The sequence below is a fragment of the Mustela nigripes genome, chromosome 10 (assembly GCF_022355385.1).
Source record: "Mustela nigripes isolate SB6536 chromosome 10, MUSNIG.SB6536, whole genome shotgun sequence".
In the NCBI taxonomy this organism is placed as follows: domain Eukaryota; kingdom Metazoa; phylum Chordata; class Mammalia; order Carnivora; family Mustelidae; genus Mustela; species Mustela nigripes.
This window is the reverse complement of record NC_081566.1, coordinates 34620556-34762383: the sequence shown is the minus strand read 5'-3', so window position 1 is coordinate 34762383 and position 141828 is coordinate 34620556. Positions and strand designations below refer to the sequence as shown.

General features: G+C 42.4%; 7 protein-coding genes across 16 annotated transcripts; 4 read left to right on the top strand and 3 right to left on the bottom strand.

The window, feature by feature from the left end:
- Positions 1 to 7617: 7617 nt before the first annotated feature.
- Positions 7618 to 20072, bottom strand: C10H1orf116 (chromosome 10 C1orf116 homolog). The gene is made up of 4 exons (XM_059413025.1): positions 19902 to 20072; positions 14540 to 14725; positions 11913 to 12090; positions 7618 to 10435 (listed from the first exon to the last, which is right to left on the bottom strand). Exons 2-4 carry the CDS (start codon positions 14642 to 14644, stop codon positions 8892 to 8894), a joined length of 1827 nt encoding a protein of 608 aa, XP_059269008.1. The 5' UTR covers positions 14645 to 14725; positions 19902 to 20072; the 3' UTR covers positions 7618 to 8891.
- An 11891-nt stretch (positions 20073 to 31963) lies between these two features.
- On the bottom strand, positions 31964 to 39405 carry YOD1 (YOD1 deubiquitinase). The gene is made up of 2 exons (XM_059413024.1): positions 39063 to 39405; positions 31964 to 37942 (listed from the first exon to the last, which is right to left on the bottom strand). The coding sequence occupies exons 1-2, from the start codon at positions 39403 to 39405 to the stop codon at positions 37239 to 37241; spliced, it is 1047 nt and encodes a 348-aa protein (XP_059269007.1). The 3' UTR covers positions 31964 to 37238.
- A 91-nt stretch (positions 39406 to 39496) lies between these two features.
- Positions 39497 to 66448, top strand: PFKFB2 (6-phosphofructo-2-kinase/fructose-2,6-biphosphatase 2). Of its 8 annotated transcripts, XM_059413020.1 has the most exons (17): positions 39500 to 41200; positions 42383 to 42493; positions 47942 to 48067; positions 48575 to 48671; positions 49091 to 49157; positions 49287 to 49361; positions 49725 to 49781; positions 50681 to 50805; positions 52973 to 53180; positions 53653 to 53799; positions 54558 to 54662; positions 55424 to 55553; positions 56312 to 56374; positions 56834 to 56898; positions 57520 to 57699; positions 64115 to 64183; positions 64395 to 66448. In XM_059413020.1, exons 2-16 carry the CDS (start codon positions 42403 to 42405, stop codon positions 64151 to 64153), a joined length of 1575 nt encoding a protein of 524 aa, XP_059269003.1. In that variant the 5' UTR covers positions 39500 to 41200; positions 42383 to 42402; the 3' UTR covers positions 64154 to 64183; positions 64395 to 66448. The 8 variants fall into 8 exon arrangements, with proteins under 8 accessions (XP_059269001.1, XP_059269003.1, XP_059269002.1 ...); XM_059413018.1 differs by lacking the exon at positions 64115 to 64183 and having other exon boundaries at positions 39497 to 41200; positions 55433 to 55553; positions 57520 to 57711; XM_059413019.1 differs by lacking the exon at positions 64115 to 64183.
- A 4625-nt stretch (positions 66449 to 71073) lies between these two features.
- C4BPB (complement component 4 binding protein beta) lies at positions 71074 to 80548 on the top strand. The gene is made up of 6 exons (XM_059414055.1): positions 71074 to 71345; positions 72289 to 72459; positions 73845 to 74021; positions 78399 to 78492; positions 79659 to 79785; positions 80327 to 80548. The coding sequence occupies exons 1-6, from the start codon at positions 71288 to 71290 to the stop codon at positions 80468 to 80470; spliced, it is 771 nt and encodes a 256-aa protein (XP_059270038.1). The 5' UTR covers positions 71074 to 71287; the 3' UTR covers positions 80471 to 80548.
- A 4559-nt stretch (positions 80549 to 85107) lies between these two features.
- Positions 85108 to 115013, top strand: LOC132025566 (C4b-binding protein alpha chain-like). Of its 3 annotated transcripts, none has more exons than XM_059413014.1 (13): positions 85108 to 85300; positions 87225 to 87399; positions 93415 to 93581; positions 94535 to 94717; positions 95551 to 95650; positions 101210 to 101295; positions 101442 to 101636; positions 103160 to 103342; positions 104235 to 104435; positions 109366 to 109551; positions 112790 to 112969; positions 113882 to 114057; positions 114604 to 115013. In XM_059413014.1, exons 3-13 carry the CDS (start codon positions 93422 to 93424, stop codon positions 114775 to 114777), a joined length of 1824 nt encoding a protein of 607 aa, XP_059268997.1. In that variant the 5' UTR covers positions 85108 to 85300; positions 87225 to 87399; positions 93415 to 93421; the 3' UTR covers positions 114778 to 115013. The 3 variants fall into 3 exon arrangements, with proteins under 3 accessions (XP_059268997.1, XP_059268996.1, XP_059268995.1); XM_059413013.1 differs by having other exon boundaries at positions 87225 to 87421; XM_059413012.1 differs by lacking the exon at positions 87225 to 87399.
- A 9913-nt stretch (positions 115014 to 124926) lies between these two features.
- On the bottom strand, positions 124927 to 126185 carry LOC132026133 (peptidyl-prolyl cis-trans isomerase-like 1). Its single transcript, XM_059414054.1, has one exon. It carries the CDS (start codon positions 126138 to 126140, stop codon positions 125640 to 125642), a length of 501 nt encoding a protein of 166 aa, XP_059270037.1. The 5' UTR covers positions 126141 to 126185; the 3' UTR covers positions 124927 to 125639.
- A 1485-nt stretch (positions 126186 to 127670) lies between these two features.
- LOC132025989 (C4b-binding protein alpha chain-like) lies at positions 127671 to 141624 on the top strand. The gene is made up of 5 exons (XM_059413946.1): positions 127671 to 127679; positions 136083 to 136154; positions 139404 to 139581; positions 140493 to 140668; positions 141215 to 141624. Exons 1-5 carry the CDS (start codon positions 127671 to 127673, stop codon positions 141386 to 141388), a joined length of 609 nt encoding a protein of 202 aa, XP_059269929.1. The 3' UTR covers positions 141389 to 141624.
- The last annotated feature ends 204 nt before the right edge of the window (positions 141625 to 141828 follow it).

The window sequence follows — 141828 nt, the reverse complement described above, 5'->3', positions numbered from 1 at the left end:
TAGCCTTAATACCTAAGAAGAGACAACATTTCCCTCCTGGTGGTCTCCCCTGCTGGTACTCCCCTGCCTCTAGAGCAATAAAAGCAAATCTTAGGGAGCCGAGGTTACGGAGACCTACGTGCCTTGGGTCTTGCAGCCACCCAAGACATGCTTCTGTCCCTCCTAAACCATTTCTCATCACGCCGGACATGTCAGCTGGGCTTTAGACCTCCATTGGCCTTTGGGGATGGTTTTGCATGTATTTCCCTTCCATGGAACAATCACATAGTCAAAGTTCATTTTTTTTTTTCAAAGTTAGATCGGTTCATTTCTTCCTCATTTCCTTGAATGTGGTGGGACATTCATCTTTAATAATTAGGCTTATTTGATGTTCATATTTCATTTGGGATCCTTCCACCCTCCTCTTCCAAACACACACACACACACACACACACACACACACACACACATTCTGCTTATTTATTTATCATTTATATATTTACTTCTCGGATATGTGAAACTTTACCACAGTTCTAAAATCCGGCTATGAAAATAAGTATAACTCAGAGAAGGACTGGTGGTCTCCCCTCTCCCTCCTACCCTGTTCCCATTCCCCGGTTCCACAACTTTCCTACCCCCTCTCCGTAGGCAGCCAATCCCATTAGTTTTGGGTTTGCCCGTGCTGCATTTCTTTTTGCAAGAATGTGCAGATATAGACGTATTTTCTTAGAACTTTATACTTTACACAAGAAGTAGTGCACGACTGATGAAAAGATAAGCCTGGCTCCTGGGTCGAGAGAGGGGGCTGGAGGGGGCTTGAGTGGAGGTAAAGGGAACAACCAGAAAGCCACCACCCAAGTCCAGGAGAGAGATGCTGGGGCCCCAGCGCGGCTGTGACGGTACTGGGAGAAAAGAAAGGAGGCCAGGTTTGAGTGTTTGGAGGCGACATTGCCCTGATCTGGTGACTGATTATGAGGGTCAGGGAGAGGGCCCTGTCAGACGAGGTTTTGGTTTCTGGCTTTACGGATTGGATGGTTGCTAGTGTCCCTTGCTGAGATATAAGATGTTGTAAAAGGATCCTATTTGGGGGTAGGGTCCCCCACCGGGGTCGGTTTGGACCTGCTGAATCTGAAGTGGAAACAGAATAGACACTTGAGGCATACAGCACAGAGGGAAGGTCTGAAGAGAAAAGTCTCAAGCTGCGCCAACTCTGCCCTGGTTTTCCGGACACTTAGGTCAGGAAATAAGAGTACAGAAGCCCAGCGAGTACAATCTGCACCCTGTTCCGGTAGGGGGGTGCTCCCCCACCACCAAGCAAATCTGTGACATCAGCTGGGTGTCCTGTAATTCAGCTCGGCTCTGACACTACTACCCAGAGACACCATCAGACTCCACAGGGGGTGGGGGACGGGAGGGGGTGGGGTCCAGTCCTACCGGTCGGCCCCCCACTACAGACACCAGTGTCAAGTCCAGCTCGTCGGTCCTCTGTGTTCCTGACCAGCTGGCTATACAGTAGAGGCTTCCAGCACCCCTCATTGGATCTGACTGAAGTGTTAGAGTGGCTCACGGAACTCAGGAAGCCCTTTTCCTCCCGAGATAACGGGTTTATTACAAAAGATATGAAAGGATACACATCAACAACCAGAAGAAGAGATACACAGGGCAAGGTCCCAAACAAAGCGGCTTTATCCTCATGGTGGGTGTGCTCTGGTCCTCCAACCTGGATGCTTTCCAAATCCTGTCCTTTGGGGGTTTAAGGTAGTTTCATTACATAGGTATGGCTGATTAAATCACTGGCCAATGGCAATTCAACTTTGTCCTCCTCCAGCCCCTCTTTCCCTGCCCGGAGGTGGGAGGTAGGGTAGCGCTGGGACTGAAAGTTCCAACCTGTAATTTCTGGATTGGTTCCTCTGGGAACCAGCCCCCACTTTAGGTGATCTAGGGGTTTTCCTTTTTTTTTTTTTTTTTTTTTTTAAGATTTTATTTATTTATTTGAGACAGGACAAGAATGAATGAGAGAGAGCACAGGCAGGGAGAGGGAGAAGGAGTCTCCCCAAGGAGCAGGGAACCTGATGAGGGCTCCATCCCAGGACCCTGGGATCATGACCTGAGCTGAAAGCTGATGCTTAACCCACTGAGCCACCCAGGTGCTCCTCTAGGGGCTTTCCCAAAGTCACCTCATTAATATAAAAAAAAGATACCTTTATCTCTTTCATCACAGGAAATCCTAAGGGGTTTTTGTTGTTGTTGTTGTTGTTGTTGTTAAAGATTTTATTTATTTATTTGACAGAGAGATCACAAGTAGGCAGAGAGGCAGGCGGGGTAGGGGGGTGGAGCAGACTCCTCACTGAACAAAGAGCCCAATGCGGGGCTCAATCCCAGGACCCTGGGATCATGACCTGAGAGGAAGGCAGAGGGTTTAACCCACTGAGCCACCCAGGTGCCCCATCCCAAGGGTTTTTAAGAGCTCAATGCCAGAAACAGGGACAGAAATAAAAACCAAATGTGTATTTCTTATTTACAAATCAAAATATTGCAGGAAGATATTCCAGTCCCATGCAGAAGAACAAAACCTTAGTGGTTGCTCCAACCTCTCCTTACGGGAGGCTTGCTACTCAGGGCAGTGTGCCCTGGTGAAGAGCTGGTGAAGATTGTGCCTTCCCAGTGGGTGAGGTCAGAGGCAGAGGGCTATCCTCGCCCCTCTAGGTGGAGGTGGGATGACAGAAGATTGGGGCTGCAATCATGCTTGATTTCAAGTCACCCTAGAAAGCTAACGATGCTGTGTTTGAACTAATTTCAACTAAACCACATCCCCACGGCTCACAAGACCTACACAGGACCTTGGCTATTATAGGGTTCCTGCCAAGGGATTGGGGTTGGAGGAGTCACTGGGAGAGGGGACCAAACCTCTCTCCATAAGCAAACAGAAGGACATAGCGGGTTGCAATCAAAATTAGGCCCTTTGATTTCCTTAGGGAGAGTGTAGTGGGGGTCAATATCCATTGGAGGTGTAGATGCCAAAAGTCAACTTATGTTGTTTCCTCCTCCCTGTTTTCAGGCCTGAAGGTAAGGAGGTAAAGAACATTCCAGAGTTCATTTCAAGGAGATAGCCCTATTAGTGGGGTTACCTATTAGTGTCTATTAATGTTACCTATTAATGTCTTACCTATTAATGGGTAAGACATTTTTTGAAAAGTCTCTTGGGGCAGATGCTCAGATTATGAGGGGGCTCTGACGGTGGGTGTGTGGCGGGGGGACCTTCCTGGTTGACCAAGAGCACAGCAGGAGGGGAAAAGAAGATGGAAAGGGTGGCATGGAAGGTGGTAACAGGTGTGTGCCTTGTGTTAGTTCCCTTGCTATCTCCAATATTTAGTTAAAAACTCAGAAAACAATAAACACCCTTAAAGTAACTTGATTTTCCATAAGAATCTATGAAAGGCCTAGGCTTTGAGGCTGGCCCAGTGCAGCTTCAAATGCACTGGGAGGAACTTGCTGGGAATGGGGACAGTGAGACTGAAATGGGGCAGCAGTGCATGGAGTGGAAGGGAAAACATTGTGGCAAGGCGCTAGCACAGCACACCAGACCCAGAAAACACAGTATCATGAATAGGTTGGCTGCAGGTTCTGGAAATTGGAGGAAGGCTTTTTGACTGTTTCAGGCTGAGCAATTCAGGGGTAAGATAATATTAATCCAATCTTCAAGGGCACCCATTGGTGTCTGAATTACATATGTATATGATACTAATATTAATAGATTCCATTTATTTTATTTTTAAAAAATATTTTACTTATTTATTTGAGAGAGAGCAATCACAAGCATGGAAGGGGTAGAGGGAGAAGCAGACTCCCCACTGAGCAGAGAGCTCAATGTAGAACTTGATCCCAGGATCCCGGGATCGTGGCCTGAGCAAAAGGTAGACACTGAACTGACTGAGCTACCCAGGCTCCCAATAGATTCTATTTATCGAGTAATGTGCTCTGTTTTTCATATGTATTATCTCATTTGGATTCTATTTTCATAACAACTGTAACAGGTAAGTAGTATTACTACTTCTACAGGGTTCATTCCTATTATAAGTTCTTATAACTTCTTTATTTTTTTTAACTCCATGTTCAGACTAAATAACTGTGGAATAGCATATAATTCCCTAAACTTCCCAAGGAAGTTAAAGAAATCAAAATAAACTGAAAAGGAAACTGAGGTGCAGAGTACCTGACAGCTTAACTCCTAAGCTTGCACTCTCAATCCTCTCTCCCATCTACCCATCCATCAAACCATCCACCCACCCATCTATCCATCCATCGATCCATTCAGCCATCCATCCACCCACCCACCCATCCACCCACCCACCCAACCATCCATCCATCCACCCATCCACCCACCCACCCACCCATCCATCCATCCATCCACCCAACCATCCATCCATCCATCCACCCACCTAACCATCCACTCACCCATCCATCCTTCCATCCATCCACCCACCCACCCAACCACCCATCCATCCATCCACCCAGCCATCCTTCCATCCATCCATTTGGACATACACCTTTCTGACTATATCCTTATCCACTTACAGATGTAATTCTTTTTTGAGTGTGGGGGGTTAGATTAGATAATCTAAAACTTTTCTTCCAGGTCTTAGGTTCTATGAAGTATATTTTACCTTAGACTAAATTGTGTTTATTTTGGGCAAGGCATTTGACTTTCTAATTAAGTTGCTCGGATTCATTTTAACATATGTTTCAGAGCTGGCATGGGTCTAGGAGATAGCCCAGTCCAAGTTCGCCATTTTGTAAGACAAAGTGACTCACTAAAGCTCATCCGGTCCAGAGCTTTGCCAGGATGCCCTTCTGTTTCAGATTATTTTTGAACCATGGCTGCATGGCGATTGCTGAATAAGGACAATGATCCAGATAGGCCAGGAGCAAGAGGGAATGGCAGCCTGGAATCAGAACATCATCTGGTTTTTATCTCACTTATATGCCAAGGGCCAATGATGACAATGATGATGATGGTGGTGGCAATGGTGATGAGGCAATGTCTCCTGTGATTCACTGAGCCCTTATATCAAAAAGGATATGGATTCTTGCTTCCTGCCAACTAATGCCTGATTCATTCCTGAAAGATGTCTACCTCATTTAAAATGTCCCAGGAAGTTTGAAACCTAGTCTCTATCTCTTCCTGATTTGAGCCATCGTTCCCTCCTGTTCTGTGTGTTTATTCTTTTTCTCCTTTTTAAAAATGAATGCCGATAGAATAGCATATAGTTCCCTGAACACACAGCAAAAGGAGTTGAGTGAAGCAAAAAAAAAAAAAAAAAAGTGAAGTACATGTTCATGGGCAACAAGACATTGACGATAAATCAAAAGCTGGGTTTGGAAACAGAGACGCTGACTTCACTGAGACACAAACACCATATTCACACAGATCCCTTTCTTTCCCAATTCCAGGAATTCTGGCGTGGGTGAAATTGAGTCACCTGGAGGGGTGCCAGAGCCTAGTTGGTACTTTGGACTTTTACTTGCAGCAAAATCTCTCCCATTTCCTCTCAGAGCTGAATTGGTTGAGCTCTCAGCTTCCAACCCTGTCTCCCTTTTGAGAAGGAAGAAATAAGATGCAGAGGATAATACTATCATTTATCGAGTATCTACAGTATGTCAAGCACTGAGTTTTACATATTTTATGTCACTTATTCACTTCAATGATATTGAAAGGGTGGTATTATTATCCTCATTTTACAGATAAGAACTCCAATGTCCGGAAAGTTAGAGCGCCAGCCCCAGGGTTCCCAAATTGGCAAGTGATAGAGGTCAAATTGAGCTCAGATCTATATGCTTTATAGTCACTCACATGAGGTAAAGAGCATGGCTCCTCAGATTCCGAGTGGGACATGATTTCTCCTGCTCGTCCCACTGGTCTCCACCTTCTCTAGTCTGGGAGTTTCACCTTTGACAGTATGACTCTCCTCCTCCTACACATAATCACAGATCAGGGATGGAGTGGTCTGTCTTCCATGCTCATACAGATTGTAGATCTTAAATCTTCAGCTCAAGCTTTAACTCATAACATCAAGTAGGGTGTGCTCTCCCCTTCTTCACCTGCCCTTTCTTCCATAGAATTAAAACCTCCTTTTGCACACGTGTGCAAAGCCAAGTTTCAAGGCGGCCTCTGGCAGACCATTCTTCCCACGATGGAGAGAGGCAACTGCGAGGAAACCAGGCCCCTCCCCTGACTTCTGTGTAGGCTAGCGCTTGGCCCCGCCACACCAAAACAGGGTACGGCACTCCCAGGGTAATACAAGAGGGGTGATTCAGCTGTCAACACACTTAAGGACACAGATCCCACCAGGCCAGGCTGAGAAGCCAGCTCCTCTCTTGGTAGATAGTGTGTTCCCAGTAGTCTCAAGACTGCAGCAGGCTAGAGCAGAGTTACAAGGCCAAGTGGAAGTAGAGCTGTCACATAGGTTTTTGATATCAAAGGAATGGCCTTTACAAACTTCCATCCAAAATCTTTCAAGAAGGGACCACACGCAACAGTGAGCCCACTCTTGCCTCCACCCCACTGGTCCAAGCTGAAAGAAGAGCGATCCTCCATGGAGAAACGAGGCGGGATAAAACTCCTCCCGTGGGTCTAGCCTCACCTTCAGGATGAAAGATGTCCCTCTTCAAAATGAGGGCAGCTGGGTTTGGGTTGATATCCTATTCTTGAATCGCAAAGACCATCCTAAGAGTCAGACACGCCCTCTAGAGGGTAAGGACCTGGGGAAGCAGGAAGGGGATTGCTCAGGGAGCGGGCCTGTCACCAGCTGAGGTATGTTTGTTGGAGACATTACCTTTACCTGGGAGTAAGGATTTAAGAGGAGAAACTCACCCACCTGTGTTGATGCGAGGGCCCCCCCACTTTCCTACCATGTCTTACTTTATAGGTAGCACCCAGTTTCCCTATTAATCAAGCAATAAAAAAAAAAAATAATAAAGTGATCGTTCCTCGGTCCTCCTGAAAAACGCACATGAAGCAGTTGAACCCAACACAGCACGTGTCAAACAGTCCTCCAGAGGGGGGCCTTCTCTCTCTGGGTGAGTCTGTCATAGAGAATGGCTTGGCCAGTTCTGCGAGTCCCTATCTGCTCTGACAGACCCGGTCCTGACCCAGGGCCAGGGAAGCCGCAGGATTTTGGGTGTGTGTGTGGGTGAGAGTGTATACAGAAACCGTCACACCCACACTCCACATACCATGACCGGGTGGAGCCATGTTGTCTGTATCTTAATCTTTTCATCATTTTCAGAAATACTATGCTTTGACAGTGCTGAGTCCCTAGGGATGCAGCCCAGAAATGCTCAGCTGACCTAATAGACACCTTTCCAATAACAGTTCCCCTTATCTGCCCCTCAGATCTGGGAATCCTGCCTTCTAACCACAGCCACGAATGATATTTATTTCCTTAGGGGAAGCAGGGGTCATGTCTAGCTCTGCCTGATTTCCAAGCGTGTATCCACAAGCCCATACCACCCACTCCTAGTACCTACCCTCTCTTGGCATTTTGCCACGTTGCACAACGTGGCCAGGGAATTAGGGTTCTAGTAAGTTATTAAAGTGCTACTTTCCAAAGACATCATAGAAAAAAAAAAAACACTCAGTATGGTCTTGAACAATGTTTAATCTCTGACGTTTGAGAAGACACTTCAGGATCTTGAAGGGCCTGAGGGTTGAGCCTTTGACAGTGACCGCAGATCCTGAGGGTGCCACGTTTGAGAGGCGGCACGCAGCGTGGAATGAGAAACTGGGGACCCCGCTCTGTTACTGCATGGCAGAGTGACCACAGATAAGTCCCTTGCCTTCCTCAACTGCGTGGGACAGGAGAGGCTCATCTCTAAGATTCCTCCTAGCTGTGATAGTCTGTGAATAACTCGCAGAGAATGTACTGGGTTGCCTTCCCATAGAAACGGAAAAAAAACTACGTGCGGTAGTCAGTAGCAGGGACAAAGGCCTCAGATAGCTCTTCGGTATTTCTAAAGAGTCAGGGCTTAGACTCCCATCTCTGCACTGGCCCAGCCCTGGAGTCAGTCCTGCGTGGGCTGAGGTAGGGAGCAGGAGATCAGGAACTGCAGAGTCAGGGACCACTACTGGGTTTATGCTTCCAAATTCGTCAAGCCCACAGACCAGGATCGTCCCTGGTAAGAAGCGTGCTGGGTGGTCACTTGTCCTGCCTTCTCAGGCCAACCAGAGCCCTCCCACTCCCAGTCCTCAGAGAGGTTTAGTAACAGGGATGTGCCCTGTCCTTGGGACTGGGGACAGTAAGAAGGGGGCAGTGAGGGGGACAGTGTCACTGGGGACAGTCAGTGACAAACCTGCTCCTCCAGGCCACTGTCCAGAAGTTCAGAAGCGAGAGAGGGATCCTGCAAGGTGAACCAGTCCCCTTCCATACTGGGATTCCGGCAGACCCACATTTCATAAGACCCTGCATTTGCCTAATGTCGCCGGAACAGCCATTGTCTCACCTGCCTTTTTTTCTCAGGCTTAGCCACCCGGTCCCCTCGGTTCTGGCTTGGCTGAACTCTCCCTGGGGTAAGATGATCTCCAACACAAGCAGTACTCTGAGCAATGACTCCTTGTGTCATATAAATAGCTTCAGTGATATATATATAGTTTACAGCACACACACACTCTGTCTTGTGGAAATCATCTTCGGGATGATTTGGGCAAGGATTGGCACAAGCATTGGCACAATCACTCTGAATATAAATGTACATGTGTGTCTAGAATCCCATCTCCCCCTGCCCTTTGCCTCAGAGAGAGGAGCGCACTGAAGGGAAGCCTGCTCGTGCCCAAGCTCCGAGCTGTTGTGGGGGAAAGGCTCCGAGCCTCCTCCTGTTTGGCAGGGGTGAGGCGGGGGCTGTGGGGTGGCCGGCGGCTACTCCTTCAACAGACCCAGCTTCTTCAGAGCTTCCCTTCTGTGCTCATTGGGGACGCCTTTTGGGGAGATTTTGACACTGACGTAGGGGGGTCGAGGCAGCTTGTCAGGGCTCTGTCCTCGGTAGGGCAGGTGCCTGCTGCTCTGCTCCTGCTCCTGCTCGGCCAGCTTGCCCACCTGGATGCCTGCAAAGTCCTTCCCCGTGCCCAGGGAGGCAGGGCGGGGCCGTGAGTTACGCAAGACATTAGGAGACATCTTGTCCAAGAAGGAGCCTTTGCCCAGAGAGGTGCTGGTTTGGGGTCTGGGGTCTTTCTCAGCCGAGAGGTAGCTGCTCAGCCCCACGCCCGAGCGCTCCAGAGTGTTGGACTTGAAGTTCATCTGTCTCAGGCCCGGGATGTCGCTCTCCTGGAGGGTCAGCCCTGAGTCTGACTTTGGCTGAGTCAGGGGCTTACTTAACCCCGGGGCCTTAGGGATAGGAATTGGCACGGATTTGGCCGCTGGAACCTTCCCTGGAGTGGGTTCCTGGGCTCGAATCCAACCTCTGCCTGGAGGAGACCCCTGAGCTGGAGTGGGACTCGGAGCCTTCCCTGGGGTGGTTCCCTGCGGCGGAGCTGGGGCTGGAGCCTTTCCTCCAGCAGGTGCGGCGGCTCTGCCCTGAGCTGGAACCGCAGGCCGAACTGGTGCTGGAGTTGGAAGGGGGGCCTGGAGCCAGGTGGAGCTGGTGCGTTTACCTAAGTGGGGGCTGGGCTCGTCCTGGTCTTGGGGTAGCCCCAGCTTCTCAAGTGCTTCTCGGCGTGCCTTCTTCTGCTCCTGCAGTGAGGACGGGGCCAGGCCAGGGTCTCCAGGTCCGGCCTCGGCGTGGCGGGCCAGCCAGTTCTGGGGCTCGCTGTGGAAACTGCTGCGACTGCTTTTCAGAACGATATTGGGGGGCAGTTTCCGGGGCTTAGAGGCTGTGAGGGGGGCCAGGTGGGCACCGGGGTCTCCCCCTGATGGGACAGGAGCATCTTCAGCTCTCATATTCTGAGACGAGGTGGAGGTGGCTGAAGGCGGCCTAGACTGTCCTGGGCCGCCTGTTGAGCCTTCCTCCTTGGCTTTTTGGGACATGGCCTCTGAGAAAGTCTCCTTGCTCTCCTGGGGGCTGACTGACGTGTGGGTCTGCTGCCGGGGCTCTGTGGGCAGGCGGCCTCGCTCCTGCGGCTCGGGCGGGGTGTCCCGGAAAGCCTCTGGTGGAGGGATGGGCACTGTGTCCAGGGCTGGGGCAGGTGGCTGGGGGCTGGCCAGAGCCTGGCTGGGCTCACTGCTTTGGCTGACCTGCTCTGTCTCAGGCTCCGGGACAAGGCCTTCCACTTCCCCCGGGCTGTGGCTATGAGTCTGAGTGGTGCTTTTCCTGAGGTTCTGGTTGATGCTGATGTGGATATTTCTGGGAAGGCTATAGGACCCAGACTTGAGGCCCAGGTCTTGGAGCTCAGGAAGATGGGTTGAGCTGGGCTGAGTCCCTCTCCTTGGCTCTGGTTCTTGCTGAACGATCTTCTCCCCTGGATACCCTGCAAGGGGGCAGGAGAAGAGGCAAAGAAGCACGGACAGAGGTGAGAACCCTGTTGCCCCCTGAAACACAAATGCTTCCTGAACTCTGATCTCCACTTAGCAATGGGTTTTGTTTTTTGTTGGTTCTCTGCTCTTAAAGGGGCCGCACTGTTGCCTGGATATCATTTAGACCAACAGATGGACACCAGTGGATTCCCTACAACCACGAATTCGTTTCTCATGGTGGTTGAAGAAAGAGCAGCCTCACGTAACTCCATGCCCTTGCCTCGAGCTCTTCCTAACTGTCTACAGAGAGAACAGGGTTAGAAAGGGCGTCAGGACAGCCCCTCCAACTATCCTGGGGCTCCCGGCTCACTGAGTCCAGGGGAAGCACTGAACACCAATGGCAGTAACAGCCGATGTGGTTTGTCCAGACCCCTGCCTTCCTCCACCTTCAGTTTCTTTCTTTTTTTTTCTTCTTTTTTTTTTTTCAGATTTTATTTATTTATTTGATTAGGGGAGGGGCTGGGGAGAGGACATGTGCCGGGGAAGCGGCAGAGGGAGAGGGAGAAGTGGACTCCCCACTGAGCAGGGAGCCCTACGTAGGGTTCCATCCCAGGACCCTGGGATCATGACCTGAGCCGAAGGCAGATGCTTAACTCACTGAGCCACCCACGTGCCCCCACCTTCAATTTCTATAAGCACCTGAATGATTCTGTGACACCACAGCCGCCCCATACCAGAGAGTGACATGGGCTCTTTCCTTCCAGCAAGCTAGGCAAGTGTATCATGCGCCCTGGGCCAGGGAATCAGTCTCAGGAGGCAGAGAAGTCCTTGCCCCCACTTCCTGTTCTATCTCCCCAGAGGGTCTAACACGTCGTCAATCGGTATTTGCTAAATGCATGAACATGCGGTTGTGGTCCCAATACCAGTGGGGCTGTCCTCAGGAGTAAAGTGCCCCCCTCATTCTGAGACAATCATGGCCACACTTGCGTGCCATCCTGTCCCCCCTTCTACGGAGCCTCAATACCACTGGCTTTCCACATTCTTGCACAAGAGCCTTGAGGTACCACCCATTGAAGTTAAGGGAGCGCTTCCCTCTTATCTCTTGCAACCTGATCCTCCTGGGTCATCCTGATTAGGTCTCCTGGCTAGCTCAGTGTCCCCAGAGCCACCACCCGCCCCTCCCGGAATCCCTCCCCCACCTCTGTGGTCCTGTCTCTTTAGAATTTCTCTGTGAGAGAATGGGAGCTGGCCAAACCCTTTTCCCTCCCAGGCCTCTGACATTTCACAGAAAGACAGGCAGCTGGCTTGTCCTCAGTCCCTCCTCCTCTCCAGGGCAAGACCTTAATTCCAGCCAGGAGAGTGGAAAGGAGCTGCTGTTATCCTTCTGCCCGTGACCCTTAGAGCAGAGGGCAAATAAGGTGCAAAGCAGCCGTAAAGATGTACTGGTTTTCTGGATTTGTGAAAGGTGTCACCCCAGAAGGTCTCTCTTACCCTGGGGAGCAGGCTGGGTTATGGGCAGAGCTCGGGGGCCTTGGGGAGCTGTGTCTTGCTCAGACTCGTCAGTAGACAGTCCGCTGTCAGCCTCAGTGTCCAGTGAGCCGATGGTCTCCTCCAGGAAGAGCAGACACTCTTTCTCTTCAGCGGACAGGAAGTCGTAGCTGCTGTCACTCTGGAATGAGGCGTGGAGAACAGAGAGGGAGAGGGAACTGTGAGAGGCAGCTCCACAGAAACTGGTGGGGCTGAGAACACCCTGCGTCCTGAAGGAATGCTGAAGAGCTGGAAACCTTTCTGAGAGGCTTCTCCGCAAACCTGTGGGCATTGCTTCCTGAAACTGCAGGCACGGACCAGGCAGAGGCTGCCGAGCTGTTGGCCCGCGAGTTCCCAGTGCTAGGCAGCCAGATGGCAACTGACCTTTTTTGCCCAGTCCTGCGTGGAAGGCTTAGAGGCACCGATCCCAGGTTCTAATTCCAATTCCTCTGTGTGAACTATGTCAAGCATTTCACTTTCTATGTTTCCGATTTAGCTCTAAATTATATGGACAACATAATGATTTGACCTTAAACTTGATGGTATCGTTTTTAACTTTCCAAAGGACTTTTGCATTACTCCATCTGGTATGTCAAGGACAGCAGGAGGACAAACAAGAAACTGCAGCCAACCACTGGCTGTCAGGCCAATGGGAACAGTGGTAGGACTAGCCACAGATACATTTACTAAATAATTTACTCTTGACTTTGAAATGCATTCCATACAGGATTTTTTTTTTCCTTTGTGTATTTACTTTCTTGATGGCATTTGGCTCTGGCTAACAGTCGAGTAAGTGTGCATTTCTTAAGCAAATATTAACTTGAAGCGGGGAGGGTAGAGAAACTGGATGGGTATGGGAGGAGGAGAAAGCAACTTAGTGTGAAATATCAAGAAGCTATTAAAGTAAATAATTGTCGTGATGAAAAAGCACATAGGGGTATTTGGAAATAAGTGTTATGGCCATTTTAAATGGTTATTGCTTATGTTCTACAAGGCTGGCAAGATCCAAAGAAGAGTCGCTCTATGAAGTTGAAGGTTGAAGGGAAAACCAGAAGGGAAATGGAAATGTGAGAAATTTGGCCTGAGTCTCTGAGTTCCTGGCATGTATCTCAAATCTCTTCCTAATATTTGAGATACTTCAGAGTTATATATTTCCAGACCCAGTCAGATGGCCAGGGAAGATTTCGAGACAGCCCTAAATACATCCTGGGAGATGGTCGTTGGAACACTACCAGTTCCCAGGGCTCCTTAAAGAACCATTGTCAGTTGGCAAAAGCGAGGCTTACATATCAAAGGAAGCCCCAGGTATAGCCTTTGGAAGCCCTGAAGTCAATTCCAAGGGTTCCCTGAACAAAATCTTCTTCATTGCCCTTTTCTTCCTAAAATAGCCTTGCCAAAGATTAGCCAACTCTGAATTTCTCCTTTGTGGATGAAGCACTTTGAAAACCTATAATCCTTGCCACATTCTATGTCCGGTCGTATGGAACTGCCCATACTGGCCTCAGCCTTACAGAAACAGAAAGAGGTCTCTGGGGACTTCTCAGGTCAAAAAGAAATGATATACAGACTGTCTGCACTTTGGATTGCGCGCGCGCGCGCGCGCGTGTGTGTGTGTGTGCTGCTTTCTCTATTCGATTTTTACATACCCAAACTCACAGACTATATTAAACATCCTTGACATTTGGGAGAGATCCTTATAATCCTTAAATTTCCAAGTACCTCTACAGGATATAAAGCAATAGGGCATAAATTCTCAAGGTTACTATGTATGTGATGAACACCAAGAACCAAAGAATGCCTACGTTCGGACATACGGCGGACTTGGCTCTTTCACACCAGCCTTAGAGCAACTGAGATTTAAATTCATTCTCAGAAGAATTACAGAGTACTACATGCCACTCTCTGTTAAACATGATGACTTTGGAAGATTCGGAATCTCTGCTCATGGAGATAGGCTATTTCTTCTCCACACAGAGGCACGTGCTAAGTGCTGTCTGTGCCTGTCCTGTACTCTTCCAGAGGACCCTATGAATTCGCGGTTTACATTATCCCCACCCTATAACTGAGGAGACTCAAGTTTACAGAAATTAAGTAATTTGCCCAAGGCCATTTGGCTTATAGGTGGAGAATTCAGACCTGCTCGGCTCCAGAACCCAGGCTCCTAATTACTCTGTTCTCTTTGATCTTCACAAAAAGAATACGGCTTGCTTGCTGCAGGAGACTTGGGGAACACCAGTGCTCTGGGACCTACCATCCATCCTTTCCACCTGGACCTCTGATCATGGGCCCTTGCTCACACCTCAACTTAGCCCCCAATGAATAAAACCTGGGAGCAAGTCTCATCTGCCCTCCTGCTCTCTGGGGGCGGTCCCACTCTATTCTCTAGAAAACCGGACTGACTCAGACACACAAATGCTCACGGGGGTGATTCACGCCCTGATGATGAGGAAGATGAAAGCTGAGGAGCAGTGAGGCTGGCGGGCGGTGGGCAGGGCAGGGCAGGGCAGGGCAAGGGTGGGGCGGGCGGGGCAGGCGTGCAGAGAGCCGGCGGGCGGCAGGACTGAGGGTACTGGCAGGACTGAGGTACGTACAGATCCAGAGCGGGTGGACGTGGTGCTCATGATGCTGTCACGGCTGCCGACGCGGGTCACGGGTTCTGAGCCAGGCCCCGCCAGCCACAGCTCGCTCTGGGGCATCGCCTGAAGCAAGGTGCGGGGGGCGGTGAAAGGGGCTCCCAGAGGGGAAGCGAAGGGAAGTGAAGAATGTCCCAAGCTGGCCTGAAAAGACAAGAATCAAAGCCACGTGTGAGCCGAGCTGAGGCTCTCCGGCAAGGCTCTGCCCAGGCCCTGGAGCAGCGTGGCGGCGGGGACGCCCAGCAAGCAGAGCGCTGGAAGAGGCCGTGCACAGGGGTCCCCCAAACCTCCCAGCCTGCGTGGAAGGACACAGAACCCGGCTCGCACGCATGCAGAAGGGCGGCGTTAGCGGAGGTGGGGTGGGGAGGGCGGGGTGGCAGGCAGGAGTAGTCTGGTCGGAGAGAAAATTCCATCCCTTCTCCTAGTGGCCTTCTTTCTCTCAATCTGGAGGCTTAACCTACATCTCCATGACTACAAACAATACAGAGTAAGGGGCCCATAGCATGGGTTCTGGAGGTAGTCAGGTCTGGATTCAAATCCCACTTCCACCATGGCCAGTTATGGGACTCGAGGCCAAGTACTCTTCTACCCCGTTTTTCCCATTAAATTGGGCGAATGTAGGGTTAATGAGAACAGCACAGCTTAGTTGGTAGTAAATGCTCATTTAATGAATAAGATAAGATCTGCTACTGTTCTTATAATAAGAGAAAGACAAGATCCACCTAGGATCAAAATGAATTGAAGTCAGGCAAGAGTTTAGAGAAGAGGGGTTTGGGTTAAGTGGGAGAGAAGGAACAGGGTCCTCAATTGTACCAACCACACAGGGTTGTCAGAAACATGTACAATAGGCCCCACATAAAACACATTGTGCAGTAGGAGTTAGCTGTCATCCAAGCCAACACCATCAACATCAGCCCCCACTCCCACCCCAACCACGGCCACCATCAATCACCTCCCTAGTCTGGGGGGCACACACATGACCCCAGAGGCTGATACAAAGCCAGTTTCCCTCTTGCGTGCCACCCCTCTGATGTTGTGCTAATTTCCAGTGAGGTTCCCTAACCTTTGTCAAATGAACAAGAGAAATGGCCTACACAGCTTCCTCCTGACTCCAGCTCGCAGGGGCAAATAAGTTTCCAGTTCACTGTACCAACAGTAATAGCAAAGGAAGGCAGTGGCATCTTCCTTCTGAAAATCTCAAGGTCTGGAAAGGTCCCAGGTGACTCTCTTATGTTAAAATGAAATCCTGGAAGAACTAAGTTTAAAAGACGGTTGCAAGGTCAAGTCGAGAATATGCGAAGAGCTGGAATTGAAATCCAGTTTGTCTGGTTCTGACTCCATATTTTTCCATGACACCATGCTGTATTTTCAACTACCTTTCCTAACCTCCCAATAGTAGGTAAAATGTCCTAGCAGTAACGTGTTCTGTTTGAGATCTTGGGACCTGGGGTTTGGGTCCCGGGGAGGCTGTCCCTTCAGCTTCTTCCAACAGTTGCTTCCAGTGCCAAGTCAGGTTTGGGCTGTGCTGGGTGAGTCCGCCTGCCAGCCATGTAGAGCCCATAAGCACGTGGCCTCATGGTGCTCCTCTCCTGCTCTGGAGGAGGCCGGCAAGTGGGGCAGGTAGGGAGGAGCAGGACAATGGGGAAAGAAGAGGAAAATATCCCAGTGAGCCAGATGCATGGAGTTCATAAATGTCCAGACCCTCTCAGGAGTTAGAGACAGGACCAGAGAGGACAGAGACAGCAAAGAAGCACAGTGACAAATCAACATTGGGTAAGGCAGTCCTTCAGTTTACTCATGAGGTTACTTTCCCAACCTCAGAACTCCAAAGAAACAGAAACGTGAGGAATCATGTGGATGGAGGGCAGTCACCTCAGCTATCCACTCCATTCCTGACTGTCTAGATCCAGAAGGTACCCATTCTTAACATTCTGTAGGGCTGAGGTCCTTACAGCCAAAGAGGTCCATTGCTCATAAGCCTAGGCACACAGAAGGCACTCAAAAAATGCTGGACATGGGGCTCCTGGGTGGCTCAGTGGGTTAAAGCCTCTGCCTTCGGCTCAGGTCATGATCCCAGGGTCCTGGGATAGAGCCCCGCATCGGGCTCTCTGCTCAGTGGGGAGCCTGCTTCCTCCTCTCTGCCTACTTGTGATCTCTGCCTGTCAAATAAATAAATAAAATCTTTAAAAAAAAATGCTGGACAAATGACTATTGAGTTAAGCTGTTGGAAGGCCTCCTTTTTCTTTTTTTCTTTCTTTATTTCTTTTTTTTTTTTTTTTTACTTTTACCTTATTACTATAAAGTCTTTCCTATGTATTATATTTCCCTGAGGATATATGGCTCAATGGAACTGAGCCAATGCTTCAGTTAAACTAACATTTATGAGCACCTAAGAGGCATGGAACAAGCCAAAATAATAAGGCAAGGGCATTGTTTCCAAGATGTCAGTGTAAATCCAAGGGTATAGTTTTTCGCTCTAGTTCTCTTAAAAAGTTTCTGTACAATTGTAACTGCTGATTATTAATACTGTACTTAATACAGTAATTATTGATGCTGTACTAATCACTGTAGTTAATATCATATTCTCTGTGAATGGGTGACCAGATGGTGCCTCTTCCTTTCAGAAACAGTTCCTACCCTTGTTCTTCTAAGTACTCTTCGGACTGTACGGTAGCTTGCTAGCTTCTCCTTCCTCCTGGGGCAACCTGTCACACTCACAATTTCGGGACTAAGTAGTGGGAAGTAACTCAAGCAGCTGGAAGAGAGAGAAACAGCATGAACAGCACTGCTTCAGAAACAACACAGCCCGGTACAGCTTACAAAGTGCTTTCAGACATGCTGCTGAGACCTTCAGAAGAGCCTGATAATCGAGGCAAGATGTGATACTTTCTTCTTTGACAGATGAGAAATCCGGAGTTCTTTCCACTTCCCCTTCCACAGGGAAGCAGGGGATGACCTCTCATGGCCTAGGGAGGACGCCTCTGGGTCCAGCCCTTCCTGGGACTCGAGAGAGCCATGTACCTAAAGAGGGGGGTCATCAGCCACCCCTGACTAAACACTAAAAGCCCGAAGATCACCCTTCTCTTTCTACTTCACACCTTAAACCCTTGAAATCATCTGATTCTGCTTTATGCTTCCAGGCCAGCTGTATGTCCCCACAGTAGATGTTTCCAGAGTAAACAAATGACAACAAATGTCACTGAAGATTGTGTCATTGGGCACTGGGGCCCCTGCAGAGCTGAATCTGAACCTCAACCCAGGCCAAATGCGCCCTAAGGTGCTTGCGTCTTATCTCCAGGCCTCATTTTCTGATCCAAAGAGCCAGAACCCTAAGAGTCTCCTCTCTTCACCCCACCCACCCTTGCACTCTCCCTCGCCACTGTGGCCAGACCTGGATGCTGCATTTCCTTCCAGCAACTTTACAACCTTGAAACCTGGGGACTGTCTCAGGGCAGCCATCGAAACTTGAGGTATTCCTACCTGATAAGAAGTCTGAGAAACAAGAAAAACACTCAAGGTGAGAGTTTGATATCTTTTAACCCTTGACCTCTTTGGGGGATTGGAGGGGAGGAGAAAAACGGGTTATGAAATAGGCACAGCCTATAGCCAGGGCCATCCGTGCCAAAGCACATTAAACATTAACTACACTGCTGAAACCAGCCAAGTCTTGGAGGAGAGTAAATAGAGAGCATGTGGGGTTCTGGCATGGGTGGGGGGTGGCGGTGGGGGGCTCCGCCCCATTCCTCTTTGGCTTTACTGTACCTTCTAAACAGGCCCAAGGCCCTCTTGTCACCCTCCTTCTGTGAGCCCACCCCTCCCCCCCATATCTCTCAAGAGCTCAACTTCTCCCCACTAGTCAAAGAGTTGTCCTATTCCTCTCAGACCATGTGCTTGCTGACTATCCAGATATATACCTCCGGCTGGGGAACATCCGAAGAAAACTGCCAGGAGGACTACAAGCTGCACTGCATGTATATGCTTCTCCATGAGCACATGGCCAACTTTCTGAGTGTGTTTAGTCAAAGTTATAATCTTCTATTGCACAGGTGGGTTTGAGGCAAAGGCTCAGTGGACCTATCTTCTGCACAGAAGAGCTTTGCTAACACTCCAGATTATCTTATCGCTGACAAGTTCACCGTCAATGGCAGCCTTCACTCAGTGAGTTTGGTGGGCTGGTTCTGTGGTTTGGGCTCAACTCAAACCAAAAGCTCCAGCTGCTAGGACTAGGAAACCCGGCACACTGGCTCAGGGCTGGCCGGTGCCAGGCCCCAGGGGTCTTCCCACTTCGCTCTTTCCTGCAGCAGGAGGAAAAGAGGCGCAGTTAGGGACCGGAATGTTAAACTCCTCCCTGCCCAAGGTGGATTGTAGAGAGCGGACTTGCTACTCTGAATTGACTTCGACATCCGGTTTCCTTGTGCCAATAACCTGCCACGCATGCTGTCGGTGGGGACCCCCGGAAGAAAACAAAGCCAAGCCACCACGGCAGTGTGGTTCTCCTCTCCGTGGACTCTGCCACCCTACTTTGGCCCGAGCCCCACTGAGAACGCCTACCAGTTTCAAGGACTACCGTGAAATATTAATGTTGGTGGGCTCCTGGCCCAGCCCAGCCAGTGGCTTCTGGTTTGCCAGTCTCTATGTCTAACAGCAGGCAGAGTCAGAACATTAACTGAGTTGAATCTAAATAAACTCAGCTTTGCACCTAGATTATCCGTGGGTTTTCCAGAGATGAACTGGTAGTCTGAGGTGGGGTTTTCTGAGCCTCACATAGCCTTACAAACAGCCTTACACGCTTGTCCGAAGAGAGCTCCATTGTCACGGTACCATTACTGAACACACACATCCACTGCACCCTTTATTTAAATAAAAATAGACATTGAGTCGATAAAGCCAGGGGAAAATGTCCTGTTAGAAATGGAATGGAGAAACTAAGTCACTTTTCTCCCCTGGGAGAGCCCCCAGTTTGACTCCCTGCACTCTATTCTTTTCCAAGAATCACGACTCAATTTCAATTGCTCAGAGATGGAAATTTCCAAAACAAGCCTATTGTATTTTCGTGTTGACTGCGAAATGTGCTTATCCAACTGAAATAGGCAGATGAAAAAAAATATGCATCCCAGCCCTGGTCTCCACAAAATCATTCCAGTCTTAAGAAGCTATCAGCCTGCTCTGATCCCAGACTCGACGTACAGAGTTGAGGAACAGAGAGGAAAGCCCCCTGGCTGGGGTGCACAGGGCTCCCCACAACCCTGTGGCTCTCATTTCCCACGAAGCACCCCTTCCTGCTGAAGCATGAGCAATAGTTGGTTAGTGATTAACTCACCTTCACTGGATGAGGGGCTGAAGAGAGGAAAGAAATACCCTTTTATTTCAAAGGGCAGAGACGGGAGACACAGACTGCTTCCCCTGCCTTCCTCTGTTTTCTTCTTTTGACCTCCTCCAGACTTACCTGGACAGGTAAATGCTTCATCTGGGCTGCCCCACCCCACCCTGCCACTGACTCACAGCCAATCCCGGCCTTCCCTCCCTACTTCTCATTCCAGCTGTTTCTGCGGGGAGGGCGGGGGAGGGGAATGGGCAGGGCGGGGCTGCCCTCGCGGAGCCAATCATCTCTTGCCCTCCCCTTCCTCCGTTAGAGCCAATTAAAAAAAGAAAAAGAAAAAGAAAAAGGAAAGCTGGAAGGTGAAGACACACTTTTGGGTTTAGACTGGAAGACGAGAGTTGGCAGGGAAGGAGTAGGAAAAAGATATTATTTTTTAAATTTTCAATATAAAGAAACACAGACAGGCAGTGTGCTTTTTCTTTGTGTCTGTTTGAAACTCGATTCTCTACCTAGAGCGGCTTTCCTTTACTTGGAGGTTCAGGGGTCTCCTGAATTCTCCGAGTTAAAATCTGCTGTGGCCGGTTTAGCTTTTCTGGCTGTTCAGAAGCACTTTCACCGTCAAGCCTTTTCCTATCAGCTCTTACGACTGGCACCTCCACTCAGGACTGCTAGAAAAGGTGTCTGAGCTCGCTGGAGCTGAGACACCCTTGCGCCACTGCTTGGCAATGGGGGGCATGAAACCATTTTCTCCCCCCAAGAGGCCCCTGTGCTGATGAGAAAGTGACTGGACAGTCTCGGGGGAGGGAACATGGATGCTGTCATTTGGGTCTCTGGTCTCTTTTAGCTGTTCCTAGAAGGTAGCAATGAATATGAAGACATAAAAACAAAATAAAGTACCAACTGTGTAGCAACCTTTCTCTTTCCATAGGCAGACTCTTTGCATCTGTTGTTAAAACTACCAGAAGAGAATAGGGAGAAGGGAGTAGGTGGAAGAAATCACTGCTTTCAGGAAAAAAACCTCCGTCCAGGTATGGAGGCCACTTTTATCTAGAAGGCCACTTTTAGAACTAGGGACATAGGACTTTTGCCTGGAAGCTGTTTTTTCCTGGATAGAGGCTATCCTTGATACCAAAAGGGCAGGAAGAAAAGTAAAAATCAAATCAGATAATAATCACCAACATTTATTGAGCTCTTGCTATGTACCAAGTATTATGCTGTGCTAAGCATTTTCATGCATCATTTCACTTAATCTTCAAAAGGCAGGCACAGTAATACACAAATTTTATGGGAGGTGAAATAACTTGGACAAGAGCACTAGCTGGGAGGTAACAGAGCAGGGATTTCGATACAGGCAGCATGACGTCAAGCTTGCCATGCATCGGTATGATGTCAGTCTGCCTCTGTTTTGGAGAAATTCCCAAGTAGGATATGTGAAACCCACAGCTAATTTGCAGGCTTAATTCTAACAATTAAATTAATCTTTTCCCATCTGATTTCCATCTTGTAGCGATTCATAACTCTATTAACAAGATGACACATGCCTTCCATCTTTTCTCTTCCTGTGATTGTGGTTGGGTAGGAAATAAGTGCAATGATCCTGGGGCCAAGACAGAGAAGAAATGGGGCAGGACTAGTGAGGAGGAAGGAGGAAGTCTGGCATAACCAAGTACCTCTCAGCAGCCTATGGGTAACGAGCTGACTGTGCACTAAAGGGTGGTGACCTCTCTTCGTGGTGTATCACTCAAACATGTATGATGTGATAGTGGTGACAAAACAGGAAAGACACCTCTATCCACATCAACAGGAGTTCAGTGCAATTGGAGTTACACCTGTGGATGGAATCACCGAGTTGATCCAGCTTCGTAGATGTGCGATTTGAACATTTGCTAGAAAAATGAATTTGACTTAGAAGCATTAACCTCAAAGATGATAGCATTGTTTTATTTATGAACGAACACAGCTTTTCAGTTTATAATAAAATTAGTATAGGGGCGCCCGGGAGGCTCAGTGGATTAAAGCCTCTGCTTTCGGCTCAGGTCATGATCTCAGGGTCCTGGGATCAAGCCCTGCATGGGCCTCTCTGCTCAGCGGGGGGCCTGCTTTCCTTCCTCTCTCTGTCTGCCTCTCTGCCTACTTGTGATCTCTGTCTGTCAAATAAATTAAAAAAAAAATTAGTATAATCAGGAAGGGTTCCTATCGTTTCACAGGTAGAACTAGGGACATAGATAAAATGATTGTTCTGTTCCTCTCTTTCCTTTTAGACATACATCTCTTACTGAAAATTATGAAATGTTTCCAATACCCTTGCATAACAAACACCACTGTACGAACACCCAGTTCAAGAAACAGAACATTGCAGTTGAAGTTACTTCCAAACGTTGCCCCCCCTTCTCTTCTACCTCCTCAAAACACACATATGCCCCTGCTGAAATGAACCACTATCCTGAATTTGATGTTCTTCCTTCTCCATATCTTTAAATGTTTTATCCTGGAATCTTTTTTGCTTTGCTCTTATTTTGTTTTTCCTTGGAAAAATACCAAGTCTCTAAAGGTTTCAAGAGAATTAGAAAGGAGACCTGGACTAAAGAAAAGACAGGCCTTCCAAAATCAGAAACACTTAAAGACTAAGGCTGCACAGTTGATGTAGGTCACCATTTGAGGAGAAAAGTGTCATTGCTTTTTGTATTTGAATTCCTGTCTGATGACCTGACTGTGTGAGGACTAATTAGAATCCAGTTGGCCTGACTCATCTATGTCTTTCCTCCTTCGTATGCTGTTGTGGCATGGTCATCTCCTTGACCACAAGTGGCCAGTGTATGATTTCCTTCCTCCGTACAACCTCCTACAGAGGCATCTCATTTCCCCTACCCAAGGGCATTTCTCCTACACACACACACACACACACACACACACACACACACAACTTCAAAACCAAAATGTACCACAATCATTTGTTAATCTTTCCCCTTTTGTCCCTTATAAAATTGAGCTCTCTGCAAAATAGCTGGAGAACTCTATTCTAACCATTTGTGATACCTAATTCATTTACATTCTAGTCACATCCTGTCAGTGTCTCTTTTCCTTTTCTTCTCCAAAGGAAAAATGAAGGGACTTTGAACATGTGTTACCATCATCCTTAAGAAACAAAGGGTGCCCACCAAGTTCACGGTATTGAGCATGATATTATATGCTGGGCTTGAGTGTTTTTCCAACATATCAGGGGAAGAGGAGATTTTATTCCTCAAGTAGTAGCAAGAGCTGGCTTTAAAGAGAAGACAGCTAAGGGAAGGGTTCAGATGAGGGTGATTATAATTTGGCGATAAGCCATGGAATTGATAGTCCATATTAAGACATTGAATAGATCATCAAGTGCTCACCAAAGCAGTATTAATGTTAAGTCTAAAATAATTAGAGGGGAAATAAAGGGTCTAATTAAGTGGGCTGGATGAAGAAATTCTGAAGTTAATCATGAAGTAGTTCTTAAGAGTAGATTTTTTTCCTTTCTTTTTTGAGATCAGTGTCCCTTTGGCCCACCTATCATGGAAATTTGCAGGATTCAGCAGTCCTTTGCTTTCCAGTGCTAATGAAAGTTTGAGACCTGAGATCATCTGTTAGGATCAGACAGTTTTGCAAGCAATGCCAAATCTTAACATGTTCAAAACTGAGCTCATCTTGTCACCCCACGCTTACAAACATGTTCTTTCTCCCCATGCCAGCTATCGCATCACCGTATTCTTACGCAGACTCCGTGCTTCGTAGCAGTCCTCTGCTATCTCCTGTGAGAACATTCCAGCTCTTCCTCCTCTCTATTCTGCTTCAGGACTGCATTAGTTGTGGGATCGTGGACCATTGAAGATGTGACAAGATTACAGGAATGTCTTGTTTCACATCCTCCATTTTATAGGTGGATTTATAGATTATCTGAGTTGTTAATCCTCTCAATACTTGGATACATTTTCATAGCATTCAGGATTAAATTCAAAGTCCCCATGTGACAGAGAAAGACCTTCATGAGCAGGCCCTACATGTTTCTCCTCTCACATATTCAGCCATCTTGTTTATTATAGTCATATCTAATATTTCTGGAACTACCATGCTTTCATATTTCTGGGACTTTGCACATGCTGTACCCTCTGCTTGTACGCATTCCTTTGAATGAATTCCTGGCTTAGTCTTATCCTTCTTTCAAGTTTCAATTTAAGTACCACCTTCTTTTGGAATGGAATGTTAGGTGCTGCTTCACTATAATCTCCTAACACAGCATATACATTTCTGAATTTAACCCACTAGGATATAACTGTCCTCTTTTTCCTCCATGTAAAATTTGAATTCATGAAGACCATCAGATATTTCTGGGTGTAACTCCTCAATTGTATTATAGTAGTTATATATTAATGCCCAAACTGATGACGAACATTTTGGAAACTGAGGTGCTTTACTTAAGAAAGTTGCCCTAAAAACTTCATTTTTGGAGATCGTGTTGGTAGACAAGTCATCTACAGCCACAATTTTGCTTATTATTTTTTCTGAATCTTGTCTTTTGACATACTACTACCCTGTACCTTCCCATTCCCATCACATTTACAAGCCCACTCTCCTTTGCACCTGTTTTCTTCTTCTATTTTGGTACAACAAAAAAAATGTTTTCCCAGTAAAATCCATGTGTGCTCTGGATCTCATCTCACAAACTCTATCCTTTTATTTTTCTCTCTTACATCATCTTTCTGACCTTTCTACTAAAGTAATGCCCACCAGGAGCTGCTCAGATGGCTTAGTCGGTTAAGTGTCTCCTTTGGGCTCAGGTCATGATCTCAGGGTTCCGGGACCATGGAGCCCTGTTCTGGCTCCTTTCTCAGTGGGGAGTCTGTTTTTCCCTCTCCCTCTGCTCCTCCCTGCTGCTTGTGCTCTTTCTCTCTGTATCAAATAAATAAAATCTTTTTAAAAAGAGTTAAAAAATAATGCCCATCAGCATTTGAATATACAACACTTAAGTGTAGTGTTTCTGAAGTCAAAGTGTCTGATTTGATTCTCTGTTTTTTCACATAAAAAAATGCTGACAGATGGGCTTTGAGATATACTATGTTTACTTTTCCTTTTCTATTTATCTTTTTTGTCCTTCCATTCTTGCCCACTGTGTAGGTCTCCTCTCAATATGTTCAAATACAGTATACGATTAGTTTCATCATGAAGAAAGATTTTCCAGAGCATTCCGATTTACTTCCATCTGGATAGGGTTTTCTCTAGACCATTGCATGGCTGTCATTTTCATATCTGCTTTCATCATCCTACTGGGAAAAATCCTTTTACCTCTCTTTTGTTGGACTAACTGGATCTCATATCTTCCTCTTTCCTTAGTTAACGCTCTCAGTTTTGTTAAAACACATTTTCCAGTAGTTTCCCAAGAAAGTGCATAAGATCATACATGTCTTTTTTTAAAAGATTTTATTTAATTTTATTTATTTTTTAAAGATTTTATTTATTTATTTGACATAGAGAGAGACAGCGAGAGAGGGAACAGAAGCAGGGGGAATGGGAGAAGGAGAAGCAGTCTCCCCGCTGAGCAGGGACCCCCCCCCCCCCCCCCAAGAGAGACTATCCCAGGACCCTGGGATCATGACCCAAGCCAAAGGCAGACGCTTAATGACTGAGCCATCCAGGGGTCCCTGAAATATCAATATTCTAGCTACACATTTGATTGATAGCTTGTCGGGGTATAGAATTTTAAGTAACATCTGCTAGCTTTCAGTACTGCTATTGCAAAGCCCAAAGCATCTGTGATTCTAAGTTTAAGGCTTTCTGTTTTCAGTATCCTGAGTTTTCCTAATGATATGCTTTGGAGTGGAGTCTATATTCTGGGTACTCAGTAAATCCAGTCTGGAAATTCATGACATTCAGTATTTTCTTGAATCATTTCTTTGATGAATTCCTACTATGCATTTTTTTCTCTTTCTCTTTTTCTTGTTCTTCCTTTAGGAACTTCTATTATTTGGATATTATTGGACAACCTCCTGGACCTCAAACTCTGTTTTGGTACTGAGAGATTTCTTAAAATATCTACAATTTCTATTGTATTTTCAGTTCTAAGAATTATTGTTTTTTTTCTCTGAATTTTTATTACATTTTCTCCAGTTTTACTGATGCAAAATCTTATTACTTTAAGAATCTCTGTGTAAACATAATGTTAGTGTTTTCCTGCCTCCATAATTTCTAATTTCTCTAAGTCACTTTTTCCTTGTTTGTTTTGGATTCTGTGTTTCTTAACCAACTGAGCCACCTAGGCATCCCAGATTCTGTGTTTCTTATTAAAGAATATATTCCGATGTCTGATAATTCTTGGCTATTCACCCCAATTTAAGAATTTGTCAACAAAAAGCTAAGTTTTGAGGCACAGCTGGGCCTGGTTGACTGTAAACTTTGCTAAAGAGTGATCTCCTAGGACCATTTGGTTGGAAAATCTTTGATGCCCACAATGGCCTGTTTGGATTCCTCAGAGAGGAGTTTTCCAAAATCCTTCCTGTAGGGCATCCTTCTGGCAGTTGGCATTCTTGGATCCTATTGGCAGAGGAATGTTATTTGGTCCCAGCATCTAGTGTATAAAAATCTCACTTCATCCCCTTAGCTTTAACACAGAGACCCTATTTACCCCGAAAGGGGATGTAGCAAGCAAGCTCTTAGCTGCTCTGAGAGGAAGAGAAGATCTGAGAGGTGTTACTGTTTCTTAACCGTACTCTTCAATCATCTTCCTGATTTTTTCCCACCTCTGTTTTCAGGGGTCTTAATGCCACCGATCCTTGAATTTTTGAGGGGGAACTTCATGGAAAAAATAGAGTTGCTGGCTTAGGATCAGCTTTTCCAAATGTGCTAGGTCACTTAATACTCACCCAACTGCCAGCTAGCTTCCAAAATTTTGTTGCTATTTTTCATCCCACCATCTCTTTGTCCTTCAGTTTTATGCCCTCCAATAACTCTTAGAGAGTTACTGTGAAGACTGCATGAGGTAATACATGAAACATGCTTATAACATTGTAAGCACTCAACAAATACTATTATAATTATTGCCATCCCATCACTTAAATAGGTTCCTGCAGCAGCCTCCTCCTAACTGGTGCTCCACTTCCATTCTTGACCCCTTCAATCCATTCTCCTGAGGGCAGTTCAAAGAACTTGGGAGAAACCTAAATCGGAAGCTTTACTTAATGTGCTATGATGTCCTCCCAGTTATCTTAGGATAACTTGATTTTTCATTTTAATTTAATTTTTTATTTTTTAGAGAGAGAGAGAGAGAATGTGTGAGCCTGGGGGTGTGGAGGGACAGAGGGAGAGAATCTTAAGCTGACTACATGTCCAGCATAGAGCCCGACACAGGGCTCGATCTCACAACCCAGAAATCATGACCTTGGATAAATATCCAATCAGGAGTTGGATACTTAAACAACTGAGCCACCCAGGCACCCCAGGATAACTTTATTCTTCAGTTATACATTGATTTCATTCATTCATAGGCTCGTTCATCCAAATATGTAATGAATATTCCCTACGTGTCCAGTAGTTTGTTAGGTCTGAGAATACAGTGGCAAGAAGGGAGAACTGATCCCTGCCCTTGTGGACAGACTATTTGGGGACAGGGACACACCAATGGCTAGACCAGCCTGGAAAATGTTTCATTTCCTCCTGCAGTGTAGTGTTTGCAAATGCTGTACCACTCTTCAAATGACTAACTCCTATTCATGCTTCAGGTTTCAACTTAGTCACTTTCTCAAAAAGACTTTCCCAGATTCACCGCTTTTTTTTTTTTTTTAAGATTTTATTCATTTATTTGACAGACAGAGATCACAAGTAGGCAGAGAGGCAGGCAGAGAGAGAGGAAGAAGCAGGCTCCCTGCCAAGCAAAGAGCCCAATACAGGACTTGATCCCAGGACCCTGAGATCATGACCAGAGCTGAAGGCAGAGGCTTAAACCTCTGAGCCACCCAGGCGCCCCCCACATTATTAATCTCCTAATTAGAACCCCCCCACACATTATTCTCCTCCTAACACCTGTATTTCTAATTCTTTATGGCATTTGTGTTCCCCCAACTCAGGTATACCCAGCACCTAGGGCAGTTCCTGAAACTTAGCATTCAAAAATGCTTAGTGAATGAGTGACTATCCTTGTCAAATCCCAAGGTATTTGACAGCATACAAGAAATAGCTCGATAAGGGCTTGTTAAAATTAAACTGCTTAACAATTTATCACAGATAAATTATGACATTAGCTGCTTCTAGCCAAATCCAAGATGGTTTTCCCATTCTTCATTGTTATGCATTAAGAGTAAGAAAAATAAGGCTGGATCCTAAAGGATGGATCTAATGGCAAGTGTCACTTTGGCAGAAGGTCAATATAATTCAGAGTCTGCTCCATAGTTTTGCTGGTTTAAAACCTTGGTTTGATTAGTTTGCTACATACTAGTCAAGCTCCAAGAGAAGTAATTCAAGGCAATAAAATTCCCAAGAGAAAGACTTATCAATTCCAATGCGGAAGACTTAAGTTATAGTAGAAGGAAGTTGGGAATTCTAATTTCTAATGTAATTCTAATTCTAATTCTTCATTCTAATTCTAATGTAATGTCCCATGCACAATTAGGATGAGTAATTTTGTGAAATATCCTATATAAAGGACTCTAAAAAATTCTTACTCCTGATGAGATCAGGCACAGGTATGGTATGGTTATAGGTATGGTTACAGGTATAGGTATGGCTATAGACAACTATTCTTATTCCACAAGGGACACACTTTCTACTTAATTCAGTATAAATATCCAACAGAACTGAAATGAATTGTGCTAGAAATATTCACTGTTACTTGAAAAGGTGCTTCTTCCTTCTGGACTTTTAAAAATAAACAATGACAAATTCTTGCTACATCCCCTCACCATTGATGATAGAAAAATTTTATTATTACATCATTTGTTTCATACCTGATATTTTCAAAATTATTTCTTCTCCTCTTTCTCCTTTTTTTAAATATAGATTTTATGGCAGCTGTTTCTTGATTATCATGGGAAAGGTGTTGCTGAGGACTTCCATATCCTGTAACATTGGACAAGGTAATTCAAACAAACTTCCCTTGCTGAAGCAGTGTGGATCTAAAATTATAGTGAATTTGAAGAGTTGCCAGGCATGGAATAGGATGACAATAGAAGACAAGTGTGGGGCCCCCAACATTTGGGACAACTTTTCCCCTGGAGATACTTCTCTCTGCCAGATGTGTGGCCGAGATCCTGAGGGGTGCTTCTGACAGTTTCACATAAGCAGGGGATCAGGGATGGGAGTCCGGGATCCACCAACGGATGGGACCTAGTGGACCACCCTTACTGTAGGTTGGGAATTCAAAGAGCTGCCCTGGAGGAGTGAGCATGAACACTTTGAACACTAGCTGCATCGGACTTAGAGTTGTGCTGATGTCTATATACTCTACTTTATGAGCCAATTAAGGGATTATCAGGAAAAATTTTTTCCATAGATCGTATTTAACTTCAGTGTTGACTTTGAACCGAGTAAGCTTCAAACTTGAAATTCATAGCTTTCAAGCCACTGCAATTATTCAATTTTTAGAACATGGCCGAGTCACTGTGACACCTGCTCTGATGTCTTAAGATTCACTAATGAAGCCCATCGATGTAATACAAAGAAATGCCATCAAGAAGATCAGAAAACTCTTCTTGGTGTGCAGAAGGAATTTTAGAGGACAGAAAGGCAGAGCAACAGTTAAGAAAGAGGCAGTCACAAAAGCAGAGAAAGGATTTGTTCATGGCTTGTTGCTCACGAATTCTTGACTTTTTTTAAAACTCACACCTAGGAAAATCGTAACTTTAGTGAGCTTAGGGAAGTATGTTACTGTATGGCACTTGATTCCATCAGATTCAGTCAAAATTGTCTATAAACACAATAGAGACAAAGGCAATCCGCGTTAGAACAATTTTTTTTTTTTTAATAGAAAAAGTATTTGGGATGCTTACCTTTCTATTCTTGAACCTCTCACTTTAGGCTTAGCGATATCATAAGATAAGCATAGTATAGACTTCTGCCACACATCTAAGGCCTGCTCTGCAGCCTCTGCTGGGTTACTAAATCAGAACCCAAGTCATTCCATTTTAAACACTAATGGGATAATACAGAGGAAAACACAAAACAGAGAAAATTTGTTTTTCCCCTAGGGAAGAAGTTCCTTGTGTAAGTATCTATTTATTTCACAACTAGCCCTTGAAACAGAATTTTCAAGATATCAGGGACTAAATGACTTCTAGCTCTGTTTCTCACAAAGCAGGAGGCTCTATCACAGCACTCGAGCTGCGGTGTTAAAGCGTCCCCTTCTGTTTGTATTAGGTTTCCATGGTAAGCTTTATTTTCCAATATTCACCCCTTACTGGTCTGAGTTCTTTCTTCTAGAGCCTAAGAGCATAAATCTACTTCACTTTCACCCAATGCTTCCCAGAATGTGAAGTTGTCCAATCAACCTGAGATCTCTTTTTCTTCTCCAGTTCCCTCAGCTCTCACGAGTTCTCAAACTTTAGCTTTTCATGATGTTTTACATGTGAAATCCTCCCCGTCCAAACCCCTAATGCAATGTGACTAAAGCAGTACACATTAACACTACTGCTTCCCTTTCCTCTAGATCTCTTAACTATTAAAATGCAACTGTTTCTGCAGCCCAAGTCACGTCATCCTGTTGGGATAGACTTCAGGTTAAAATATCATTGCTATTTCTTCACCACATCAACTACAGAGTAGTTTTACCTGTGCTGGACTCATATAATAGACTGTTTTAGAACTTCAGGGCAGGGTTTCACATTTGTGATTATTCAATCCTGGGCTTTCTCAGCCTGTTGAGAGTTCTGAATTGTCATTCATTATACTATCAGTATCAGTCTCTTCTGGAGATAGATAGATATATATACACACACACATTTTATGATTTTACTTTATTTATGAGAGAGCGCGTGCACGCGAGCACACAAGCACAGGGAGCGACAGGCAGAGGGAGAAGCAGACTTCCTGTTGAGCCGAGAGCCCCATGTGGGACTCGATCCCAGGACCCTGAGATCATGACCTGAGCCAAAGGCAGATGGTTAACCGACTGAGCCACCCAGGCACTCCTCTTCTGGATTTACATTATCTGCAAATTTAATAACTATCTTTAAGTAGTGGATGGAAAGGGATTGCGTGAGGATGTAGGACTGACCTAAGTCATCAAAGGTCTCTGGAAGTTGATATGGACTCATTTAAACAACTGTGGTTATAGTGGTGGTTCTCAAACTTTATCATGCATCAGAATCTGAACAGATTGTTGGCCTCATTTCTGATTTTGGAGCATTTGCTTTTCTAACAAGTTCCCAGGTAATACGATGAGCACACTTTAAGAAGCATTGCTTTATGGCCATCCCACAGTCCCTGAGATTCCTTACGGACCTTTTTAATGAGGTTTGGTTGACTTATTCTTAGGTTGGATTTATGCTGACCACCCCTTACCCCCAAATGGATTTTGTCCTGGTGCACAAAGATTAGACTACATCATGGTTCCACTTCCAGATTTTTAAAGCTTCAGTTATAAGGAAAGGGTAAATAGTTCAAGTTAGAGTCTTAAACTCCATTAAGTCAATTCCAGGAACTTCAGTGTTGTTTCCAGTAACTCCAGTGTTGTTTCAAATAAGATTAGAGAAGTTTTTCCACAGAGATGTTGCAGTATCCGAAGAGATCTAAGTTCACATAGATCTTAGTCTATTATAAATGAAAGGCACCATTTGGCCTTCCCACAATTACTCTCTTTTGGGAGCTGAATGCATGCCAGAAAATTTGTGGTCAAGGAAGGAAAATTTCAAATGTCCTCCAGTGTCAAAAAGAAGAAACATTTTAGTTTGTTCTGTCAAAGCCATTAAGATTCCACCTACAGAGTGAGATTTGGCAGATGTTGGTACTCTAGTCAAATCAGTGGCCCATTAGCTTTTGGTAATAAAAATGTAACTTGAGTGTGGCGGCCGTCCACTGGTCCTTTGTCCTCACCCCAAAATATGCTCAGACAACAATATTTTCACTTCATTTATTCCTTCAAAACAAGTCACTTCATACAGCATCAGGTATTTAAAATCATAGACCTCATAAATAAAATCAATTCATCTTAATGACAATGGCAAAATCACATGAGTAGTACAAAATGAAGTAAGACATCTCCCAGGTAGCAGCAGTGCATGAACTTTGAAAAAATGCTGGCAAATAGACAAAAGAACAATTTTTAAACAAGACAACACTGTCTATCTTAATGAAGAAACCTATGCCAAGAAACAGAACTTCTGTTTTGCCCTTACCTACTACTTTTTCAAGTCATGTGCTAAGCTCTGAATTTGACAATCCGTGGTTTCCTTTTTGCTTCAGGACTCTCCACCTCCCTCGCCTCCCCTCCATCAATACAGGAAATAGTTATTCTCTATCCCTTTTGACAAACTTATATGTATTTATTTTGCATTTTAAGCTGAATTCAATACTTCTTTAAAGGGAAAACATTACTCTTTTCTAAGGAAATTGTTTTTCCTGTAAACAGCTGGAGTCATGAATGGCACCAAGATGAACTAGAAACCTGACAAGAATTAGGTGCCCTGGTCCTTTAAGTAACTTATAGGCTACAACTTATTGCATATCCTATACCAGGTCTAAGAGCAGGCTCATGTAATCTTAGTAGAAATTCTATACCTTCCTTAGGTTAACTTGTTACCTACAACTTAACCATATCATATCTTCATATCATATTATATCCCTAAGCAACTAGATGTGGCTATTTTTGAAAGTATAAAAAGATATCATAGCAAAATGCTTCTATTCATGGTTTATATATTAATGACAAGCTTCTCAGTTATGGCCCTGCTACATTCTATGCCAAGAAATGGGTGAGAAGGGTTAGGAAGACACAATGCATTGCTTGAAAGTTTTTCAAAGCATGTTCATGACTAAGGAATGTATCCATTTAAGGACCTCTTCTGTTTAAGTGGTACTTCATCCCCCTTTCTCTTTAATCTAAAATAGCAGTCTCCTTTAAATTCACATGGACCAAGACCTAAATCAGCACCCCACAACTCAGTATCAATACAACAATTTCTTCAAAGTCAAATATTCAAAGCATTGTAAACAAAATGCCAGCTAATTTTTGGAAAAGAAACAAATAAAACCCTTTCCCACAATCAGGCAAGGTTTATAGTCTAAATTGAGTTAAATGTGCCAAAATATTATAACTCTTAGTAAGAAAACATCTTTAATGAACTAGCTTATTCAAATCAAGTGTTTCACTTTAGACTTAAAAATGACACTTTTAAGGCTAAAAAATCAGCTCTCTTAAAGCAAGTTTGCTTAGAAACAAATGAAGAGTTTTAAGAATCTAATCTTTTCCAAGTTCATATAGTCATCTTTTTGCTACAAGGACAAATTTGAATACTGCACTGTAAAATGAGAAAGAATAATCACATTATACAAACAGGTAACTCTTTGAATGCTAGGGCACACACAGAGCATGCTCCTAAGTTACTGAAACCAAGTTCCACTGTTATCAAAAACCAGAATGTTGTACCACTGGATACAATACACATTGATGGCAATTGTTGATTAAGAAGAGCTGATTGTTAGCAGCTCAAGAATTATATTTTAATGCCTTGAGCAAGATCCCTGGAGAGGTCGAACATGTAAACTTTTACTTTGTATTTTTTTAAAGTGCTGCAAATAATAACAAATGTGTCTCAACACATGACAGAACATAAATCTTAATATGAAAGTTTAAGAAGGCCACCTGATCCATAAAGAAAACAATTACTCTAATTTTACTTATTCCTCATTCTAACTTTCTCAAAAAAGACACAGAAAACCATGTTTAGCTAGGGCAACTTGCAACATCCATGTTTTAAAGCCTACACAGCATAGAAAGCATATGCTAGATAAGCAAGTTAGGTGTGGGCACTTAGGGGAATTTATAGAGAGATAACACAGAAATGCATTCCTGATGATGACTTTGCTGGGCTTCAACTTCATGGATTAATCAACTGACATGATTATATTAGTTTTTGCCAACAGGGTCAAGCTGACCAGCAGCCAAACTTTCAAGCGGTACCCCTTGACTACGTTCATTTTTCAAGGAAATATTATTAATCATATTTCATTGGAAATAATTAAGAAACCAACTAGGAATGATGAACAAAAGATGTACCATACTGATGTCCTTATATGGCTATCACATCACAAAATTCCCAGGGATAGTAATTTTAATCTCTGAAAATATTCTACCTAGAAGTGTGTCTTTACCACCCTACACCAAATCTCTAAGTCCAGAGAAGAGTAAGGGAAAAAAGAAAAGAGGAGTAGGGGACAGGAAAGCGCAATTCTCATTCATTCAGCCACTAATGCAAACTATCCTCATTTGAATTAAAAAATTCTTGCATGGCACTCAAAAATGGAATAAATAGAAGAAGGTTTTCATTCTGCTCAAGTGCAAATTAAAGAAAAAGTTTCTTTTGATCCTGCTGCAAGTACTAAATCCATAGGTTTTCAAAATTCTGAAGATTAGAATTTATATACATTAATAAAATAATCTCAAGACTATACTAAGTGCAGTTAAAAAAAAAAAAAATCCTTAGATTCTGTGAGGTTTACAAGCTTGAGTTTAGAAAGAGCCCAAGTTTAGGTTTTGAATCCTCAATAACTAAACCAAATTGTCTGCAAATAATGCATCATCTTGGATTTTCCATGATCAGAACATTCAAGTCTAGTGCTGAATTTCAGCAACAGATTAATTTATAACTCATTATTGAGAGCCATTTGACTGAGTTATCGGTGTCCAGTTGGTGAATGGACAACCCAGGTAACAGGTAAAATAGAGTAAGATCCCTGGAATAAATACCTGACACTTGATATGGAAGTATAAGCTTAAATATGGAAACAAAAACACTTAAAATGAAGGGGCTTAATTTGATAAAATATCAGGTTCTATTTCTTTTCTTTTCTTTTCTTTTTTTTTAAAAGATTTTATTTATTTATTTGAGAGAGAGAAAGAATGAGAATGAGAGGGAGAGGTCAGAGGGAGCAGCGGACTTCCCACCTAGCAGGAAGCCTGATGTGGGACTCAATCCTAGGACTCCAGGATCATGACCTGAGCCGAAGGCAGTTACCCAACCAACTGAGCCACCCAGGTGCTCTCAGGTTCTATTTCTATTTGTTAAATTAATCCAATGTAGATAAAATATACTCAATTTTAAAGTGACAGAAATTTATGTTGGAAAACATATCAATACATGCTTGGTACATTATAAATTACTCAATAAATATTTGTTGCATGAATAAACTTTTCTAAAATTGCAGTAAGCAAATGTCAAGTTTGGCTCCTTAAGTACCTAAGACAGGAAGGCAAGCTTCATGAATAATGACATGTAAAGCTCAATTTGATGCATGTTACCCAGTGATATATTCTTAACTTCCAGTTTTAAAGGTAATTATTTTCTGGGGCAAATAAGAGATACAAAAATCTTTAGACCAAAATGACAGCCAGGTACAAAGAGATCTTCAAACATATTCATTTGTACATATTATGATTGCCAAACATTAAGTATCGCAAGCTTACAAGTGCTATTTTTTAAGGCTCAGTAAAAATAGAAAATTAAACCTTTAAGTTACACTGACCATAACTTATAATGCCTAAAGCAGCTATTCACAAAATAGGTACTTAAGAAATGTCACCCAATGATTTCAAGCATACTTCATGAATTCTTCCTTAAAAGAATTTTCCACTAAATTGTTTACGGGCTCCTTAATTTTATACGACCACCTCCGCCAAGGGAAAGTGCTAAAAGTAAATCTCAATTTTAAAACATTTGCAAGAAGATATGCTGAAAGAGAAAGAAGTGCTTTAAAGTATACCATTGGTTTTGAAAGTGAGATACTTCATCAAAAAATGAGACCAAGATAACGAAACTTCACAACAAGCCTCTTCACATTTTGTGAGATAATACATAACAAATTATAATTTAGCATCCCTGATCTTCGGAAGAATTAAGAAAAGAGGTAGAAAACTTTTATCTGGAAGATCTCATAGTGAAGCTAATTTTAGAGGGTGTGCCTTGCAGTTTAGCCCACCAAGCAAACGACTACACATCTAATATTAGGAAGAAGCAGAATTCCAAAAAAGCTGAATAAGGCAAGGATTTAAAAACTGTCGTATTTTGGGAGTGAAATAAATTCAATGTTATTATCCAAACTACTTTAAAACTGTCCAAAAGCCAAAGTAAAAGACTGTAGATAAGCAAAGTGCTAATTGTCAGAAATGTGAAATTATTCAAAAGAGCATTAGTGGCCAGATAAGGCTAGCATGGAAAAAAATACTGTTTAGTTGAGCAAAAGATCTCACAAAAACCAAATCAAAGCACAGCATTATCACTCTAGACGAAGGCTGTTTTTTAGGATTTGAGAAAAAAGCTGAGGAAAGTTAATCCCCCCAGACAAATCTTTATGTAAAAAAACAAAAATCAAGCACTCGATTTTAAGAAACTTGCATTAAAAAATAAATACCCTGCTTTAATTTAAATGTTTAATCTAACAAGACAAACATCAATAAATGAGTTGCGTTAAAACATGAGGCCAACGGTCTTTTAAAGCTTTAGTAAGCTGCTCAGGCACCTTTTCCCCCATACATTCTAATTTTATACACTAGAAATCCTAAATTGGGCACTATCAGTTCCTTAGGTAACATTCTCAAGGAACACACTCATCCCTGTAAAAATTGCTTGTAATGTACTTATAAATGGTTAAGTACATACTTATAAAGTCTACCAAATTGTAATATAAAATCGGTTTTGACAATTCTGAGTATCTTCATTCGAGGAATCAATTCATAATTTAGAAACTATTAACTCAATCAGAGTTTTTAAAAGGACTCAATTATGGAGACATCATGGTTTATGTCCAGTGGCCTCTAGTGAGGCCTTCCGCGTTACTCAAAATATGAAGTTATTTTCTTCTACAGGTTAATGCTGCTGGGTGCTAGTTTAGAGTACTAAAATTCCGATCTTCAGGTTAGTGTCAGTAGGTAGCAAGAACCACCTATTCTGTGACCCAAGTAGAGAAAGGGCATGTATCACCACTGTAGACACACATCTGTAAACTTGCACACTAATTTTAATCTTAACAAGGAATTTCAGTGTCTTAGTTGTTTTAAGTTAAAGACGGTTCAAGCATTGTGTCCTTTTGTTCTTTACGGTTACGAATAGCTTATTGGAAAACCCAGAGCCTTCTGGATCTGTGAGGTAGTTGGCGGCAATCCTCATCATGCATAGATCACACTTCTCCGAAGTTGGTATGGCCTGTTTCCTTGGCATGGTCCCTTGCTTCTGCTTGTCCAGTTAATCCCTTCTGACATACCATGCATCTCAGGGTGAAGCGGTTTACATCAGTAAATTGTCTCTTTCTTCTAGCTTCATCTGCTAATTCCAGTGCTTGTACAAGAACAATATCATCATTAGAGGAGAAAATGGTCAGAGGTGGGGTGTCTGGGTCAGGGAAGTTACGCTGAAGTGGATCATAGTGGATGCCATCATATATAAGCAGGACCCTTTTGGTATATCCTGCATCTTCCCCAAAACGATCAATTCTTACTGTCTGTGTATCCACTACACATATTTCACACTGATAAAATTTAGACAAAATTGATATCTCAATAGCTCCTCCCCAAGTATCATCTCTTTTGATCCAGTCACAGTACTCTTGATTTGTTTTTCCCAGGATTGCCTCACTATAGAAGTCTGGATCACTTGCTACAATTTGTGCTATGAGGCGTCTCATCTCAGGGGCACAAGCTGGATTCAAGACTCCACCTTCTACAACATAGTATACACTGGTAAAGAGGCAAGAGTTGTCTGCTGGGACCACAGTTCTGTTAAGCACAGGCAAAGTTTCCCTGACGTAACTAGGAGCACCATGTTTTGTAAATGCAGGTGATGTTTTGGGCCTGGTTTGGTCTTCTTCAACGATGAGCATATCGCCTGTTAAAAATAAAACAAATCCAGAACTGCAGAGAAATCACTGATGAAACTGGTTGTTCACTAGCCAAGTCTTTAAGTTACAAACAGAAGGAGCTGAAGTATAAACTGGGTTACTAAGGAGAATATGAACAGGCAAACAGGCAACCAGTAACACTTCTTGTTCACTCCTTCTCCATAAAGATGAAAACAGAACGAAGAAGAAAAACATCTTTGGCTGCATTCCAATTCAGTGAAGGAGCCCACCTTTATGCTTACTTAAAAAGATGCATTTCAAGAACAAAATTTCCTCTCTGCATTCTGAAAGCACAATCTTCCAAAAAGTGTTTACCCTAGACTAGACCACTAGGGGGTTCTCGTTCTTCTGAAACTTAACCATAGCCACCTTTTTTAGTGTTTACAGGATCTTTGACACAACAGCAGAAAGTGTTTAATGATCAATACTGCTATTCAAGTTTTAATACTGCACAGAAATAACTGCTACTGTTCAGAATCGGAAAGGGCCTCCAGTGGATCTGCAAAACCATACTCTAAAATGAGTATACCTGTTTATCGAAGTATACGTGAAGGTGATTGCTAAAAAACAACCGGGGAAGCAAAAAAAGAAAAAAGTGTCCTGAACACTTCAGCCTGCTATCTTCTTCCAGGTTATGGGGGAAAGAGCCACCAGGACACAGAAGATAGATCTCATTTTTCTTTTTCTTTCTTTCTTTCTTTTTTTTTTTTTTTTTTTTTTTTACTGTTGTGGATGCAGAAGGAAAAGCAAAATGAATGGGACGTTTTCAAGATCTTTTTTTTTTTTTTTTTTTTTTTTTACTGTTGTGGATGCAGAAGGAAAAGCAAAATGAATGGGACGTTTTCAAGATAGACTGAAGAAAGGGGGGCTCCGAGGCTTTGGGCTTCTCATATAGGTTGGGTCCTCGCTCTCTCTTCCCATCATATATAAAGTCGAGGACTTGCTAGCCACTTGCCCGGCCTCCGTCAGAGTTCTCCGTTTTATTTAACCTATCTTTAGCCCTGTTCTCAAACCCCCCAAATGACCCACAGACCAGCTCTCTGTTCTCTCCCACGTCCCTCTTCGTCCTCCCAGGGCTTTCCCTGGCCCCGGGCTCAATTCCCTTACCTGACTGGATGGGCAAATCCCCAAGAATGGTATCCTCGTTGCTGAGGTCCAGGCATTCGGGCGGGTATCCGACGAGGATTCGCTGACAGCCGGGGGCGATCCCGGTGATGGCGGCAATTTGACTCTGGAGTTCCCGCACTCGGGTCCGGCTAGACAACCCCTGCAAAACATGGGTGCCATCCTTGGCCTTGCAGCGGAGCCGCCACATCGTGTCGGTCCAGCTGCCCACGGGCCCCACAACCGTGGGGCCAGCTTTGGTCCCGGCAGCAGGTCGGCCAACGCCGCCGGGGCAACCTGCCGCCGGATGGACTCCAAAATGGCCACCCTTTGCCGGGCCAAACATCGCGAGAAATCGCTGGTGGCCACAGATCTCGCGATACTTTCCGGTAGCGTAAGCTTTAGGGCTTTAAGGAGCGCGAACTCTCTTAAAGTGACAACTAACTCACTGCGGCCAACCCAAGGGAGCCAAAGGATGAAGATTTATCCGTATTCCTAAAGTACCAGTGGCTTTGCTACCTGTAGAGTAAGTGCGGTGCCTTGTGCGTTGGCAGCATATATGCTCAAGGAAAGAGGGCGGAGGAAGGAGTCCTGAATCTGATACATCGGAATGTATTGCGTTAGGTCGGAAGTTATTAAATTGGGGCTTCCAAATTACACGGCAAAAATAGAGTCATCGTTCAGAACGCAAACGAATCCCAGGAATGGCCAGTGAGTCAAAAGACCTGCCCAAACAACCAGACACTCGTGACCAGGCTCATGGCTGCAGCAAACATTGACTCATTGAGGTTAAGGAAACCGGACTGGCCTTGCCACCTTGACGCCGTAACTTGAAAAGGCCCATTTGCCACATCAGAAAGCGCAGTATGAGGTCAGCATCTGGGCCTAGGGCAATTGCTACATTTGGGTGGTAGCAGTGTAAGGAGGAGGAGGGAAGGGGACTAACGTGTGTCATCAGGATTCCAGTTCAGGCCCTGGGTGTACTGATAGGAATACGACTCCATTCTTGACTTTAGTACTGCAAGTGCTGTCATCGGGACTGAGGGTCGGGAGTAAAAGGTCCATAACCATTGGATTTCACAGCCACGTGATAATGCTAGACTATGTGACTTTTTCCAACCCTGTGTCCCTAGAACCAAGGACTCTGCCTACAAACCTGCCGAATGGATAAAGGCAGTTGTTCTGGGGCAGATAAGGCAACCATAACGCAACACGCTGGGAGCTGTAAAAAGCTCCAGAAGGAGACACCAGTGGAGCTGTTCTGAAGGATGAATTTAATCCCCAGCTGAAGGAGGCATAAAAACATTCCTCAATTTCCCTTTTCCAAGAAATCCACATTCCTTGTTCTTTTTCCATGCTGGATGCGAAGAAGCACGCCTGCATGGAGTGGGTTTATCAGCAGAATCAAGCATCATCAGAAGGGCCTGGGGGCCACGTGAGAAGTTCGCTGGAAATATGCAGTCTCACCTCTACTATAACAGCCTATGTCTACCTCTAAGTTATATGGAAGCTTTGCCTCTTTTGACCCCTTTTGTGATCCAATTTTTTGCTGAAGCTATGTTCCTTTTTTGGTTTTTCGAAACTACCCGAACAGATGGTATAGCATAGGAGGTAGGAGCGAGGATAAGGGCGACGAGTAGAAGACCACTGGAGCATGCGGATGGGTCCGGGATGCAAGAGTAGTTGATTTTCTTAGACTACAGTGTCTGGCCGATGGGTAGGATGCAAACAGCTAAGGTGTCATCAGCTCAAGTACGGTGGTAGCTCACGTTAGCCATGCACCACCTTCTAAAGATCCCGTTCCAACTTACGGATGTAATAAGGTTCTCTGAGATTCAGGGAGGAAAGCGTTAACCTCCACAAGGTTTCCGTCACCAAAATGTCACATCCCCTCCAGACTTCCGTGTCGTCCACTCTCGCGAGAGTATGAAAAAAAAAGTCCTGCATTTTATTAACCCGGCCCCCAGCCCGACAGTTGCCTAGCAACGAGGCAACCAACCTCCACAGCGTGAGGAAACTTGGGAGCTTGCGATCTTCAGGCTTCGGTTTCTTCCACCTTCGCGAGCCAGCGTCAGCGATTCGGACTTGAGCCCCGCCCCAGGGAGCCTGCGGGCGCCGGATTGGCCGATGATTCTCTCCAGGTGAGGACCGACGCCAGGGTGGCGGAGCCTGACAGGGGCACGTGATTTGCCGGCTCCTGGCGCGCCGGGCCGGGACCGCAGTGTGTCAGCTCCTGTCCGCAGCCTAACGGGACGAGTGCCGGGGCCACTGTCGGGAGGGAGCTTAGGAGGGATCGTAGGGTGAGCGGTGGCTGTACGGCGCCTGGAAGGGCCGGGGCGGGCGGGAGGAGGGGGCCTGCGTACACCCGGATGAGGTGCGGGCTGGTGATGCTTTGCAGTTTTCGGGCAAGTGCCGGCATTGCTGGGAGTGCGGACGTTCAGGCACCGGGAGCGGCGTCTGGTGGTTGGGTTGGAGGATTTGTGTGGTCAGTGGAGGAACAGTGCAAGGTCCTTGAAGCAGCAGGACCTTCGGTCCTCACGAGCCCCTTGTCTGGGTGTGCGGCGTGAGCACAAGACTATCCCACCCCGGCTCGAGTCAGGACTTCTTGTTCAGCAGGTGACCTTGGGGGAAGTTATACCACGTCTTTGTGTCCCAGTGTTCTTACAGACTGCGAACCGAGGGATAGATGGGAAGAGGGTGCAGGGCAAGGCCTTGGGAATGAGAACGCTCGAGGAGAAATGGTGACATGCTAGGGTCGTCACGGGGTCCAGTTAGAGTTTTTCCTTCAGGGAACATGTTTGGGATTTCCTCACTGCTCCCATATCTGCCAGGACTGAATTCCTGCCATTGGACGGCGGTGACTTGATGATAATGAACTCGATCTGTTTGCAACTCACCTCATTCATCTCCCACTTCTGCCAATACTCTTCCCAGCTTTTTAAGCCAGAATCTGAGGTCAGGAAGGAACTTGGATAAGCCACCTGATTGGGTCAAACTTAGCTTTTCAACCTGTAAATTGGGTGAAAGTAACAGTGGTAGCAGAATAATACCTATGGAAGGATTATTAGAAGGATTGAAGGAGCTAATTTATGTGAATGAAACTCCTAAGTCAGCATTCACAAGGGAAGGTTCTACTGCAACTCAGTCTATAGATGAGGAAACAGGGCTTGGGAGGACTATCAAAGGGCATGTAGCTATTAACTCTGAGCGAAAGGGCTGGACTTGACTCTTGGCCCAGGATTCTTTCATTTCTACTGCACCTGTCCTCTTCCTGAGTGTTTGGAGGGGTGTCTCCTTCCTTACATTCCTTTTGTCCCTTTCAGACGTCTACCGAGGAGCTGCCATGTCTGGGAATACGGCATCTTCATCAGAACAGAACAACAACAGCTATGAATCCAAGGCCTCCAATCTTCGAATGTCAGAGAAGAAATGTTGTGAGTCTGGGGAAAGAGGAGGGGCTGCCCCCCCCCCCCGGATTTTATCTTAGGAATACAGTTGTAATCCTAGACTTTGATGCTTGGTGGGAGTGAGAGAGAATTCTTCGACATGGGAATTTAAAACCAAGTCTACAAGGGGAATTTCTTGTGTGAAACAAGTAGGCCCCGTGAAATGTCTGTCACTGGGGCAAGACTGCTGGTCTTTGTCTCATGGGGAGACCTGCACACTCGACTGATGTTGAAAGTTACCCACTCAGTGATTAAGACAGAGTGGCAGGTGCAGGAATTACTTAGGGCTGATACTGTTAACAGTTTCCCTTTACCTGGGGGGCTACGTTTTTGTGAAAGTGCGGCTCACTGCAGAAATTGCAGGTAAGAGCCAGTAGGAGTTCATTTTGGCAGGCCTCTGGGGGAGTTAGGTCTGCCATCTGACCTCTCACTCTGACTCGGGCACCCTGCTTTCCCTCAGGGTTAGCCTTCACATTTTGCAAGCTGCTTTTCCTGCAGGTTCATTTCTCTAGGGACAGGTTTCACCAGAGCCTTTCCATGCCAGTTCTTTAGCAGAGATGGCAGGTGGGTTTGCAGAGAAATGAAGCATCATTTCTTCTCCCCTGGCACCTGCATTCCTAACCCTCATTGTAGCTTATAAGGGCAAAAAGTTCTGGGCAACTGGCCCCTACAGTTTTGGGGGAAGCTCAAGGAATGCTAATCCTTGCCCTTGCTTCCAGATGCACTTTTCCTGTGGAACCCCGTCAGTCAGTTCTCACTTCATTGGTCATGTATATAGCAGGTGGAAACAGCCAGCCAGCACGAGACCTGGAATCGTGTCATGTTCAAAGCTTTCCCCAGAGTCTTGACCTTGATGTTATATCCTTGTCAGTCTCATGATTAATGATAATCTCTTTTCATCTAGCACTGATGAAGCTTGCTGGGCTTTGCGTGGCATCAGAGGCAGCTTTTTGGATGTGATACTGGGGTTGGCACACCTGTATGATTAGGGTCTCCTTTCTCTGCCAGGGCAGGAAGCCAGGTACGGAGGAAGAGTATCCTATGGGAGATAACTAGTGTAGCACGTGTTTGAGTGCAGCCTTGTAGTCAGACTGCCCGGGTTTGAATCTTGGTTTTACTCCTTCCTAGCTGTGTGCCTTGAATAAGATGCTTATCCTCTCTGTGCCTTAGTTTGCTTATTTATAAAATGGGATACTAATGTTATCTTCCCCTAGAGCAATGTGAGAATTAAATGAGTAAATATAGGAAAGCACTTAGAAGAATGTTTATAGAGCTAAAGTGTATTTTAACCCCCTGGTGACTTTTCATTGCATATAAATGGAATTATACTGTAAAAGCTATACTGTGAGCTCACTATTTATAAGAGACCTATGAAAAATTAGATTTTCAGTAAAGAATGTTTTCTTCTCTTGCTCGACAGTATCCTAAGCCAGACTTGGGAGCACTAAAGCGAGGTGCATTCATGTTATTGGGACACTTGATCCAAAAGAGTACAGAGAACAGGTGGCGACATGGGCTGCACAGTGCCCAGCATCAGCTGTATTCTCCAGATAGACCTACTCCGTGCCATTCAAACTCTTCTGCAGTTTTTCTGCCTTGAGGGCTCTCGCTAGTCAAGGAGCCAGTAATCCCAGGTCTCCTTTCTATCCTCTAGGCTCTGCACTCTGATTTCTCCTCTCCAAGCTCCACTCTCTTCTCCCCTACTGGGAGCATGGGGTGGGGGGTTTGTCCTGACTCCATCATCATTCATTTACCTGCCCCCTTGTCTTCTCCCCTCGTGGGTTGGACTGGCAGACTGCTGCAGCCATAGTCAAAGGAGAAAAACAGTCGTGAAGATTCGTGTTAGTTTATTTCCTTCTCCATTGCTGGCCCTTATGTTGGAGCAGGCTCCCCTGCCTGCTTCGTGCTCATATACAGTGGTTGCTTTATTAATAGCTCAGCCACTATCCCCTTGCTGCCAATTACACCTGTGTTGCCTGGCTCCACTCTGGGATGTGCCCAAGCTGGAGGACTGGAAAAGGACTTCGGGGAGCCAGAACCCCCAAAGGAGCATTACTGGAACTTCAGCTGCTCCAGGGACGGGGGTGTTGGGCGGTTGCTGGCCTAGGTGCCTGTAAGGTGCTCAGATGACCGGTTTCTGGGCATCTTAAAGGCACCTCAGGAAGTAGGCAGGTGGGGACAGGGACGAGTGTGTACATGCTTTCCTTTGTTTCTTTTATCCTTTGAGATGTTGAGTAGGGCTGAAACAGACAAGCTGTCATGTGCTTTTCCCAATTCCAAAAGCGGTAACATGTTCATGAAAAACTCAAACAAAACAGAGAGAAGTGAAAAGTAGAAAAAAAAATCTCTCATAATTTCTCCTGTCCCTGTTAAGTTTATTATTCGCAATATCTCCTGGTGTATTCTGTTAATGAAAATAGGTTCACATTGTACATATTCTGTTCCACTATTTTCCTCTTTTTTTTTTTTAACTCACTGTATTGTGGGGGGCTTTTTGGGGGGTGTCTATAAATCCACATTTAGCTCTTTCTGTGCAGTATTGCATTCTGTGGATATTCCAACCTACCCCCATGGATACTTGCCCTGTTTTAGGTTTTCCACCATCACAAGCAATGCTGCAGGAGCGTCCTTGCCTATATATCTTAGCGTGTTTGCACCAGCCGCTTTTCCTACAGAAGAAATCAGAGGATCTCTGTGTTGATCAACATTACGAATTTATTCTCCTAAAAAGTTCTGTATTGGTAGCTGCTTTTAATATTTCAAAGTGCATAGATAGAAATTGGGCATCGTCAGCTATAGGTGCACTGGTTCACGAAAACATGAATTTTCTCAGTGTTTAGCCACAGAACTTGGGTATTTCATGCCTATGAGATAAATAGCGGGAGATAATTAGCAGCTTTATGACCACTGCATATTTCAAAAGTATTGGGCCTGTTTAGAACAAATTGTAGAAGAAGGCCTTGTTCATGAAAAGGCCGGGAACTACTACTACTAGTAGTACTACTTATGCTGGGAATCACTACTACTAGTACTACTACTAGACCACCTTTCAGGATTAGATTTCAGAATTTAGTCATACTTATCACAGTGCTCCCTTGGCCAGGTGCTGACAAGAGCTGGGCTGGGACTGATGGGGCAGTCATGAAACCGGGAGTCAAGTCAGAGCCCTGACCTTGACTTTGTACTGTGTAATTGTGGGCCAAGCTCTTCACTTCCCTGGGTTTGCGTGTTTCTCTTTGTAGGAGGGAAGTTATCAAGCCCTCAATTCCTCTGAGTATATTCCTGAGGGAGAATAAATTTAAGATTGAGAAAGTGAGTTAAATCTTATTTAAAGAAGGTAGGAGAGAATTTCAGGATTGAAACAGCTCTTCATTATATGCTGAGGGGTGTGTTACATTGTCTCTGAAATTAACCAGCTTGGACTATCTACTCTTCAAATTAAGGTGGTAGTGGTTTTGTTTTGTAACAGGCAGGACAGAATGTTCCTAATTTTGTCAACCCTGCGGTTTGAGATAGGAAGTGTGTTTTAGTTTTGTACTCTGGAACATGAGAAGCCCAGAGGTGGGAGGTGTGGTGCCTTGGGGTGTCCTTAGAGACCCCTGTTTTATTTTGCTCTTAGCATTCTCTGTCCAGTTGGGTAAACATGCAGCAGCTGGTCCCCTGTTTAGCTTCAGAGCAGCTTCCAAGCATCAGTTCATTTTTAGCTTTAGGAAGGGTCAGAGGACCTTTGGGGGAAGCGACTAATGGGCTGGAAGTTGTGGACAAAGCTGCCCCAGAAGTGCAGGTAATGAGGCAGATCACGGGGGATTAAGCAGAGCGTGGTGCTGAGCTGGAGAAAGTGAAGACTCAGGAGGATTTTACTACTGAAAGGCGAGCAGCCGTATCCAGGCAGACCTGTTGAGGGTCAGAGATCAGGGGTTCATATAAGCTGAGGCTGAAGCCCTGCCCTGTGCTCCCTATTTGGACACAGATGGAAATCACTTATCTTGCTCCTTGCCTGCTTTGGAGGAGTCCCTTCCCAGGCCCAGGAATTGTCCATGTGCTCAGCGGGTGAAGAACTAAAGGCCAAGTCCTCTGGCCCCAAGTCTGGGCATCCGCTCCTCCCTCACCACTTGGGTCTACTCTTTGGTTTCTGGGTCTGGGTACTTCTTGCCCAACACCCCTAGGAAACTGTCTTCCTTCTGAGATCTGTCCCCTACCCAGGCCCTTCTGCTCACTTCTCCAGTGAGATCTGTTGAAAGGGACTTTCCTGTGCAACTACCTCAGTTTTCCTGAATTGTTTCTTAGCCTTATGGGGCCACCTTGTCTCAGAGCCGAGAAGCAGTGGCACCCAGCAGGGCCCCTTCCGGAAAACAGTGTGGGGAAGTGGAAAGCAAAGGTGGCTCTTTCCGTTTCTCATCCCTGGGCAGGCCCTCCCCTCACAGGAGCTTGCAGAGCCTGGGTCCTCCTACCCAACGTCGGTTGGGTCCAGTCCCCAGGGAAGTAACTGGCAGCAGCGGAGACCCCGTCCCACTGCTCCTCTGTGGCAGAATGGGCAGGGAGGAGCCCGCCCCTGTAAGCAAGCTGTGGAGGGAGCACAGGCTCTGGCTTCTAGTGCCAGCTCTGCCATGACTCGTCCTGTGTCCTTAGGCAAGTCACCTGACCTTTGACTGTCAACTTTTCCCCATCTGTCCACTGAGCCCTATCTCCATTCATGAGCATTCCTGAAATAAGTTTCGTAAGGAAGGACGGACCAGTGACTGTTCCTGCTTCTGAATGTGTTCAGACGGCCTTTGAGGCCGGCTGGCCAGGATGCCTTGCAGGCTAGCTTTACCCTGAAGCTTCCTGCGGGGCTTGTCAGAACTTGTGTCAAGTAAATAGGCTTTGCCACAGTCTGAATCTCACTATGGTTTAGAAATTCGGACTTAAGCTTGTATCCTGATCACAAAAGCCAAAACAGCTGGAGACCAGGCTCTTTTTATACTGGGCAAGCTAGCTCTTGCCCATGGCTCTGAAGGGATGGATGGGATCCTCGGGATAGAATCTCGGTGGGACCTTTTGTAGCCGGCTCATCCCTGGAGAAGCTCCAGGCCTAAGGTGTGCCTCCACAGCTATAACGTTCTTGTGTTATTAGACAGGGGTTATTGTGTTATTAGAAGGTGTCGGTGGTTCTTATCTTTCCAATCCTTTCCACTTTTTCTTCCATGCACCTCTGTGGAAACTTTGCACATGTGGGGAAGTAGTGTCTTGGCTTGGGTACTTCTTGGAAATTTATATGACCTTTTAGTTCTCTTTTAGGAGATTGGACTGATAGCTCCTCTATATGCCATCCCAGTCTTTCCCTAGCTTTGTTGAGGTGTAGAAAGATTAAATGAGGTTATTAAATGATGTTACTAGCTCAGTGCACGAACCTTCCATAGCTTCTAGCCATTCAGTTCTGTTCTCTTTCCCCTCTAGCGTGGGCATCTTACATGACCAACTCCCCAACTCTCATCGTTATGATTGGCTTGCCAGCCCGAGGCAAAACCTATGTATCCAAGAAACTCACACGGTATCTCAACTGGATTGGGGTGCCCACCAAAGGTAGGTGCAGGTTATTTATTCCTTGGGAAGGGAAATGATTAGTTCTTGGGTCTCCCAGGCCTCTGGAAGAGCTGTTCTCCTTGGCATCACGATTACAGTGTGCTCCTGGCAGAAATAGTGGTGGATTCCTGATTTGCTGGATTTATTCCCTGTTTACAGACTTGTTTCCTCTTGGACTGGGTAGACTGGCCTAGATTTAACAGCGTGCCTTTGATGGTATAGGGCTTTACCGCCATAGAGATCATCTTGTCTAATACTAGCAGTACTTGCATGAAGTAGCCGGTGTGGCTGAGGAAATTGAAACTCAGACAGTTTAAGACTTGTTCAAGGACTAATACGTCTGAACTTGAGTCTAACTTGACTCTTAATCTGGTATCATTCCCAACATACCATGGTGCTTTTTTTTTTTTTCATTTCCTTGGCCACCCTGACATTTAGACCAAGAAGTCTCCTTTGGTGGGGCCTTTGTATTTTTTCACTACTGAAGGCTGTTGATGTCATCTGCAGTGTTTAATCTTGGGGTATATCGGCGTGAAGCAGTCAAGTCCTATAAGTCCTACGACTTCTTCCGGCACGACAATGAGGAGGCCATGAAGATCCGCAGGTGAGTCTTCTTAGGCCTGACCTCCTGGCCTGCTCTTTCTCTGCCATCGCAAGACTAGATGTGGCAGGGCTCGGTTTTCCTCTCAGTAAATATCCTCTGGGGAATTTAATGAAGATCATTTGGTGGACAGGTCATGTTGGGCTTGGGTAGGTAGAAGAACAGGCTCAGGGAGAAGTAAGTATGTTTAGGGTAAACCTATATAGAGATACTTTATATGCATGGAGAAGGGGAAAGATACAGGACAGTCTAAAAACCTCAGCAGGGAAGTTGGAAAGTCTAGTTAGGGGGAAGTTGTGACCCTGGGAAAACTTCAGTGGGAAGGGATGTGACTCCTCCAGCAACCCAGCTATTCATGTCTCTGACTGTGTCTGCACTTGGTCTGGCACCATTCTCGCTGGTGTCCTCTGTTCTCATGGCAGACAGTGTGCTTTGGTGGCGCTGGAAGACGTGAAGGCATATCTCACTGAGGAGAGCGGACAGATCGCGGTGAGCCTTCCCTGCCTCTTCCCTATCCTAATCTCCGTCCAGGAGACTGCACAGCCTCCCGTTGGGTCTGCCTTGGCGGGATTCCAGTTCTCTCGGCCCCCTCATCTGCTTCGCGGCCTCTCTCCCCAGGTGTTTGATGCCACCAATACCACTAGGGAGAGAAGGGACATGATTTTGAGCTTTGCCAAGGAGAACTCCTTCAAGGTAGGGTTTGGCTCCCCACTGGAGGAAAGGGATGAGTGGAGGTGGGGAGTCAGGAGGGGCGTGAGGATCTCTTTGACTCTGGTGAGTGAGGACAGGCTTGGCTGTCCTTTCCTCTCGTGGGGAATACCCCCAGTCCTTGAGTGTTTTCTTTCAGGTCCTTTCTCAGCCCCTTAGCCTGCATTTCCAAGGCCCTGGGGATGTGGTAAGAGGTATTTTTCAATGAAGAGGCCTTGAAGGCCACTTTCATGAAAGAAAATCCTAGGGGATGTGGTGGCCGTGGTGGGGCAGGTGTGAGCACAGGCTGTTAAATGAGCAGCCTGGGCACTTCGGACTCATTTGTCACTACCTTCTCTCCCTGGCCAGGTGTTCTTTGTGGAATCTGTCTGCGATGATCCTGATGTCATTGCTGCCAACATCCTGGTGGGTGACATGCCTGCATACCATCACCTCCCTGTCCTTTCTGCCTTGTATTATGTGTGGGTGGGTGGGTGAGCGGGGAGAGTCAGCTGGGCAATGAAGAAAGAAATAGACACATTCAGTAGTGCAGGGTGATCTTTTTGATCTACCAGAGCACCATTTCATACTTCTACAGTCTTCCCTTGGGAGAAGAAACTGAGGCTCTGAGGAATAAAATTAGAATGAGCTGTTGAATGGAACCCAAGACTTAGACTGTGGCTTTGGCCCTGTGTTCTGGGTACCAGCTGGATCCTGAGACCTAAGGCTGTCCTCAGAGTAGATCAGCCTCTTCACTCTCTGTCAGGACCACGTAGGAAGGTCATCTGTCCCACTACCTTTACACTCAGGTCAGTGCTGTGTGCACTGAGTACCTTGTGCCCTGTATGGTCACAGTATAAACCAATGCTCATTTGATAGGTTGTACGGTGCTGTGTAGACATGGTGTCATAGTAGTGTTCTCCTAGCAGTGTGGGACTCTGAAGCATCTAAGAAGGGGCATCTGGTCCAAGTCAGGCATGCATCAGATCAAGCACCCTATTCTGAGTGGTCGTACGGAGAAATTGAAGCCCATTCTGTGTTCCCAGCAGGGCACATAAAGGGATTGGGGCCTAGGAGTAGTTTTAGCTATGTGAGTGCCTCAGTCCTTCAGCCAAGGGCAGGCACATGACTGCCGAGTTGTCTTTCCTTTCTTGGTTGCCAGGGTCACAGGACAGGGAGGGGGCACTCAGTGAACGGGGATTGCCAACAGCTCCAGTGAAAGGGCCCTTCTATGCACTTCCTTCTCTTTATTTAGCATTGGCTGTTTGCAGGAGGGCTGTTAAGGGCACACCTCTGACCAGGCCCTACTCTCCCTATGATTCTAGGAGGTAAAGGTGTCGAGCCCCGACTACCCTGAAAGGAACAGGGAGAATGTGATGGAGGACTTCCTAAAGAGAATTGAGTGCTACAAAGTCACCTATCAACCCCTTGACCCAGACAACTATGACAAGTAAGGTTTAAGGCCATGGTTTGAAGGGCCTGAGGCAGGGGTCTTATTGGAGAAAAGGGCCTTTCTCCCTCTGACCTCAAACTTTCCTCTGCCCACCGGACCTGTCATGTTTGCGTCATGCCAGAGAAACAAGAGTGGATTTGTAGCAGCCATGTAGGCTGCATCTTACACTTGAACCGTGAAGTGTTTTTAGCATCAGTTCTTCCTTTCTGTTCTCTACAACAAGATTTCTCAGTCTCCACATGGCTGACATGCTGTGCTGGCTAATTCTTTATCACAGCCATCGGGGGCTGCCTGTGTACCGTACGATTTGAACAGCACTCCTGGTCTCCACTCACCAGATACAATAATACTCCCAACCTGTGATGGGCCAGAATGTTTTCAGACATTGCCAGGTGTCCCCGGGGAGCAAAATCAAGTAGTTCTAATTTAATCTAGGATGTTGTAGGATATCCCTCAGAGATGTGTCTTCGGCTTTTGATTAGTTTTTAAAGTTTAGTGTGTGTGTATGTGTGTGTGTGTGTCTGTGTATACACATACATATATGTATATATATATATATTCTGTAACACACATCTATTAGTATATAAGTGTATTTATATTACAGAGAAAAGAGTAACATAATATAGAATATGTTTACATAAACCGTAAGTTACATGTATAGATACATGTACATTATATATATATGATATATATATGATGTATGTATCTGATACACATAATACAAATAGATAAAGTAAAAATGTGTAACAAACATGAAAATATATATGAGATATGTATATGATGTACATATATGTGTATGTGTGTATGTATACATATATATACATAAAGCATGTAAAGTCCTTAAGAACATGCCTGGCTCATCAGAAATGTCTGTTCGGTGCTAGCCATTATTACTGGGGTAGTGTCTGTTGGCAGTGTGGTATGCAGTATGGGTTAACTTGATGTGCCTGAGGTATAAGAGCCATAGTAAAATGTCAAGTCCATGTTGAAGAAAGGTGTGTACACACAGAAACCTGGAGAATGTGGCTACGCAGTTAACAGCTGTGTTTGAGTGAGATACAGCCCCGCTGCCAAAGAGATGGCAAGATAAGTGTGCATAGCTCACTGTTCCATTGTTAGAGGTCTGCTTCATGTTTGAGTCTTTTTTCTTTTTTTTAAATTTTATTTATTTATTTCTCAGAGAGAGAGAGAGCACAGGCAGACAGAATGGCAGGCAGAGGCAGAAGGAGAAGCAGGCTCCCTGCTGAGCAAGGAGCCCGTTGTGGGACTTGATCCCAGGATGCTGGGATCATGACCTGAGCCAAAGGCAGCTGCCTAACCAACTGAGCCACCCAGGTGTCCCATGTTTGAGTCTTTAAATTCCTTCAAGTAGATTGCCCAGAATGTTAGTGTTTGGAGGTATTCCTTAATATGGAGATTGAAAACCGCTGTTCTAGAAATGGTGTAATTGTATATTCTTCTACATAGAAGTTCTATATAGAAAAACATTCTAGAACAATGTGTGTGTGTGTGTGTGTGTGTTTATAGATAATATTTCTGATTGTAGGGTTTGGGTGATTTTCATTTGCATCATTCTACCTTTATTTGAAAATTTTTTAGAATAAGCATTCATCATTTTTTAAAAATTTAAATTCAATTAGCATTGATCATTTTTACAGTAAGAAAAATTGATGAGGCAACCACTGCAGACGTACCTCTGAGAGAGGCGTGATTAGGCTGGTGCAGGGGACCTGTAGAGATCTCTAAGGTTCTGCTGCCTACTGCCCTCCCCACCGGCAATGCCATTCTCCGGCCAGCTCTTGACCACCTTGGATGAGGGTTGTGCTTCTCACCAGACTCCAGGGTTAGCAAAATTGTCAGGTCACCTCGTCAAACCCTGGACGGAAAGCCTCGATTCTTCATACCTACTTCTCTACACTACTTGGCACAGTATGGGCACTGAAGAAATGGTAGGCTGGCTGGAAGTTTGGGACATCTTACTTCATCTTGGGTCTGAGATTTGATGTGTCTCTAACCAGTTGGTTCCTTAAATGTGGGTTGGCTCTGACAGGAGAGGAGGAAGAGCTACCTCAAGCCCACAAGTGATTATGGGAATCCTTCCCTTCCCACTCTAATCCTCAGATTTTCATTCCCAGGGATTCTCTTTTCTCCTTCTCTGTCCCAGGGATCTCTCTTTCATCAAGGTGATAAATGTGGGCCAGCGCTTTTTAGTCAACAGAGTCCAGGACTACATCCAGAGCAAGATAGTCTACTACCTCATGAATATCCACGTGCAGCCTCGCACCATTTACCTTTGCCGGCATGGAGAGAGCGAGTTCAACCTCTTGGGGAAGATTGGGGGAGACTCTGGCCTTTCGGTGCGGGGAAAACAGGTGAGGCGCCTGGCAGCAGGCTGGATTTCCCAGGCTTAGAGTTGGAGAAGGAGCATGGTAGAGGGCATCTCTCTCTCTCTCTCTCTTTTTGAGGTCATCTCTCTTATCACCTTACTTCTTCCTCATTCCCGCTGGGGCTGAGGCTGTGGTTTCAGCCTCAAGCAAATGCTGAAGACCTCCTCTTGTCCACCAATTCTGGCTGTGTTGTGTGGTAACTTGGAACCTCTCCTGCTGTTCACTCAGCCGTCAGATAATTATTGGGCACAACTTGTGTGCTGAGCACAGCACAGGATGCTCCAGGGGAAGTTCATTTCCTCTTGGGTTTATCAGAACTGTGTGGCACCTCTTGGATTTTGACTGTGGTCCTACACGTTGTTCCTTGTAGGCCAAGTTAGCAATTGTGTGTATGTGTCTATATGTGCACGTGCGCACGTGTTTCTCTCCTTTAAAAATTTTTAATATCTGACCCCAGTTTGCCCAGGCTCTAAGGAAGTTTCTGGAGGATCAGGAGATAGCAGACCTCAAAGTGTGGACAAGCCAGCTAAAGAGGACTATCCAAACTGCTGAATCCCTGGGTGTGACCTATGAGCAGTGGAAGATTCTAAATGAGATCGATGCTGTGAGTAGGAGTTCTGATGGCTACAAAGCCAGTAAGTCTTATTCAGGCAGGAACTCTCAGAGATCACAATGTGGGCAGTTTTATCTAGAAAACTAGAAAACTAGTAGTTCTAGTGGGGGAGGTGGGAACAATTGCATCCTAGTCAGGGTTTCCTGCCTGTTTGAGCTCCTGTGCCAGGGACGGGCCCAGACCAATCTGGGACCTAGCACTTCTGGCATCTGGGGACAGTGCAGCTCCATTGTGTTCCTTTGGATATTTTGTCCCAGGAAAAAGAAATCGCTAACAACTCACTTCTTTAATTTCTGCTTAGATCATTTGCCAGCTCTTCTGGAAAATTCCTTCCCAAATTTTTTCTTGGCTTTCTCTGTCCTTGAGCACAAAAATAGGCTTTTCTTTTTCTTTTCTTCCTCTGTACCTTTTTATGCCTTCTGTAAGAATTCTCTAGTCCTTTCAGTTTCTCCTCCTTCTCTGCTTCCTGTTCCCTTTATCCTGCTGACTTTGCTTGGACCTTTTAACTTCTCTGAAGTAGTTGGAGCAAGTGGCAGCTTAAGCTCGAGAACCCACGTCCTCTGAGCAGTAGCCCTCCCCCTGCCCGTCCCAGTCACCAGGGCCCATTGGTGGCACTACAGGCCAGGACCTAGCACAATGCTGGGCATGTAGTAGGAAGCCAGGATTCCTTAGTGTCCCCTCCATTGTGTGTGTTGGGGTGGGGGCGTGTGTGTCACCCTCCCTCCTGCAGCCAGTGTGGCTCCCTGCAGGGCGTGTGTGAGGAGATGACCTATGCGCAGATTGAGAAGCAGTACCCAGACGAGTTTGCACTTCGAGATCAAGAGAAATACCTGTACCGGTACCCTGGTGGGGAGGTGAGATTTCCCCTCAGGTGGGGCGACTGCCCCAGCAGAGGCTGGGAGTTTAGCTTTCATTTGGGGAAAGGATTAAATGGGACGTGTTGGGTCTAGAAAGTGTAGTCAAACCATCATGTCATTTTGCCCTCCGACTTTGGGTCACAGTATGTTTAATTCGGCTTAGTTGAACATCTCTTTAAGATCTCCGGGGAAAAGGGTGACAGGATGTCTTGTATGTTGATTAATTATAGAATCAGCATCTTCTTTTTTACTTCTTTTTTTCGTTCTACTCTCTCAGTCCCACCCTGACCCAAGCAGGTGTAGGCCCCCGAGTCAGTCTGGGGAGTGTGAATGAACTCCCTGTCATCTTGCGTGTTTGAGGCTGTTCGCTGGCCTGAGGGCCTTCATAGTCTAGAGCCATGGGAGGCCCAGGTAACTAAAACCAATGGCAGAGGTCCAGGAAACCCCTAGGAGCCTCTCGTTGCCTCAAGGGCTGCCTGTTCGTCTGTGGGAAGGAAAAAAGACACAGGCTGAGTTCACATTTCCTCTTTTTGACCTGTAGCTTTCTCGATCTGAATGTTGCTCTTGAAAGGTCTGAGGATTCTCCAGAGATCATGGGGCTGGGGGGTGGTTAGCAGGCGACACGAAGTCGCTGACCCTCCAGGAGGAAAGCCAGCTGGGCAAGAAGGAGAAGTAGCCTCCTGACTCCGGAGCCAGCCCCCGACTTGGCTGCCCGCCTGTGCCTGGCCCCCTACCGGTCAGCCTCACTTCCCCCACAGTCGTACCAGGACCTGGTGCAGCGGCTGGAGCCTGTCATCATGGAGCTGGAGCGTCAGGGCAACGTCCTCGTCATCTCCCACCAGGCTGTCATGCGCTGCCTGCTGGCCTACTTCTTGGATAAGGGTGCAGGTGACATTTGAGGGAAGGGCCAGGGGACACATTCATGAGGAGAGGGCTGGACTAGGGGTGGCACAAGGATCCCAGGCAACAGAGCCTCCCCCTCTCCACTCAGAGTGGGGTGCATTCTTCGGACAGCTATGTGGGGCTCCTAGCAGCCACTGGGCCAGCTACTCGCTGAATTGACCCCTCTGGTACAAAAGCCCCCAGTGGAGAGTGGCCGCTGCTGGAGCTCCTTAATCCTGCTTGGCTAAAGGGCCAGTGTTCAGCCATTCCCTCCTGGCAGGATCAGAAAAGTGGTTGAACATTCGCGGCTTGTTATTTGACTCCAAGGAGGGTGGTGTCTTAGAAGCATCTTCATCCTTTGGATTCATCATAGGACAGTTTCTGGGTAAAGCCATAAGGAAGTTGCTGGCTTTTCTGACCCTTCCCTTCCCTTCCTGATCTATCTGAGCTGCTGGGCAGCCTGCAGATGGGCCTTGGGTACACCCAGGTGGGCCACGTTCTTCCCTTCCACTGGGTGCTGGCTACTCACTCCTGTTTTGTCTGCATGGAAGGATCTAAAATGGCTTGCTTTCCTTCCTTAGACTCTTAGTAGCGTGGGCAGCTTCTTTGGTGGCTGTCCTATTAATTGTCTGGGGTTTAGGGGAGGAACTGTACAATTCTAGGTCAGGGTGGAAAAAACTCATGAGCTCCTTAGATTCTCCTGCTAACTTGACCTTAATCCATAGTACTAAGAGCCGTCTCTTACCTGGTCTTTCTCTTTTCAGATGAGCTACCATATTTGAGGTGTCCCCTTCATACCATCTTCAAACTTACTCCTGTGGCCTACGGTAACTATGATCTTAGCTGCTGGGCAGGAGGTGGGGACTGAAGAAAGTCAGGCTATTTGATTTTTCTCTGAAGTTTGTCTGGAAGTTCAACTTTATTATCCATGTATAGCAGGGAAATTCCATCAGTGCTTTCCATTTTTAAAAGGATGTATGGGGGCGCCTGCGTGGCTCAGTCAGTTAAGTGTCTGCTTCAGCTCCGGTCATGATCTCCGGGTCCTGGGATCGAGTCCCACATCAGGCTCCCTGCTCAGTGGGGAGTCTGCTTCTCCCTCTGCCCCTCCCCTTGCTTATGCTCTGCATCTCTCTCTAATAAATGAATAAAATCTTAAAAATAAAAGGATATATGTATAGATTTAGGAATATATACGTTCTTTTATGGTATGTTTTCCATTCTGAATCTAAGGACTTTTCCTTGGAGATTGTTTTCCTGAAAGCTTTCTCTTTCCTCTGCTTCCTCAGGATGTAAAGTGGAAACCATTAAACTCAATGTGGAGGCTGTGAACACGCACCGTGACAAGCCAACCGTAAGTACTTTCCCCAGATGAACATGCAGGCTCCCTGCCACCTTGAGTCTTTGAACCTTTGACATCACAAGACTGGGGTTGTGTTTATATACAAAAGGGGAACACATTCAGAACTCATGTCCTATGTAGCCTGCTTATTTCCAAAAGGAAGAGATGTTGGAATTATTGCTTTTTAAAATTAGTCCCTCTTTCATGAGTCTTAACCTTGAAAGTTGGCTCCTGGAAATCCAGTTAAATTTGGGAAATGTTTGGCTGAAGTCAAATACAGATCCTCCCCCCCATCCCCACGGGAGTGCTCCCTTTAGAAGTAGGACCCAGAAGAGCCTATAAGGTGTTTATTTCTAGGTCTGTCCTGATGACCTGTGTGATCTTAAGTAAGCCCCTTCCTTTTGTGGGTCCTCCTTCCTCCTTTGGAATATGATGCTCAAGGAGCCGCTCCTTCTACAACCCTTTAGCTTCCTGGGACTAGGGCTAAGGCCATGGCCCATGTCTTAGGAGAGACTCTGTCTGCAGAGGAACAAGAGTGGAGGAAACTGTTGTGGTTATAAGCATTATTTAACCTTTATGAGTGAGCTTTTGGCTTGGCTTTCATTTGTGTGGTGTCCCTCCATTTCCAATCAGAACAACTTCCCCAAGAACCAAACCCCTGTAAGGATGAGAAGGAACAGCTTTACGCCTCTGTCCAGTTCGAATACAATAAGGCGTCCAAGAAATTACAGTGTTGGGAGCCGGCCCCTCAAGCCCCTCAGCCCTCTCCGTGCCCTGGACACGCAAGAAGGGGCCGACCAGCCGAAGACCCAAGTCAGCATTCCGGTGGTGTAACCGTGTGTCCCCTCCAGGCTTGGCCTCCTGCCCTTGTCACTAAGCACCAAGGAGTCATTTAACTTTCAGCCCCCACCCCCAACACCCCACCATGGATCTTAACACAGAACGTGAGCTCATGTGTTTCCAGACCAATCTTAGCGGTTCTCCAGAGTGAAACATGTCCCCACCCAGGGGCAATTTGACCAGCGGGTGTTTTAGGACACGTCCTCAGTTGGGGTGGTCTGGAGGAGGAGGAAAAAGGATACACTCCCCTGGGTGCTTAGCATAGCTGGGTCTGAGGTTAAGCCTGCCGCATAGACTTGGTTCTTGTCCCTGGTGTCTAAACTCCTCACATCCTTGTGTTGGTAAAGTGGGGGGCGGGGTGGAGGGGGAGACAGAGCCCATTTTTCCTTCACCTTTGTCTCTCTGAGGTGTGCTTTACTCACAGTCCTTACTTGCCTGCTTTGTCCCCCCTTGCTCACCTGCCCTTTGGATCGTCCAGTGTGATGCATGGCATTGTCATCGTGCTGTCTGTCGAGGAGGGAAGGGGTGGTTGGCGAGAGAGCAGTCTAGGCTCTGTTGGTGCTCTCTGCAGGGGGCCTCAATGGATCCAGACTGGGGGAGCTTTTTTTCTTTGCCCTCTCCTTTCCTCTCAAGCCAGGTCCTGAAAGGGTCAGCCCAGGCTGCAGATCATCCACAGATGCTCTGGGGCCTGCAAGTGGACATAGGGTGAGAGCTCGTGCCTCCTTTCACGAGAGCCAGTGCTAAGTCTGCGAGGCTCTGGGGGACTTGGGCCCGAGGATGTGCGAAATATCTCGGTTGGTATTACTCACTTCAAGAGCGAGACATGGGTCTTTCTGGCAGAAATGACGTTTCTGCCAGATGTTCTGGACGTTCTGACGTTCTGGAATGACGTTCAGGAGAATAGGATATTCTCGAGCTCTTGCGGGGCTCTCATAGGGCAGTCATGTCTTTTGTCAGTGGCTCCCAGCTTTGCCAGCCACAGCACCTTTCCTGCCGAGGCCAGTGACGTCTGGGACTGTTTAGAAGGACAGAGATGAAAGAGTCACCACTGATACTGGAATTGCTTAGGGCAAGTGGCAGAGAAGATTTCACTAGAGCTTTTTATTTTTCTGTAATGTTCAACACTCTCCTCTCTACCTTAAAAAAATTTTGCATGAGCAAAGTTGTGTGTGTGTGTGTGTGTGTGTGTGCATGTTTTTTTTTTTTTTCCCCCTAAGTGTAGAAAGACCTGGCTATGAATTTACTCTCCCTCACTGGTGTATTCTTTTATTTCATGTTGGTGTCCAGGGGTCTTTGGGACCCTGAGGGGTCTAACTCTTAATGATCTGGAATTGCCTATTCACTTTTGTCATTTTATTTTCTCTGTAGGGTTAACCAGGAAACATTTAGAGCAGGGGATTCTTAGCTTCTTGGTAACCCTCCCCCCCAGTTCTGTACATAAAACATGAATATATTTGCAGTTTTCTGAGAGAGAAGTCAGTTTGCTCATGAGGTTTTTAAAAGTGATGGAATGAGTCTTTACCTTAAAGTTACCAATTGTCTTTCGGAAGAAACCAGCGAGAGCAAGTGACCTATTTGCCAAGGGTCTTTTTGTTTGGTAATAGAAGACCTTTTCTCATGGTTCTCATCCGGGAGCGCTCATTAGAATCCTCTTTAGAATTTTCGAAGCCCATACATGCTCCAGTCCACTCCAGGATTAATACGAACTCAGAACCTCTGGGGTTGGGGTCTGGACATGTATGTGTTGAAATAACTTCCCTGAAGATTCTGGCTCATATTCAAGGTTAGCTGTGGGGAGAAATACTTGGACTAGTTCCTTGGACAGATCATCAACCCAAGAATTCTGAATTCCTTTTGGCTTTGAAAGGACAATTCTCTAGAGTTAGAACGTCTGAGTAGATGACAGTGTTACACCACGTGACCCCCTTGAAGGCAGGCTGCTGTGTTTTAGAGGGTTACTCTGGGTTCTTCTTCCATCTTTAACTTTCTACACTGCAGGGTGAGGCTGAACAAATCGCTGGGTGAGGAAGTGTCCTTGGGTAATAGCTGGGAGTGTTCAGCAGTTTGGAGAAAGGCACAGAGATAAAGCCAGTAGGATATAAAGGTTATCATCACAGGCAGCTGACTTGTGACCTTGAGTCCTTCATTCTTTTTTTTTTTTTAAGATTATTTATTTATTTACTTATTTGACCCAGAGAGAGTGAGATCACAAGTAGGCAGAGAGGCAGGCAGAGAGAGAGAGAGAGAGAGAGGGAAGCAGGCTCCCCGCTGAGCAGAGAGCCCGATGTGGGGCTCAATCCCAGGACCCTGAGATCATGACCTGAGTCAAAGGCAGAGGCTTAACCCACTGAGCCACCCAGGTACCCCCTTCATTCTTAAGTCCCGAGTAGGACATCACAGTGTTTCCAGTGGCTGCTTGCCAGCTTCTGGTCCTCAGTGCGTCTAACCTGCTGTTCCTGTTTAGCCACTATATTCTGGGTGCGTGTTGTCTTTGTGGGGCTTCAGGCTGGGTGGGGGCGCTGATGGTGATTGGGTACATAGAATTGGAAGAAAAGGTCGTTGCCCTGAAGAAGGTTATTTTTAGAGACAGGGTATATAATTTATAATAAATGAATTTTTGTGAACGAGCAACACATTGAGTCTATAACTGTGGGCATTGAAGTGGAGTTCAGATTCCTTCAGACTAAAGGGGGTGGCAGGTGAGAATCCTTCCCTTCCCGGTGAGAATGAGATGTGGGGCGGCATGTGGGGCGCTTTTACAAGGTGGCTTCATCTAACCTTCCTTGGCTGGCAGCACCCTTAGCCCAAATGATTATTCATTCATCCCCCACCCCCATGCACCATAAGAATCATTCAGAGCTAAGGAATGACAAGCAGGGGCATTTTGATCCAAAGACTTTGGGTCTGGGCTGTGCATATTCTTAGTGAGAGGAGGATTTTCTAACTCATGAGCATTGTGTTACCCTGTTGTAAACCGCGGCCAGAGCCACAGGTCATGGGGATGTTCACTGTGGCCCTCAGCCTGCTCCTTACTTTCCCACTCTCCCCCTGTGCTAGTTTGCTTCTCCCAAAAGAGGAGCCTAAGGTAATCTTTCTAGTCTCAGGGGCACACAAGAAATTAGAACTTGACTGTAGCATTCTTCAGTTCTAGAGCAGGAGCCCTCCAGAGAAGTTTCTGCAGGAACAAGCCAGGAGGATACAGAATGGCATAGAGCTCCTCCTCCAAATTTTAGAGAATTTCTTTCTTTTTTTTTTTTTTAAGATTTTATTTATTTATTTGACAGAAATCACAAGTAGATGGAAAGGCAGGCAGAGAGAGAGAGAGGGAAGCAGGCTCCCTGCTGAGCAGAGAGCCCGATGCGGGACTAGATCCCAGGACCCTGAGATCATGACCTGAGCCAAAGGCAGCGGCTTAACCCACTGAACCACCCAGGCGCCCATCTACTTTCTATCTTTTCTATCCTCCTCTTCCTTGCTTACTGAATGTGTATCGGTAGCATCTGCACACTGCTATAGTTAGGTCTATGTCACAGATTCTACAAAGAAAGGATGGATTCCAGAGCACCTTTTGCTAAGGCTTTTGGTTTCATTGTAGGAGAAATAGGCCTTAGTATTTCATCTATTAAATTATTTAATCTAGTAAATGGAGAGAGGAAAATCCCTGTATATTTTATTGTGTTGCTTGGAAACTGAGTGATGAATTTTGTGACAAACGTGAAAGAGGAATTGGAGGCAGATTTAGAGAACTAGCTTTGCTTGTCTCTTAATCCTCAAATTAGAATTTTGTTCTTACTAATCTGTATTGTCTTTGGTTTTGTTTTGATAATGGGATTGTTTTACATTCAGCTGCAAAGTAGAACTAGAAAATCTTAAAAACATGCATTGTGTAGGGGTCTGCCCTATCTTACTGCCTCTGGGTTGGTTGGTTGGTTGGTTGGTTGGTTTTTTTCTCCCCCAAGGAGTTAGAATTAGGAATACCTGTCTGCTGTTCCCAGGCTGAACGGACGAGTGTTTCCTTTAGTTCTGGTGTTCCTCTTTGCAACCCACAAATGGATCTGCAGAGGCACCTGTATTCTCAAGAAACGTGACATAACTTTGAAAATAAATCCATCTTACAGTTTTTCTCTGAATAGGAGGTCTAGGTTTTGGAGAAGTTCATTGGTGCTTGGGGTAGCAAAAAGAGAGAGGGAAGAATGTCTAATGATGCAGAAAACTATACTATATCTGTGTTACACAGCCTTACAGACATTCCATTGTTTCTCTTGAGTTCAGAAGCCATGTTCTTTTTGTTTTCAAGAAATTTGCTCAATTTACCCAGTTTTCCTAGCACGTATTTTGACATGGTCATGTCTTAAAATATTTTAGTTTAAAAAATATCTGACTTGAGCCAGGTTGTGACATTGACAGGGTGGATCTCTGACTTCCCAGAGACGTGATTCAGTCATCAGAAGTTTGTCCGGGAATTTAATATGGATGCATAATGTCCAGAAGACTGTATCTAGTAGCATCCACATGCTTACCGACTGGCAGGCCCTGGCCGAGTCTGTACGCTGACTGACTGACTGACAGACTCCAGTAGGGTCTTGCAATCTGACTGTCTTTTTTCTAATTGTACCAGTTAGTAATACAGGCGTATTATTGTAATTTTGTGTCTGTTGCATGTGTCCTACAAAGAAAGGAAGTAAACACTTTACTTTGTTTCAGGGGGAAGTTCTGTACTTACCGATTTTTAGTAGACGTTTCTCTTAAGAGTAGCAGCCAAATTCTCATCATTTTGTAGAAAATGAAGGTTGAACTTCACTTCTGTGTGATATTTTGTAAACTTGGTGAAGTAAATACCTCCTCAAAGCCAGAAATTCTTACCTCTACCTGCATTCATTCCTCCCACTCCCCCACCTCTAGGCAAGATTTCCCTTTCACTGTCTGCTGATGAACCTTCTGTGTCCTCAGCTTCCCTGTCACAGGATAGAGCAGTGGCTAATGCTGCTTTTTTCAGTCTGCCATGGGTTTGGCTTTTATTCATAAAATCTAATAAATAAAAATGCAAAGGAAATTTTGCATTTAAAAATTGATCTTAAGAGTTGGCAAAGGTATTCTTTCCAGTCAGCCTTTCCCTGGGGATCTAGGACCAATATTTATCAACTCAGTGTTTTTGTACTTGAAATGCTTGTATACATTTTTTTTTATTGTGTTGAAATAACAAAATCCACTCGTTCTGATATGGTAATGGTTTTACTGTGGCAAGAGTGAAAGACTGATCACCAGCTGTGCCCCTTGGAGGGGGTTGGAAATGGTTGAAGGGAATGGACTGAATTGGGAAGTCACGTACTAGAGTTATGCTGCAAATCGATTTCCTAGGCACAGCTCTGGTGAAAAAGGAATGTGAGTCCTTACCAGCATTCTGATTTAATCTGGTGACATTGATATCAAAATATGCCACTCAGAGCCACATAAGGTGTGTATAACTGTATTTGAAATGTGCTTTTCTGTGTGTGTGTGTGTGTGTGTGTGTGTATAGAATGGGTAAATAAAAATGTTGAGTAACTTGAACCTATCAGAAGGCTTCTGGGTTTCTTGTTTTGTATTTTGGGTTGTATTCTCCACCCACTCCCCCTACCTCCGAAACTGTTTCCTGCTGCTCCATGATAGAGCCTCAGAGGAGCCAAAGCCAGTTGGCCGCACGACGGGAGTCCTTGGTGTGGGCATGGCTCTCTTCCACCACCTTCTGGGAAAGATGGGAAGGACATTATGGAAGACATGTGAACTTCAGTAGAAGTTGTGTGTACTTTCTGGCGCCTCTACAAGAATTAAGAAAAAATTACCTTTGCCCAAACCGTACTATGAATCCCGTTAACCACATGTAACTCATTATCATAAGGAAAAAGTATGGAGATCTCTTAGAATTTAGTGGGCTGTTCCTTCTAAAACATGACCCGCCTGTTTCTAAAGAGCTTACAGTCAACAGAATGAAATGACATTTAACTTCTGGGACAGGAAATACGGGTGGAACTGTGTCACCGCCTCACGCCCCTCATTTACATCAGCCCAGCAAAGAGCAGGAGCTCCTTAGATATGCAGCCTCTGGGGCCTCCTCACACGGTCCCTGAATTAGAATCACCACCCTAACAGGATGACCAAGTGATTCCCATGCTCATTTAACTGATTCTTGAGAAGCACTCCTCTAGGGGGAGGAATTCCTCACGAAACATTCGGTGTCAGTTTATGGGAAATCAGTTTATGATTTGTGCTCTGACGAATTTCAGAAGGTCTGGGATAGCTACAATCGTAGAGACCCTCCTCAGAAGCCAAGGGGCCCCCGACTGCAAAGCCATTTGGTCAGCATGGTCTTTTGGCTGATAGTAGCCTACGTGCTCTCCTTTTACCACAGGATTTCCTGCAGCTTCTACCTCCTATCTTGGGTGTATAGCTTAGTACCCGGTCCAACATGGTTACAAAGGTCGGTTTCTCAGGGAAAGGAGCCTGTGACTGTACTGTTGGAGTTTGGTAAAGGGTAAAGGGGTGTGTGCCCGCACAACTGAGGGTCCGTGCATGTGTGCGGAGGTGGGGCTGTGGGCAGTGGGGGAGCAGGGGGCGGGTGGGGGAAGGGTTCTGCTTCATTTGATTTGATTTTGGCAGTGGCACAATTACTTTCTCTCTCTGGCTCGCAGGCAGAGACGGGGTTGGCTGTGCACAGGCACTCTTCGGCGTCCCTCACACCGCTTTGCTGATGATGTAAAGGTTGAAGCCAGACCCCTCCAGGATCTACTACAAGGCTGTTGATGGCAGCCCTACGGGGGCTCTGTCAGGAAGTTAAGCTGGGATTGGACATTTGAGGCCACCAAAATGAGGCCTAGAAAAAACATTACATTTCTTCCGCTCATGCCTAATGGGAATATGTGTTGCACGGGAAAACTTAAGTGCCCTGTGCCTCAAAAGATCTAACAGCCCGACCCGATCGGTTTGTATGATCTCTTTGCTGGGTGTGACCCCAGTTGGCCAGTCTTGTTCCTTTTCGGCCTTTAACTTCCTACCTGCGATTGTATCCCTGGCTGCCTGTTCTTTTCTGGAACGCAAATGGCACCTCTTCAGACTTGTTTGCGAGTGAGAGGGCTGCACCACCACGAGCCTGTTCTGTGCTGTAAGAGCTGGTCTCTGCGTCTGTTCCAGCGAGCAGGCTAGAGGACCTTATATATATATATGTTAACTGTCCCTTTTCTGTCATGTTGGAAATGAGACAAATTCATCAGGTGAGTGGAGGGTATCTGAGAAATTCAGTCCCTGTAATGTCTCTTCTGTGGTGGTGGAAGGGCAGTATCAGCTGCCTTTTCACAGAAAGAAGTTTTTCCTTGTTCCAGGTCCTGTGAGGGCAGGATCTGACTGCAAGACTCCCCAGAATGGGTCCCTGTCTTCAAAGGACCGTTTTCCGAAGTAGCTACTGTATTTCCTACCTGATGCTGCGTCCCCTCACAGCAGCAGAGGGAGGCGTCATTCTCCAGTGGTTGGGAATGACGGTTGGAGAAAAAAGTAGGGCGCTATTGACAGGACCTGAAGAAGTGAAGAGGGTTCCTTGGGAATCAACTGTACCAGGGAGTTCTTGCTTCAAACCAGGTTCGGGGGGCATGGCTTTCTGTGGGGTCTGTCACTATGATGTGGTCTCTATGAAAGCTGTGGATGTGGCTTCGAGAGCAGCTGGTCTTCTGATGCCTGCCTCTTAGCTAATTGTCTCTAGAGGGTCTCCTGGTCTTTATGTAGAACACTGGGGCGGGGGGTGGGCAGGGGAGACCCCAGTCTTTGAGGTATCTGTCATTTGGCTTCCTGTAAAGATAAGCCAGGTAATTCTCTAGATCAGTGTGATTCTCTGTCAATGTGATTTTGATGTCAATACTCCAGTTGAGGGTATAGAAGCTCCAAAAGATAAATATCTTACAAGCAAAATTCTTTTTTTTTTTTTTTTAAAGAATAGAAAGTTTTTTAGCTTTTTAAATAATTTTTCCCTTTCATGCAGATACCCTCTTGCTGGGCAAGAGGGTAAGTAACAAGAAAAGAAAGAAATGCATTTTTTCCCCAAATGGTTCTTTTATACTGTGGATGATATGGGGCTCCCTTACCTAGGATGTGATGAGCTGGGCTGCGGGCAGTTCAGCATCCCAGAACCAGGAGCTTATTTTATACGCACAAAGCTGCCTTCAGAAAGGCTCCTGACTGCTCTGTAGCAGGGGATTTTCATCTGGCCTCTCTGAGCATGCGGAACTATCACTATTTTGTTCTTGTACTGCGGGTTTCTTTCTGCATCTAAACACGGTGTCTGTTGATGATCAGATAATGTTTTTACTTAACTATTTATTCATTCATGTGTGATATTTTTAAGTCCCATGTGAGTGCTTGCATGTGTTTGATCAGAATGTAAGATAATTGGTGTTGTCTGTTTTTTGGTAGAAATTGAGGTAGTTTGAGATTTTAAATGTGATGTCCATAGTATTACCTTAAATTAAATTTCTAAGGTTTAGGTGTCTGTCTTCTGTAAAAGGATGGCAACTATGTTAAGGCACGGTGGATTTCCTTTGAGTAGTTTTTTTCCTCATTGATTTATAAGTATCAACCAAGAGATGCATTTCTCTGGAGAGAAGTTTATCTCCTGGATAAATAAAATCATGCTAAAATATGTCAGTAATCTGTATTTCTTTGTAATAAGAAATATAATAAAAGTTATTTTTAATTTAAAGATGTAATTAATTTTTGAAATCACCACAAAATGGGATAACATTTGGTACATTATACACATGCAAAATGTTAACAACATCATGCAAAATGTCTTTGAAACTAACTTCTTGACAATGATTCTCAAAATCTTAGATCATATGTATATTTGCAGCTAGTGTTTGAATTGGTGACTCCTGCCTTTATCAAGTTACACTGGCATTTCAAAATGATATCAGTGGGATCATTATTGCCATATACTATTAATTAAATGAATTAACAATGAACTTGTTAATTCATTTAACAAATCTTTAATGATCATCAGTTGGTTGTTATGCGGTAAAACCCAGTCCCTGTTCCCTGTTCTTAGAAAAGATCTCCAAGCACTTTTGCAGGTGTTAGTCTTACCCAGCCATCAAGCCATCATTTGTAGAAGGATAAGCACGTCTGGGCGCATTCTTACTTCACAAATTCGTGAATGAACACCCTTATTAAGTGACTTACCTTGACACTGATGTAGTTCTTATCAAAGCCCATACCTCAGAACAAGGTAAATGGTAAGAAGTGTAACAGTGAGGGTCCAACAAACATATAACATGCTTTTTTTAAATCTAGCTAGAAACTTCATAAAGATACCAGAATTAGAATGACTCCTTAGAGAGTGCTCCATTGTTGGGTGACGGTCACTATTTGGCTTATTTCTGTAGCCTTAATTATCCCCGCCCCCATGACTTCAGCCTCTCCAGGATCTTTCCTGGGCACACTCTGTGAGGAGGCTGGCCTTGCTAGCTTGCCCTGGTCAGTGACAGGCCCCCTGGCACTTCCTGTGGCAGTCCAGCAATGGCCCATCATCATGCTTTACGGCCTTGAAGTACTCCCGCCGTCCAACCTACATTCACTGTCTTGAACTCATCTGAGAATTTGACAAAAGCTGAGGCCCCTTTCCCTGACAAAAGGTAGATACGCATCACTTTCACATACAACCCGACCTCAGGGTAGCAAAGCAGGAGTTAGATGATAATGTACACACATATCCCATCTCCCTTTCTTTTGTTCAACATTAAAAAAAAAAATCCATCCATTTGATACTAACTTCTTTAAGCAGAGGGGAAGAATTTGTGGGATTCTGAAATGCTTACTTTTTAAAAACCAGACATTGTAGAATACTTAGGAATTTGAGTGGATTGTAACAAGGATAGCTTCACTAACCTCTGGAGCATTAGGGGCAGGAGTGTAGGGAGTGATAATTTCTTTTTCTTAATCTCAAGGCACCTCAAGGCACCTGATGCATCTTTTGTGCTCATTAAGCCAGTGTCACACCATTCCCGTCACCACAGGCAGAGCACCTCACTTCTGAGCTCCCTTCTGAATTCCCAAGGGCACCTAGATACCTTCTTGCTGGTATGCTGTACCTTCCCTGCGAAGACTTGGTCAGATTCCAGAGATCAGCTTCTCCTCACGATTAAAGGAAATAATTTCATAAGCACAGGATGCTCTGAGAAGCAGTGTTCCAGAGCTAATAGGGCCTTGCCTCAAAACAGGTATTACCTTCACTGAGCATCCAGGCTACTTTCAGAGAACAGCTTTTTTAGTCATTTGGATTTTCTTCCGTAGTGACCCTTTTACCTTATTTTACATTCAATTTTCATGCCAGAGTGTCTCCTCGTTTGTCCTTTGCCTTTTCAGAATTTGATGGAAAGAGAAATAGTATCTGGGCACAATTTAATAAAGTCTATTAACCATTCTTTTCCAAATTTAAATTCCTGAGTCATTTTACTCAAACCCTGTTAGAGCCTTCTTTTTTTGTTTTTGTTTTTGTTTTTGTTTTTGTTTCATGAACAATTAGGGCTTTAAAAAATTTCTATGAGTTTTAGTCTCATAGAATCTGCATAAAGGCTAGTTTTCTGGCCCAAGTTTTTTTTTTTTTTTGGTGAAGCATTCAGGAAACAACTAATACATTAAAAAAATCATTAGAAAAATATTTTAAACTTTTTCTGAATTGCCTTGACAAAGACCAAAGGGAATCTAATCATAACCTACTAGAGAATTTAAAGTCATCTTTTTCCAATTCTCTTAAAACCTTACACACACACACACAAAGTTTAACTCCCTGTACCTCCTGCTAGCCTAAGCCCAGCAGCCTTCCCAGCTCACTTCCTGTCTGCTCATTCTTTTCCTGAGCAAGCAAACCAGTCAGGACAACTTCAGCACTTTCCCTGTTACCTCAGTTCTCCAGAAAATCTGGATTGATCAAATTGCCCTTAATGTCCAAAGGTCTAGAAGGATTTGTGAATTCTCATTTATTAATTTTGCTAAGCCTGGACACTTGTAATAAAATGTATAATCCTAAAATCCCTTATATGTAATCCCCCAATCCAAAAAGCTTTGAAAACAAAGTTTTCTTCCAATTTATTTGACAGGAAAATATGACCTAAACTTCATGAGGATATTTATAGTCTCCATATATCTCACTTAGTGTAAATATTTTTATATTTCATAGAGAAATAAGACAATATTAAACATAATATGGTATCTTTCTAAAGCCCTCATCTGAATCTAAAATAAACCATTGAGAGGAAGGATTATTTGCAATTATTTCCTGTAGTAATGCTCTATTTTATTAGGAATTTAGGAATTCATCATTTAGGAATAAACAAATTCCTAATTTTAAGAGTCAGCAAAATTTTCTTTCACTATTTTTAAAATCATTTATTGTACAAACATATATATTAGCTGCTGGAGAATTTATATGCTTCAAGAAATAGACTATGTGGTATGTTAAATAAAATTACTCCAAACCTGACAAGAGAGACAAAAAAGAAATTGCTGAATAAATTTTTCCATGGGTAACAGTATTATAGACCCTCTCTGGGGTTGTTGATTTCATGGGAGTGTGTAATTTTGATTGACTTTCTATTAATTAGGGTTTTTTTTTACAACTCTATAAGACTAGTTCATTTGTAGAAAATGGATAGGAATGCAGATGATTCTTTTCTGAAAACAATGCAAATATTCCTGATAAGGCAAATGCATTTTGTCCTGTAGAGATTCAATAAATTTCTATCAGTTGGAAAAGCTCATTCCAAATATTATAGTTTGTTGCCATGTGTGATATTAAACAGTTTTACATCAGTTAGAGAAGTCACTTCAGAAGGCCTTTGACCTGAATATTTAAATCTGTTCCTCAAATTCTTCTTTGAATTAGTTGTAGCATCTAAATGTTTCTCTGACTAATGAGCTGAATAAAATCTTTGACACATTTTCATCGTATACTTATATGAGTGTCATGTTATTTACCCTTTCGAGAACCACACTTTAAAATGTGCTTGCAGAGGCGCCTGGGTGGCTGAGTTGGTTAGGCTGAGTTGGTTAAGTGTCTGCCTTCGGCTCAGGTTATGATCCCAGGGTCCTGGGATCGAGTCCTGCATTGAGCTCCTCACTCAGCGGAGAGTCTGTTTCTCCCTCTGCCTGCTGCTCCTCCTGCTTGTGCTCTCTCTCTCTGACAAATAAATAAATAAAAATCTTAAAAAAATGAAAGACCCTTGCACTATAGGAACTCACATATTTGTTGAGTGAGGATAAGCTATGGAAAAACCATAAAGGCAGTATATAGTAAGTGATAAATTATTGGTATGGATTTGAGGAACTCTACTAGAGTTTCTGTATGATTATGTTCTCTTTTATTTGTCCCGCATTGCTCTTATTTACCTAGCAGACAATTCTGCTTTGCATTATGGAGTGCCTGCAAAGGAAATACACATGGGACAGGACCCTCATGCTTGAGTTGTTAACAGTCTTGTGTGGGCAAAAGACATGAACAAATCATAAAGTAATGATAATGGATGGAGAAGAGAAAAATGGTTAAGACGTTACTGGGTCCTTATGCTTTATGTGTATTATGATGCTTTATATTATTTTATTAAAACCTAAAAATTTGGAGGATCTTTACTCCCAATTTTATCACTGGAGCAGGGACAACCAGATAATTGCTATAATAGTCAGGAAGAAGAAGGTGGGAGCCCCAAAGCAATTTCACATGTTTTAATTCCTGAGACTAAAGCTTTTCCCTCAACTCCCTCTTGGTTCATTTGGTTGACTCTGGACTCAGGCTAAACCCTGGCCCCCAAAGATCCGAAGAATGGGAACCTGGGCGCAGGCCTGGCAGATATGGACACGTGTTGCTACAGGACTTTGGAGTTTTTTCTCAGGTTTGGACATAATCAGGATCAGCTCCTTGCTGGGAAGCTGTAGATCTGGGAGGTCAGAGATAAGGTGAGGTTAGTTCACTTCCTTGAGCTTGCCAGTTTTCAGAGTTCGGTGCTGCCAGGACACCTGGTATGTGACAAATGAAGGGGAGATGGCCCTCAGAGCTGGGTTTCAGTTGGGAAAGCACTACAGATCGGTCCACCCGCCCCCGCCTGCAAAGCTGGAGGGCGTTGCAGAAGCTGGACTGTAAACACTAGCAAATATTGACAGAACTGAGGGTCATGGCTAAACCCTCTGGTCCAAGTCTGTGGTAGCAGGATAAGCGTGCAGTTCACAGGAACTGGTCAACTAGATTTGCATAACGGAACCCTGGCAATTTCTAAAACCGAGTTTTAAAACTGGCAGCTTGTCAGCCTCTCCCCCGCTTCATGTTTTTGCAGAATCGCTCCCAGCTCTAATTTCCTCATAGCTGTTCAGATTTCCTGCTGTAGCATTTTTTTTTTTTTTAATTCTTCCAAGGGAGAGAAATCAGGACAACCTCTTCTCTAGGAGGGAGGTGGTTGGTATCCTAAGCTGTGTGAGAAGATCCGCTTTGATCTAAACCAGGTGTTGTCTGGTTTGTGTTCATTCCAGCCTGGGCCAAGCAACTGATCACAAGATGGTTTTTTGGTTTGTGTGCTATCTTGTGGTTGTGTGGCTGATTTCTGCCTCAGACGGTGCGTATGCTTAAGTCTGGTTTATAAGGCACTTGATATCAGGTCTAAGGTTTTAATGAAAGTTTAATCAATGAAATGTATTTCCTTTATTGGAAAATCTCAAATTGCTTGGCCTAATGCAATGTACTCAGAGGGGCTTAGTAAAATATTTTTTTTTAACAAAATTTATTTATTTGACAAGGAGTAGGAGAGAGAGTGGGGGGGCATAACAGAGGGAGAGGGAAAAGCAGGCTCCTCACTGAGCAGGGAGCCCGATGTGGGGCTCGACCCCAGGACCCTGGGATCATGATCTGAGCTGAAGGCAGGGGCTTAATCGGCTGAGCTACCCAGGTGCCACAAGGGCTTAGTAAATATTTAATGATGATTCTGCTTTATGACATGGGTGGTTAACAGTTAACTTTCCTTTTCTGTTCTGGGAGCAAAAAGTACCAGTTTCAAAATATTGAGAGGTCTTATCTGTTAAGACCCTTTGGAGAGGGGATTGTTTCTTTAGAGGTAGATAACTTATGGTTGAAATTTTTTTTATTTAAAAGATTTTATTTATTTATGGCTGAGTTTTTTTTAATTTAAAGATTTTATTCATTAATTTGAGAGAGAGTGAAAGCAAGAGAGATCACAGAAGGAGAGGGGGAAATAGACTCACCGCTGAGAGGAGAGCCTGATGTGGGGATCCATCCCAGGATCCTGGGATTATGACCTGAGGCGAAGGCAGTTGATTAACTAACTGAGCCACCCAGGCACCTCACTTATAGCTGAATTTGAGTGAATCCAGTTACCCTTTTGAAAACAAAAAACTTTGGGAATTATTGGGAGGGGAGGGAAGTGGATAGACATAGACATGGAAGAGTAGCCACAATCCAGCAAAAAGGCACTTGGACGGTGGTCTAACAAGGTTTCCTCATGGCACATGACATGTCAAGTGAATCTTTTTTCCTTCCAACAGAGAGCTGTCCAGAACTTCCCTTTGTGGAAAATGGCATAATTGTTATAAAGGAGGTAGAAGGACAAATTCTGGGGACTTGCCTTTGTATCAAGGGCTACCACCTGGTAGGAGAGAAAACCTTATTTTGCAATGCCTCTGTGGAGTGGAATGCTCCTGTTCCCACATGTCGCCGTAAGTTTGATTTTCCTGTTTCTTTGTATATCTTGTCATCCTACTGGATTCTTTCACATCCTACTTCCATTTGGTCATGTTCAAACTGTATAAGAAAAGAATTCTCGGGGCACCTGCTGGGCGCAGTGGGTTAAAGCCTCTGCCTTCGGCTCAGGTCGTGATCCCAGGGTGCTGGTATCGAGCCCTGCATCGGCTCTTTGCTCAGTCCCTCTCCCTCTGCAACTCCGCCTGCCTGTGCTTGTGTGCTCTCTCTCTCTCTCTTTCTCTCTCCCACTGTGTCAAATAAGTAAATAAAATCCTTAAAAAAAGAGAGAAAATTCTCAATTTCTATGAATTCATTTTTAAAGCGCCTGGGTGGAACTTCTCTTAGAAGCTACAGGATCGGCTCTTGCTCAGTACTGATTCCATTAATTGATTAATTGATTGAATTAATAGACACAATCAACCCTGCAGGAAGAAAAGAATTTCTTCCGTATATTAAAACTACCTTTTTTGGGCTACAATTTGTTTAATACTATACTCCTTTAAAATTTTTATGTTATAAAAATATCTAAACATATACAAAAGAGAGATTAAAATCAACTCATACATACTTACCACTTATCTTCCACAATTACCCACATATAATTAATCTTCTGTCTTCTACAGTTCTGTTTGCATTATTATTATTTTGAAGTAAATATGTCATGTTGTATTTTATCCATTACATAACTTTTGAACTGGGAAAAATTTATGTTCTCAACGTACAAATGTGGTAACTGAGGTCCAAATGACTTGCTCCAGTTCACAACACTCATTTGTGGTGTCTGTAGAGACAGAGAATCACTAGTTAATATCCTCGTAATTACTACTATTTTTAGGACTAGCTCGGTTTGTTCTCCAGACCAGTATGTTTGTCCTTTATTTATATGACCAAAGTCATCTCTCTCTGCATTTTCTCCAGGGTTTTTTGTTTGTTTGTTTTTGTTTTTGTTTTTTTTAACCTGAGAAAAGCAAAATGAAACAAAGTAAAACATGACGAGTGATGTGGACCTTTGGCTGATGGAAGGAAGGGAACCCTTGCCTCAAACATAGAGTGAAGAGTTTTCAGCAGGGCTTGACAGGAGGATAAACACACTATTGATCATTTCCAGTTCTATGCTTAATTACTTCTCTTAAGTTCAAGTGCCAACTCTCACCCTTGTGCATGACCAAGACCTTTCCTGCCACTCTCAGGCCAGCCAGCTCTTTTCACATCGAGTGTCGGTCGGATTTGGTACTACGGACTAGTGCAGTTTGCAGTCCCTATTAAAAAGCTCTGCTTTAGTTCTGATTTCTCAGCAAAGCCTGAGAAATTCCTGCTTTTGCAGGTGTCCTTTCAGATCACTTCCCATTTTCTTCTTCAGTGGGCCACTGTCCTGACCCTGTGCTGGTGAATGGCGAACCCAGTTCCCTGGGTCCTGTCAACGTGAATGACAAAATCACTTTTAAGTGCAATGAAGACTACATTCTTAAGGGCAGCAATTGGAGTCAGTGCCTGGACAACCACACCTGGATGCCTCCCTTGCCTGTCTGCAAAAGCAGTAAGTAGGAGAGAAATAAGTGTAAATCCAAAGACACTGAGCAGATAACCTCATTTTCGGTGCCTGGGAAGCTTTGGGAGCTAGGAAGCAGCCAAGAAACAAGTGGGGCTCACAGAGCCAAGCCTCACCTTGAATGATGTGTTCCAGTGAAACAAACAACATCCAAACAATAAACCCTCCCCGCCCCCACCTTTAAATTAGGATTCCTGTCCTACTAAGTCCAACATGGGATAGTTTGGGGCATCTGACATTTTTTAAAAAAATTTCATGGTAATGACTTAAAGTTCTTATTTGAAGAATACACAGAAACAGGGGGCAAGGACAGTAACTGATCCACTGCCAAATTACACAAAATAAGAATTGAAAGAAAGTACCTCCTTCTAACACAGTAATTCACGACTCTCAGAGAGACTTAGTTGGATGTATTTGTTGTATGACTTTTACGTTTATGCAGACATTTTAAATAAAAGCATACACACATATTGACACATGTATATACGTACAAAAATGGGAATTCATGTATTTTTAATTGCTTATTTTTGGTGTAACATTACACATGGAAATCTAGTTCAGATCAGTATATGTGGCTCTATCTCCTGCTTTTATTTTTTTTCTATCTCCTGCTTTTAAATAATAATGTGGATGTGCCATAATTTATTCCACATCTCTGTGTTGATGAACATTTATTCTATTTCTGTATTTTTGCTATTATAATGCTTCAGTGAATGTTATATAAATGTATACACATACATATATTTTGGGGCCTATGCTATTATTTCTTTAGTCTGGATTTCTAGAATGATTGGTGGGTCACAGGATATATTTATTTGTCAAATATACTTGGAAGATCCAAGAAATTCTACTAAAAATGTTATTCTTGGACACTAAATAATATTGAAAAATCAATAGTATTACTTTCTAATAATTATGAGATGAATACTGAAATGTAAAATAATTTAACTCATGAGACCTATATGAAAATTTACTGAAGGACCTAAAATAATACTTAAATAAAAGAAAAGATATGCCATGACCCTGGATGGATGGACTGGAATTACAATGTAACTCTGAGCAGAATTTTAAATTTAAAAATATAAAACAAAAAATTAAGTTTATTTGGAAAGGTACATATCTAACATTAAAGATTTATCAACACCATTTGCCAGAGTAGTACCTTTTTTTTTTCGCAAGGATGAACCAATATTGACATATCACCCCAAATCCATAGTTACCTAAGTATTCACTCTTGGTGTTGTACATTCAGTGGGTCTGGACATATGCTTAATGGCATATAGCTACCATTATAATATCATACAGAGTGTTTTTGCAGCCCTAAAAATTTTCTGTGTTCCATTTATTCATCTCTCTACCTTCCCTACCTCTCAACCACTGACCTTTTTAATTATAATAATGTTCAATTAGCCAGCATTTGGTACATCATTAGTTTTTGATGTAATGTTCAACGGTTCATTAGTTGTGTATGAAACCCAGTGCCCATAACCCCATGTGCAGTCCTTAATATCTGTCACCTGGTTAGTTCTGAAGGACATCTTGGCTGCTTCCAAAGTTTGGCAATTATAGATAAAGCTGCTATACATATCAGGTGCTGGTTTTTGTGGGGACATAAGTTTTCAACACCTTTGGATAAATCCCAAAGAGTGCAGTAGTTGGATCTTAAGATATTTAGCTTTGTGAGAAACCGTCATACTGCCTTCCAGAGTGCTTATATCATCGTGTTTTCCCACCAGCAATGGAGGAGAGGTCTTGTTGCTCCATATCCTCATCAGCATTTGGTGTGATCAGTGTTCCAGATTTTGGCCATTCTCATAGTTGTGTAGTGGTATCTCATTGTTGTTTTAATTTATATTTCTTGATGATGTACACTCATTTTCCATCTGTATAGATCGTCTTTGGTGAGGTGTCTGTTAAGGTCTTTGGCCCGTTTTTTAATCAGGTGGTTTTCTTCTTGTTGAGTTTTAAGAGTTCTTTGTATACTTTGGATAACAGTCCTTTATAAGATTTGTCTTCTGCAAATATTTTCTCCCAGCCTATGGCTGGTCATCTCATTCTCTTCATATGTCCTTCATAGCACAGAAGTTTTAAATTTTAATGAATTCCAGTTGATTAACTGTTTCATGGATGGTGACTTTACAGCTGTATCTAAAATGTTGTCCCTCCCTATACCCAAGGTTGTCTAGGTTTTCTCCTACATTACCTTCTAGGTATTTCATAGTTCTGTATTTTACATTCAACCCTATGATCCATTTTGAGTTAATTTTTGTAAAGGATATAGCAGATAGGCAGTTTAAAAATATGAACTATCGTTAGCCTCTTTTAGGGAGTTTGTGGTTACTTAAAACATGCATATATAGGACACACAGTTAAATTACATGCACATACCATCAACATTAGCTTGAACAAGTTTAAAGTATTTATTTCCACCGGCCTTTTCTGTTTTACTCTTTAAATTCAATACTTCCTATCCTCACACGGAAATGCAAAGTCTCTGTCTTTTTGCGTCAGTTCATTGCCCAATTTTAGGGGATGCTCCTGAGGTCCCTGATTAAAGCAGATTTTTTTCTGTTTAGATGCAAGATCTATATCATCTTCTTCAGTTCAAAACAGCATGCTTAAAAGCCACCAGAAAAGCTGTATAAACTGGAGATCCTTAATCAATTCATTAAAATTCTTTTTCCTTTCCTCTATACAGCTTTTGAACTCAGTTTTTGATCTTTTTGTTTAACTCAATTAATTAACATATATGTATTGTTTCAGGGGTACAGGTCTGTGATTCGTCAGTTTTCTATAATACCCAGTGCTCATTACAACACATACCCTCCCCAATGTCCATCACCCATTTACCCCATTTACCCCCTCCCGCAAGCCTCCTCCCACCCAGGAACCCTCAATTTGTTTCCTATGATTAAGAGTCTCTTATGGTTTGTCTCCTTCTCTGGTTTTGTCTTGTTCTATTTTTTTCTCTCTTCTCCTATGATCCTAGTTTGTTTCTTAAATTCTATGTATCAGTGAGATCATATGAAAATTATCTTTCTCTGATGGACTTATTTCACTTAGGGTAATACCCTCTAGTTCCATCCCTGTAGTTGCAAATGGCAAGATTTCATTTTCTTAGATGGCTGTGTAATATTCCATTGTATATATATGTATGTCACATCTTCATTATCCATTCATCTGTCAATGGACATCTAGGCTCTTTAAAAGTTATTAACTGGGTGGCTCAGTTGGTTAAGCAGCTGCCTTCAGCTCGGGTCATGATCCCAGCATTCTGGGATCGAGTGCCATATTGGGCTCCTTGCTGAGCCCAGGGAGCCTGCTTCTCCCTCTGCCTCTGCCTGACTCTCTGTCTGCCTGTGCTCCCTCTTGCTCCTCTCTCTCTGACAAATAAAGAAATAAAATTTAAAAAAAAAGCCATCAAAAGTTATTAACTGTTTGAAGAAAACACCTGTGTTGTAGAAGAAAACAAAGAAAACATTTAATTACCTACAAACCTACTACTCAGAAATAACAGAATACTTTGATATGTAATCTTCAGGTTTTTTTTTCTGTTCATATATGATTATGCATGAGTGTATTTTAAAAAATAGTATTATATGCTGCTATTATAATTACATTTCCATTAGTATGTATTATTATAATGCAAAGTATTATATACTATGTACTGTACTAATACATGTTCTTTTATGCCTGCTGGTTTTGCTCAACTATTTGTTCTGAAGGTATTTATGTTTCCATAAGTATTCACCTACATAATCATTCTTAACTTACTCCTGATCCCTGTGTTTAGACTCAATGCTAGAGCTCAGAGGGACTTTGGAGATAATATTATTTAAGCTGCTCATCTTATAGCTTAGAAGAAAGCCAAGAAGGATGAAATAATGGTTAATGGAAGAGCCAGAGCTGAAATTCACAACATCTACTACTTTGTCCAGCTCTCTTTATAGACTCCTCTTGTTTGCTCCCCACTGTGTTCTCCTGTTTCTGAAGTTCTCATATTGCACAATACTGTCCCACGAGAATGCCAGTGTCCTCTTGAACTCAGACCATTTATCTCCTGTCTCAGGGAGTTACTTCTCCTATGTCTACCTCTGGTTTAATTTTTTGATTCTTGTCCCCTGACAGTCTCTGCAACGTAAACTTCCTTTCCTCAAGCTCATGCCAATCAGAAAGCTCTCTCAAACTGTTAATAACTCAGAGGATAAGCAGGGGGAGGGGGTTTTTCCCATGGATAAATACGATTTGACCAGAAGGAAATGAACAGAGAGAGTGTCCCCAGATCCCACATGGATGGTTATACTTAGAGGGTGCTGTTAATTGAGTACAACTCATGACTGTCACTCTTGTACTCTTGTTTCTCAGGATACTGTGGCCCTCCTGGGAATCCAGCTCATGGCTATTTTGAAGGAAGAGATTTCAACTCAGGATCTACCATTACTTATCACTGTGAAGACAAGTAAGTATATGCCGCAGCCGTTCAAATGCAAGAACTTGTGCATTGACCATAGCATTGTTTTGGGGAATGACCCAGTCCATCTCACCTAATGCCCCTATGTTCTACTGCCTCAGCAATCTGAGCTCATTCTGATTTTTAGAGCTGCTTTAGCTCACTACCAGCTCTCCCCAAGCTCTAGAAGATAGACTGATCCCCTTATTTATCCTAGAGAAGATACTTAAAATGTAGGGTTTTCTAAAGAATCTTGGAATAAAAGCTCAAAGAAATATAGGCCATATGGAACTGCAGAAAGAGAATGATTTATTATTCCAGCCTGCCCCCCAACAGATTTGTATATATACATTTGAGTATATATATTCCTTTAAAAAAAATAAAAGGAGAATGATTTAATACATCCTAATTGAAGTCTAACCTTAATTTAGACTACCTAATCACCCGCCTTACAGATCTACTCTTTCCTTGGCTTCATTCCGTCTTCCTACCTCACTGTCATGTCTCCACATTAGCAGTTCAGTCTCGTTATATATTTCTAGTGGGTTTGCAGTCAGCTCTCGTGTTTTTCTGATTAAAAGCTGTAGCTCCTTTGTAAGACTTATTTGAGGGTTATCTCTAGCTTTCCACTCCTCTTTAGAAAGTGGATGGCAGATGCTTTTTTAAATTATTGAATGATGACATGCTTCCTCCCTCTCCCTCCCCACCCAACAACTGTGTGAAAACACATATTCAGAATTTCTCACTTCTCCATGTTTTATGGGTTGCATTGTCACTTGTGCCCTCTCTACCCCCAAGGAGAATGGTTTTAGTTGATTACTGTTTGGTATACTGAAATCACTTAGCATGCATTAAGGCTCAAGGAAGTGGATTCTATCACAGTAGGAAATACTGAAATACAACTCTACAGAACCAGCGTTGGTTGCCCATTTTAGAAAGTGTTGTTGCCATTCTTTTTTTTTTTTTAATTTTATTTATTTATTTGACAGACAGAGATCATAAGTAGGCAGAGAGACAGGCAGAGAGAGAGGGGAAGCAGACTCCCTGTTGAGCAGAGAGCCTGATGTAGGGATCGATCCCAGGACCCTGGAATCATGACCTGAGCCGAAGGCAGAGGCCTGAACCCACTGAGGCACCCAGGCACCCCTATTGTTGCCATTCTGACTTCTGTTCAGGTACCACTTAGTGGGCACGCGGGACCAACAGTGCGTTGACGGGGAGTGGAGCAGTGCACTTCCCATCTGTGAATTGATCCAGGAAGCTCCCAAGCCAATTCCACAGACTGCTTTTGAGAAGGCACTTGTAAGTAGCAGGCTGTCGTCTGTCTTGTTCACAGTGGTATCTCCAGGGCCTGGCATCACTCCTGGTGCATGCTCAGTCTATATCTGAAGGGTTGTTACAAGGGGGCTCATAAACTGTTAACTCACATTTTTACATACCTGAGTTCTCATTCACCACCATCATCAGCAACACCTCTACCACCTTGTTGGTAGAAGTTAAGGACTTGTGGGCTTTATAGAGCAAGCTTTCTAAGCTCGTGTCTTAGACTTAGACATATTGCTGTGAAAAGTCTCTGAAATTCTTCTAGATTCCAAAAACCATGGATCAGGTCATTTTCATTGAGATGCCTCTTTTCATTTATACTTATTGCTGAGATAATAATAAGTATATAAAAGCCAGATGACTTAAAGGATTTATCATGTTGAAGACCCAGATTTGTATTTAAGCTGGCCGGATTCTCAGCTCCAAGTCAGGGACCTAAGCAATACTCATTAGCTTCAGACTATACAGCTGGATCTCAGTTCTTAGGTTATAACTTAATTTTTTTTTTTCTTTTCTTCAGTTTGCCTTTCAGGAGAATAAAGAACTTTGCAAAGCCATAGAGAACTTTGTGCAAAGACTGAAGGAAAATAACTTAACAATGGAGGAACTGAAATACTCTCTGGAAAACAAAAAAGCTGAGTTAGAGGCAAGAATGTTGTCCTGACGTCGTAACTGAGCAGACTGGGTAATCTGGGTAATAGAAATGCACCTAGGAATAAATTTTCTCTTGGTTCTAAAACTAGTTTTGGAGTTTTCTCTCATTAGACTGAAACTCAACTTCATAGAAATCAACTATAGTTGCATAAACCACCGTGTGTGTGTGTGTGTGTGTGTGTGTGTGCGCGTGTATGTGTGTTTCTCAGAATGTGGAAACACCATGTGTGGCCATTGTCTGTTTAAGACCAGAATTAGCACATCAATGGGGAATGGAGGGTCTAATGTCCTGTCTGTAAGGAGAATGGGAAGCTCAGATCTCAGCTAAGGGTATGCCTCATATTTTAATGAGAGATGAATGGTGAGGCAAAACATAACCTCAGATTAACCAAGACCTATGAAGCAAAAATTAACCTCTCATTTTGATAAAATAGATTCACAACAGTTACATCCTTGAAATGACCTGTTGAGACAAAAATAGAATTAGGATTTAAACTCTCTTTCAGTTTCCCCTCTATCTTGTTTATGAAACCCAAATTTCTAAATCTTCCGCAGTAATATTGCTTACCACCTCTGGATGAAACCTATTCCTGCCTGGTAAATTTGAGATGGTGAAATATAAGTGAATATATTTTCTTTTTGTCTTATTAGAGGGCAGAAGAAGCCAGAATCCTGAGGTAGGATAGGTTTTCCTATCATGATGTCATACTGAGACAATATGACAAACTTCTTCTGTCTCTCACTCTGACCCCTACCAAAAGACATAGGAAATCTGGATGAAATACAAACAAAATACAAAAGAGAGCTTGAAATAATGGAATGTACCTAGATGAAATTATGAAGGATAATAGAAATAGGAATAAGAAACTCTCAAGTAACCCACATTCTATTAATAGACACAAGACAGGTATATGTACATCATTAATTGAGGGCAGTTAGAATGAAATAAACAACTTTCACAGAACAGTGAGCGGGGGCAGTTCAGCTTCAAGAAGGAGACCCTCTGTCTGGAAGAGGAGGAGGCAGGAAAATCATTAAGAAGAGTCACAGTTCTTGGGCTTTTAAAAGTGAGTAGGATTGAGAGACAAAGATTAGAGAAGATGTTGCAAGTGGAAAGATTTGAGAAATGTAGTAAGAGCATCATAAAGAGCCATAAGCTTTTGAACCAAGTAAATCCATTCCTTAGCTTCATCTAACTTGAGCAAAATGATTTCTAATTTGAAGATATTCATTCTATTATTGTATATATTGTCCATACTGGGAGACCTTGTAAACATTTGAAATGTCCAATTTTAGGAATGTTTTTAGTAAATTATGGCCCATCAAATGTAATGCAACCTCTTATTGTAATTACCAACAGAAAATTTAAAAAAATCCTAAGTACAAGTAGAATACAGAATAATAAGAACTTACAATCGCATTTCTATAAAACCTTTCTTCTTGTAAAGGAGGGCGAGGCAGTAACAGGCACAGAGAAAAACAGGATCTTACGATGGTGAAACTCCAGGTGTTTATGCTCTTAAAGTTCTTTACATTTTTTTTTTTAAGATTTTACTTATTTATTTGAGAGAGAGAGAGAAAAAGAGCATATGAGCAGGGGCAGAGGAGAGGGAGAAGTCAACTCCTCTGCTGATCAGGGAACCTGATGTGGGGCCCGACTGGGATCGTGACCTGAATGGAAGGCAGATGCTTAACCAACTGAGCCACCCAGTTTCCCCAAGTCCTTTAATGTTTTAAATTGAGTTTGTAATAGTAAGTTTTAAAAAACGTGTTGGGCAGAGAGGCAGGAAAGATGGAGCCCACTTAGGGAATGGCAGATGGCCGGGTTTGGCCCAGATAAAGCATGGGAAGTGACGAGAGAGAAGCGTAGACAGATACATTAAAGCCAGTTGGTGGAGCCTTTTAAAGGGCACATTAGAGAATTTAAACTTTATTTGGTAAACAGTGAGTGGAGATCAAGAAAAGAAGTGAAAATGACAGAATACAGATTTTGCTCACAACAGCATGTAGTATGGGGAGAAGTAGGAAAGAATAGAGGGAAAGAAACCATATAGGAGCTATTGCAGTAGTCCATGTAGGAGACAGTGATGACTGAAATTGGATGATGGCAGCAGAAACAGAGAAAGAGAGAGAATATCAGACCCAAGAGACTTGGGAAAATCAAATAAAAACAATTTATCAACTCATTGAACATTGGAGGATGAGGGAGAGGAAGGGTTTAAAGATGAATTTGAAATTCCATTCCTGGAAGCCTGGATTATTGTAGGGGTCAGAAGGTGAAGCTTCTGGACAGAAAACGAGAAGTTCCCCTTTGGATGTGTGGCATGAAATATACTTGTAGGATGTCTGATGGGCACCAAAAAACATTAAGTCTGCATTTCGGAGAGTAATCAGAGATAACAAGGTGGTTATGGAGTGGTTTTCTTATAAGGAATAGTTCAAGCCATGAGAGTGGTTACAATAATTTTAAGGAGAATGGAGAGAAAAATTTTTGAAAAGAAGAATCTGGGACAAAGCTATAGGAAGGGATGAGAAAGAATAAGAAGAGATAAGAACAACTAAGATAGAGCATTTCATGAAAGAAGGGATTCAACGAAGTTCAGGGTAATGGAAGCCAAAAGAGAGGGGTTTCAGAAAGGAGGTCATGAGCAGTGTTTGGGGCTGCTGAGAAATCACGTGATGAGTTTAAGAAATCTTGGATTTGGAGATAAGGACTGGCCTGAAAGAGGTGTGTCCCTAAGGGAGGAGGAAGCCAGACTGGAAGGCCATGATAGGAGCGGCTGGGAGAGTTTAATGAGAAAGAGGAGGCAGGAAACACAGGAAACCTAAGAAGTTAAACATCTTAGAACAGAAATGGAATTTGAGGTTTTGGAAAGGTTTGGGGAACACTTCAGGATGAAAGATGCGTTGAAAATAAGAAAACAAACAGATCTCTTCTGAAGGGAAGAGCGACTAAAAGAGACGGGTACCCCGGTGGTTCAATCAGTTACTGCCATTTACTGAGGGTGCAGGAGAGAAGAATGAGGTACCAAGTCCGCTGTAAGGCAGAGGGAGCGGAGGTCGACAGTACAGAAGACTGTCACCCAAACAACTCCTTAGTCTCATATTTATTGGAAAGTAGATAACAACCAACAAAGGAGCCAAACTAAGTTACACATTGACCACAAGTCTTGTAGATACATGAGAAGAAAGGCCAAATATGTCTGGTCACGTAGTATGTAACTTAGAGTTGAATGAGCCCATTCAAAGGGATGGTTTGATTAACTGCGGGTGATCTCTGGAGAAGGGGAGTTGACAGAGAAATGAAGCAGGCAGCGTTCTACCCTGACCGGGCTGGGCGTTCCCAGCTGCTCAGCTTTAAGGACCCATATCATCCTCTCCCCCAGAGGCCTGTTGTTAGTACATGTTTTTCTTAAGGCTATATTTAAGCATGCTCAGTGACCAGTATAATATCTCATAGGTTATATTTTAAGCAGTATGTTGTTCTGAGGGATGGTTACAAGTGAAGGGTCTGCCTTGGGTTCAGGTCATGATCCCAGGGTCCTGCTCAGCAGGGTTATCTACTTCTTCTCCCACTGCCCCTCCTCCCACTCATGCACGTGCTCTCTCTCTCTCTCTCTCTCAAACAAATAAAATCTTAAAAAAAAAAAAAGAGTGGTTAAGAGAGAAAATGTGAGGTGGATAGAAGCTGCTGTAGAACGATTATTTAGTGGGAGTAGGAGGCAAGGTCACTTGCTGAGAAGAAGCCCATTTGGTGACCTAGAGAGAAAAATTTGCAACAGTCCCTATGGAAAGTAAAGAAAAAGCCCTCCCTATGGAAAGTAAAGATGGGGAAATGGTATTTTGAAGACAAAACTTTAAAGGTGGTGTTTCCTTCAACTTAGCTCTCAAGACTTGACACAATTCAGAATCCTCCTCTACATTCATTCTCGTCAAATTGGCAAATCAGTCTCACCTTTTGATTTGGCTCATGTTTTCTTTACCTCTTACAGCCTTCTCATTTTCATCTACTCATTTTTCCACTTTTCATTCAGAGGAGATGAAATCCTGATTCTCTGTCAAAGCCTCTATGGTGTTTCTACGCCACTCTTTTCTGAGACCTTTATGAGACTTTTGGTGTTTATGACAGAAAAAGTGAAATTTTCAGGAAAAACTGCCCTTTAATAGCTGTGTCCCATCAGTTAACATGTATCGAGTATGGATTATGTTCCAGGCAACTGGGCCCATAGCAGGAAGTCAGAAAACTTGTTAAATTCCCCACCACTGTACTGTCTTGGGGTGGAATGAAGACCAGTACAGGGAAAAGTCACCAGTCAGGGAGCTCCAGGAAGGCCTGCTGGACCTAACATCCTAGAAAGTGCTTCAAGGTGGGCTAATCTCAACCCTACGGTATCCAAGTTTTCTAGGCTAGGTGGACTGCATCATATAGGTCTGTTTTGAATTTAGGAAAACAAAAAAAGAATTCTGGCATCAAATTCATACAACCATTCCACTTAGGGGAAATGGTTGGCAGAGAAGAGAAAAAACGATTGCAACATGTTATCAGGAAGCAGGGTTAGTGCCCAGGAAGGGGATTAGGTTAATACCAGTGCTTTATTTCCATTGTTAATCATTCACTAGGCCAATAAAAAGTTTCTGCCCATCCATTAGAACTTCCACATGGCTGGAATTCAGGGACTTCTTGGTGGTGCAATGACTAGCTAGCTTCAGGGTACTCGGGAAACTCTCATCTGGGGAAGAACTGAAACTATTACAGATCCAGGCAATTTTTTTTCCCCCTTGAGAAACAACCCAAGGGACCACGATTGAGTCTTCTATTTCTTCCTCAGCTACCTGCCAGGTCAGTGGGTTATTTGGGGTACCTTGGGGGAAAAGGCTGGTGGTTTGGCCCTTTAAGGAGGGCAAGAAAGACAAAACCCTGGGGGTATTTTCAGCAGAAATCTTTTCAGGAGTCCTGCATTAGGGTGTTGTATAATTTGAAAAGTATTTTTAGTCCTTCTAAGCCTCAATTATTTGTTATAAATGGGTGAATAATTATGCATACAAATAAACTGAAGCAGAAAGGAAGTAGAAGGTCACTCTTGTTATTGTATCTAAAAGTCGGGTGTGTTGGTTCAATGATTCCTTACCATCTCTCCGCACAGGGGAGTTGAGGCAGGAGGTAAATCAGAAAGTCCAAAGGGGTTTGCAGAGGACCCGGTTTTTATAGTCTGCATCCTAAAAATTGATACAGGGCCCTTTGGAGATTTTATTAACCCCTTCCCATCTTCACCATCCACAGCAAAGATCTTTTTTTTTTTTTTTAAGATTTTATTTATTTATTTGAGAGAGAGACAGTGAGAGAGAGCATGAGCGAGGAGAAGGTCAGAGGGAGAAGCAGACTCCCCGAGGAGCTTGGAGCGTGAAGTGGGACTCGATCCCGGGACTCCGGGATCATGACCTGAGCCGAAGGCAGTTGTCCAACCAACTGAGCCACCCAGGTGTCCCAGCAAAGATCTTTTGATTTGATAATAAGAAGGATGTTGGTCAGCCTCCAGTTACTTTCTGAAGCTAGAAGCCTTGACTGTTCTCACCTCCTTTTTCTTCCCCACTTTTCTGAATCGGACAACACTGATTACCCTTCCTTCTGGAGATTTCCTTCTTCCTTGGTGGGGCAGGACACAGTACTATTGTTCTTATTTCAATTCCTCAGCCACTCTTAGCTGAGTCCTGTTCTATCCCTAAAATAGAGGAGTACAGAGAGAATGACAGAGCATCCAGAACGAGCAGAAGCATCAGGGAAAGTTTGAATTAAGTGTAGTGATACACTTGGATCTAATATGAGTACACAAGGAGGACGCTGATAGATACAGAGATTTTAGGAAGGAGGTGCAAGTGTGGAAGCAAGTTCTTTCTGGAATCTGAAAGCGATGTGATTGAGTGTGTAGCTGCAAGAAAGGAGTTGAGACTGGAGAAGAATATCACCGTTTCAAGAGGCATGCAAGCAGAGTTTAGACAAAATAAATACATGGACTTAAAAAGTAATCTCTAATGGAAGGAGAAATCTGGGGGCTGAGAATTCTCCCAGCACCTCTCAAATTGTACTGCACTGTGCATGCCAACAGTATTTATGTTCAGAGACCCGTCACCAGTTCAAGACCATAGCTCTTGAATTGATCTCACCTCTATAGGAATTTAAAAGGTGACAATGTCATTGAAATATGAGGGCATTTACTAGGGAAGTCTTAGTTTTTTAGTGGGCAGCTAATAGCATTCTAGATTTTATAGGAAAGATGATCTAAGTTTACTATCATCATTTGAGAGAATGAGAACCTGAGGCCCAAGGAGCTCACATGTCTTCTTCAAGATCATAGGATTGGACTGTAGTGAAATGGGGCTCAAATTTGGGTCATCTTAATCCACAGGTCCTAGCCTCCATCCCCATCCTCTATAGTCTGCTGAATCCTGTGAAGGTTCTGCTGGAGGACCACAAGGAGTAGTGATGGTGAACTTCAGATGCTCCCCAGGTCTCACTGAGCCACCACATAGCCTGAGAACTAGGGAGGGAAGTGGGATCACTGCATCATTTATCTCGTCTACATTAATGAAGCACTTCATAGACATTATTCCATTTGGTCCTCAGGAAGGCAGTTAGTCATTTGCACTCTGAAGATAAAACTATATTGAGTTTTACTTATTTCACATTTATTGGGTAACTGTTACACACCAGTTATAGTATCAGGTCAGCACTAGGAAGTTGAATAAACATCTTCTTTGTCTTCAAGGGTCCACAGTCTGTTTTAGGAGGCAAACGTGAGCAGAAACAATACCATTACAATTAAGGCCTCAGCAAAATACTATGGGAGCTTAGAAGAGGCTGATATTTCTCAGTGGAGTTGGACAATTCTTCATTAAGGAGGTGATATTTGATCTGGACAGTGAATCAAGAGAAGGTTGGAGGTAAAAGCATCTGTCACAAGAGGTATTATATGCAAATTCTTGCAAGTGTTTTAAAAAAAATCCAGAATGGGGTACCTGGATGGCTCAGTTGGTTGTGTCTGCTTTCAGCTCAGGTCATGATCCCTGGGTCTTGGGCTCCCTGCTCTACAGGGAGTCTGCTTATCCCTCTTCCTCAGACTCTCCCCACCATTCTTGTGCATACTCTCACTTTCTCTCTCTCTGTCAAATAAATAAATCTTAAAAAAAAAAAAATCCAGGATGTATTTTGAAAACCTCCATGAAGTTGAACTACAGTGTTTTAAGTGAGTAGAAGCAGAGGGAGGGTTGGGAGAGGTAAGGAAATCTAGCAAATTTGGAATCATTGGAATTTTTAAGTAAATTCCTTTTTAGGAATATGACAGTGTCATATTAGAAGTTGGCTTATGGATGTATAAAGGCGTTTTAGTACTCTAGGGTGGGTGAAGGGAATTATGAGAACATAAACCCAGACTATGGAAGTGAGATGGAGGAGAGAGAGACAGATTCCAGTGTTGCTGTGGCAATGTGACAGGACTCAGAGACTGAATATGGGAGGGGGCAAGAGAGAGGAGGCTAGGATGACTGATGTTTCTAGTCTGGAAGGCTGGATAGAGATGATTACGAGCTGAGACAAAAAACATAGAGGTCAAGGGTGCTGGAGCGAAGATAGTGGGTTTCATTTGGGATATGTTGGATTCAAGGTGCGTTGGAGATACAAAGGAAGCAGTTGGAAAACTGATCTGAACTTTGGGAACTATATCTTATACTTGAAAAAAAAAAAAAAAGGATTTTTGCTTAAATAAGAAATCTAACAATCGGTTGCCAGGGGCTTGAGTTTAGGGGAAATAGGGAGAGGTTGGTCAAAGTATATAAAATTTTATCTGTAAGATGAAGAAGTTCCAAGGATCTAATGTAGAACATGGTGACTATATTGGTAACACCGTACTGTATAATTAAAATTTGCTAAGAGAGTAGATAAGTCTTCACACCAAGAAGAAAAGGATAAATATTTGAGCTAATGATGTGTTCATCAACAAGATTGGTGGTGGGGGAGGGGGCAGTCCTTTCACAAAGAATACCTATGTAAATCACCATGATACACACTTTAAATATCTTGCAATTCAGTCACTTACACCTCGATAAAGCTGATATTAAATAAAAGAAAAAGAGCGTGCCTGGGTGGCTCTGTTGGTTAAACGACTGCCTTCAGCTCAGGTCATGATCACGGGATCCTGGGATCGAGTCCTGCATCAGGCTCCCTGCTCAGCGGGGAGCCTGCTTCTCCCTCTCCCTGTGCCCCTAACCCTATTTGTACTTGCCTTCTCACTTGTTCTCTGTCAGATAAATAAAAAAATAAAATCTTAAAAAGAAAAAAAAAAAGAACGAAAAATAAATCTAACAGGGGTGGCTCAGTTCATTAAGCATCCAACTTCTGATTTCTGCTCAGATCATGATCTCACCGTCATGGGATTGAGCCCTGAGTCAAATCTGCTTGAGTTTCTCTTTCTCCCTCTCCTTCTGCCCCATAAATAAATAAATAAACAATAAAGTATTTTTAAAAAGAGAGAGAAATCCAACAGAGTGAAAAGTTTGAGTTTCCTTTCAGGATTACAAATGAAAAGTATAAGAATTCATTTATGGATTTGCAAAGAAAACCCACAGGTATTTATCACACTCAAAATTAGAAATGTACGTTTTGTGTTATCCTGGGCAAAAATTAATTTGTGAAGATAACCTATTACAATTATAGATGTTTCCAGAGTTAAAGGTTTTGTTCAAGTGGCAGAGCAATGATCTCTAAAGTCCAGAAATAACATTTGCAAGGTCACCTTTAAGATTCAGATACCTGCCTTTGTGACAAAATAGTTTCTCCTTATTTTGCTGATATTTCTTTCCCTGATTTTTAGAAATATTCACAGTTTTAAGGCTCAGCACTGGAATTCCACTTGTTAGTGACCAGAGCAAGGAGGTCGGCTTAACGACTCAAAATTTATGTATGGGACTGAAGAGGACAGACTAAGATTTTTATTAGCAACTGAGTTTATGAAATGTGTAAGTTTTTATACACTTTATAAGAAGACAGTTGGGCCCAAAGGTCTTTGAGTGATTAATGGGTAGAGGTCAAAGTCATGGGAGTAGGTAAGTTCCTCTTTGGAAAACAGGGAAAACTAGGGGAAGAAGAATGCCCAGGACAGGCCTTTGTGTGCACGAGAGTCTCTGTTCGGGGTGTGGGTCTTACCATCACCAAAGTCCACAGTGAAGACCTAACCAATGGTTCCTGGTCCAAGTCCAGTGGTTGTTCCTCTGCCCTGGGTTTTAATTGAAGTACCTTGGTGTTGCAGCCAAATATCATTGTAATTATAAATCACCATTTTAATTTTATTTTTATTTATGAGAGAAAAAGAGGGAAAGCAGGGGAAGGAGCAGAAGGAGAGGGATAAACAGACCCTGCACTAAGTACAGAGCCCAGCTTGGGGCTTGATCCGAGGACCCTGAGATCTTGACCTGAGCCAAAAATCAAGAGTCAGACATTTCTGTCCCCATCATTATTATGATGATGTTTTGACTCCAGGAATTCCCATCCTTTTTTCTCTGACATTTTTCTCAAATATTTTCTATGTGCCACTGTGCACCAAGCCCAGCTATCTCTCAGAAAGTCTGTGACACATGTATAGTTATCATTCCTTCTTTATAAAAACAGGAAATTGAAGCTTAGAGGAGTGGAGTATCCTGCCCCGGGGACACACAGTTCCCATCTGAGGGAGACAGGATTCAATCCACATAGCCTGGATCTGACTTCAGAGCCCATGCTCCAGGGTCTGGCAACATTCTGTCCTCCTGTGCTCCCTAGCACTGTGTCTGTGGCCCCAGAGTAAAGTTGAGTGATATGAATTCCTCAGCCCCGTGTAGGGTCTGTATATATGGTGACCTTTATCTCCTGTCCTAACCTATGGAAGGAGGAGACTAGTTTTTGTTCTTTCCTTCCCTCCTCACTGTCCTCTGTTGAATGGTTGAGAATATGATGACTTCAGGTTAAGGATAGGGAAGAGCCTAGAGTAAAATCACTAGGCTCTATTCTCGTTAAGAACTTTAAAATCAGTGAAAATCTGACCTTGACAAAACAAAGCCTCTAAGAGTAGATACGGATGTGGAGCAGTATTATTCCTCTTTAAAACATTTTATCACTAGATGCTTTTGAATGTAATGTCAACAAACGTTTCTTGAGTGCTTTAACTGTGTGAGGTGCAGGGCCAGGTACCGGGTACCAGGTACCTGGTGGGGCAGAGGCAAGTAAGAACCCACCTCTGACTTTGAGGACCTTGAGGTCTAGTGTTGAAGACAGAGGTTAAATGTCAGTTTTAAGCCACAGCTGAATCAAAGTTAGAAACATCGAGCTGTAATTAGAATATGAAGACTGGCCTGGAGACAAGGAGGGAACGTCGGAGAAAGGACTGGCAGAACTAGTAGGAATCAAAGAGGGAAGAAGGATAAGAGGGCAAGTGATAATGGGCAGGGATGCATTATAGGAAAATGTTTGGGACCATCAGGGATCCAGATTGTTCGGGTCAGCCGAAGCATGGGGTCAACCAAGCACCAAATGACAGAAAAGCTCCTTGCTAGAAGCCAGTGAGGGAATGCCACTTCCTAAAGGATCAGTTTGCTGAAATCAATTTGCTAAGTTTGTCGAATGGTCAATTACTGAACAATGTTTTGAATATTCATTTTGAATATACTCAATGATTGTAAATGTCTTCTTTTTGAACACAGCTAATGAATATGTTCTTTGTAGCAGTATTTTAAGTATTTCTATCCAATTTCTTAAAAAGTCAAGATTTAATCTTATGGCTCTGTTTTTATATATATATATATACTCGGGAATATTTTCTGGAGTATATCCAATATACATATTTTTATTATGAACATAATAACTGCAACAATTCATATGGGGAATTTCTTTATACTATACTATCACTTTATACTATACTATCAGTCTCCTGAGTTTTTGTAGTCAAATTCTATTTTGCCAATATATTGGTATTTTTATTTTACTTTATTTTATTTTTTAAAAATTAAAAACAATTTCCGGCTTATTTTTAAAAATTTTTAAAATACATATTGATTTTTTAGCCTTTTTTCTTCAATTTCATTGAAATTGATGAAAAAAACTGATGCTATGAACTCATCAAAAATTAAAGAAACTCATTTCCATAGTTTTTACAGGTCATAACAGTTTTCACTGGAACGGAGAAATTTATTGTATTTTGCAAATTTCATGGATGATTTAGTGGATTGGTTTTCACTATGTGGAACTAACTTACTCCCACTAGTGTCCTGTCTCATCCAGATTGTCTGGGCAAGAGAAGAGTCTAGAGATCTGGAGTGGAAGGAGGGGCAAACAAAAAAGAAAGTGGGTATCTAAGGGCCCCAGTGCTGGTCTCCTTCACGCATCTTTAGACCACCTCAGTGTATTCAGTACAAATTCTGTAAACATACTTTAGTAAGCCAATGCATTTGGGAGGTGGATCATCTCGTTGAATTTATTATTTATTTATTATTTATTTATTTATTTAGGCAGAATTGTCCTAGTGGCCCTGTCTGGAACTCAGGGGCCAAGCTATCTATCAGGTGGAATGGTCCACAACTGATGATGGGTGGAAGAATGGCTTCATCAGAACTGAGTTTTGGGAAGATAGCATCAAATGAGTCATTACTCAGTTAGGAAGTTAGGCCTCTCCATGTAGTGTGAAGGGTCATTATAAACTTGTCCCTTTCTGTAATGTGGGACAGAAACATCTTTGAGGTAAATATTGAGTGCACTACCAGATATGTGCATAGTACGAATTAAGAACACCTGGGGCATATAGAATCATCTGGATCTAACAGGTATCCGAATAAAAGATAAAACTCAGTATTTCTTTGGAGTTAACTTCAGATATTCCTTTGAGGACAAGGACTATTTCTAATGTAAATTTAAGATTTAAGATATATTGTTTTCCCCAAAGCGAACAGTAGTGGTGGTGAAGAGAAAAGTGTTTTTCATTATTTTGCTTTAAAAAAGTCTTCAAATAGTCTGATCAAATATGAAAGTATAATTTGTCACATATATTTTTCTTTTTCTTTATACAGCTATATGTATATCTATACATATACATATAGATATATATATCTCTCCATAAACTATTCATTTAAAATTGCAAATTTCTTCATGCTTTATTGCCTCTGTTGACTATTGTCATGAGGAACTCTCAATACGACACAGATCTGACTCCTTTTCTCTATTTCATCATTTTCCTGCCTTTCAGTATAATTTTGTCTTACATTTGTTCCCTCTTCTTCAACTCCTTTGCCATTTCCGTGGTCAGACCATTTCTGTGGCTCACCTGGCCAACTGCAGTAGTCTTCTTCTTCAACCTTCCTGTTTCTTCTCTTTGTTTACTCAGTCTCTCAGGTACACACATGCCACAGTGATTTTTTTTTAAAGCACAAGCACTAGGTGTTCAATGCAACTAAATCCTTGAACACTACTTCAAAAACTAATGACGTACTACTATATGTTGGTTAACTGGACATCATCATATATAAATAGAAATTAAATCACAATAATGAATCACTCCTTAGCTTTAAAATAAGAAAGGGGGAAACAAAATCCAAAATGAAAAACAGTGGTTCTTTATTCCCCAAAGAGCAGCGTCTATCAATTCCTATTTTTAGTATATGTGCTGCCGAAGCGAGCACCAGCGTCTATCGATTCCTAAACCTGACCCTTATATCCCATTTGGACACTTCTATAAGCTGTCCCTTCTTAACAACCCCTTCCCCATCTCTCCTTTGAATGGAGGCTAACACTCCCTGTCATGTTTTAACATTTGTGTGCATGTGCTTTCTTCTACTGTAGGTCATAATTTCCTTGAAGATGTGGACCGCATAGTACTTACTGTAGTGCTTTATGATGACTAGGAATTTAATGACTGCTTATTAAGTTGAAGTCTTTTGCAGAAAAAAAATGTGGGAGAATCATCAGGGCATGCACTCCAGAGCTCTAAATGGGATCCTTCATAGAAAAGAGAAAATGGCAGCCCAGCCCTTCTTTAGGCTGTGGAGAGCCCCTGATCCAACTTTATTCCAAATGATCTTGGTTGCTGCTCTAATGGCTCCTGTTCTTGGTGAGTACTAGAGAAGTAAGTTCAGATTGGTGACAGACATTTAAGATCATCCACTCATTCTCTCTTAACACCAACAGATGATTCAACTTTTAGCAGAAAGCCACTTTCAGCAACAAGAGTTGGTTTGATCAGGAATTTGGAATTCAGAATTAAAGGGGATTTGGAATTATTTGGGATTTAGGGGGAATTGGTTTTATTCATAGAAGAGACAGTTTTCTACCCACCTCCCCCTAGCATTTCTTCTCCAGGAATTTTCCAAAACAGTTGGTCTCCCAACCATGATTTGAAACAAGTTGGTGTGATCTATTAGCCCGACTGAACAATTTTCACTGCCTCTGGATCTATCCAGAATAGAGAGGAGAAATAAGTAAAGACTTCTCCTAGAGTTCCTGAAAGGCAAATCTCTGATTTAATTCTTGCAAGGAAAGCAGGATTAACATCTTTATGTTTCAAGGACTCCATGCTTCTTTGTTTGCATCATTCAAAATCCAACATGTACATAAAGGTGCAAATTAAGAATGTGATTCTTACCCACCTCTCAGCCACCTGGTTTTCCTTCCCTGAGATAAGCCATTTAATATAATGGTATTATTCAGGAAAGACTGTTTCTGTTGAGGAAATTTGTAGGAATTGTTGACTTTGCTCAGATATCACTGAGTCAGCAGATATGAGGACTCTGAAAGAAGTATGAAATCACATCTACCATCTTTTAGATAAATTATCTCATAAATACTAGAGAAGGGATGAAAAATTTCTGCCTTTTATCATTATCATTAATCAGCAAATGTGTATTACTGATCACTCACTAGATTCGTTGAACTATGAGGACAATAAGAGTTATTATTTTTCTTGATTGGAGAAGAAAAGAATGGTCCTTTATCTAAAAATCATACTACTGAAACATTAAGATGCTGTGTTTTGAGCTCTAACTTCTTTGTTATTTTGGTGACCAGGAGGTTGTGATAGCCCACCGAATTTAGACTTTGCTTCTCTAACAACTGTGGTGAATGAGACATACTTCAAAAGTGGAACTGTCCTGAGGTACACCTGCCGTCCTGGCTATGGCAGGGTTAATATTCTAAACCCGACTATTACCTGTCGGCATGACAAATGGGACTACTACGAATTCTGTGTCAGTAAGTATGAACATTTATTTTTCTTATTTACGCTTTTCACTTCTTTACAAAGATGTCTCAGGAATTAAATTTTCTCAATGCAAATGAGAATCTTTGGTCACTAAGAAACCATCCAGTTGTCAAGTCACTCATTTCAATGTACATACATGTGCTACTTTTAGAAAAGCACAAATAAAGAAACAAATAAAACATAAATTATGAACTGCCCAGTTGTAGTGAAAAAGAAGCTTATCCTTTACACTGCAATTTGCTTAACACTTCTTTCCAAAGTGAACTACAAATTCAATTTTAATATTTTGAAAACAAGACCCATTCTTTACAAAGTTATAAAAAGTTTGGTGGCTACAGAGAGGTAATGTGGTTTCCAAAGAAACCTCAACCAAAGTATCCGCTGTGTTTGGAAGAAGGTTATATGATTCACTTATAGTGGAGAGTAAATCCTGTAATGTTCTTACAATAGTAAGGGTATCTACACTTTCTGTTGTCCTTTTGGTGACCAAGGACATGCATTTTTAAGTGGCTGACATACAAAGTATGTGCCACAGATCTAGAATGGAGCACAGCTCCCTGATCAATAACTATCCATAGACTCCATTACCATAGTGATTTAACTGAGTGTTTTCCTCTAAGGGTGAAATGTACTGAAAAATATGAGATCAAACTTTGTATTCATTTATCCTCCAAAGTAAAAATTTAGTGAGTCAGGATCAGAAATAAATTTGGATCTCAACCTCAGGAACTTTCTGGAGGCATAGGTCAAAGCTAATCAGTCTTCTAATGCCTTATCTCTGAGTGTTTGGAATCACTCATTATCATTTTAATTTTTCTGTCAGAGAAACGATGCAGACACCCAGGAGAATTAGAAAATGGGAAGGTGATAGCTGAGACAGAGCTCGTCTTTGGATCACACATAAAATTCGTTTGTTCAGAAGGGTGAGTGTGAAGCAATGTATAAACAGTTGTTTTAAATTAATTTTTAATAAATAGCTGATATATTTCAAAAGTAAAAATGATGTAAAACCATATACACTGAGAATTTTCACTTCTACCCTCTTGCCATCCACCCCATTTCTTTCATGTCCTTAAAAACAGGCATCCACTTTAATGGGTTTCTTATGTATCTTTCTAGTGTTTACTTTTATAAACACAAGCTAAAAATTAGTATATATTTTTATTTTACACCTTTCCAATAACAAATGTAGCTTCGAGTCTTGCTTTATTTTTACTTGTCAATATATACAGAATATAGTTCCATGTTTGTGCATAGAAGTTTCTCAGTGATTTGCCTTCACGAGGTCACACAATATAATTGTGTCATGTATCATGGATTAACAGTCTCTTGATGGATCCATAGGTGTTTCTAATGTTTTGCCATTCTGAAGAGTGCTTTGATCAACCACTTTGTGCATATATAATTTCATACAGATGCAGTTATATCTGTAGGGTGGATTTCCAGAGTGAGATTTCTGGGTCAGAGTATACATATTTGAAAATTTGAAAGATACTGCCTAATTCTCTCCTTAGAGGTTATAATGTTTTGCAGAGTATGTAAACACCTAGCTTTTCATAGACTTCCCAACTGTGTTGTCAATCGTTTGAAAACGTGAAATTTTTGAAAATTTTCCAAATTAAGACGTAAACATGAAATCTTACTGTAGTTTCAATGTATATTTCTCTTATCATGAGTGAGATTGAGTGTATTTTTATGTGTTCAAGAGATATTTGTATTGATTTGTGAACTATTTGGCATATCCTTTGCCTGTTTTTAAGAGTTAATTTCTTGAAATTTCTAATCTTAATTTCTAGGATAGATTCCTACACACATGAACATACACATACACACACATGATATATACACATGAACCTATGCATACTAGGATATAGATCTTGTTTCTTTTTTATTTAGTAATTTAAAAAAATTTTTTATAAACATATAATGTATTTTTAACCCCAGGAGTACAGGTCTGTGAATCGCCAGGTTTACACACTTCACAGCACTCACCATAGCACATACTCTCCCCAATGTCCATAACCCCACCACCATCTCCCGACACCCCTCCCCCCAGAAACCCTCAGTTTGTTTTGTGGGATTGTCTCTTATGGTTTGTCTCCCTCCCGAGCCTATCTTTTTCATAAATGTTTCATTTATTCTTTTCCTACCAGCCAACCCCGCCACGTTGCAGCTCCACTTCCTCATATCAGGGAGATCATATGATGGTTGTCTTTCTCTGATTGACTTATTTTGCTAAGCATAATATCCTCCACATCATCACAGATGGCAAGGTTTCATTTCTTTTAATGGCTGTATTGTATTCCATTGTATATATATACCACATCTTCTTTACCCATCCATCTGTTGATGGACATCTATGTTCTTTCCATAGTTTGGCTATTGTGGACATGGCTGTTATAAACATTCGGGTACACGTGCCCCTTCAGATCACTATGTTTTATCTTTAGGGTAAATACCCAGTAGTGCAATTGCTGGGTCATAAGGTAGCTCTATTTTCAACTTTTTGAGGAACCTCCATGCTGTTTTCCAGAGTGGCAGCACCAGCTTGCATTCCCACCAACAGTGTAGGAGGGTTCCCCTTTCTCCACATCCTCGCCAGCATCTGTCATTTCCTGACTTGTTAATTTTAGTCATTCTGACTGGTGTGAGGTGGTATCTCATTGTGGTTTTGATTTGTATTTCCCTGATGCCGAGTGATGTGGAGCATTTTTTTCATGTGTCTGTTGGCCTTCTGGATGTCTTCTTTGCAGAAATGTCTGTTCATGTCCTCTGCCCATTTCTTGATTAGATTATTTATTCTTGGGTGTTGAGTTTGCTAAGTTCTTTATAGATTTTGGATACTAGCCCTTTATCTGATATGTCGTTTGCAAATATCTTCTCCCATTCTGTCAGTTGTCTTTTGGTTTTGTTAACTGTTTCCTTTGCTGTGCAAAAGCTTTTGATCTTGATGAATTCCCAATAGTTCATTTTTGCCCTTGCTTCCCTTGCCTTTGGTGATATTCCTAGGAAGAAGTTGCTGTGGCTGAGGTTAAGAGGTTGCTGTCTGTGTTCTCCTCAAGGATGTTGATGGATTCCTTTCTCACATTGAGGATCTTCATCCATTTTGAGTCCATTTTCGTGTGTGGTGTAAGGAAATGGTCCAATATCATTTTTCTGCGTGTGGCTGTCCAATTTTGCAAACACAATTTGTTGAAGAGACTGTCTTTTTTCCATTGGACATTCTTTCCTCGAAGATTAGTTGACCATAGAGTTGATGGTCTATTTCTGGGCTCTCTATTCTGTTCCATTGATCTATGTGTCTTTTTTTGTGCCAGTACCATGCTGTCTTGATGATGACAGCTTTGTAATAGAGCTTGAAGTCCGGAATTGTGATGCCACCAACTTTGGCTTTCTTTCCCAACATTCCTCTGGCTATTCGAGGTCTTTTCTGGTTCCATATAAATTTTAGGATTATTTGTTCCACTTCTTTGAAAAAAAATAGATGAGATTTTGATAGAGATTGCATTAAATGTATAGATTGCTTTAGGTAGACATTTTAGGTAGACATAGAAATTTTCACAGTATTTGTTTTTCCAATCCAGGAGAATAAACATTTTTTTGTTTTTTGCATCTTCCTCAATTTCTTTCATGAGTACTTTATAGTTTTTGAGTATAGATTCTTTGCCTCTTTGGTTAGGTTTATTTCTAGGTATCTTATGGTTTTGGGTGCAATTGTAAATGGGATCAACTCCTTAGTTTCTCTTTCTTCTGTCTTGTTGTTGGTGTAAAGAAAGGCAACTGATTTCTGTGCATTGATTTTATATCCTGACACTTTACCGAATTCCTGTACAAGTTCTAGCAGTTTCAGAGTAGAGTCTTTTGGGTTTTCCACATATAGTATCATATTATCTGCAAAGAGTGATAGTTTGACTTCTTCTTTGCTAGATCTTGTTTCTGATAGGAGCTGCAACTTTCCCTCCAAGTATATTATTATTATTATTATTTTTGACTTGGCTATTGATTCACTTTTTTTTTTCTTAAGGAAAAATTGTTTTCATGCTTCATATTTATCAAACTCTCTTTTTAAAATGGCTTCTGGATTTTAGGTTTTCATTTAAAAGCCCTTCTCTAACACCCCTTGTCCTCCATGATAAGAGAAGAAGGGAGTTGGGGCAAATTGGAAGGGTAGGTGAATCATGAGAGACTATGGACTCTGAAAAACAATCTGAGGGGTTTGAAGTGGTGGGGGTGTGGGAGGTTGGGGTACCAGGTGGTGGGTATTATAGAGGGCATGGATTGCATGGAGCACTGGGTGTCGTGAAAAAATAATGAGTACTGTTTTCTGAAAACAAATAAATTGAAAAATATTTTTAAAAATGCATAAAAAAAGCCCTTCTCTAATACAAAATTTTAAACTATTTGCCTAGATTTCTTCTGCTACTTTTATGTTTTCATATTTTTTGGTGCCAAAAGCTTTGATCCATTTTGAGGCAATATACAATATACAGTACAAGATATATATCTTAGCCTATATTTTCCTGTATGACTTTCCTGTTATTCCAAAAGTCCTTTAGTTTGCTGATTTAAGAGTGCTTTGTAACACTGTATTAAATTCTCATATATATCTTGTATGTATCTGCATATGTTTCTACTTAATGCTGTTGTTTTGCCTACATAGTCATGTACACATTTCACAGTGATGTACTACCAAGGTTTTATAAGATATTTCAATAGCCTTATGCGTAGTCCTGCCTTATTGTTTTTTTTTTTTATTTTTCTTGACAATACTTGTTTATTTTTCTATATAAAGTTTAAATTTAGGCATATTTAAAAATCAGTACTGGATTAGTGTTTAACTTAACTTTTGAAGAAACTTTCCCCAAAACTTTTCCTTTACCCTCTTAGGGTCTCTGATTGGGTTTGAGAATTAAGTTGACATAAGGCTAGCAGGGGAAGAGCGTACATATTTAGTTTTAGATGTCCATGGGAGCCTTCACAGGAAAATGAAGACCCCAAAAGTGGTTAAGCCTCAGTGTTTATATACCAGGTTGAAGAAAAAGTAGCAACTGTGGAAAAGTAACCTCTGGAAGTAACCTATGGAAGGTTGCAGGTAGATAAGGGTCATTTTGACAAGGTCTGTTTGTACAGATCTCTCCTGGCTTCACCTCCCCATCTCTCATGATAAGTTTGTTCTTTTCCTCCTGTTATGGGGAAAGCATCTTTCACATAAGAGTTTTATCTCCTGCTCTCAGGAAGAAAAGGAGAGTTCAGAGTGCCTTCCTTTGTCTATTTCAAGTGCTTTAACTCAAAATAATCCTTGGTAATTTTACTCTTAGTTGTTTTGATACAGACCATTTACTCCACCATTTTGTTGCTATGTGATGCTCTTTTAAAATTTAGCTTAAGTGGACCCCTCAGTGGCTAAGTGGGTTAAGCCTCTGCCTTCGGCTCAGGTCATGATCTTGGGTCCTGGGAACAAAACCGGCATGGGGCTTTCTGCTCAGCTGGGAGCCTGCTTCTTCCTATCTCTCTGTCTGCCTCTCTGCCTACTTGAGATCTCTCTGTCTGTCAAATAAATAAATAAAATCTTTCAATAAAATAAAATAAATCAAAATGTATATTATTATTTCTGCAATACCTATTTGAAATACATTATAAAATAGCTATTTTGTTCTGTTTTGTGTTCCTTCTTCAGGTTCCCCAACAAGTATGTGTTGATTCCTCTTTGCTTGTCCCCTGTGTTTAACATTATCCCCTAGTACTGTTATTTCCTTTTGTTTGATTTTCGCACATGTAATCCTCATTATTCCTTACGGTGTATGACTCGTGAGATGTGAAGTGAGAAGATTCAGAAGGGAAGTGCTGTTGGAATGTTGAAAGTGTTTCTACTGGAGTAATCGGAAACCATATTTTTCCCTTGGTTTCCTGGGTAGCTTAGAAAACATATTTTCAAGAAATTCCAAAATAAGTAAATACTTAATTCTCAATGTCTTTTATCTTATTAAAAGATTCATTATTCTTTGAGTTAGTATTAAATAAGTCCCAGGGGCTCTAGTTTGCCAAAGGTAACATTTCCATTAGTGTTCAACCACAGTGTACATTTATTCCTTGATGATAGTACCATTTTAAGACATACTAACAATGCTTTTTTCCACTACTATAGTACACTGAGGGGAGGAAGACAAACTGAAGGAAGCTTAGAACTCTCAAGAGCCATAAAAAATGGGGATTCTGAATGGGGGAGTTAGTGGCATATTGGAGAGAGTAAGCACCCAGAAGTCAGAAGGGGGCTGCATGTCAGAGGGCCTGAGAGGTTGGGGTGTGTCTAGAGACTGAAGTCTTACACACTGGGAAGTGTTATTTGGAAAACATTATTTCTTCATTTTTACAATCGAGCAACCAGTTTATTTGTTTAGATCCCTTTATCCAACTTAATTTAAGGTAAGAAGAATTTCATTAAACTCTTCATTAAACTCTTCATTAAACTCTATTTCATTCAGATATATTTTAATTGGCAAAACCACTAGTTATTGTGAGATCCAAGATAGAGGAGTTGGTTGGAGTGATCCTCTCCCACAATGTATAAGTAAGTAAAGACTTCTTCTGGCTTGACTGCAAATCTAAACCATGTTAGAATATAAAACTCTTGTGCATCTTCGCTGCTTCTCATACCCTCCATTAGAATTTGTAACATGAATGCTTGATGATTTCTTCTTCTTCACTCCACTCCAGTTGCTAAATGTAAGCCTCCTCCAGACATCAGCAATGGGAAGCACAATGGCGCAGATGAAGATTTCTACACATATGGCTCTTCTGTCACCTACAGATGTGACCCCAACTTCTCAATGATAGGCAACCCCTCCATATCTTGCACAGTGGAAAATAAGACAGTAGGTGTCTGGAGCCCAAGTCCTCCTACTTGTAAAAGTAAGTCACAGTGATGAATTTTGGCCTGAATAGTTTGCTTACAAGAAAAAAGTAGGTGACTTTGCTAGGGGAAAGGGAATGCTTCTGAGACTAATCATTGTAACCATACAGTCATTTATCTGCTCCACTGGTATTTATGTTTGATGTACCAGTGTGCCGTAACAAACAGCAACTAAGATCTCACTGGGCTCTGCAAAGTAAAAGTTGATTTTCATTCATACCAAGTTGGCTCCATGTCCAGGGGACTCTCTAGGCTGGCTATAGTCTAGGGGTAAATTCAGCAACAAGTCTAGCAATCCAAGTTGCTTTGCTCTTGTGATACTTCTGCATTAAAATGTGCTTTCAAAATCTCTTCAGTAGGAGAAGAGAGAAAAGTAAATTATGCCCTGGCTTTTTAAAAGAGCTTTGGTCCAAAGTGATCACATATCAGTTTACAGCTTTTTGTCCCAAACTAGTAATGTGTAGACTCTATCTTAAGGGAACTGAGGAATATTGTGTTTTGTTTGTTTAGGGAGAGGAAGTGGAAATATTGGTTAGCATTTACAATGTTCACTGCAAGTGCCTACAGGACAAAGCAAACAAACAAAAAAATCAGAAAATCTACTGAGTATTGTTACTTGGCTAATCTGAGGCTCCTTCCTTTGGGACTAAGTGTCTACATAGTATCATTTAATATTCTCACTCCCCACAGAACACAGTCAAATCAGGGGGTGATAAAGTGTGATCCAGCGAGCAATTCAAAATGTCAGGAGTCCAGACAGCAAGAGGTGGAAATAGCAGAGTTTGAGGACAGAAATTTAGCAGAGCCAGATTACGAAGGGCCTCATGTGTCCCACTAAGAAGTTCAGAGTGAAGGTGAAAGGGAAACTTTGAAAGGCTTCAGATGGGAAATAAATATGTTGCATTTCAGAGAGACAAGTCGGGCCACAAAAGAGACAACAAAAGAAGGAGGACAAAACTCAACCTATAGGCACCTGTTGTAACTATCCAGCCATGTGGTGAAGGTAGCTTCAGCCATAGCCATGAGTCATCAAGGCGGCAGGGCAGACATGGGGGCAAGATGACTGACTGCTGTGGGGTTGGGGTGCCCAGGGCAGTTTGTTCTGTGTTTGTGAGAGCACAGATCTCTGATGCCTGACTGCCTCTTCCTCATGACAGTCATATCATCACCACTGGCCACTGACCCACACTGAAATCATGCAGAAAAGTAGGCCACTGTCAGGGAAGGATTATGAGGTCGTTAGGGATGTGTTTCTTTTGGGTTATAGATGGCTGGTTTTTCTTGAGTAAGCTGGGGTTATTCACAATCATATCATAACAGAACTGATAGGATAAGACCTCATTTTACTGAGGCTTGTAATAGTTGCAATTATATTCACTTTAAAATGTTTTCCTTGTATAAACTGGACGTATACTGTATTAGGCTTTTGTATCATAGTTGAATCTGCATTAGCAATAGGAAGTGATATCCTTATTGCCATTTCTCTTTTGTGACCCACTTGTCTTTTCTTGTGATTCTTTAGAAATCGTCTGTGTTAAGCCAAATGTTAAAAATGGAATAGTGATCACTGGATTTAGAACCATCTATACTTATAAAAACTCCATGCAATTTGACTGTGAGAGAGGTTTTATTCTCAATGGAAGCAGTTTAATCCATTGTGGAGAAAATGGTGACTGGGATCCCCCTCCTCCCATCTGTGAGCTCAGTAAGTATGGACCATGCAGGAAGTTCAATGTTTGGCATCTAAATTACCCAGAAATGTTGGTGGAGGTATATTTGTATGCCTAAACCCACTAGAACCAGAGTAAACATTTAAATTTAGATCAATAATTGTCTTTATTTTTTCTAATTGTTGGGAAAAAGAAAGATTACATCACGCTGGGTAAGGTCTTATATAATCCCCAAAGGTTGCCATATACATATGTGCAGGTTGTGGACACTTCAACCCTAAAGGGAGACATTAACATTGTAGACATTGTGGATTAGTGTATTTATTTCAACAATTTTCTCACAGTAGGAAACTTGTTTTGTTCTAACAAAATCATTACATTATGGTAATTGATTGAAAGATTCATAGTAAAGTGTCCTGGGGGATTGGGAGAGTCAGAAATGCCTTTTTCCGGGCGCCTGGGTGGCTCAGTGGGTTAAGCCGCTGCCTTCAGCTCAGGTCATGATCTCAGGGTCCTGGGATCGAGTCCCGCATCGGGCTCTCTGCTCAGCAGGGAGCCTGCTTCCTCCTCTCTCTCTCTGCCTGCCTCTCTGCCTACTTGTGATCTCTCTCTGTCAAATAAATAAATAAAATCTTAAAAAAAAAAAAGAAATGCCTTTTTCCAATTTCCACAAAAAAAATTATATAAACTAATCATGATTCTGACACTCTGAAACTATAAACTCACATGGATCATGAAAACTTCTGCTAATAGTAATAATGATAACTTGGTGGTTTGTTTTCTGAAGTGGCTGATGCCTCAGCCATGGCAAGACAGGCCCTGGCTGAATGAACGCGTGGGATCCTCTGGTAGGACAGGATTGTTGGTGATCACCGTTGCATCTCTAGTAGTAGTGACTTTCCCCGCTTGTTCTTCTTTTATGAACAGATAGTTGTACTGACTTACCAGACATCCCAAATGCCTCCTGGGAAAGATATAACAACCATGAGCCAACAAAAGAGCAAATGTATAATATTGGAACTGTGTTGAGGTACACGTGCTCTGCCGGCTATAAACCTGTTTCGGATGGGCCTACAACTGTGACTTGTCAGAGAAATTTGACTTGGACCCCACATATAGGATGTAAGGGTGAGTCCCTGCTTTTTAAGTCTTTTTGTAGATTAGATGCCCACCCTGGGCTAGGCTTTCTTTCTTTCTTTTGTTTTTTCCTTTAAAATGAATGCAATTTTATCTTTCAAGATGCATTTAGGATTATAATAATTCAACAGAGGAGTGAAGTATTATTGTCAGGAGGGGTCATGAAAGTCTTGAGGGAGCTGAGAAACTGTAACTATAACTTTCCTTATCCCATTTCAAAATCAAATGAGATGCGGACATGGAGGGAAAGCGGAAGTGAAGCATTGAGCAGACTGAGCATTAGCTTCCCCACTGGTGAAGAAGCATGGAGAATAGGGTTCAACATTTACCAGAGTCAGACTTCCATCACAGCCCTTTCCTCCCCACTGTCAGCTTTGGGGTGCTTAGTAGAAGGAAAGGCTGTAAGACAGTCATTAAGTCAGCCAGGTGCAAAGTGGCTATGTCTTTGAGCTGAGAGGCTGTGGGCCTGCAGTTGCTGGGTCTTGTGACCTACCCCTAGAAGACAGACTCCTGACCCCTGACCCAGCACTCTGGCCCATCAGAGGGGGAAAAAAAAAGAACTTTTTGCCATCTCAAGATGTCTTTTCTCTTTGAGAGAACATGAGGAACTGAGAGACAGGTGGACATAATTTTATGGGTTTCAATGGAATTGACAACAGAGGGAGACAATACTTCCTTCCGCACATCAGAATCTTGTCATTTTAGAGGTAAAGACATAGAGGCCCAGGATATAGGGAGCTTTATTCTATAGGTTGGAATTTGAAAAATGTGTAAAATGAACAAGTAATGAAAAATGATAGTTTAGATCAACTTACTGGAGATCATTTCACATTAGGACTTTAAGTTTAATTTTACTTATTTAGTCTCATTTGGGGGCAATAAAATGAAAAGTTTTAACAAAATTACTGAATTAAAATATATTTAACAATGATTGCCACCACTTAAGTAACAAAGTATTTATAAATACAAGATTTTCATAAAAACAGACACATAGATCAATGGAACAGAATAGAGACCCCAGATATGGACCCTAAACTCTACGGTCAACTAGTCCCCAAAAAAGCAGGAGAAAATATCCAGTGGGAAAAAGACAGTCTCTTCAATAAATGGTGCTGGTAAAATTGGACAGCTACATACAGAAGAATGAAACTCGACCATTCTCTTACACCATACACAAAGATAAACTCAAAATGAATAAAAGATATCAATGTGAGACATCAAAATCCTAGAGGAGAACATAGGCACTAACCTCTTCAACATCAGCCACAGCAATTTCTTTCAAGACATGTCTCCAGAAGCAAAGGAAATAAAAGCAAAAATTAAATTTGGGGGACTTCATCAAGATAAAAAGCTTCTGCACAGCAAAGGAAACAGTGAACAAAACAAAGAGACAACCCACAGAATGGGAGAAGATACTTGCAAATGACACTACAGACAAAGGGCTGATACCCAAGATCTGTGAAGAACTCCTCAAACTCAACACCCAAAAAACAAATAATCAAGTCAAAAAATGGGCAGAAAACATGAACAGACACTTTTCCAAAGAAGATGTATAAATGGCTAACAGACACATGAAAAAGTGCTCATCATCATTAGCCATCAGGGAAACTCAAATCAAAACTACATTGAGATACCACCTTACACTAGTTAGAATGGCAAAAATTGACAAGGCAAGAAACAAAATACGTCAGAGAAGTTGTGGAGAAAGGGGAACCCTCTTACACTGTTGGTGGGAATGCAAGTTGGTGCAGCCACTTTGGAGAACAGTGTAGAGGTTCTTCAAAAAATTAAAAATAGAGCTACCCTATGACTCAGCAATTGCACTACTGGGTATTTACCCCAAAGATACAGATGTAGTGAAAAGAAGGGCCATCTGCATCCCAATGTTCATAACAGCAATGTCCACAATAACCAAATTGTACAAAAGGCCAAGATGCCTTTCAACAGATGAATGGATAAATAAGATGTGGTCCATATACACAGTGGAATATTACTCAGCCATCAGAAAGGATGAATACCCAACTTTTGCATCAACATGGATGGGACTGGAGGAGATTATGCTAAGTGAAATAAGTCAAGCAGAGAAAGTCAATTATCATATAGTTTCACTTATTTGTGGAATATAAGAAACAGCCTGAAGGACTTCAGGAGAAGGAAGGGGAAAATGAAGGGGAGGAAATCAGAGTGGGAGAGGAACCATGAGAGACGTGGACTCTGAGAAACAAACTGAGGGTTTTAGAGGGGAGGGTGATGGGAGGTTGGCTGAGCCCGGTGATGGGTATTAAGGAGGGCATGGGTTACGCAAACAATGAATCATGGAACACTATTTCAAAAACTAATGATGAACGTTAGTGTGGTGACTAACATAACATTACTATGGTGACTCTCATAATATTAAAAATTTAAAAATATAAAAAATGGAAACTTGATTTTCATGTAATAAAAAAAACACACACGTAAAAAAAAAATAAATAGATAGATAGATAAACGCCTTTGAGGATTCTTCTTTCATGTGTCTGTTGGCTACTTGTATGTTTTCTTTAGAAAAAAGTCTATTCAAGTACTCTGCCTGTTCTTTAATCAGATTATTCAATTATTCAATTTTTCAGTGTTGAGTTTGGTAAGTTCTTTATATATTTTGGATATTCACTCCTTACAGATATTTCCCCCCATTCAGTAGGTTGTTTTTCTGTTTTTTTGATGGTTTTCTTCACTGTGCAAAAGTGTTTCAGTTTAGTGTAATCCTAATAGTTTATTTTTGCTTTTGCTTCCCTTGCCTGAGACAACAGATCCATAAAGATGTTGCTGATTTTAATGTCCAAGAGATTACTGCCTATGCTTTCTTTTAGGAGTTTTATGGTTTCAGGTCTCACATTTAAGTTTTTAGTCCACTTTGAGTATGTGTGTGTGTGTGTGTGGTGTAAGAAAGTGATCCAGTTACATTCTTTTGCACATAGCTGTCTAGTTTCCCCAACACCATTTATTGAAAAGACTGTGTTTTCCCCATTGTATATTCTTGCTTCCTTTGTCATAGGTTACTTGACTATATGAGCAGGGCTTTATATTTGGGCTCCCTGTTCTCTTCTATTGATCTATGTATCTATTTTTGTGCTAGTACCATACCGTTTTAATTACTATAGCTTTGTAGTACTTCTTAAAATCCAGGACTGTGATACTTTCAGCTTTGTTCTTTCTAAGGATTTTTGTTTGTTTGTTTGTTTGTTTGGCGATCAGAGGTCCTTGTGGTTCCATATAAGTTTTAGGATTATTTATTCTAGTTCTGTGAAAAAATGCTTTTGTTATTTTGATAGGGATTGCATTAAATGTGTAGATTATTTGGGGTACTACAGACATTTTAATAATGGTAATTCTTCCAATCTATTAGCATTGTACATCTCTCTCTCTCTCTCTCTCTCTTTTTTTTTTTTTTGGTGTCATCTTCAATTTCTTTCATCAATATCTTATAGTTTTCAAAGTAGAAGTCTTTCACTTCCTTGGTTAAATTTATTCCTAGGTATTTTATTCTGCTTGATACAATTGTAAATTGGGTTCTTTTCTTAATTTCTTTTTCTGCTACCTCATTGTTAGTATATAAAAACACAATAGATTTCTATATGTTAATTTTATACCTTGTAGCAGTTCTGACTTTATTAGTCCTAACGATTTTTTGGTAGAGTCTTTAGGGTTTTCTATAGATAGTATCATGTCATCTGCAAATAATGACAGTTTTACTTCTTTCTTACCAGTTTGAATCCTTTTTATTTCTTTTTCTTGTCTGATTGCTACAGCTGGGAATTCTAGTACTATGTTGAATAAAAATGGCAAGAGTGGACATCTTTGTCTTGTTTCTGATCTTAGAGGAAAATATTTCAGTTTTTCACCATTAAGTATGATGTTAGCTATGGGTTTTTCATATTGTGGCCTTTGTCATGTTAAGATATATTTCCTCTACACCCACTTTGTTGAGACATTTTGTCATGAACGAGTGTCATATTTTGTCAAATGCTTTTTCTGCCTTTGAAGTTCTCATATGTTTTTAAAATTTTTTCCTCTTGTTAATCTGATTTGCAAATATTGAACCATACTTCCATCCCTGGTATGTATCCCACTTGACCATATTAAATGGTCCTTTTATTTTATTTTATTTTTTTGAATGGTCCTTTTAATGTATTGTTATGTTCGATTAGCTAATATTTGCTAATTATTTTTAACTAATTAAAAATAATTAATTATTTATTTTTGCATCTTTGTTCATGAGAAATATTGCCTGCAGTTTTCTTTTGTGTGGTGTCTTTGTCTGGTTTTGGTATCAGGTAGTACTGACTTTGAAGAACGAATTTGGAGGTTTTCTTTCCTATTCTACTTCTGGAACAGTTTGAGAGGAATAAGTATTAACTCTTCTTTAAATGTTTGGTAGAATTCACCTGTGAATAGTGAAACCATTTCGCCCTAGACTTTTGTTTGTTGGGAATTTAAAATCTTACTTTAAAATTATATTTATGTTACTCACTATCGGGACCCTGGATATAAACTTTTAAGGACATTTTTCCTCCTGTGACTGAGGAACTGTAAGGTATTAGAGAGGTTAATAATGATGTAACCCTAAAGAAATCATAAGCAATGACTGTTACTTGTCATTGCTTTTGAATACTTCTGAAAATTTGCATTTATGTGCAAGTTTCACCCAGTGTCTCATTTTGGAAGCTCCTAATGAAATTTTTTAATTAAGGGAAATAATTAGGTTGGAGTACTTTAGCAATCAGGGACAGGGAGAGCAGACCCAGAGGGCCTCAGGTACCCTTTTCTGTTCCCCCTATCTCTCTTCAGTGGTGAAATCTTGAAAAGCAGAAATGAGTTATTATCCATGGGAGTCTCATGGCAGTGATTTTACTAACCATTTGTCTCACTTTTTATTTTTTAGAGGTGTGTTGCCCAATACCAGAGCTGGAGAATGGCAAAATCATTTCACAACGCACTAGCTCTGTGAATAGCTGTGCTTATTTCTATGATGATGTAGTTTATTATGAGTGTTATAAGAAACGCCAGTCTAACGCTAGATGCCTAAAAGATGGCACGTGGTATCCCAAAACACCAACATGTGATGAGAGTAAGAGCTTATATAATTTTATGTTATTTTTTCTTTACCTTTTTTAAATTTACATTCAGGTTGGTTTTACACATAGTGTATTATTAGTTTTGGGGTAGAATTTAGTGATTCATCACTTGCATGTAATACCCAGTCCTGGTTATATCAAGTGTCCTCCTCAGTGCCCATCACCCAATTACTTCATCCCCCCACACCACTCCACTCCAGCAACCCTCAGTTGGTTCCATGTTTCTGTGTACCAAAGTGATGGAGATTACTGAGGGAAGGTTTAAAATTAGGAAGAATTTGTACACCCTGCATGATTTTTGGAGTGAATACATTTGTTAAAAATCATTGCCCACCTCCCAATCCAACTTTCTTTTTCCTCCTCATTGTTTATTCCCTTTCTCTTGACCTTCCTGCTTTTCTTTTCTGAATCAGTAAAAATAGGCCACATCTAATATAATAGATCAGCTGACCTTTTCAATTATTGCCTTCTGTTTCTTGGTGTTTATTGTCTTGTCTTCTCTTCTGTCTGTTCATATGCCTTAATCTGCAGTTCAAGAACCACCCAAATCTGTTTGAACCCATCTTTCTAAACTTGCTTCCTTTCCTCCACAAACTTCCTTCCTTCCTTCTGTTGTCTCTAAGTTCTCCTTCAGACTCTCCCCCAGTGTGAAATGCCTACCTCTCCCTCACCAAGAGCATTTAGGTGCTCAACAAAATCCTACATCTCCCACTGTTTTTCCATGTCCCTGTCTACTGATGGTCAAGAACATTATCCCTGCTGGACGGTGATGTTTCTTCTTGCCTTGTGTGTGAGAAGGAGCCCTAAAGGGGTTCACATTGCTGTGTTCCAGAAGATCTTCTAAAGTAATATTGTGAAGTCTCATCACTATAAAATATTATCTCTCAACTGGCACTTCAACTGTGCCTTTACCAGGTCAATCCAATGTCTGAACAGATTTACAGGTTCGGGATGATGCAGTCTGTAATATGACTAGTACATTCTATGGCCACGGTCTCAGTACCACGCCTCTTTTGCTGTGAGTGGGTTTTCTAGTTGCACATAGTGTAATTCATTTCCAATTATTAAACAATATAATGTTCAGATAAAAGTGTTGACTGAAGTCCCACAAACAGAAAAGGCAAACTCATACCTTGAACACCTTTGTATTTCTGTCAAAAGGGACACTTGTCCCTTCTAGGTAGAAGGATGCAATATAGTCACCTTCTACCAAGTGGCTTTGTAGTTATCTCAAGGGATGGTATCATATTAAAGACTTAACGCTGTGGCTGGCAGTATGAAGATTCAGTGACAGCCTTGGTAAGTGGCAGTCCATGTTGTTGTGCCCATGCTTCTTCTTCATCCATACCACCCCTTTGCTCCTCTTCCTCTTGTGACAGCACTGGAAAGGCCAATGGCAGAAAATGGCTGACTTTAAGTTGCTGAGATATTGTTTAATTGTTTAATGCCTGCCCTACTGGGGATGCTCTGCTGGTGTTAACATGCAAAATAAAAACTTTGCATTTCCTGTCGTTCCCATATATCAGGTCACCTACTTCTACCTACCCCAGATCTCCCTGGGCCTAATCTTCCAATCTTTGCCCTTAAGGGCACTGCCAAACAAGCCATTCATTCTGGGCCATTCCAGGCTCGTTTCATCTATCTTTAGCCCACGTCTTTTTCCAACAAAGTGAATGAGCAGATCATCTAAGATTTTTCCTTATTACTGTCTTTCCATGATCAGCCTCTAAAGCAGCTTCCATCCATTTAGCTTACACATACCCAAAATACACATCTGTGAGTAGGCTTGGCTTTCTCTCTTCTGTCAGTTGGTTATAATGGAGACTCCACATAGCCATGAGTCTGAGCTCAAGAGGCACTTGTGCAACAGTGGATGGGCATAAGGAGGACCTAGGCTTCCTATGTGGGTAAGCTGCTTGTGCCATCTGGTCCTTGCAAATGCTCAATCCCAGATGACGACTTCCATTTTATAATGAATTATTTGTTGTCTGCTTGGCCTTATAACTTGGTTCTGATTGACCAAAATCATGATTTTGGCACATGCTCACTTCATGACCGAGTATCAGGCACAGCTTCTATCAGGACCAAACAACATATCAAGAGTTATATCTTAAACAGCACATTGCATGGCCTTGCTTCAGGATCTCAAGGGGATATGCTATGATGGTCCCATTGATATTTGCATGCTTTCTGACTATAACCACTTTCAATGTACAAGGCTCTGCTGCATCTTAAGTTAAAAGCAAGAGGACAATTACACTGCAACTGCCTCAATAGAACAAAAGATGTTTTTAGTGTTCTAGGCATCTAGGAATTTACAAGGGTTAAGGAGGTCTGCACAAAGAACCCAGATTATCTATCTATCTATATCTATCTCAACATGCTAGTTTCTCTTACTCTATCAGTATAATTAGCATAATGCCATTGATATTCCGGATCAATGTGTATGTTCAGATAATATAGTATCCTCAGACTCTATTATGACAGGGGCAACGGAGTTATCATACCCTATGGCTGAAACTACAAATACATGTTTTGATCCTTCTGTGTGTATGCAAACTGTCTCTGACCCTCTTTTTGGATAGAGATGAAAAGAAGGCATCTGCTAAACCAGTGGTCATCATTTCCCTGAAAATACAAAAATCTACTCTAGCAAAAAGATATCACATCTGAATGAGAACGAAAATGTTGTTGAGTTTTGAGTAGTCGACTATAATTCCCCAGAATCCTAACTTCTCTTGTAGACTGGGGAAGTAAATGGTAATAGAATGGGGAGGCAGCTTCAGTTCCTTAAGAGTGGTACCAATTCCCCCCCGACCATTTCCCCTGCCACCTTGGTATATGATATGTTTTGTAAAACGCTGTGTTCGCTTGAAGGAGGATGGGTATGAGCAAGATCAATGGGCTTCTACTTGACTTCTTGGATATGACAGGTCTTACTTCAAAAGGCAGGAACTCAACGTGGGGGCTGAACAAAGTATTAATTTTAACCATTCCCATTATCCGTTTGAAGATATTAGATGACCACCAGGTGGTCTAATGATGGGGCCAGGATGGTTCCTCAGCCTGAGGCTTAGAAGAGGGCAACTCAGGTCTTGGGTTGGGCTAAGTGTTCCCCTGGGCAGAGAAGATGACAGGACAGAATGGAGCCTCCTACAAAACACACAAATTATGGAATGAGCTATTTTTTACATTCAACAAGCTCATCCTTTCTCACTTTTATCTCTCAAGGTCAAGACTGTGATTTCCCTCCTGAGGTTGCCCACGGATATTATGAAGAAACGAAAGGATTGTGGGCATTCGCACAAAATGAAGTGATATATAGATGTAACAAAGGATACACTCTGGTTGGAGAGGCCAAACTCTCCTGCAGTTCTTCACGCTGGACCCCTAAAGCCCCTCAGTGTAAAGGTAACTCTAGCTCCCTTTTCAGTCGGGTGGGTGGAAGGGTCACAAAAGCATGGAAGCGTTTGATTTAATTTGATTTGATTTATTTGAAATCGTGACTGTGTTCAGGAGGCAAACAGTACAAAGGGAATACATAAACCTCAACCTCCCTTCCTCTTTCCCCCAGTCACAAAATTTCAGCCCCTATGCCCACTTTCCTGTATATTCCCGGAAAAATTCTGCACATGACCCATTTCATCTTTGGCCTGTGACAAAATTTTTATGCAAGCTTGCTCTAGCACAAATGTGGGCTCTCTTGGGCTAATTGCAAACATCATGAAGTGGTAAAGACTTCCATCACAACCTCGTGCAAGGCCCCACGGCTCCTACTTTGTTATGGGGACAGGACAAGCCAAGGTCAGGTCTGACTTTTACAGGCACACAGGTTAATAGCACATTGCCATCAGCAACTCCAGGGATGATTGGCCACCATAGTCTCCATTCCACACAGAGGCCAATCGACAGGAGGGAACATTTCATAGCTCTTGTCTTGCTGGGATGGAGAGATGAGGGATACTTGCTTTGATAGCTGAGGACCAGGGGTCACATGACTTTTTTCATATCTTATCATGTTCTTGGAAAGTATGAAGACCTGGGGCAAGTTTCTTAACCTGTCTGTATCTCAACTTTCTCCCAGAAAAATGGGAGTGATAACAGTCCTTACCTCCAGAGCTGAATCACATAAAATGTTCAACCTGAGTCTGATATATCAGTGTGGCCAATGCTCAACCAAAATGCTAACAAATATTACTGTTACCGAAACCAAAGATAAAACAATTCACAGCACCTGTGATAGTTAATTCTTATAATCCTAACCTGTTGTCATGTCTTTTTCTTTAGATTTACATATTGCTTAAAACTGTGTTTTCGTTGTAGCTCTGTGTCCAAAACCAGAAATAGCCCATGCAAAGCTGTCTGTGATTAAGCATCAATATCTTCAATCTTCAAATGTCACCATCCAGTGTGACTCTGGCTATGAATTGGTTGGTCCCCAAAGTGTCACATGCTTAGAGAGCAGAACCTGGTACCCTGAGTTGCCCAAGTGCGAGTGGGTAAGTGACATGATTCAAGAAAAGCTCCTGTGGTAGCCAGTCCTAAAATAGGGGCCTCCCTCTAAACACTGTCCCAGCCCCCAGTGGTGAGATCTGACTTGTCAATAGTCAGTTCTGAGTCCTTCAGAGGAACTTTTTTCTTTTTTGAACACTGTGGTTCAGTAGGAGTGGCAAGCTTTCCTCTCTCACTGGAGGAGAAAGAAAAACGAAGCCCCTTAGGGAGAAGAGGGCCTCAGGTACCTGGGACTTTTTCTAGACTATATAATATACTGTGTTCCGTTTCTGGATGGTCTCAGAAACATCTGGATGTCTCTGTCCTCACAGAAGCCCCCTACGAAGCTCTCTCAGAACTGATCCCTATCCCTCCAGGAAGGACCATGTTGGGACCCAAGATGTTTTCTGGTTTTCCTGCTCACCAGGGAGTTCTGGGCTTGGTCTTGGCTCTGAGCTATAGTCCTGTCATTGCCAAGAGTCACTCCTCAACCCTGCTCCTTCTTGATTTGAAGAGAAGCCACTCAACCACACCCATCCTCTACTCTCTTTCAGGTGATCCCCGAAGGCTGTGAACATGTCCACAAAGGCAAGAAGATCATGCAGTGTCTCCCCAACCCAGCGGATGTGAAAATGGCCATGGAGCTGTATAAGTTGTCTTTGGAGATCGAACTACTGGAACTACGGAGAGACAAGGAAAAGAAATATACTATGGAGTCACCAGTGTAATTTCCCCCAAAAAAGGAAGAAAAATGCACCGCCTTCAATACAATAGAGATCCCTTCAGGTTACCAGCTCCCTTTGCACCATCATTTATGGTAGTAAATGTCTAGAAAGGATAATTTGTTCACATTTAGTGCTTTGTGACTGTAGAATTATTGATGATCTTGTAGCTGATGGTTTTCCTTTTCTGGACACAGAGTGCACACTTTGTTTCAAGTAAAAAAATTATGTGTCAGAAACAATTTTGTCTTTGTGGTCATCTGTCCTTAACGAGGTCCCTAAACACACCCATTCCAGAAAGTTAATACATTTCCTGAATGTAAGGGTCTTGGACTTGGGCTCATAGCCAAGCATTTCCCAGGTCGCCTCACTGCACACTTGCACACGTGCTAATCCCTCAACTCCTCAGTATTTAGAGTCAATGTCAACACACCCCATGTTCCAAGTCCATTCTCCCCATTTGAAGGGAGTCGTGCCCTTTATGAACCCCTGTGCGCTCACCCTTTGCCTCACTAATGCTACGTCTCGACATCTGCCTGACAGGAAAGGGATTCGTGTTTGTGTCTAGACCTCCTTCTTCCATTTTGAGAAAACAAACTCTGACAGACTGATGCATGAGGTCCACATGGCGGCTGCCTGTGTGTCCCCAAGTCTTCCCTTGTCATTAGCAAGAAAAGTGACATGGCCTGAGCAGGTGTCCCACCCATGAGGAGAAACCCCCATCCATCACCCGTACATCTTGGGGTACCCTGGACACTGCGGTTCCTTCTACTGGCCACGTCGTCCAAGGGTTGCCTCCTCTGAAATCTCTCATTTGTGTCCCAGCCCTTTTGCTTGTCTCTTCCCTCTTTGTTCATAGGCCTCTGCGGGGGAGCACGGGCCACTTTTGTTCTTATTTCCCCAAATATACTTTGCACAGGCCCTGGGGGCTCAGAGGCTTTCACTGAACCTTAGAGGCAATAGAAACTCAGAGAATCTGACCCAACACAGAAGGTGTGTGCCGGCAGTCCTGAAAACCATTTGCCTGCTCCCGCTTCTAGGAAATCTGTAGATTTTAATTGGGATTTCCCCTTTGACGAGGATTTGTGGGTCACCGGTTTCCTTGGAAGGTGGCCTCAGAAAGCGGTGTTTAGCGAGTGGATCGTGAGATGACCAGATGAGAAAGGGAGGACCACTGAAGGAAGGAGACTGACTCGGATGATTATTGTCTTTGGTGATGAGGGCCCAGGGAGGCTGACTGTGCTCCGAGAGTGTGGGGGACACAATCCTGAGTAGTCTTTCCAGGGGTGAGGATCTGGAACATCTTTCCACCAATTCCCTCCTCTCATGGGTGAAGAGGCCCCAACAGAGGACTTGGGGACACACCCTGTGGACCACTGAACACGCTCTGGAGGTGGGGCTTAAGGTCAGGTGCAGAGAGGCTGGTAGAGGAGGGCACTATGGGGGGCCCCGCAACAGCCTCCTATGTAGGGATAGGGGCAGAGCACAGCTGGCCTGGGCCACACTTCCCTTTTCTCTGTTGCTCTCTTCGGACGTCTGTTCTGGCCTGTCTCTCTCTCTTTTCTCTCTCTACTCAAAACTCTCATTTCTCTTCATCAGACCCCTATAACATTTGATTTTGTCATCCCAAACAGAATTGTTATTTTTAGCGTGAGCGATTCATTTCTTTATCTACCATTGAGCTTTCATTTTTTATCGGAATTCTCACATATCGAATATTTGCCGCCCTGCCTATATAAACCACCAAGAAGTCCACAAGCTACTATCACAAACATGGGTTCCTTGCCTTTGGTTTGTGGGGTGTGAGGATGTGGCATGAGCCCCAGGGGTCTCCCAGACACTCTGCTGATAGAATTGCCACATGATCTGCTGGCGCCATTTAAATATCTGTGTATTATAACTATTATTTCCACAGGATGCACCAAAAATATGATCTACAAAAGTGGAAGCTATTCTTAGCCATGCTCATGAGCTGAAATGGCTTAAAAAGACTTTATCAGAAGATTTTATGACAGAAGAACTTGGTCAATCTGTTTCTCGTTAGGGAGTTTGAGTAGAGGAAGGAAGGGAGCCTGGATATTTTATACCAAAAATGTAAAATGAAATTTAGAACATATGGAAACACAACTGCGTTGCCTTCTTAGACAGGAGCAGATGGATCATTTCAAAGAAATTCAGCTGTCAGGGTGGTCTGGTGTTCCCAGGAGCTTTATAACCGCAGGCAGAGAAAACCCAAACAGTTCACGTCCTGGTTTCGCCACCAGGCCTCTGCTTCGGTTCGTCTAACATCAGCGGGACTGGACGAGGTGATGCTGACCATTTCCCTGTGGTGAAAAGTGGATGAATGTTCGACAATTCCTCTTTCAGACATGGGCTCTCCTTTCTTCACCAACAAATGTGTCTCTGCCTCCATCCCTCTCCTTTGCCTCCAAACCGACTCAGGAAAATTTCCCTTCATTAAGCAAAAATTTTACAAACATGACTTTGCTTGCTTATATTCTGTTAAAGTTGTTTGAATTCATTTTCTAGTTCATTATTATTTACATCACATGATTTGACTTTACTCCTTTACTGTAGTACATGTTTTCTCAGACATACAACAAAACCGAATTTGTATCTGGTTCTGTAGGGTTTCCCCGCAGACTGCATGCAATTATCCTCACTACTGAGTCCACTGAATCTTATATAATTAGGTAGTTGATGCTTTAAATGCATTATATACATTCAAATTCTTGGTATATATTTTTGTATCTGTGTTTAATAATGTTTTGCCAATACAAACAGCTTGGTTTGGATATTGGGGTGGGCTGGGAAAGAAAAATTTTTCCCCATTTCTTTTTTTTTAAATATTTGTTTATTTATTTATTTGACAGAGTGAGACAGCAAGAGAAGGAGCACAGCAGGGAGAGTGGAAGAGGAAGAAGCAGGCTTCTTGCAGAGCAGGGAGCCCAGTCCCAGGACCCTGGGATCATGACCTGAGCCAAAGGCAGATGCTTAATGACTGAGCCACCCAGGTGCCCCAGTTTTTCCCAGTTTCATAAGGGAAATTAGTATCTGTGCTATCTGAAAAGTCACGTTCTACATCATGTTATTAGTGGATTATAATTGAATTGCTAACTAAGTATGCTTCTATTTTCATATTACTAATGTGTTCACATGAAGAATTATCTACCTCAGGCTTCATTCTTTATCTGTACAGAAGACATGGCAGAAGCTTTTAAATGTCGGCCCTTCATGGTTCCTTCCTTAACATTTTCCCTGAGCACATCAGAGCAGGGCAGAGACTTATTATCACACAGATATGAATTATTTCTTCATTTTTTAATATATTCTTTCATTTAAATCCCTTTAAAATGATCTAAAATAAATGCATATATATGCAAACAAATATTGAAACAGTAAAAGTGGGCATAAATAATTCCAAGACTTTTTTCCCTATTTCTCTATAAACATTTTATATTTAAGTTTTATCTTTAAAATTTTAATTTTTGTGTATAATTCTATAAATTATAAACCAAATTAGAAGTGCAGCTGTTTCTTGACCTATCAACTCTACTTATCTTTAAAATTAATTTTAAATATACATACATTTAACAAAATCATTTACTAACCAGACCCACACAATTCCTTTTCCCCAGTCCCAGAGAAACACAGTTACTTCTTAAAACATTTTTTTTCCTGATATTTATCACCATGTTTTTAGAAATTGTATTTTTTTTCACTTTTTAAATAAATTATCCATTAATCTATTGATTATAGCCAAAGATTCAATCATCTGGTTTTTTTCATTCTTTTTTCCAATATGGTTATTGCCCAACTTTACTTAAATTAGTAATATAATGTTTGCATGGAATGATCACTGCACTGGACCAAGTAGTGTTCTGTGAGCATGTTTCTTTTCCTTATAACTGCCTTATATTACTCTGGTGTTGATGGTGTTCTTTTCAGTGATGTTGTTTGCCTCCTTAGTTAACCTTGTTTCTATTTCCAATTCCTCCTAAGTGCTCCAAGAGATTTTTCGGTCCACCACTATTGTCTGAATGTTCAGGGACAACAGAGCCTTATCGGCTTGCTTTTTTGTCCCCATGGATCATTCTCCCAAAGTTCATTCTCTCACTTGGTTTTAGTTTGGGTTCTACCAGAAGCGCAGCCTGAAACAAGAACTAAAGTTAAAAGGTTTGTTTAGGAATGGCAGGAAACACCAGGAGATGAGTACGGCAGTGAGGTAGGGAAGGGAAGGCAACAGTAAGGGGTGTGTGATCCAGGCAATTAGGATGACCAGAGCCTAATTTCAGGGAAACTGGTAAAGATGTTGAACTTCACTTAGAGAAAGTAATCGCCATAAGGTGAGGGAGTTGGGGTATTGATACACTAGTTTCCATCAGTCGTTAATTAAGATCTGTTTCTGAAGGGCTTGATCCCAGGATGCTGGGATCATGACCTGAGCCAAAGGCAGAGGCTTTAACCCACTGAGCCACCCAGGTGCCCCTTCATGAGCCCTTTCAATCTATAAACTCATGTTCTTCTGTTCTGAGAAATTTTCTTATGTAATTTCTTTAATAATGTTTCTTCACGGAAATCAAATTAACCTGATATCGTATCTCCTTGTTGATTATGTACCTTTGTTATGCATTTTGTCTTCATTCCTACCTTCAACCCTACACACATTTTCTGGAAAATTTCTCTGGCTTTACATTCCATCCTTTTTGTTGAATTTTTTTTTTTTTAATTTCTTTTAAGACCATTTTATGATGCTTTCCAAAAGATTTGTATTTTTTTCTCTTTTCAAAAAAAAAAAAAAAAAGTAGATTCCTTCTCCATGGAGTTATTTGTAATACAAAAGTATTCTTTTGCAACTTAGTTAATGATCATCACAGTCAGTTGTTCTTTTTTTCAGAGTGAAGCCCAAATTCTCTAAGGTTCTATATATATATGAATAAAGTTTGCTGACAGTGGCTTACTAGCAGTGTGATGGTACAGTTGGGGATTTAAACTGTGGTTATAACAACAACTGTTAATTGTTTTCCTACCTATATTAACCCCCCTTTATCACTTCTACCATTTTAAATATCAGCAGGCACATAGCTCCTCAGCTAGAGGCTCCTTTGGAGTGACGTCCTAATGGGTGTAACTTCCCAGTCATTTTCCTGCTTGCTCTCTGCTTCTTGTTTCCTCAGGGTTGAAATGCTGACAGGGTGCTGGTGAGCAACCTCCGCCATGTTGAGGAAGACAACAATAAGCAGGAAGGAACCTGGTCCCTGGTACTGGGCAGAGCTGCTGACCATCCTAAATGCTCTTATGCCTCTTCTTTCATGAAAAAAAAGTCAAGTTCTACCTGGTTGGAGTCACTAAGGTTTTAGGAGTCCTATCTCCTGACAAGCTTGGGGTGGGAATCAAGGTCCTCTTTGTTGCTGTCTAGTTTCTCTAGAGAAAGATCCTCTGGTCTTCTGCTCACTTATTTACAACAACTTGAATTTCTACCATGTCAGATGAGGAGACTATTCCTTCTACATTCTCTCTGAATTCTTATTTCTCCCTCTGTTCATAGGCTATTTCCACAACCCCGTTACTTGTGCCCCATAAACACCAGAGACTGATTCTTTCCTGAAATAATTACCCCAACCCTAAAGGTAGATCATTTGCATTTGTCTCCTTGTTTTTTTTTTTTTTTTTTTAAAGATTTTATTTATTTATTTGACGAGAGAAATCACAAGTAGATGGAGAGGCAGGCAGAGAGAGAGGGAAGCAGGCTCCCTGCTGAGCAGAGAGCCCGATGTGGGACTCGATCCCAGGACCCTGAGATCATGACCTGAGCCGAAGGCAGCGGCTTAACCCACTGAGCCACCCAGGCGCCCCTGTCTCCTTGTTTTAGGTGAAATTTTTACCTTCTATTATGACTGATTTGTCTTCCCTCAGAGGTTTGCCCACAGTGGTGCTGAATAATTCCACCAGGAGTGAAAACTGTATGAAGTTATGTGAAATGTTAATTTGGTGCTGGAATTTAATTTAGCTTCAGAAAAGTCAGTTACAAAACCCCTGCTGCCACATATTTTCTGACTACAGGAACATAAATTAAATTAACTGATTTATTTCTTTCCTAGTTTTAATAACCACCAAAGAAAGAAATTGGTAAGCTAGAGTCTCTACCACAAAAAACTTAACTAGACGGGGCGCCTGGGTGGCTCAGTGGTTTGGGCTGCTGCCTTCGGCTCGGGTCATGATCTCAGGGTCCTGGGATCGAGCCCCGCATCGGGCTCCCTGCTCCGCAGGAAGCCTGCTTCCCTCTCTCTTTCTCTCTCTCTGCCTGTCTCTCTGCCTACTTGTGATATCTGTCTTTCAAATAAATAAATAAAATCTTTAAAAAAAAAAAACTTAACTAGAGACTGTAATGATCATCTTGCATTTTGCAATAATGAGAGCTAAAAAGGGGGATGTATTTTTTTGCTAAAATTCCTTTGAATCCAGGAGCTACGCTTCCCAGTCATGTCACACTGATAATGAACCCATTTGCAAATCTAAAAAAGATATGATGAATTCTCTTTATTAAGAATCTTTTAAAAATTTAAGTACTCTAAGTGGATTGATGTACTTTTGAATGTTTTATTTCTAAAATGTAATTTTTTTACTTGAAACTTTAGATGTTATGTAGCTCAACACTTTGTAGAAGCTTTACTGTTGTAAGTTTTAAATTATATTTATTTTTAAGGTACACCAAAATATGCATGTATCAGTGGATCCAGTCAGGAGCTAGAAACCACACAATGACTTTTTAAAATAAAGAATTATTAAACTTTGATAAAAGGTTAACTATAGGAGATATATATATATATCTTTCATATATATATATATATATATATATATGAAAAATACCTTTATGTGGTACTCTAGGGCTGTGGGAGGGCACTTAAGGAAGAATCAACTTCAAAAGAGTACCCCTTCCCAATGTTCTATTTGCAACTCACTAGATGCCAGGAGTTCTGAAGTCCAACATCTGGCTCCTTTTTCATGGACGGATTTTTTAAAAAAATACATAGATACAACATGTTTCCTTACAGTCCCCTAATTCAGAGCTGTAAGTGATAAATCCACACTCAAAAATGTACATCCGCTTAGTTTGTGGCTGCAAGGTACAATGTGAAAATACTCACCAGAATGAGAAACTGATGGAGATTTCTCAGGAACACAGACTATTTGGCCCTTTGAACCTGAAGTTCTTTAATTACTAGCTTGTTTGAACGTGACTGATTCAACATTTTCCTATAACTCTGATTTGCTTTACCATCAGTGTTTAACACTTCTTGCAACAACTCCTTTAACAACTACCTGTATGTGTCCTGTGACACAGGATACAGAAGGAAGGGCAAAGAAAGAGGAAGTCAGACATAAGGAGACTGATACCTGCTCAGGTGCCCCCATTCTGAGAAGCCTTCTGTGTGACCATGTATGGTACCTGCAGGTATAATAAGTTTATAGATAACCCATTCACTGATTATCAGGATTCCTAATTATCACATAAACAGGAAAGAGCAGATGAAATTTTTCTGCCTTTTTGTCATTATTGTTGTTATTGTCATCAGTCAACAAACATGCATTATTAAGATTCCTCAATGGGTTCATTGAACAGTGGAATAAAAGACTTTTGATGGAAGAGGAAAATCATGGTCTGTCTCTGTTCTAAAAGCCTTATGCTGAAGCATTGCTATCATTGTGTCCCAAGCTCTACAACTTGATGCTCATTGTCATTTTAGTGTCCAAGCGATTGTCCTCCACCTGATTTACCATTTGCTTCTCCAATAAACAAGGTGTATGAGACAGACTTCAAATCTGGAACTGCCCTGTCAGCCATCCTGGCTTTAGTAGAATCAGTTCAAGTTGAGTACTTGTAATGCCAGAGGCTCATAGGACCATAGTGTTTTTTGTGTCAGGATCAACATTTATTTTTCTCACTTGTACGTTTGTGGTATTTGGGGATGTTCTCTTAGGAACTTAATGAATCCTTCAATTCCAAAGAAAATCTTTGATCAAAAAAGTCTTCAAAATCATTATCACCTATACTCTTTAGAAGAAGACAGTTAGGAATTCACACTGAGATATTGTTCTAACAGTAAGGATATTGAATATATTTCCCCTTTTCTTGTTTCCCTGTGAGCAAGGGCATACATTTTTGAGAACTTACATTGGTATGAATAACTGTCCATGTATCACACCCTTTATTATCACACCGATCTAACTGCATGAAAAAATCTAAGCACATTTTTTTTCTCTCATCTTAAAATATCAGACAAATGGGATAAATGTTTGCACTTATTTTTCCTCAGAGTAAAATTCATGAAGTCAGGATCAGAAATAAGCATTGAAAAAAAAAATCTCTGGGTTCATCTAGAAGTAGTAATTCAAACTCTCCACCAGATTTTCCTTCTCATGTTATATTTTATAAGTAATTTTAATCACTAGTCATCATTTTACTTTTCCTCCTAGAGATCCAGGAGATATAATCAGTGGGAAACTGGAAGTGAAAGGCAGATTTTCTTTCTGGTTCAACTATAGAATTCAAGTGTTCAGAGGGGTAAGTATAAGGCAACCCAGAAGAATACTATTCTTTTCAATTTTTAGGAGTAGATTAATGCACTCATATGTTTCAAAAATAAAAATTATGTAAAAAGGTATGCGAATGCCTGCAATTAACTTCCTTGGTTTTTTGTTTGTTTGCTTGTTTGTTTGTTGTTTTTTGTACCTTGAAAGAACATAGGTCAGGAAATTCAAAATGTGTTTATACTGTTATCTTTGCCTGGATGACTTTACTCCACATTCCAACATATCTAAAACCTCCTAGCTTTTCTTTACAGAAGAGGGCACAAAAGTCATCAAATTCTTAAAGTAAGCATACTTCTGTAATCAGAAACTAGATGGGGGTGCGTGGGGAAAGAACATTGTCAAATTTGCCAAAGCCCTTGGCTGTCCCTTCCCAACTAGTTACTAAACAACCGCTCTCCCACTGCGAAGAATTCCACTATCCTCACTTTTAACAACATGGATTGGTTTTAAATTATATGACTTTACTGAAATGGAATCTTACATGATGCATTCTTACTTCCATGTCTTTTTAATTTTTTTTTTGCTAACCATAATATTTGTGCAATTTGTCCACGTTGTCTACAGTTGACATTCATTCATTTTAATTTCTAAATATTCCACCGTTGTAAGAATCTACCACAATTTGCTTATCCACTCTACTGTTAAAAAACATTGTGTTATTTTCTATTTGTTTTTGGCTATGAACATTTTTGCACATGTCTTTTGCTAAGCATGTCTATTTTTTTAAATGATTTTATTGTTAAGTAATCTCTACACCCAACATGGGGCTTGAACTCACAACCCTGGGATCAAGAGTTGCATGCTCTACAGACCTAGCCAGCCAGGTGTCCCTGAGCACATCTCGTTTTGATGAACAAAAACCTAAGAATAGAATTGCTGGATCATAAGAAGGACATATGGGTCTGTTCAGCAGTTTTCCACTGTGGTTGTGCTGCATGATATTGTCCCATCCTAACTGTACAGAACATGCAAGTTCTTTACAATTCTTGCTATGATTTATTTATTTGAGAAATTCTGTTGGGTGTGCAGTGGTATCACATAGTGCTTTTAAAAATATATTTTTTAAAATTTTATTTTATTATGGGGCGCCTGGGTGGCTCAGTGGGTTAAAGCCTGTGCCTTCAGCTCAGGTCATGATCCCAGGGTCCTGGGATCGAGCCCTGCATTGGGCTCTCTGCTCAGCAGGGAGTCTGCTTGCCCCCTCTCTCTGCCTGTCTCTCTGCCTACTTGCGATCTCTACCAAATAAATAAATAAAATAATTTAATTTTTTTTTTTTTTTTTTTTGGCAACGTCAACCATCAGTGGCATTTTATTTTGGAAGTTTCTATGTATTCCATAGACATTCACTTCCTTTCTCTTACCACTCTCCCAACTCGTTAAAAAAAAAAAAATCAGAAAGACTTAAAAAACTTATAAAAAATCCTTCTCTAGTTTCTCTAGTCTTAGGTTAAAAAAACTTCAGTGGGGCCTCCCCTTTATGACAATACTGCTTTTTAAAGAGAATTCATAGTCTGTCCTTAAGCTTGCTACAGACTTCTACTCCTTCCTGGGGAAAAATGGTCAATGTTTCTGCTGCCTTTTAATAAATTCCTTTCCTGATTATTACACATTATCATTCCCCACTTGACACCTTCTTAGAAACTTGATTGTTAGATGCATTTTTCATTTGGCAAAAATTCAATGTGGCTTTGTGTGGGATGTCTCAGTGTCAGAAACAGCAGTGTTGACGTTCTGGTTTTGAGAGGGAAAATATATATAGAGATGCATACATTCCCGGAAGAACAAATGTAGGAGACTGAAATAGGGTGTGCACAGAGTTAAGAAGGCTGATAGACACTACTTGGTTTTGAATTCTGTGGCTGTCAGCCACCAAAGCCTGCGGTGTAGGCCAGAATAGAAATCCCTGCAGGAAGAAGTTTGGTTCGGCACTATGGAATGACAGAGTCGGTTTCCTCTTGTTCCAAGTGCATCAGCACAGACACGCCCAAGGAGGAGCAGTATATGCTCATCTGCAACGAGGGGTTCACTGTAAGTGATCACTTATGAGCATTTCTGCAAACCCTCTGTCAAACTTAGGCACTGGGGAGAGAGAAAAGCAGCATCCTCTTAAAATATACTTCCAGCTCTAACTCACCCAAGACCCCAGGTCTCCTTAGCTTTGTGATTTGCAAGGCCAAAATGAAGTTTAAGTACATGTCACTCTAGGTCATCCAGAAGCTGGTTCACTGGGGCCATCCCGGAAGATCCAGGCGTGCCCTCGAGAGCAGCAAGCCTACCCAGAAGGGTACGCCTTAACGATCTTCACGTCGTCCACAGGGCGGTCCTGGGAGTTTGTTTCCACCATTCCTACTCGATTCACCATTCCTATACCTTGGCAGACGCGGCCAAAAATGGTGTGCTTGCCATCAAGCCACTGGGTAGGGGCAAGCGTCACGAAAAACTGGTTGCCGTTGGTGTCTGGCCCTGCGTTGGCCATGGCGAGGATTCCAGCCCCCGTGAATTTCAAGTCTGGGTGAAGTTCATCCTCAAACTGTTTGCCATAGATAGATGCACCACCTCGACCTGTTCCTGTTGGGTCACCTCCCTGGATCATGAAGTCTTTGATGATCCTGTGGAACTTTGTGCCATTGTAGTAACCTCGACATGCCAACTCAGCAAAATTTTTACAGGTCTTCGGAGCATGCTTCCAGTACAACTCCAGCACAATGATCTCCTTGCTGGTCTCCAAGTATACGTTGGGCGGCTGCCAGGAGTCTGGGGGTATCGCCGCCATAGCGCAGCCGACGGAATCTTGCAGCAAAGCTACTTCCGGTGTTGGTTCCCGGGGACCCTGTGCTACTGTGCGCACTTCCAGTCTCCGTGGTTCAACCTTTGCAATGCCAAGATTTGGGGGACTGAGACAAGGATGAAGAAGGATCCCCCTTCCAAGGCCGGGAAGCTGGGATGCAAGACGAGAAGAAGCTGATGGCAAGGACGGAGAAAAGTGCAAGCTCCATCGTAGAGGTGGTCTCTAGGTTCTAAAAATTATTTATTTATTTATTTGAGAGAGAGAAAGAGCATGAGCAGGGATGTTGGGGGCCGCTGAGGCCCTGATAGATAGCCAAGCCTCTCAGGGTTATTGCCTGTTTGCACAGCTCCTGCCATCTCTGCTGACCTGATATCTCTCCCTTAGACTAGATACCCCTGACCCACTATCCTGGGCTAGACACTTGGTGGCATAAAAACTGCAGGGCAATGACTCCACACGTAAAAGCCTGGAAAAATCATCAGTTTATCTCCGGACTCCATGCAACAAAGACTAGATAACTTCAAAGAAAAACATCATATTCCTGCCTTCTCCGGACCCCAAGGACCTACTCATATCTTGTAATCAGACCACAAAGTCCTTGCCTATATTATGGCCACATCGGAATATAGTGTGCCTTATATATAAAATTTTCCTTTTGTACTACTAAAGGTTAAGAACAATGATTAGTGCTACCCTTCCTCTATATATAACTACTAATTACTAATCTGGGTTTGTTCCCTTTTATTCCATTAGTCACTGTAAAAAAATCTTCTGTACTGATGTAACCCTAGACACTGCCTATATAAGAAGCATATTTATCAAATAAACGGGAGATGCCTGATTGCAAAAGTCAAACTGTTGAGCAGCTCTCTCATCCCTCTCGTGACACCGTCCATCCTTTGGGGACCCCTGAACCTGGAGAGGCTGGACCCTGGCACAGGGGTAAAGGCAAAGAAAGAGGGAGATGTAGACTCCCCGCAGAGCAGGGAGCCTGATGTGGGGCTCAATCCTAGGACCTCAGAATCATGACCTGAGCTGAAGGCAGACGCTTGGACAACTGAGCCTCCCAGGTGCCCCTCACATCATGCTTTTAATTTGCACTACCCTCATGATTAATGAGGTTAAATAGCTTTTCATAAATTTGTTGACCATTTGGATATTTATTTATTTATATTTTTAATTAACATATGGTGTATTATTTGTTTTGGGGGTACAGGTCTGTGAATCATCAGTCTTAAACAATTCACAGCACTCACCACAGCACATCCCCTCCTCAGTGTCCAACACCCAGCCACCCCATTCCTCCCACCCTTATTCACTCTGGATATTTTTGTAACGTGCCATGCTAGTTTAAGTCTTTTCCTATTGGATGGTCTAGCTAGTTCTAATTAGTTGTAAGAGTTTTTGACATAATCTGGAAAAAACATCCTTTGTGAGTTATGCATTGTGTACCCCTTTTTCTTGCTCGGTAGTTTGCCTTTTTTTTTTTTTTTTTTTTTTTTTTACTTTCGTAAGATGTCTATGGTAAACATAAATTCCTCATTTTAAGGGGGGTGCAATTTATCAAGTTTTTTCATTTGATTCATGGTTTGAGTGTTTAAGGGAAATCTCTTTCATTTCGTTTAGTGGTTTTTTTTATTTGTTTTTGCAGGGTGTTTTTTTGTTTTTTTTGTTTTTTTGTTTTTTGTTTAATGTTTTGTTTTGGGTTTTTGTTTGTTTCGTGTTTAAGAAATCTGGCCTGGGGCCTTGGTTCCTCTCTTTATCCCTTGCCTGGTGGACTTTCTCTCTCTCTCCATTGCTTGGAGGCTCTTGTGGCCAAGCCCACTGAGTGGGCCCCCCATATGGTCAGGCATAGGGCACATCCCAGACAATGTGTGGGCTCATCCCTGAGGCTGGCCCAGCTCAGGCAGGCATCCAAAGCTGAATGCTTAGCCCCTTGCGTCTCAATTTAGGCTGCTTGAACTACTGTTATAGCCAAATCGTTTTCTAGAATTTAGTTGTTCTGACCCCAGTAATCAGCATTCTTTGAGGGTCTGCTGTGTGCCAGGGGCTAAGGGTACAGCAGGGAATAGACACAAACTCAGATTTTATTTTAGTTCCTCTTGATAAAACGAAGCAACCATGTGGTGCATTTATTTACTTTCCTTTCTCTCCAGGAAGGAAATGAAATTGGCCCAGGGCAGGAGCCAAACACTAAACATTAATTTTACAGATAAAATGCCCAAATAATGATTCTATTGTAAAGAAAGGGAGAGTCCTGTGTTAGGGATGGAGTGGGATGGCCTGGAAGGAAGGGCCACTGGAATAATCAGTGTCCCCAATACCAAAGAATTTTTTTTTTTTTTCCAGAGATCATCCTTACCGCGTAAAATGGGATTTCATAGTACAGAGATTCTCCTCCTTAATGTCTGCTTGTATTTGAAAATATTCTATCAGGTTGTGACTTTGAAAACTTATCAAAACATGGTAATAAGTGGAAACTATGCCACTGACTTCCATGATGCCCAGCCTTTCATTTTTTCAGTCCTGGTGAGGCAGCAGAAGCAGAAGCAAACCAAGTGCTGAGCCAGCCAGTCCAGCCACTTGGCACTTGCAAAGCCCCCACAAAGGAAAGCAAGAGAGAATAACCTTATACAGATGGCAAGAGATGGGCAACAAGGCGGGCAGGGTTCAGAACTTTGTAGGAATTCTTGAAAGGCAAGAGTTAAATTCAACAGAAGAAGAGAGACTCTGGTGAGGATGACGATTTTGGAATTTACAACGTTTAGAGACCAAATCTTCATGAAACAATTTTGGAATGGATAATACTGGGCAGAAGTTAAGATCAGAGTAAATGCTGGCTTTGTTTATTGCCTACATAGCTTTTAGAGAATAAACCTGTTGTGCCAGAAATATATAAATAAATAAAGAGGAAAAGAAGAGAAGAAATCTATGCCTGACCCAAGGTCACAAATATATTTGCCCGTTTTTTTCTTTGAGGAGACTCGTGGTTTTACGTTCACAGTGATATCTGTGACCATGACAAAATGGTCATGGTGTGAAGCAAAGAACCAAGATTCATTTTCTTCCATGCAGATAACCAACTATATGACACCTTTCACTAAAAGGAGCTTCCTTTCCCTTATTTCTCTGTAGCAGTTTGTCATAAACCAATTGATGATGTATATTTGGGGCTTGTTACGTGACTCTCAGTTGTCAACTTTGGGTCTGTTTGGTTATCTCAAACAAATGCTGCCGTGTCTTCTTTGTTCCCTCCTCTTATCCCTACTCCATCTATCTTCTCCATCTTGGAGATGGCTTTCCATCTTTTATATTCCATTTGAATTTTAGAATCAGTTTATCCGTTTTCATCAAAATGCTACTGAGTTTTATTATGACGCATTATATCTGTCAGTCAGTTTGGGAGGGATTGACATCTATACAACACGATGAAGAAAGGGATTTTTGTCTCCTGTTGGAGGAGTTGGTCTGGGGCCTTTTCCATCACAGGAGAAGCAGAAGGTTCCAGGCAAGCTGTTCTAAATAATGAGTTCAGGGTCCTGCATAAGAAACGTTTGTAGGCCCATCTCATTAAATGGACATTCGCTTAGCATTGTTGGTTTGCCACACTCCTGGGAGCTTCACAGCTGTAATTTGAAGCCAAGCCCTCTATTTGGAGGGCAGGGAGAGACAAAAGAGAGGGAGGCAGGCCACTCCAGGTTGGTAGGTGGCCAGTGTAATAGGCAAAGGAAACTTACCTGTGAGGCTTGTCTTGGGCAGTGAGAAGACAAATGGATGCCTGTACCTGCCCATCTATAAAGAGGCCTAAGCTGGGCTCAGTCACAAACACCATGCAGGTGTTCTCAATACCACATCACTGTCTCAAAGATATGTTCTTGAAGCAGGCTGGGGAGTGAGAAAGAGACCGTGGAACACACATTCCAAGGGCAAAGGAGGAGTCAGGAGCCTTCGAGTGCCCAAGTCCAGCTCACAGGCCAACTAGTGGTCTCATCTTTTTTTTTTTTTTTTAATTTATTTTTTATTTATTTTCAGCATAACAGTATTCATTATTTTTGCACCACACACAGTGTTCCATGCAATCCGTGCCCTCTATAATACCCACGACCTGGTACCCCAACCTCCTACCCCCTGCCCCTTCAAAACCCTCAGATTGTTTTTCAGAATCCATAGTCTCTCATGGTTCACCTCCCCTTCCAATTTCCCCAAACTCCCTTCTCCTCTCTAACTCCCCATGTCCTCCATGCTATTTGTTATGCTCCACAAATAAGTGAAACCATATGATAATTGACTCTCTCTCTTTGACTTATTTCACTCAGCATCATCTCTTCCAGTCCCATCCATGTTGTTACAAAAGTTGGGTATTTATCCTTTCTTTTTTTTTTTTTTAAAGATTTTATTTATTTATTTGACAGAAGAGATCACAAGTAGACAGAGAGGCAGGCAGAGAGAGAGAGAGGAGGAAGCAGGCTCCCTGCCAAGCAGAGAGCCCAATGCGGGGCTCTATCCCAGGACCCTGGGATCACGACCTAAGCCGAAGGCAGAGGCCTTAACTCACTGAGCCACCCAGGTGCCCCGGTATTCATCCTTTCTGATGGAGGTGTAATACTCCATAGTGTATATGGACCACATCTTCCTTATCCATTCATCCATTGAAGGGCATCCTGGTTCCTTCCACAGTTTGGTGACCGTGGCCATTGCTGCTATAAACATTGGGGTACAGATGGCCCTTCTTTTCACTACATCTGTATCTTTGGGGTAAATACCCAGTAGTGCAATTGCAGGGTCATAGGGAAGTTCTATTTTTAATTTCTTGAGGAATGTCCACACTGTTCTCCAAAGAGGCTGCACCAACTTGCATTCCCACCAATAGTGTAAGAGGGTTCCCCTTTCTCCACATCCCCTCCAACACATGTTGTTTCCTGTCTTGCTAATTTTGGCCATTCTAACTGGTGTATGGTGATATCTCAATGTGGTTTTAATTTGAATCTCCCTGAGGGCTAGTGATGATGAACATTTTTTTCATGTGTCTGATAGCCATGTGTATGTCTTCATTGGAGAAGTGTCTGTTCATATCTTCTGACCATTTTTTGATAAGATTGTCTGTTTTGTGTGTGTTGAGCTTGAGGAGTTCTTTATATAAATGGTGCTGGGAAAACTGGACAGCTATATGTAGAAGAATGAAACTTGACCATTCTCTTACACCGTACACAAAGATAAACTCAAAATGGATAAAAGACCTCAACGTGAGACAGGAATCCATCAGAACCCTAGAGGAGAACATAGGCAGTAATCTCTTTAATATTAGCCACAGCAACTTCTTTCAAGATATGTCTCCAAAGGCAAAGGAAACAAAAGCGAAAATGAACTTTTGGGACTTCATCAAAATCAAAAGCTTCTGCACAGCAAAGGAAACAGTCAACAAAACAAAGAGGCAACCCATAGAATGGGAGAAGATATTTGCAAATGACGGTACAGACAAAAGGTTGGTCTCATCTTTTTGATGACATTCCCTAAAAGACCTAATGGAAAGAGTTTGGTATCTGAGTCAGATTTGGGCTCAGAATCCAACATGGCTGCTGATGAGAAATGTTTGGGGATGTATACTCAGTCTTTCTCAACTAATTCCCTCATCTGTAAAATGTAATACCAATGTTAGAGTTTTGTTTGAGGAAATTAAATTCAATTAGAGTTAGAGTTTTGTTTGAAGAAATTTAATGCAACGATTTATGTAAAAGTTAGGAAAATGGTCAATAAGCAGAAGGACTTTTTAGAAAAGAAATCTTCTGTTAAACTATTTAAATGACCTCTTTTATCTGACATACTCAGATTGTATTTTAGTTCCTCTTGATGAAACAACCATGTGGAACATTTACTTTCCTTTCTCTCTAGGAAGGAAATGAAATTGTGTTATCATCAGTATTCTAGGGGGATCCGCTCACTTATTTCTGGGCAATGTTCCTCTTTATTTTTGAGAGCTAAGCAGTTTGGCTGTTAAATGCTTCATACTGCTGTCACTAGAGTTCAGCTGTGTGGTTTGGGTCATTTTCAGACATTTTCCAGTATTCACCATCCTCTATGGGTGAATATCAGTGTATCTTCAAGCAACAAATATCTATGGCTGGTCCAAGAGGGAAAACACGAAGGTCAGGTTGGTGTCTTTATCTATGCCCTTTGCAGAGACTAAAAGAAATAATCTGAGTGGAAGACAGGATAGTTATTAAGGGACCAGTTTTAGCCCAGATAGTTATTAATCAATGAAGTCTTGACATTGACAAAGATGCCTTCTACAATTTATAATTTAGTGCTTTTGCCAGAAATATAATGCTGGGCTCAAGGTCCTTCACTCTGATCCATTGCCACTGAGAAATCCTTGAATTTGTCACGAGCCCTTGTCCCTTTAGGATGCTTGACCCTCTACCATCTAATTTTCCATGCACACTCTATCTGTGCTGTAAACATCCCTCTGGGAAATTTCCCTTTACTCTCCAATTGGTATAATCCCAAAGTCAGTTAATTTGGCATCACTGATACTCAAGAAAACTAAATACTGGCAGAATAATTGTGTTGGGACTATATTTGGTCTTTTCACAATATAGACTTGCATGCTTTCTCTATTCCAGTTAGGCTGTGACGTGTTTGGAAAGAAAATTTAACTACATGTCTTTTTTATTCCTGCCTTCTTACTGGGAACTCACCCTAGTGAATGAAGACAGGACATCCCTGGAACATGGCAGAGAACATAACTCAGCACTGTGCTCTGATCTCAGAAGAAACTGCCACACACACACACACTGTACCATATTCCTACTTTTTCTCAAGTACTCAAAGAAAAATGATGTCTGTATGTGGACAAGAAGCTAACAAATGCCCCCACAACAGTGAGAAGTTCTGAGGATTATAATTGTAAATACAGAATTCCAGAGAGCTTTCGTATCAAGTTCATGTCATACTCCCAGGACTTGGAGCTTAATTGGAGAGCCTCATTAGACCCCGCCCCTCCCCTTTAGTGACTCGAATCTATGGCATTACCAAGACTTAGTTCCTTGGTTCAGATCTCGATTTATTACTGACTTAGAACCTCTCTTCAGCCTGATTCAGGGCATCTGAGGACACAGAGTCCCAGTGCACTGTCTCTGAGACGCCCCACCATGTCCCCCACGGTGCAGAGAATTTTCCCTGCACTGCTCTTCCTTGGGCTCCTGTTTCTACTGCAGTGCCCGTCCATTTTAGGCGGTGAGTACACAAGTGGCAGGGAAGAGGGGAGAGTTTAAACCAAGGTATGGGAAAGAATTCCTGGTTAAGAATTAGTTAAATAGGGATGCCTGGGTGGCTCAGTTGGTTGGACGACTGCCTTCGGCTCAGGTCATGATCCTGGAGTCCCGGGATCGAGTCCCGCATAGGACTCCCAGCTCCATGGGGAGTCTGCTTCTCTCTCTGACCTTCTCCTCGTTCATGCTCTCTCTCACTGTCTCTCTCTCAAGTAAATAAATAAAATCTTAAAAAAAAAAAGAGACTTAGTTAAATATAACCAAATGGTGAAAATTCAGTACAATTTTGGAGAAGTACAACGGGGTATTTATTAAGAAATATATTTACATTAAAAAAGGAAATATATTTAAATCATTTTAGTCCTTCCCATAAAGGATATAATGGCTCAGAAATCAGAATATTACAAACCTATGAGGAGCTGATCTAGTCACAAAAAATCCTTTTTGTCTTTATATTAATGTATTATATATTTTTTTTAATTTTTTATTTTTATAAACATATATTTTTATCCCCAGGGGTACAGGTCTGTGAATCACCAGGTTTACACACTTCACAGCACTCACAGCACTCACCAAAACACCCTCCCCAATGTCCATAATACCACCCCCTTCTGTTTTATTTTTATTACCTTGTATATTCTTTATTCATTTCAAATGGATTTCTGAGCCATTCCAAGTCAAGAAATAATTGTCCCATTGAAAGGGTTTGCAAGGACCTGCAGGCCATTAAGTTAGTGTGATTATGAATGCAGACAAGAGTACTTCTTTCCATTTATAAGTGCAAATACGCCAATGAAAGTAACATTTCTTATTCATCTGCTGATGTGATTTCTTCCGTAAAAGAAAGACTTTCTAAGACTTTGACATAGAGCATTTTGCTCAGAATGGCAAAATCACTCGACAGAGAAGAGCTTTTTCCCAAGAGCTCTTTTTCAATGGAGATTTATGTATCCTACTCTTGCGATGTTGGCTATTTCCCCAACTTCCGATGATACAAGGATTCCATGGCAAGTAGAGAGAATGCGGAGGTCCAAGGGGCCATCTTGTAATCCTTCATTAAGATTAATTTTTGGGGTCCCAGAATGATCCCAAACTCTTCAGGCTTTCTGAGTGCTCTTAATACCACAGAGTGACTTCAAAGTTGGTTTTCTTTTCTTTTCTTTCTTTATTTATTTGAGAGAGAGAGAGAGTGAGCACGAGAGGGGGAGGGTTAGATGGAGAAGCAGACCTCCTGCTGGGCAGGGAGCCCAAAGCAGGAGTCAGTCCTGGGACTCCAAGGAGGTTAAGTGACTGAGGTAGTCACTTAACCAACTGAGTCACTCACCCAGGTGCCCCAGAGTTGTTTTTCTAAGGGGAATACTAAAGTTTTTATTACTTTGGAAGTTTTCTACATCATAATGATAGTTATTTGAAGTAAAGTTTTAATGTTAGGTTAAAAAAAAATCAAATATCCTGGGTGATTCTCCTCCATTGGGAATTGAAATGGCTGTTATTCTTCCAAAGCTTAACTGCACGGCAATACTCTCATTGTCTTCCCGGAGCTCCATTAGCTCCTCTTCCTTTATGAATCAGGGAGGGTAGATTATGTCCAAGTCATAGAGACTTGTCACAATTCCTTCAGGTTTTTCTCTATTTATCCCCTTCTCTTCCATTCCTTCAAAAGCCCACCTTACTTCTGGTCCATGTTCAGGATAAGATACACTCTTATCCCGAGTTTACCTCAGGAGGTTACCTCTTCTTCATCCTTAGTAACAACGAGCTGCTGCCCCTAAGCCCTTGCTCACATCATCACTCCAACACAAAATGCCTGCGTGTATCTCATCTATCAAAGGAGCTTTTATTCAAACCTTAAGATAGACTTCCATAACCACCCATTGACTTATTTCACTAAGCATGATACGCTCTAGTTCCATCCACGTTGTCGCAAATGGCTAAGGGGGTAGGAGAAGAATAAGTGAAACTAGATGGGATTGTGAGGGAGACATACCATAAGTGACTCTTAATCTCACAAAACAAACTGAGGGTTGCTGGGCGGAGGGGGGTTGGGAGAAGGGGGTGGGGTTATGGACATTGGGGAGGGTATGTGCTTTGGTGAGTGCTGTGAAGTGTGTAAACTTGGCGATTCACAGACCTGTACCCCTGGGGATAAAAATATATGTTTATAAAAAATAAAAAATTTTTAAAAAATAGAGAAAAAAAAAGAAAATATACAATTCTAAACTATCATTATTTGATTCCAATCCCAGTGAGACCATACGGAGACAGACTTTTTGTCATTGCTTCAGAGTACTTCTGAAAATCTACATTTTCATGCAAGTTTCATCTAACTTCTTAGTTTGAGGGCTCCTAATGAAATTATTTAGTTAGAGGTAATGACTTGGTTGGAGGACTTTAGCAATCAGGGGCGGGGAGACCAGACCCAGAGTATCCTTCTCCCCCCCCTCCCAGTGGTGAAATCTTTGAAAAGCAGAAATGAGTTATTATCTAAGAGAGTCTCAGTGCAGTGATTTTACTAACCATTTGTCTCACTTTTTATTTTTTAGAGGTGTGTTGCCCAGTACCAGAACTGGAGAATGGCAAAATCATTTCACAACGCACTAGCTCTGTGAATAGCTGTGCTTATTTCTATGAAGATGTGGTTTATTATGAGTGTTAAAAGAAACAGCAGTTTGAAGCTAGATGCCGAGAAGATGGCACGTGGTATCCCAAAACACCAACATGTGATGAGAGTAAGAGCTTATGGAATTTTATGTTATTTTTTCTTTACCTTTTTTAAATCTACATTCAGGTTGATTTACACATAGTGTATTATTAGTTTTGGGGTAGAATTTAGTGATTCATCACTTGCATGTAACACCCAGGCCTGGTTATATCAAGTGTCCTCCTCAGTGCCCATCACCCAATTACCTCATCCCCCACACCACTCCCCTCCAGCAACCCTCAGTTGGTTCCATGTTTCTGTGTACCAAAGTGATGGAGATTACTGAGGGAAGGTTTAAAATTAGGAAGAATTTGTACACCCTGCATGATTTTTGGAGTGAATACATTTGTTAAAAATCATTGCCCACCTCCCAATCCAACTTTTTTTTTCCTCCTCATTGTTTATTCCCTTTCTCTTGACCTTCCTGCTTTTCTTTTCTGAATCAGTAAAAATAGGCCACATCTAATATAATAGATCAGCTGACCTTTTCAATTATTGCCTTCTGTTTCTTGGTGTTTATTGTCTTGTCTTCTCTTCTGTCTGTTCATATGCCTTAATCTGCAGTTCAAGAACCACCCAAATCTGTTTGAACCCATCTTTCTAAACTTGCTTCCTTTCCTCCACAAACTTCCTTCCTTCCTTCTGTTGTCTCTAAGTTCTCCTTCAGACTCTCCCCCAGTGTGAAATGCCTACCTCTCCCTCACCAAGAGCATTTAGGTGCTCAACAAAATCCTACATCTCCCACTGTTTTTCCATGGCCCTGTCTATTGATGGTCAAGAACAATGATCCCTGCTGGATGGTGATGTTTCTTCTTGCCTTGTGTGTGAGAAGGAGCCCTAAAGGGGTTCACATTGCTGTGTTCCAGAAGATCTTCTAAAGTAATATTGTGAAGTCTCATCACTATAAAATATTATCTCTCAACTGGCACTTCAACTGTGCCTTTACCAGGTTAATCCAATGTCTGAACAGATTTACAGGTTCGGGATGATGCAGTCTGTAATGTGACTAGTACATTCTATGGCCACGGTCTCAGTACCACACCTCTTTTGCTGTGAGTAGGTTTTCTAGTTGCACATAGTGTAATTCATTTCCAATTATTAAACAATATAATGTTCAGATAAAAGTGTTGACCGAAGTCCCACAAACAGAAAAGGCAAACTCAAACCTGGAGCACTTGTGTATTTCTGTCAAAAGGGACACTTGTCCCTTCTAGGTAGAAGGGATGCAATATAGTCAACTTACTACCAAGTGGCTTTGTAGTTATCTCAAGGGATGGTATCATATTAAAGACTTATTATTAAAGACTTAACGTTGTGGCTGGCAGTATGAAGATTCAGTGACAGCCTTGGTAAGTGGCAGTCCATGTTGTTGTGCCCATGCTTCTTCTTCATCCATACCACCCCTTTGCTCCTCTTCTTCTTGTGACAGCACTGGAAAGGCCAATGGCAGAAAATGGCTGACTTTAAGTTGCTGAGATATTGTTTAATTGTTTAATGCCTGCCCTACTGGGGATGCTCTGCTGGTGTTAACATGCAAAATAAAAACTTTGCATTTCCTGTCGTTCCCATATATCAGGTCACCTACTTCTACCTACCCCAGATCTCCCTGGGCCTAGTTTTCCAATCTTTGCCCTTAAGGGCACTGCCAAACAAGCCATTCATTCTGGGCCATTCCAGGCTCATTTCTTCTATCTTTAGCCCACTTTTTTTTCCAACAAAGTGAATGAGCAGATCATCTAAGATTTTTTCCTTATCACTGTCTTTCCATGATCAGCCTCTAAAGCAGCTTCCATCCATTTAGCTTACACATACCCAAAATACACATCTGTGAGTAAGGCTTGGCTTCTCTCTCTTCTGTCAGTTGGTTATAATGAAGACTCCACATAGCCATGAGTGTGAGCTCAAGAGGCACTTGTGCAACAGTGGATGGGCATAAGGAGGACCTAGGCTTCCTATGTGGGTAGGCTGCTTGTGCCATCTGGTCCTTGCAAATGCTCAATCCCAGATGACGACTTCCATTTTATAATGAGTTATTTGTTGTCTGCCTGGCCTTATAACTTGGTTCTGATTGACCAAAATCATGATTTTGGCACATGCTCACTTTATGACCGAGTATCAGGCACAGCTTCTATCAGGACCAAACAACATGTCAAGAGTTATATCTTAAACAGCACATTGCATGGCCTTGCTTCAGGATCTCAAGGGTATATGCTATGATGGTCCCATTGATATTTGCATGCTTTCTGATTATAACCACTTTCAATGTACGAGGTTCTGCTGCATCTTAAGTTAAAAGCAGCAGGACAATTACACTGCAACTGCCTCAATAGAACAAAAGATGTTCTTAGTGTCCTAGGCATTTAGGAATTTACAAGGATTTAGGAGGTCTGCACCAGGAACCAGATGGATTATCTATCTATCTATCTATATTTATCTCAACATGCTGGTTTCTTCTTGCTCTTTCAGTATAATTAATATAATGTCATTGTTATTCTGGATCAATGTGGATGTTCAGATAATATAGTATCATCAGATTCTATTATGACAGGGGCAAGGGAGTTACACGATGGCTGAAACTACAAATACATGATTTGATTCTTCTGTGTGTATGCAAACTGTTTCTGACCCTCTTTTTAGATAGGGATGGAAAGAAGGCATATGCTAAACCAGTGGTCATCATTTCCCCAAAGATACAAAAATCTACTCTAGCAAAGATATCAAATCTGAAATGAGAACAAAAATGTTGTTGAGTTTTGAATAGTCGACTATAATTCCCCAGAATCCTAACTTCTCTTGTAGACTGGGGAAGTAAATAGTAATAGAATGGGGAGGCAGCTTCAGTTCTTTAAGAGTGGCACCAATTCCCCCATTTCCCCTTCCACCTAGGTATATGATATGTTTTGAAATATGCTGTCTTTGCTTGAGGAGGGATGGGGATGAGCAAGATCAATGGCTTCTACTTGACTTCTTGGATATGACAGGTCTTACCCCAAAAGCCAAGAACTCAACATGGGGGTTGAACAAAGTATTAATTTTAGCCATTCCCATTATCCATTTGAAGATATGAGATGACCACCAGATGGTCTAATGATGGGGCCAGGATGGTTCCTCAGCCTTAGGCTTACAGGAGGCCAGCCCAGGTCTTGGGTTGGGCTAAGTGTTCCCCTGAGCAGAGAAGATGACAGGACAAAATGGAGCCTCCTACAAAACACACATTATGGAATGAGTTATTTTTTACATTCGATAAGCTCACGCTTTCTCACTTTTATCTCTCACCGTCAAGACTGTGATTTCCCTCCTGAGGTTGCCCACGGATATTATGAAGAAACGAAAAGATTGTGGGCATTCGCACAAAATGAAGTGATATATAGATGTGACAAAGGATACACTCTGGTTGGAGAGGCCAAACTCTCTTGCTGTTCTTCACACTGGACCCCTGAAGCCCCTCAGTGTAAAGGTAACTCCAGTTCCCTTTTCAGTCAGGTGGGTGGAAGGGTCACAAAAGCATGGAAGCATTTGATTTGATTTGATTTGATTTATTTGAAATCGTGACTGTGTTCAGGAGGCAAACAGTACAAAGGGAATACATAAACCTCAACCTCCCTTCCTCTTTCCCCCAGTGACAAAAATTCAGCCCCTATGCCCACTTTCCTGTATATTCCCGGAAAAATCCTGCACATGACCCATTTCATCTATGGCCTGTGGCAAAATTTTCATGCAAGCTTGCTCTAGCATGAATGTGGGCTCTCATGGGCTAATTGCAAACATCACGAAGTGGTAAAGACTTCCATCACAGCCTCATGCAAGGCCTCACAGGCTCCTGCTGTGTTGTGGGGACAGGACAGGTAAAGGTCATGTCTGACTTTTACAGGCACACAGGTTAATAGCATGTTGCCATCAGCAACTCCGGGGATGATTGGCCACCATAGTCCATTACACACAGAGGCCATTCGGTAGGAGGGAACATTTCATAGCTCATGTCTTGCTGGGATCGAGAGATAAGGGATACTTACTTTGATAGCTGAGGACCGGGGGTCACATGCTTTTTAAAATATCCTATCATGTTCTTGAAAAGTATGAAGACCTTGGGCAAGGTTCTTAACCTGTCTGTATCTCAACTTTCTCCCAGAAAATGGGAGTGATAACAGTCCTTACCTCACAGAGCTGAATCACATAAAATGTTCAGCCTGAGTCTGATATATCAGTGTGGCCAATGCTCAACCAAAATGCTAACAAATATTACTGTTACCGAAACCAAAGATAAAACAATTCACAGCACCTGTGATAGTTAATTCTTATAATCCTAACCTGTTGTCATGTCTTTTTCTTTAGATTTACATATTGCTTAAAACTGTGTTTTCGTTGTAGCTCTGTGTCCAAAACCAGAAATAGCCCATGCAAAGCTGTCTGTGATTAAGCATCAATATCTTCAATCTTCAAATGTCACCATCCAGTGTGACTCTGGCTATGAATTGGTTGGTCCCCAAAGTGTCACATGCTTAGAGAGCAGAACCTGGTACCCTGAGTTGCCCAAGTGCGAGTGGGTAAGTGACATGATTCAAGAAAAGCTCCTGTGGTAGCCAGTCCTAAAATAGGGGCCTCCCTCTAAACACTGTCCCAGCCCCCAGTGGTGAGATCTGACTTGTCAATAGTCAGTTCTGAATCCTTCAGAGGAACTTTTTTCTTTTTTGAACACTGTGGTTCAGTAGGAGTGGCAAGCTTTCCTCTCTCACTGGAGGAGAAAGAAAAACGAAGCCCCTTAGGGAGAAGAGGGCCTCAGGTACCTGGGACTTTTTCTAGACTATATAATATACTGTGTTCCGTTTCTGGATGGTCTCAGAAACATCTGGATGTCTCTGTCCTCACAGAAGCCCCCTACGAAGCTCTCTCAGAACTGATCCCTATCCCTCCAGGAAGGACCATGTTGGGACCCAAGATGTTTTCTGGTTTTCCTGCTCACCAGGGAGTTCTGGGCTTGGTCTTGGCTCTGAGCTATAGTCCTGTCATTGCCAAGAGTCACTCCTCAACCCTGCTCCTTCTTGATTTGAAGAGAAGCCACTCAACCACACCCATCCTCTACTCTCTTTCAGGTGATCCCCGAAGGCTGTGAACATGTCCACAAAGGCAAGAAGATCATGCAGTGTCTCCCCAACCCAGCGGATGTGAAAATGGCCATGGAGCTGTATAAGTTGTCTTTGGAGATCGAACTACTGGAACTACGGAGAGACAAGGAAAAGAAATATACTATGGAGTCACCAGTGTAATTTCCCCCAAAAAAGGAAGAAAAATGCACCGCCTTCAATACAATAGAGATCCCTTCAGGTTACCAGCTCCCTTTGCACCATCATTTATGGTAGTAAATGTCTAGAAAGGATAATTTGTTCACATTTAGTGCTTTGTGACTGTAGAATTATTGATGATCTTGTAGCTGATGGTTTTCCTTTTCTGGACACAGAGTGCACACTTTGTTTCAAGTAAAAAAATTATGTGTCAGAAACAATTTTGTCTTTGTGGTCATCTGTCCTTAACGAGGTCCCTAAACACACCCATTCCAGAAAGTTAATACACTTCCTGAGTGTAAGGGTCTTGGACTTGGGCTCACAGCCAAGCATTTCCCTGGTTGCCTCACTGCACACTTGCACACGTGCTAATCCTTCAACTCCTCAGTATTTAGAGTCAATGTCAACACACCCCATGTTCCTAG

What these genes read in the sequence shown, in the direction of transcription:
- C10H1orf116 (XM_059413025.1), bottom strand. Translation starts at nt 14,644, where the DNA reads ATGCCCCAGAGCGAGCTGTGGCTGGCGGGGCCTGGCTCAGAACCCGTG. An exon ending in CGTCCACCCGCTCTGGATCT is followed by an intron (nt 12,091 to 14,539) that starts GTACGTACCTCA and finishes GCCTCATTCCAG; the next exon opens with AGTGACAGCAGCTACGACTT. An exon ending in AACCCAGCCTGCTCCCCAGG is followed by an intron (nt 10,436 to 11,912) that starts GTAAGAGAGACC and finishes GCCCCCTTGCAG; the next exon opens with GGTATCCAGGGGAGAAGATC.
- YOD1 (XM_059413024.1), bottom strand. Translation starts at nt 39,405, where the DNA reads ATGTTTGGCCCGGCAAAGGGTGGCCATTTTGGAGTCCATCCGGCGGCA. An exon ending in GGATTTGCCCATCCAGTCAG is followed by an intron (nt 37,943 to 39,062) that starts GTAAGGGAATTG and finishes TATTTTTAACAG; the next exon opens with GCGATATGCTCATCGTTGAA.
- PFKFB2 (XM_059413015.1), top strand. Translation starts at nt 42,403, where the DNA reads ATGTCTGGGAATACGGCATCTTCATCAGAACAGAACAACAACAGCTAT. An exon ending in AGGAGAGCGGACAGATCGCG is followed by an intron (nt 49,158 to 49,286) that starts GTGAGCCTTCCC and finishes CTCTCTCCCCAG; the next exon opens with GTGTTTGATGCCACCAATAC. An exon ending in CGCACCGTGACAAGCCAACC is followed by an intron (nt 56,899 to 57,519) that starts GTAAGTACTTTC and finishes ATTTCCAATCAG; the next exon opens with AACAACTTCCCCAAGAACCA.
- C4BPB (XM_059414055.1), top strand. Translation starts at nt 71,288, where the DNA reads ATGGTTTTTTGGTTTGTGTGCTATCTTGTGGTTGTGTGGCTGATTTCT. An exon ending in GCTGATTTCTGCCTCAGACG is followed by an intron (nt 71,346 to 72,288) that starts GTGCGTATGCTT and finishes TCCTTCCAACAG; the next exon opens with AGAGCTGTCCAGAACTTCCC. An exon ending in TCCTGTTCCCACATGTCGCC is followed by an intron (nt 72,460 to 73,844) that starts GTAAGTTTGATT and finishes TTTCTTCTTCAG; the next exon opens with TGGGCCACTGTCCTGACCCT.
- LOC132025566 (XM_059413012.1), top strand. Translation starts at nt 93,422, where the DNA reads ATGTGGGAGAATCATCAGGGCATGCACTCCAGAGCTCTAAATGGGATC. An exon ending in AAATTCGTTTGTTCAGAAGG is followed by an intron (nt 95,651 to 101,209) that starts GTGAGTGTGAAG and finishes TATTTCATTCAG; the next exon opens with ATATATTTTAATTGGCAAAA. An exon ending in TAAAGCCCCTCAGTGTAAAG is followed by an intron (nt 112,970 to 113,881) that starts GTAACTCTAGCT and finishes TTTTCGTTGTAG; the next exon opens with CTCTGTGTCCAAAACCAGAA.
- LOC132026133 (XM_059414054.1), bottom strand. Translation starts at nt 126,140, where the DNA reads ATGGCGGCGATACCCCCAGACTCCTGGCAGCCGCCCAACGTATACTTG.
- LOC132025989 (XM_059413946.1), top strand. An exon ending in CACCAACATGTGATGAGAGT is followed by an intron (nt 136,155 to 139,403) that starts AAGAGCTTATGG and finishes ATCTCTCACCGT; the next exon opens with CAAGACTGTGATTTCCCTCC. An exon ending in AGTTGCCCAAGTGCGAGTGG is followed by an intron (nt 140,669 to 141,214) that starts GTAAGTGACATG and finishes ACTCTCTTTCAG; the next exon opens with GTGATCCCCGAAGGCTGTGA.